Source organism: Paramisgurnus dabryanus, chromosome 3, assembly GCF_030506205.2.
Source record: "Paramisgurnus dabryanus chromosome 3, PD_genome_1.1, whole genome shotgun sequence".
NCBI lineage: Eukaryota > Metazoa > Chordata > Actinopteri > Cypriniformes > Cobitidae > Paramisgurnus > Paramisgurnus dabryanus.
The window spans coordinates 9,490,737-9,634,915 of record NC_133339.1 but is presented as its reverse complement, the minus strand read 5'-3'; the positions used below and the strand labels follow the sequence as shown (position 1 = coordinate 9,634,915).

General features: G+C 38.4%; 2 protein-coding genes and 1 long non-coding RNA gene across 4 annotated transcripts; all 3 read right to left on the bottom strand.

Moving 5' to 3' along the window:
• Nucleotides 1–36,486: 36,486 nt before the first annotated feature.
• Nucleotides 36,487–45,310, bottom strand: LOC135768415 (uncharacterized). The gene is made up of 3 exons (XR_010542166.2): nucleotides 45,266–45,310; nucleotides 41,146–41,305; nucleotides 36,487–36,628 (listed from the first exon to the last, which is right to left on the bottom strand). It is a non-coding gene; the product is annotated as an uncharacterized lncRNA (long non-coding RNA).
• A 12,167-nt stretch (nucleotides 45,311–57,477) lies between these two features.
• Nucleotides 57,478–95,027, bottom strand: LOC135733858 (uncharacterized). Of its 2 annotated transcripts, none has more exons than XM_065252636.2 (17): nucleotides 94,739–95,027; nucleotides 91,335–91,679; nucleotides 90,888–91,244; nucleotides 90,428–90,529; nucleotides 87,289–87,375; nucleotides 79,790–79,882; nucleotides 79,118–79,189; nucleotides 77,747–77,860; nucleotides 77,052–77,186; nucleotides 76,502–76,585; nucleotides 76,072–76,170; nucleotides 75,833–75,916; nucleotides 67,244–67,339; nucleotides 66,813–66,911; nucleotides 66,546–66,574; nucleotides 59,407–59,466; nucleotides 57,478–58,648 (listed from the first exon to the last, which is right to left on the bottom strand). In XM_065252636.2, exons 1-17 carry the CDS (start codon nucleotides 94,794–94,796, stop codon nucleotides 58,523–58,525), a joined length of 2,040 nt encoding a protein of 679 aa, XP_065108708.1. In that variant the 5' UTR covers nucleotides 94,797–95,027; the 3' UTR covers nucleotides 57,478–58,522. The 2 variants fall into 2 exon arrangements, 1 of the variants encoding a protein (XP_065108708.1); XR_012336434.1 differs by having other exon boundaries at nucleotides 58,591–58,648; nucleotides 66,546–66,718.
• Nucleotides 95,028–114,269: 19,242 nt separating this feature from the next.
• On the bottom strand, nucleotides 114,270–116,708 carry LOC135734290 (uncharacterized). The gene is made up of 2 exons (XM_065253221.1): nucleotides 116,613–116,708; nucleotides 114,270–116,307 (listed from the first exon to the last, which is right to left on the bottom strand). Exons 1-2 carry the CDS (start codon nucleotides 116,702–116,704, stop codon nucleotides 115,794–115,796), a joined length of 606 nt encoding a protein of 201 aa, XP_065109293.1. The 5' UTR covers nucleotides 116,705–116,708; the 3' UTR covers nucleotides 114,270–115,793.
• Nucleotides 116,709–144,179: the final 27,471 nt, after the last annotated feature.

The window sequence follows — 144,179 nt, the reverse complement described above, 5'->3', positions numbered from 1 at the left end:
ATTTAAATTCTATTTAAATCCAAATAGTAAGACTGATTAGCCCTAACTAACTACTAATTCTTCAGACTAGTCCTTAAAACACAGTCTTAATTATGTTTTTTATATTATATAGTTTTTTGATTAACATTACTAAAATATTAAATGTATAATTTTTTATAACGAGTTGAATTTGAATCCCGAGCAGTTTTAACCTTACGGACATGTTACTATAACAACAACTCTAGGATGACCTTCGAAGAAACAAATAATTCAACATGAAGCTAAATCGTCACAATGAAATCCAGCTAACTGAGTAATCCACGTATGAACGACAGACCCAGCAGTGAAGCACTACATTAAAAAGTCAATTCTATGCAATCCAGTTGAGAAAGGAGGATACATTTTTTTTTTACTAGATTTTAATACTGCTAACTGTGTTTTTAAAAATAAGTGGATAAAAAGTTACTGAAGTTGCAAAGGTAGTTTATGGAACATCATACCAGAAATGATTTTTAAGAAATTGGGTGGTTTGGAATTTTTTTTGCGATACAATTTTGATATAAACAAGTTTCCCATAAAACTTTCAGGTTTCCATAAACAGGTTTGTTTTTCTTGGATGCTCATATATAAACATAACTTTTCTCCACATAGATCTGTTATTTGGAATAACAAGAATTTTCTATAGAAGAAACAGATCCTTATTTTATAGAAATTGGTATGATAATAATATAATATTAGTGAGGCAGTTATTTAAAGATGATGGTCACCTCTTTAATTATTGTGAATTCCTCAATCACTATAAGATTCCAGTAACTGCTAAGGAATTTGCAGTTGTATTTGATGCCATACCTAGTGGACTTATTCAACTCTTTCAATGTTATACATCTTATGATTGTAACTCCTTACATAATACTCAGTTATGTATTAATAGAGTAAATATTATAGAAAAAAAATTAATAACTTTTTTATAAGAACAGAAATGAATGTAGAAATGAATATTTGCCTAGATGTAAACCATACTAATCTGCAGTTCAACCTTTAAACAAGTTTTAATTTAAACTATTTGATTGTAATATTATAGTAATGAGTTTCTAAAATAATATATATATATATATAAATTGTTCATATTTTAATTTGAAAACAGAAGTGGAGATAATTAGATTTTAATTAGTTTTAATACATTTTGATGATTTGAATATAAAATAAAATAGATATAGTACAGTAAATTCACAAAATAGTTTTTCATATAAACATAAACATCTAGAGAAGTACTTTCAACTCACTGAAACGCAGTGGTTTCTCGAGACCCAATGCTCGGCACATTTTGTATGATTCTCTCATCTGACACAATCAGTTCAGTTCATACAAATCTCTACTGATGATTAAAGTAGATTTGTTTAAAATAGAAGACTTTTGTATATGTGCAGAGCAGTGGGCCTCCAGGAATAATTTTGAGAACCACTGATCTAGGGGACAGTTAACGTAACACCCGTTGTTCTAGATGCAAATATTTCCGGAATGATGAGCCAAAAATCCTCACAGACACTTGAGAACATAAGACAAAAAAGCCCATCAGTTTAGTTGTAATCGCTGGACTCGTACATGGTTAATGCTGGCTGGCTGTTGGTCGGCATGTTTTCTAAGATATGTAATTATCCTAATAGACCCTTATAAGAATCTGAAAGCAGATGTTATGTGCAAAATAGTAGGTGAGACAAATATTTATGTGTCGTATACATATGCTATAGTCATCGTTCTTTGTTTAGGTTATTGCGCCACCTAGTGGACAATCTCTGCTATTTTTTGCATGTGAACTCAGTCTAGGTCTATACATATGTGTACCAAGTTTCGTGTTGATATCTCATTACTATCATAAATGATAGCCATTTAAGTATTTGTGGCACCGCCTCTTCGTACTTTTGACCGTGGTGTTGCGACGACGAGTGCAAAGTTAAACTTTTTTTGATAATTATTGATATTCAATGTCTAAGGAATATTCCAGCACTGGATTGGTTCAGATTGGTAAAAAAACCTAGGACTAGTTCGCAAAAGTAGGTTTAAAAGAAAATGATGAATATCTAACAAACGATTCTACTGAGACAGTTGCTTCTTGAGGGAAAGTTGTTCATTGTAAGTACCTCTATTAAATGATATGAGGATCTTGTGGATATCTAAAACACTACATAATACACAATAATTTAAACACTAAAAAAACGTGATAGCGCCCCCCGGAGGCCGAATTTTTTCTTACTCTGCACAGACCTTCATGGCCAAGAGACAAACAGGCCCACCGCGTTTCGTTTCGATCGGCCTTCGTTAACCCTGTCTAATAGCTGCTTTTTCTTGATTGGCCGATGGCGGCCATGTTTCTTGAGCCATGCAAAATTCCTTTTAGACATTAATAGTACCCTAGACCAAGAGCAACCGTGCCAAATTTCAAGTTGATCGGTCCCACACTTTTGTAGCTACAGCCCTTCAAAGGTTGAGGTGGTGTTATAACGCCAACTAGTGGTCAAGCGGCGCAATTATTTGAACGTGAGCCCAGAATAGTCCCTTGTATATATACACCAAATTTGGTGTCGATACCTCTTTCTAATCCCAAGTTATAGCCATTTAAGACCTAGAGGCTCCGCCCATAGGGGGCGTTTGGGCGTGGCTTTACGACGGTGAGTGGAAAGTTCAACTTTTTTTTGATAACTTTTGATATTTACGCTCCAAGGAATATTACAGCACTGGAATGGTTCCGATCGGTCGAAAAACCTAGGACTAGTTCGTTTTTATTTTTTTCGACAAAATCGAAAATAGCGAAAAAAAATTCTAGGCGCAAATAAAATCGGAGATATACGTTTTGTTCGTCTTGACGCAAGGATTCCAGTGATATAAGACACTTGACATTTGGACAAGATTTCTGGGAGTTATGAGCATAAACGTGATTTCCGTCGTTATAGCGCCACCTATAGGCCAATCGGGTTGATACTCTGTCAACCTCTCCCCAAATTGGGTCCTACCATTTGGCCAAGTTTCAAGTCTCTAGGCCTTACGGTTTGGTCTGCACGTTCTGTTTTACGGCAGAATAATAATAATAAAAATCTTAACAATTACAATAGGGTTTCAGCGCTTCGCGCTTGAACCCCTAATAATAAAACAGACAAATACAATAGGTTTTCAGCACTTCGTGCTCGAAACCCTAATTAAAGCTGCAAGCAGCATTTACCGGGTTTCGAGCATTAAAGCACATCAGAGACGTCAGACGTCGTCGACCAGGCTGATACACCACATCGCATCCAGAAAAACGAAAGAGATGGTCAGAAACGGTTCATACAGACTATGTATGCTTACACACAGGTGCACCTATAAGACAAACATGTAATGTCCTTAATGTTAAGTCATTCCGATAATTTGTTAACGAGAAAAAGTTTTTCAGATTTATACCGTAACATACAATTCAGAAATGGCCGTGTTTAGTTGAACTACAAGGCCATTGAGTCGTGGTATGGTGCAATGGTGTAAACAGACTGCAGACGTGCACATAAGGCACACACACAGCAACGCAACAAACCGCAAGGACCTACAGTGGACAGCAAACACAGCTGGAAAGATAATGCTTGACTTATTTAATGTCCTCCTTGAATGTGTTCTGATAACTCCAGGACTAAGCATAAGGCAAAACCTGGCATGTTTGGTATCGTTGGACTCTGCAACAATTCAGGACTCCTGTGAAAAAAGTCCCATGAAAATACGGTAACTGCAGCCAAAGTTCTAGGCGTGTAAAATATGCGTCCGACCACTAGGTGGCGGTGCAACAAAACTGCAGGCTCCCTCAGGCCCTGACTGCCATCAGAATTACCAAGTACCGTGTCATTACGCATACGTTTGGCGAAGATACAACCTTAAATACATTAGTTATCAGCAAAAAACGGCTCTCATTCAGTGAAATCTCTCCGCTCTCTACTCACTTTTAAGTGAAAATAACAAATAACCACAGGATGGCGCTATGACAAAATTGTGCATGCAACGTCAGGTCATGACTTTGTTACATCTAGCTAGTATCATGGCTGCACACTTTAGTTTAGTAAAAAACAGTTGTAAGACCATTGGGCTCGATCAACGTCAAAGGTTTTGTTCAATTATGAGGCCAACTAGTGGTGCAGGCATACCATTTTTTTTGTATTGCCCCAGACTCTTCTCAAACATCAGCGTATCAAATCTGGTGAAAAAAGTCATTTCGTTGCAGAGGTATAACCATTTATGTGTAAAAAACGACACATTTTGAGGTAATTTTTCGTTTTTTGTAATTTTCGGCCATTTCTGATGGAAATTTTAACATAATGCCAATAGACTTTTTTGTTCAGAAGGTAATGCAATGTTCTTCCTATGGTCGTTTCGAGTCGATCAGAATAACCCTCGCGGAGTTATTCGCGCGTGTTTTTTAAGCGCTATTTTCCTGTGCAGAACTAACTGTAAGGCGAAACCTGGCATGCTTGGTATCGTTGGACTCGGCCACAATTCAAGATGCTAAAAAAACAACTCCCATGAAAATCTCTTGACCACAGATAAAGTTATAGGCGTAAAAGTTGTAACCATTGCATAATCACAGTATTTAGTGCCATTTTCCCCGTTATAGCGCCATCTAGTGTCCGATCGGCGAGCTTTTTATATCACGACCTTAGACCGATGGCCTACACATATTATTCAAGCCCCATGATGATATCTCAAACCCCTCTCAAGTTATGGCCGTTTAAATGTTGTAAGCTCCGCCCAGTTCGGTTTTTGGCCACTCCTTGCGTGTTTGAATACAAATTTCAACTTTTTTTTGATAATTATTCATATTCACACTCCACAGAGTCAATTAGCCTTGGTTAGGTTCAGATCGGACGAAAAACCTAGGACTAGCTCGCAAAAGTAGGTTTGAACGTTATCGCCAATAACTAACGAACCGTTTGATTGACAGCAATGCTTCAAAAGGCAAAGTTTTTCGTCATGAGCCGATCTATCAAATGATGTCATGTTTGTGTGTGTATGTCAAACGTCACGTGATACAGGCACCGAAATACGGTATTACGCCCCCTAGTGGCCAAATGACACTGTAATTCTTACAGGCCTTCAAGAGCAGTACACGAACAAGCACAGTGAGTGTCGTTCCGATCGACCTTCGTTAACCCTGTCAAATCAGCCCTCACACTTCATTGGCCGATGACGGCCATGTTTTTGCAGATACGCCAATGTCCTTCTAGACCCTCATGGTACATTGCACAAAGACACACCATACCAAATATGAAGTGTATCGGGCTTACGGTTGTGTAGTGATAGCCATTTTCGACCTCAAGCTTATTATAGCGCCACCTAGTGGCCAAAATCCGCGTATTTTTTCCTGTGACCCCGGAGTGAGCTGATACACATGTGTACCAAACCGTGTTAAGATATCTCTAACCGTTCACGAGTTATAGCCATTTTCCTGGAGATAGTCTACTTCCGGTATTGAATTTTGGCGCCCCTTAGTGACACTGAAGCGAAATTACACATTCTGTTCGATAATTATTTACCTACTCACTCCACAGATTTCTCCTGCGTTGGAACGATTCCGATCGGGCGAAAAACCTAGGACTAGTTCATTTTGGCTTGAAATGCATATTATGCAAATTAGCGAAAAAATTTGCATACCGGAAATGAAATCGGAGATATACATTTTTTAAGTTTGGAGCCAGGGATTACAATGATACCAAACACTTGAGTGTAGGATGTCCGGTTTAGGAGTTATGAGCCCCAACGCGTCGGGCATTGCTATAGCGCCACCTATGGGCCGATTTGGCTGATTCACTGTATCTGAGTAGCCTGCTAATATACAACCAGTTGACCAAGTGGCAAGTTTCTACGACTTACGGTTTGTGCTGGGCGACGCGTTTTATGGCGGAAAAATAATAATAATAATAATAATAATAATAATAATAAAACAGACAAATACAATAGGTTTTCAGCACTTCGTGCTCGAAACCCTAAATATAGCTGCAAGCAGCAATTGCCCGGTTTCGAGCTTTAAGGCAACGTCAAAAACCTCACACGTCGCTTACCAGGCGGAGCAGTTACACCCGAACACAGCCACAATGAATGATAGACCACCTCGCTCCAGAAAAATGAAAGAGATAGTCAAAAAAAGATCATAAAGACTATGTATGCTTACACACAGGTGCACCTATAAGACAAACATGTGATGTCCTTAATGTGACGTTATGAGGATAATTTGTTAACTAGAATTAGTTGTTCAGATTTATAACGTAACATACAATTCAGAAATGGCCGTGTTTAGTTGAACTACAAGGCCATTGAGTCGCGGTATGGTGCAATGGTGCAAACAGACTGCACACGTGTACATAAGACACAAACACCCAGCGCAGCAGACCGCAAGGACCTACAGTGAACAGCAACCCCAGGACTAAGCATTAGGCAAAACTGGGCATGTTTGGTATCGTTGGACTCTACAACAATTCAGGACTCCTATGAAAAAAGTCCCATGAAAATACGGTGACTGCAGCCAAAGTTGTAGGCGTGTAAAATATGCTTCCGAAATTGCATGCTCCCTCAGGTCCTGACTGCCATCAGAATTACTAAGTACCATGTCATTACGCATACGTTTGGTGAAGATACAACCTTAAATACATTAGTTATCAGCAAAAAACGGCTCTCATTCAGTGAAATCTCTCCATATAACCATTTATGTGTAAAAAACGACAAATTTTGAGGTAATTTTTCGTTTTTTGTAATTTTCGGCCATTTCTGATGGAAATTTTAACATAACGCCAATAGACTTTTTTGTTCAGAAGGTAATGCAATGTTCTTGCTATGGTCGTTTCGAGTCGATCGGAATAACCCTCGCGGAGTTATTCGTGCGTGTTTTTTAAGCGCTATTTTCCTGTGCAGAACTAACTGTAAGGCGAAATCTGGCATGCTTGGTATCGTAGGACTCGGAAACAATTCAAGATGCTAAAAAAGCAACTCCCATGAAAATCTCTTGACCACAGATAAAGTTATAGGCGTGAAAGTTGCAACCATTGCATAATCACAGTATTTAGTGCTATTTTCCCCGTTATAGCGCCATCTAGTGTCCAATCGGCGAGCTTTTTATATCACGACCTTAGACCGATGGCCTACACATATGATTCAAGCCCCATGATGATATCTCAAACGCCTCTCGAGTTATGGCCGTTTAAATGTTTTAAGCTCCGCCCAGTTCGGTTTTTGGCCACTCCTTGCGTGTTTGAATACAAATTTCAACTTTTTTTCGATAATTATTCATATTCCCACTCCACAGAATCAATCAGCTTTCGTTAGGTTCAGATCGGATGAAAAACCTAGGACTAGTTCGCAAAAGTAGGTTTGAACGTTATCGCCAATAACTAACGAACCGTTTGATTGACAGCAACGCTTCAAGAGGCAAAGTTTTTCGTCATGAACCGATCTATCATATGATGTCATGTTTGTGTGTGTATGTCAAACGTCACGTGATACAGGCACCGAAATACGGTATTACGCCCCCTAGTGGCGAAATGACACCATAATTCTTACAGACCTTCTGGAGCAGTACACGAACAACCACAGTGAATGTCGTTCCGATCGACCTTCGTTAACCCTGTCAAATCAGCCCTCACACTTCATTGGCCGATGACGGCCATGTTTTTGCAGATACGCCAATGTCCTTCTAGACCCTCATGGTACATTGCACAAAGACACACCATACCAAATATGAAGTGTATCGGGCTTACGGTTGTGTAGTGATAGTCATTTTCGACCTCAAGCTTATTATAGCGCCACCTAGTGGCCAAAATCCGCGTATTTTTTCCTGTGACCCGGGAGTGAGCTGATACACATGTGTACCAAACCGCGTTAAGATATCTCTAACCGTTCACGAGTTATAGCCATTTCCCTGGAGATAGTCTACTTCCGGTATTGAATTTTGGCGCCCCTTAGTGACACTGAAGCGAAATTACACATTCTGTTCGATAATTATTTACCTACTCACTCCACAGATTTCTCCTGCGTTGGAACGATTCCGATCGGGCGAAAAACCTAGGACTAGTTCATTTTGGCTTGAAATGCATATTATGCAAATTAGAGAAAAAATTTGCATACCGGAAATGAAATCGGAGATATACATTTTTTAAGTTTTGAGCCAGGGATTACAATGATACCAAACACTTGAGTGTAGGATGTCCGGTTTAGGAGATATGAGCCCCAACGCGTCGGGCATTGCTATAGCGCCACCTATGGGCCGATTTGGCTGATTCACTGTATCTGAGTAGCCTGCTAATATACAACCAGTTGACCAAGTGGCAAGTTTCTACGACTTACGGTTTGTGCTGGGCGACGCGTTTTATGGCGGAAAAATAATAATAATAATAATAAATATAGCTGCAAGCAGCGATTAGCGGGGTTCAAGCGATCTGGGACCTTAAAGGGGTCATAGCGTGAAAATCTGACTTTTTCCAAGTGTAAGTGCTATAATTGGGTCCCCAGTGCTTATATCAACCTAGAAAACATGAAAAAGATAAAAAATAAAATAATCGAGAGCACAATTGAATTTCAATTACAACAAACCACCATCATTGTGATCAGTGTTTGCATTTCATCCACTCATTTGCATTTTAAAGGAAACACCCAAAAACTGCACAATTTTGCTCAGGCCTACAAAGTGTCAATTTTAACATGCTATAATAAATGATCTGTGGAGTATTTTGAGATAACACTTCACATACACACTCTGGGTACACAAACAATTTATTTTACATCTTTAAAAAATCTCATTATATGAACCTTTAAGACCTTTAAGGGCATGCCTGTTTAGATTTGCTGCATTGTTATCAAATATACTTAGAATATGAAATACTAACATGTTACCAATTAGGTAAATTTTCTGAAGAGAAAATTATGTGGTGCATGCTGTTGCAAGATTTGTCACACAAAATGTTTCAAAAATTGTTAACATGAGACAAAACAGCCCACCACAATTTCTCTACGATGTTCTGATATAGAGATATAGGTCTCATATGGCTAATCTATAACACAGCAATGATGAAGAATAAGCTAAAACACATACATGCATTTACACACAGAAGCAGAAATGGCAGGGTTAGGAAATAAGACTTTGAAATAAATGACCAATCTCCATATGCTTGGTGTCCTTTAAGAGTTCATCAACCTATTTAAATGTTTATCCTATGTTCGAATGTCACATGACTGTTAAAACGGATACCGTCAGAATGATTGACGAAATGTTATTTTAACATAATAATACTGACTTCATAAAGTTAAATCATGCATCCATTGATGAAACCTGTGAACACAATTTCATTGAGTATACATTTTAAATAATAAATAATAGTTTTAGCCAGCAGATGGCAGAAGATGACCTTCTGCCATCTGTTGGCTAAAATTATTGTTTTCCTTTTACAATTAATTTAACATAAAATTAGTATTGAATATTTAAAAGTAAATAAAGGTAGACACATTTTTAACTCAAATCCTGATAAGCATGCTCTTAAGTATATTAATGAGGGTCTGTGTTTCACACAGAGAGTATATATTTTTCATATAATCCTTTTATTGTGTTATTGTAAGAGAATACTAATTTATGGATTTGGAAACAATAAAGCAAAGTTACATATTTTAATAGAAACATTTTTAGGCTCTGTCATGTTAAATTGTCAAATAGTGGTATAGCTCTGCAATTATTTTCATGTGATTTTAGGCTGGGCCAATAAATAACTGATCCAGATATGTTTTCAATATCAAATTATGTCAATAACAAATGTCATGTTATTTAGTAGATTTGCAGCAGATTTGCTGGTGAGCATTTGTCTGTGTTACTTTCATAAAGTGCTGCTTTTTAGTCGGGTTCTAGCAGGTCATTTATGTGAATAATAACCAATTGCATTATCACATGAAGTTTTTGGTGCAATATTTGAAAAATAACATATAAAAATGTAACAACTTTGTATTATACATCATGTCAGGACACGTTTATGTCATGGAAGGTAGAATAGAATCCTAATGCTACTGATGTAAATAAATGGAGATAATGAAAAACTTTAATCCATATCTTTATGAGTTCCTTTAAACACACATGCTGCAATTCAGTCGTACAAATGGCACCTACACCAATGTGTGACATCACATGAAATCTATGCTTACAAAAGCAGGTATTCAAATTCATTACATTTTGTATTTGATATACCTTTACACACAGAGGACAGAAAAATGTACTGCGCTGATTTTATTGTTGTTGACTGAAAAAATTCTAGTAGTTTTGAAAAGTTGTTTTTGTAATTCAAAGCTAAACAACTAAAGGAATAAGACGTACAATTGGTGATAACAATTTGGCATTCATATTTGCTCACAGACTACAGGAAATTGTATTGCATTGGCTTTAGTGGTGTTGAGTGAAAAACCAAGTATTAGTTCACAAAATAGTTTTTTCATATAAACATAAACATATAGAGCAGTGGTTCTCTACTCCGTTTCTGGAGAACCACTGCTCTGCACATTTTGTATGTTTCTCTCATCTGACACAATCAGTTTAGTTAATAGAGATCTCTACTATTGTGCTGATTATGTGAAGCAGGTGTGTTGAGAACCACTGATCTAGAGAACTGTTTACTTTGCACACATTGTGTTAGATGCAAAGATTTTCAGAAAGATGAACTAAAAATCCTCACAGACACTTGGAAACATAAGACCAACAGTCCCATGAGTTTAGTTGTAATCACACACCATTAGGCTTGACTCGTACATGGTTAATACTGGTTGGCTGTTGAGTGGCATGTTTTCAAAGATAAATAATTATCCTCATAGACCATTATAAGAACCTGAAAGTAGATGTAATGTGCAAAATAACAAGTAGGTCAGACAAATATTTATGTGTCATATACATATGCTATAGTTATGGTTATTTGTTCTTAAGTTATAGCGCCACCTAATGGACAATCTCTGCAATTTTTTGCATGTGACCTCAGCTTGGGTCTATACATATGTGTACCAAGTTTCATGTTGATATCTCATTCCTATCATAAATTATAGCAATTTAAGTATTTGTGGCCCCGCCTCTTCGTACTTTTGACCGTAGTGTTGCGACGACGAGTGCAAAGTTCAACTTTTTTTTGATAATTATTGATATTCAGTGTCTAAGGAATATTCCAGCACTGGATTGGTTCAGATCGGTCAAAAAACCTAGGACTAGTTCGCAAAAGTAGGTTTAAGAGAAAATTATGAATATCTAACAAACGATTCGACTGAGACAAGTGCTTCTTGAGGAAAAGTTGTTCATTAAATGTAGCTCTATTAAATGATATAAAGATCTTGTTGATATCTGAAACACTGCATAATACACAATCACTTAAACATTGAAAAAACGTGATAGCGCCTCCCGGAGGCCGAATTTTTTCTTACTCTGCACAGACCTTCATGGCCAAGAGACAAACAGGTCCACCACGTTTCGTTTCGATCGGCCTCCGTTAACCCTGCCCAATAGCTGCTTTTTCTTGATTGGCCGATGGCGGCCATGTTTTTTGAGCTACGCGAAATTCCTTTCCCACACAGATAGTACCCTAGACCAAGAGCACCCGTGCCAAATCTCAAGTTGATCGGTCCCATATTTCTCTAGTTACAGCTCTTCAAAGTTGAAGTAGTGTTATAGCGCCAACTAGTGGTCAAGCGATGCAATTTTTTGCACGTGACCCCAGAATAGTCCGCTGTATATGTGTACCAAATTTGGTTTCGATACCTCTTTCCAATCCCAAGTTACAGCCATTGAAGTCCAAGAGGCTCCGCCCATTGGGGGCGTTTGGGCGTGGCTTGACGACGACGAGTCTAAAGTTCAACTTTTTTTTGATAACTTTTCATATTCACACTCCAAGGAATATTACAGCACTGGAACGGTTCCGATCGGACAAAAAACCTAGGACTAGTTCGTTTTTATTTTTTTCGACAAAATCGAAAATAGCGAAAAAAAATTCATGACGGAAATGAAATCGGAGATATACGTTTTGTTCGTCTTGACGCAAGGAATCCAGGGATATAAGACACTTGACATTTGGACAAGAATTCTGGGAGTTATGAGCATCAACGCGTTTGTTATCGCTATAGCGCCACCTATAGGCCAATCGGGTTGAAACTCTATCAACCTCTCCCCAAATTGGGTCCTACCATTTGGCCAAGTCTCAAGTCTCTAGGCCTTACGGTTTGGTCTGCACGATCCGTTTTACGGCAGAAGAAAAATAATAAAAAGAATAAAAATCCATACAAATACAATAGGGTTTCAGCCCTTCGGGCTTGAACCCCGAAATATAGCTGCTAGCAGCGATTATCGGGGTTCAAGCCATTTAGATCACAAGACGTTTAAGGACATGGCCATATAGATATTCTGCATTGTATATTGTACACACACACGTTTACCTGAGAAAGGAGAAACAAGACTGTTAAAGAACAAGACTTAATATTGACATGGTTATACACTCATTTGGTATGTAGTTTTTTTTATAAAAAACAAAAAATATATAATTCTTACTGCAAATGTCGTGTAAGTGCCTCCAAAATTATGTTCACGTTTCACAGCTATCATAAAATGACATGAGTGTTAAAACTGATAACTCAGAACAGTTGAAGTGGTAGTCTTTCACTAAATGTGATTTTAATATTATAACAGTAAAATCATGAAGTTAAAGGTGCAGTGTGTACATTTTAGCGGCACCTAGTGGTGAGGTCACGAATTGCAACCAATGGCTTAGTCCACCGCTCACCCCTCGCTTTTGAAACACATAGAGAAGCTACAGTAGCCGCCACCAGACAAACATGTCATCGTCGGAGACAACTTAGTAAAAAAATTTGCCCGTTAAGGGCTTCTGTAGAAAAATGGCGGCACAAAATGGTGACTTCTATGTAAGGGGACCCTCAGTGTATGTAGATAAAAAGGTCTCGTTCTAAGGTAATAAACACATACCGGTTCATTATGAAAGGTCTTTATACACCCCTGATAATATAGTTTTGTATATAATTTTGCATTTTCGTCGAGAGATCCTTCTAAAAATGACACACTGCACCTTTAAATGTGTACAGAGTTCTATTAATAGTAGACTTAGTTAAAGAGTAATCATCTTCTGGGTTTTCTGTGAGTGCAAATGTCAGCCAGTGATTGATCCTCTACAGCCATCTAGTGGACATAACGGAAAATTGCACCTAACAATCACAATAAGGAATTTGAGTATATTGCCAGATCTCAATAATACTTGTATGCTTTGTCATAAGCTTTAGGGGCCGTTCGTCAGGGCCGTTTTCAAAATGACTGTGTGATAGCTATACTTCTGCAAAGTTGTTTTTGTATTTGTATTATACAGTGTAGAGAAAATTGTACTGCACTGGCTTTACTGTTGTTGAGTGTAAGAACTGAAACAATTTATTAAAACAAAACCAGATACGTTATCTGAATGGTGGATGGTGTTATTAAATTGTGTCAATAACAAATATCATTTCATTTAGCAGATTCATGTTCATGTCCTTTAATCGAGTACCATGAAGGCTTTCTGTTTTAGTTACGTAAATAAAGTGAGGTATGCAAGTTATTAAACCGTATATATCTTTATGGACAAAAGGAACATACACAAACATGCTCTGCACATTTTGTATGTTTCTCTCATCTGAAACAGTCATTTTAATTCATAGAGATCTGGGTCTTACTAAATGGTTGCTTGTTTAAATCTTTTAGACTATTTTTTAAACAAAAGTAATTGTTCTTATAGAACATATATATTCTTTGACATAGATATGATGTGCAAACATACAAGTTTTTCAGATGACAGCCTCTGTCATATTATAGTAGGCCTAAAAATAGTACTAAAGCTGTACATTTTTTATATTTAACAACTGGCTATGTCCATACATAACTGATCCAGATGTGTTGTTTATATCAAATGGAGTTAATAACAAATATGATGTCATTAAGCAAATGTCAGTCAGATTTGCTATTAAGCACTTATTTGTAAATAGAAAATAGATTAGAATACTAACTTTAAAATCTAGATTAAAAATACATCTGTTTAACTCTGCATTTACTGAATGAGCACTGTGCTGCTTTACACTGACTGCACCTTTAACTCAAGCCAAACTCCTGTTTTATTCTGTTTAACATTTTAAACTGTTTTTATTAAAATCACATTCATTTTCTTTAATTGTTATTCAAAATTCTCATGTATCTTTTTTATTGTGATTTTATTGTGTATCTATTATTTTTAAATTTTCTTTTTTCTCTTTTATATATTGTTTTCTCATTTCTATGTAAAGCACTTTGAATGACCTCTGTGTATGAAATGTGCTATACAAATAAACTTGCCTTGCCTTGCCTTGCCTTGTGTTCACACACGTGCTGTGCTAGAGTAAGTTTTCAGTAAATATTTATATTTAAAATAACCAAGTGTATCATAACATTACAATTTCATTGCAATAATTCTATAAACAATTATTGAAAACTTTATAAGACACAGCATGACGTGTTTATGTTATGGAAAATAGATTAGAATACTAAAGCTACTGATAACCAAATATTTATTCTCTTTATGTGTGATTATTAGTTATTATTTCTAATGTTGGCCTATTATTGTTCTTTAAGGATCCACATATTTACAGCAATCTTTTTCATACCTTTAAGGCCAGTTCACACTGGTCAGACAACTACCAACTCCAACAGACACCAACAGACACCAACAGACAACCACATTCTAAAGTCTCATTTACTTTGATCCAACAACTTCCAACAGGGGTTTCACACTGGTCAGACAGACTCCAGACTCCAACAGACGCGTCTGTTGGAGTCTGTCTGACCAGTGTGAAGTGGCCTTTAGGATTTGAAGAATTCTAAGACAACATTTGAAGCTTTATAACTTCATAGGGTTGCTTCCCACAGGTTTAAATTGATGCATGACTAGCCATTAGTTATGTAAAAACATTTAGGTACTTTTTACAAACAAACCTTATGAAAAACATTACTGGTGTACATCTTAAGACAAAACTATGGCCCAGATATATTTAAAGGTAGGCCAGTGTAAGCTATTTTCAAGTAAGATAACTAAAACTTAAGCCTTAATTTTAGTCTGTAACTACACTTAAACCAATGGTCAGTAACATGAATCTCTAAGACTAGTATTCAAAGTTAGTCATACATTTTTGTCTTCATGATTGAACATAACTGCTTTAAGTATCATGTGAAAAAATATTTAAATTATTTTAATTATATTTAAATCCAAATAGTAAGACTGATTAGCCCTAACTAACTACTAGTTCTTCAGACTAGTCCTTAAAACACAGTCTTTACTTAATGGCTACTGTATGTTTATTCAACCAGCCCTAGTCTTGGAAAGACATATATTGTCTGATCTTAATAAAACTGTTAATATTTTGTCATAAGCTTCACATTACTAGTTAATTAGTTAGATATACTTAGTCTGGCCCATTTTGAAAATGTCACATTTCAAAATGCTTGAATTGATTACCTCAAGTCTTTTAGTTTTAATGAGGTAAATGACTGCAAATCATTAAATCTTATAATAATTTCCATGCAGATGCAAACCCATGGACAAAAGGAACATAACAGCAGCTACAAATGAAATAAAGAATACAGGTTACAAATGGTGCCCACCTCACTATGTGACATCACATCAAATCCAGTAATACAACGGCAAAAGTTTATTTTATGTTTCATATTGATATTTGCCCAGATAGTACAGCAAATTCATAAAATTGTTTTTCATATAAACATAAACATCTAGAGCAGTACTTTCAACTCAGTGAACCGCAGTGGTTTCTCAAGACCCAATGCTCGGCACATTTTGTATGTTTCTCTCATCTGACACAATCAGTTCAGTTCATACAAATCTCTACTGATGATTAAAGTAGATTTGTTTAAAGGTGACATAGAATGATTGAACGGGGTATTTATCCTTGTTCTGTGATGTGACATGTAGACAAAAAAAGTTTTGTTTGGGTCTGTAATGCCTTAGAAGCTTCCTAAAATCCTCTCTCAGATAGCTCTATTAGGGTGGGGGATTTTAAACAAGTGGTTTTGCACCTATTTGGCTCCCCCTACTGGCTTAACTTGCAATCTCATTACTGATTGGCTGACTTTGCTGCCACTCAAAAAATGTAGCCAATTATTTTAAAGTGGATGGGCAGTGAGATGCCTGTGATGTCATAAGCATCAGTTTTTCAGATTGGGCCGTTTTCTGGCTGACATTTCTAAAAGAGGAATTTCTATGAGACTGAGATGTTTAGCATGTTTAGCACTTTTTGTATGTTTGTGAATGTGGGTAGACTACCATTATTCAACAAAGACAAGGTAAAAATGTTTTTTCATTCTCTGTCCCCTTTAAAATAGAAGACTTTCGTATATGTGCAGAGCAGTGGGCCTCCAGGAATAATTTTGAGAACCATTGATCTAGGGCACAGTTAACGTAACTCCCGTTGTTCTAGATGCAAATATTTCTGGAATGATGAGCCAAAAATCATCAAAGACACTTGAGAACATAAGACAAACAGGCCCATCAGTTTAGTTGTAATGGCACACCATTACGCTGGACTCGTACATGGTTAATGCTGGCTGGCTGTTGGTCGTCATGTTTTCTAAGATATGTAATTATCCTAAAAGACCCTTATAAGAATCTTAAAGCAGATGTTATGTGCAAAATAAAAAGTAGGTCAGACAAATATTTATGTGTTGTATACATATGCTATAGTTATCGTTATTTTTTCTTAGGTTATAGCGCCACCTAGTGGACAATCTCTGCAATTTTTTGCATGTGACCTTGGCCTGGGTCTATACATATGTGTACCAAGTTTCGTGTTGATATCTCATTCCTATCATAAATGATAGCCATTGTAGTATTTGTGGCACCGCCTCTTCGTACTTTTGACCGTGGTGTTGCGACAATGAGTGCAAAGTTCAACTTTTTTTTGATAGTTATTGATAATCAGTGTCTAAGGACTATTCCAGCACTGGATCGGTTCAGATCGGTCAAAAAACCTAGGACTAGTTCGCAAAAGTAGGTTTCAAAGAAAATGATGAATATCTAACAAACGATTCGACTGAGACAAGTGCTGCTTGAGGAAAAGTTGTTCATTTTAAGTACCTCTATTAAATGATATGAGGATCTTGTTGATATCTGAAACACTGCATAATACACAATCACTTAAACACTGAAAAAACGTGATAGCGCCCTCCGGAGTCCGAATTTTTTCTTACTCTGCACAGACCTTCATGGCCAAGAGACAAACAGGCCCACCGCGTTTCATTTCGATCGGCCTCCGTTAACCCTGTCTAATAGCTGCTTTTTATTGATTGGCCGATGGCGGCCATGTTTTTTGAGTTACGCAAAATTCCTTTTAAACATAGATAGTACCCCAGACCAGGAGCACACCTGTCAAATGTCAAGTTGATCGGTCCCATATTTCCGTAGTTACAGCCCTTCAAAGTTGAGGTGGTGTTATAGTGACAACTAGTGGTCAAGCGGCGCAATTTTTTGCACCTGACCTCAGAATAGTCCCCTGTATATGTGTACCAAATTTGGTGTCGATACCTCCTTCCCTTCCTAAGTTATAGCCATTTAAGATCAAGAGGCTCCGCTCATTGGGGGCGTTTGGGCGTGGCTTGACGACGGCGAGTCGAAAGTTAAACTTTTTTTTGATAACTTTTGATATTCACACTCCAAGGAATATTACGGCACTGGAACGGTTCCGATCGGACGAAAAACCTAGGACGAGTTCGTTTTTATTTTTTTTGACAAAATCGAAAATAGCGAAAAAATTTTCATGACGGAAATGAAATCGGAGATATACGTTTTGTTCGCCTTGACGCAAGGAATCCAGGGATATAAGACACTTGACATTTGGATAAGATTTGTGGAAGTTATGACCATCAACGCGTTTGTTATCGCTATAGCGCCACCTATGGGCCAATCGGGTTGATACTCTATCAACCTCTCCCCAAATTGGGTCCTACCATTTGGCCAAGTTTCAAGTCTCTAGGCCTTACGGTTTGGTCTGCACGTTCCGTTTTACGGCAGAATAATAATAACTAATAATAATAATAATAATAAAAACCTTGGCAATTACAATAGGGTTTCAGCACTTCGTGCTTGAACCCCTAAATATAGCTGCAAGCAGCGATTACCGGGGTTCAAGCGATTTGGGACATTAAGACCTTTAAGGGCATGGCTGTGTAGATTTGCTGCATTGTACAAAATAAATGATGAAAAATAAGATACCAGACACACGTGTTCAAAGTTATCAGCAAAAAAGTGCTATCGTTCAGTGAAATGTCTCCCTCTCTTCTCACGGAACATTGACAAATAGAACACTGAAGGAAATGTTTGTGGTGCTTGCATTGGCAAAACTCGGGTCACAAAATGTTAAAATAGTGTTTGTGAGTCAAAAGAGCTGAACCCCATGTCTCTACGATGTTCTGATACAGAGATACAGCTCTTGCTAAATGGTTGCTAGGGTATTCTCATTGGTTGCTAGGGAGTGACTTGCAATCCACCAATGATTATACTCAAAGTCATGAAAGGAATAATCCATGATGACTCATGATTTTAAATGTAAGGTTACGGTATTTTTAAGTGAAAATAACAAATTACCACTAGTTGGCGCTATGAAAAAGTCGTGCATGGAATCTCAGGTCATGACTGTGTTACATCTAGCTAGTATAATGGCTATACACTTTAGTTTAGTGAAAAAACAGTTGTATGACCATTGGGCTTGCTCAATGTCAAAGGTTTTGTTCAATTATGAGGCCAACTAGTGGTGCAGGCATACCATTTTTTTTGTATTGGCTCAGACTGTGCTCAGACATCAGCGTATCAAATCTGGTGAAAAAATATCATTCTGTTGCGGAGTTATAACCATTTATGTGTAAAAAACACAAAATTTTGAGGTAACTTTTCGTTTTTTGCAATTTTCGGCCATTTCTGATGGAAATTTTAACATAACGCCAATAGAACTTTTTGTTCAGAAGGTAATACAATGTTCTTCCTATGGTCGTTTCGAGTCGATCGGAATAACCCTCGCGGAGTTATTCGCACGTGTTTTTTAAGCGCTAATTTCCTGTGCAGAACCAACCGTAAAGCAAAACCTGGCATGCTTGGTATCGTTGGACTCGGCAACAATTCAGGACTCCAAGGAAAAAAGTCGAATGAAAATACGTTAAACTCAGCCTAAGTTATAAGCATTATTTGATTCGTATGACCACTAGGTGGCGCTGTGACGAAACGATGCATGAAACCTCAGGCCTTGACTCTCATCACAAGTACCAAGTGTCGTGTTGATACTTCATTCTCTGTCCCCAGTTATAGCCAATAATGTTCTAGTGCCTGCCCACAATTCAGACGTTTGGGCGTGGCATGTTGACCGTGAGTCGAAAGTTCAACTTTTTTTTAATAATTATTGATATTCAAACTCCAAGGAACATTTTAGCACTGGAATGATTCCGATCGGGCGAAAAACCAAGGACTAGTTCGTTTTTATTTTTTTCAACAAAATCGAAAATAGCGGAAAATTTTTCATGGCGGAAATAAAATCGGAGATATACATTTTGTTCGTCTTGATGCAAGGAATCCAGGGATATGAGACACTTGACATTTGGACAAGAAATGTGGGAGGTATGAGCCTAAACGCGTTTGCCATCGCTGTAGCGCCCCCCATAGGCCGATTGGGTTCATGCTCTGTCAACTTCGCGCACGAATGAGACCTATCATTTGGCCAAGTCTCAAGTCTCTAGGCCTTACGGTTTGGTCTGCACGATCCGTTTCACGGCAGAAGAAAAATAATAAAAAGAATAAAAATCAGTACAAATACAATAGGGTTTCAGCCCTTCGGGCTTGAACCCCTAATTAAAGCTGCAAGCAGCATTTACCGGGTTTCGAGCATTAAAGCACATCAGAGACGTCAGACGTCGTCGACCAGGCTGATACACCACATCGCATCCAGAAAAACGAAAGAGATGGTCAGAAACGGTTCCTAAAGACTATGTATGCTTACACACAGGTGCACCTATAGGACAAATAGGTCACATCCTTAATGTTAAGTCATTCAGATAATTTGTTAACGAGAATAAGTTTTTCAGATTTATACCGTAACACACAATTCAGAAATGGCCGTGTTTAGTTGAACTACAAGGTCATTGAGTCGTGGTATGGTGCAATGGTGTAAACAGACTGCAGACGTGCACATAAGGCACACACACAGCAACGCAACAAACCGCAAGGACCTACAGTGGACAGCAAACACAGCTGGAAAGATAATGCTTGACTTATTTAATGTCCTCCTTGATTGTGTTCTGATAACTCCAGGACTAAGCATAAGGCAAAACCTGGCATGTTTGGTATCGTTGGACTCTGCAACAATTCAGGACTCCTGTGAAAAAGTCCCATGAAAATACGGTAACTGCAGCCAAAGTTCTAGGCGTGTAAAATATGCGTCCGACCACTAGGTGGCGGTGCAACGAAACTGCAGGCTCCCTCAGGCCCTGACTGCCATCAGAATTACCAAGTATCGTGTCATTACGCATACGTTTGGCGAAGATACAACCTTAAATACATTAGTTATCAGCAAAAAACGGCTCTCATTCAGTGAAATCTCTCCGCTCTCTACTCACTTTTAAGTGAAAATAACAAATAACCACAGGATGGCGCTATGACAAAATTGTGCATGCAACGTCAGGTCATGACTTTGTTACATCTAGCTAGTATCATGGCTGCACACTTTAGTTTAGTAAAAAACAGTTGTAAGACCATTGGGCTCGATCAACGTCAAAGGTTTTGTTCAATTATGAGGCCAACTAGTGGTGCAGGCATACCATTTTTTTTGTATTGCCCCAGACTCTTCTCAAACATCAGCGTATCAAATCTGGTGAAAAAAGTCATTTCGTTGCGGAGGTATAACCATTTATGTGTAAAAAACGACAAATTTTGAGGTAATTTTTCGTTTTGTGTAATTTTCGGCCATTTCTGATGGAAATTTTAACATAATGCCAATAGACTTTTTTGTTCAGAAGGTAATGCAATGTTCTTCCTATGGTCGTTTCGAGTCGATCAGAATAACCCTCGCGGAGTTATTCACGCGTGTTTTTTAAGCGCTATTTTGCTGTGCAGAACTAACTGTAAGGCGAAACCTGGCATGCTTGGTATCGTTGGACTCGGCAACAATTCAGGATGCTAAAAAAACAACTCCCATGAAAATCTCTTGACCACAGATAAAGTTATAGGCGTGAAAGTTGCAACCATTGCATAATCACAGTATTTAGTGCTATTTTCCCCGTTATAGCGCCATCTAGTGTCCAATCGGCGAGCTTTTTATATCACGACCTTAGACCGATGGCCTACACATATGATTCAAGCCCCATGATGATATCTCAAACGCCTCTCGAGTTATGGCCGTTTAAATGTTTTAAGCTCCGCCCAGTTCGGTTTTTGGCCACTCCTTGCGTGTTTGAATACAAATTTCAACTTTTTTTCGATAATTATTCATATTCCCACTCCACAGAATCAATCAGCTTTCGTTAGGTTCAGATCGGATGAAAAACCTAGGACTAGTTCGCAAAAGTAGGTTTGAACGTTATCGCCAATAACTAACGAACCGTTTGATTGACAGCAACGCTTCAAGAGGCAAAGTTTTTCGTCATGAACCGATCTATCATATGATGTCATGTTTGTGTATGTATGTCAAACGTCACGTGATACAGGCACCGAAATACGGTATTACGCCCCCTAGTGGCCAAATGACACCATAATTCTTACAGACCTTCTGGAGTAGTACACGAACAAGCACAGTGAGTGTCGTTCCGATCGACCTTCGTTAACCCTGTCAAATCAGCCCTCACACTTCATTGGCCGATGACGGCCATGTTTTTGCAGATACGCCAATGTCCTTCTAGACCCTCATGGTACATTGCACAAAGACACACCATACCAAATATGAAGTGTATCGGGCTTACGGTTGTGTAGTGATAGCCATTTTCGACCTCAAGCTTATTATAGCGCCACCTAGTGGCCAAAATCCGCGTATTTTTTCCTGTGACCCCGGAGTGAGCTGATACACATGTGTACCAAACCGCGTTAAGATATCTCTAACCGTTCACGAGTTATAGCCATTTTCCTGGAGATAGTCTACTTCCGGTATTGAATTTTGGCGCCCCTTAGTGACACTGAAGCGAAATTACACATTCTGTTCGATAATTATTTACCTACTCACTCCACAGATTTCTCCTGCGTTGGAACGATTCCGATCGGGCGAAAAACCTAGGACTAGTTCATTTTGGCTTGAAATGCATATTATGCAAATTAGCGAAAAAATTTGCATACCGGAAATGAAATCGGAGATATACATTTTTTAAGTTTGGAGCCAGGGATTACAATGATACTAAACACTTGAGTGTAGGATGTCCGGTTTAAGAGTTATGAGCCCCAACGCGTCGGGCATTGCTATAGCGCCACCTATGGGCCGATTTGGCTGATTCACTGTATCTGAGTAGCCTGCTAATATACAACCAGTTGACCAAGTGGCAAGTTTCTACGACTTACGGTTTGTGCTGGGCGACGCGTTTTATGGCGGAAAAATAATAATAATAATAAATATAGCTGCAAGCAGCAATTGCCGGGTTTCGAGCATTAAGGCACGTCAAAAACGTCAGACGTCGATTACCAGGCTGAGGAGTTGCACCCGAATACAGACACAATGAATGATAGAAGAGATGGTCAAAAACGGATCATACAGACTATTTATGCTTACACACATGTGCACCTATAAGACAAACATGTAATGTCCTTAATGTGAAGTTATAAGGATAATTTGTTAACGAGAATAAGTTATTCAGATTTATACGGAAACATACAATTCAGAAATGGCTGTGTTTAGTTTAACTAAAAGGCCATTGAGTCGTGGTATGGTCATCAATGGTTCAAACAGACTGCGGACGTGCATATACGACACAAACAGCAGCGCAGCAGACCGCAAAGACTTACAGTGGACAGCACATCAAAGATGTCAGACGTCGTCGACCAGGCTGATCCAGCATCCACAAAAACGAAAGAGATGGTCAGAAACAGTTCATACAGACTATGTATGCTTAAACACACGTGCACCTATAGGACAAACATGTCACGTGCTTAATGTGAAGTCATTCGCTTGGGTTCAAGCGATTTGGGATCTTATGACCTTTAAGGGCATGCCTGAGTAGATTTGCTGCATTGTACAAAATAAATGATGAAAAGTAAGCTACCAGACACACTTGTTCATAGTTGTCGTCATAGCCGAACCCCATGTCTCTAAGATGTTCTGATACTGAGATACAGCTCTTGCTAAATGGTTGCTAGGGTATTCTCATTGGTTGCTAGGGAGTGAACTGCAATCCACCAATGATTATACTCAAAGCCATGAAAGGCACAATCTATGATGACTCATGATTTTAGATGTAAGGTTGCAGTATTTTTAAGTGAAAATAACAAATAACCACTAGGTGGCGCTATGTCAAACTCGTGCATGTAACCTCGGGTCATGACTGTGTTACATGTAGCTAGTATCACGGCTATTCACTTTAGTTTAGTGAAGAAACAATTGTATGACCATTAGGCTTACTCAATGTCAAAGGTTTTGTTCAATTATGAGGCCAACTACTGGTGTAGGCAAACAATTTTCTTTGTATTGCCTCAGACTCTGCTGAGACATCAGCATATCAAATCTGGTAGAAAAATGTCATTTCATAGCGGAGTTATAACCATTTATGTGTAGAAAACACAAAAAATGAATGTAATTTTTCGTTTTTTGCAATTTTCGGCCATTTCTGATGGAAATTTTCACATAACGCCAATAGAGTTTTTTGTTCAGAAGGTAAAGTTAATTTCTTCCTATGGTGTTTTCGAGTCGATCGGAATAACGCTCTCGGAGTTATTTACGCATGTTTTGTAAGCACAGTTTTTGCAGTGCAGAACTAACCGTAAGGCAAAACCTGGTATGTTTGGTATCGTAGGACTTGGAAACAATTCAGGATGATAAAAAAAACAACTCCCATGAAAATCTCTTGACCACAGATAAAATTATAGGCGTGAAAGTTGTAACCATTGCATAATCACAGTATTTAGTGCCATTTTCCCAGTTATAGCGCCATCTAGTGTCCGATCGGCGAGCTTTTTATATCACGGCCTAAGACCGATGACCTACAAATATGATTCAAGCCCCGTGATGATATCTCAAACGACTCTCGAGTTATGGCCGTTTTAATGTTTTAAGCTCCGCCCAGTTTGGTTTTTGGCCACTCCTTGCGTGATTGAATGTAAATTTCAATTTTTTTTTGATAATTATTTATAGTCACACTCCACAGAATCAATCAGCCTTGGTTAGGTTCAGATCGGGCGAAAAACCAAGGACTAGTTCGCAAAAGTAGGTTTGAACGTTATCGCGAATAACTCACAAACCGTTTGATTGACAGCAACGCTTCCAGAGGCAAAGTTTTTTGTCATGAGCCGATCTATCATATGATGTCATGTTTGTTTGTGTACGTCAAACGTCACGTGATACAGGCACCGAAATACGGTATTACGCCCCCTAGTGGCCAAATGACACCAAAATTCTTACAGGCCTTCAGGAGCAGTACACGAAGAAGCACAGTGCGTTTCGTTCCGATCGACCTTTGTTAACCCTGTCAAATCAGTCCTCAACCTTCATTGGCCGACGACGGCCATGTTTTTGAAGATACGCCAATGTCCTTCTAGACCCTTATGGTACATTGCACAAAGACATACAATACAAAATATTAAGTGTATCGGGCTAACGGTTGTGTAGTAATAGCCATTCCCGATCTCAAGCCTGTTACAGCGCCACCTAGTGGCCAAAATCCGCATCTTTTTTACTGTGATCCCGGAGTGAGCTGGTACATATGTGTACCAAACCTCGTTAAGATATCTCAAACCGTTCACGAGTTATAGCCATTTCAGTGACGATAGGCTACTTCCTGTATGGAGTTTTGGTGCCCCCTAGTGACCCTGAAGCGGAATTTCAAATTCTGTTCGATAATTATTTACCTACTCACTCCACAGATTTCTCCTGCATTGGAACGATTCCGATCGGGCGAAAAACCTAGGACTAGTTCATTTTGGCTAGAAATGCATATTATGCAAATTAGCGAAAAAATTTGCATACCGGAAATGAAATCGGAGATATACATTTTTTAAGTTTGGAGCCAGGGATTACAATGATACCAAACACTTGAGTGTATGATGTCCGGTTTAGGAGTTATGAGCCCAAACGCGTCGGGCATTGCTATAGCGCCACCTATGGGCCGATTTGGCTGATTCACTGTATCTGAGTAGCCTGCTAATATACAACCAGATGACCAAGTGGCAAGTTTCTACGACTTACGGTTTGGGCTGGGCAATGCGTTTTAGCGTGGAAAAATAATAAATAATAATAATAATAAAACAGACAAATACAATAGGTTTTCAGCACTTCGTGCTCGAAACCCTAATAAATATAGCTGCAAGCAGCGATCAGCGGGGTTCAAGCGATCTGGGACCTTAAAGGGGTCATAGCGTGAAAATCTGACTTTTTCCAAGTGTAAGTGCTATAATTGGGTCCCCAGTGCTTATATCAACCTAGAAAACATGAAAAAGATAAAAAATAAAATAATCGAGAGCACAATTGAATTTCAATTACAACAAACCACCATCATTGTGATCAGTGTTTGCATTTCATCCACTCATTTGCATTTTAAAGGAAACACCCAAAAACTGCACAATTTTGCTCAGGCCTACAAAGTGTCAATTTTAACATGCTATAATAAATGATCTGTGGAGTATTTTGAGATAACACTTCACATACACACTCTGGGTACACAAACAATTTATTTTACATCTTTAAAAAATCTCATTATATGACCCTTTAAGACCTTTAAGGGCATGCCTGTTTAGATTTGCTGCATTGTTATCAAATATACTTAGAATATGAAATACTAACATGTTACCAATTAGGTAAATTTTCTGAAGAGAAAATTATGTGGTGCATGCTGTTGCAAGATTTGTCACACAAAATGTTTCAAAAATTGTTAACATGAGACAAAACAGCCCACCACAATTTCTCTACGATGTTCTGATATAGAGATATAGGTCTCACATGGCTAATCTATAACACAGCAATGATGAAGAATAAGCTAAAACACATACATGCATTTACACACAGAAGCAGAAATGGCAGGGTTAGGAAATAAGACTTTGAAATAAATGACCAATCTCCATATGCTTGGTGTCCTTTAAGAGTTCATCAACCTATTTAAATGTTTATCCTATGTTCGAATGTCACCTGACTGTTAAAACGGATACCGTCAGAATGATTGACGAAATGTTATTTTAACATAATAATACTGACTTCATAAAGTTAAATCATGCATCCATTGATGAAACCTGTGAACACAATTTCATTGAGTATACATTTTAAATAATAAATAATAATTTTAGCCAGCAGATGGCAGAAGATGACCTTCTGCCATCTGTTGGCTAAAATTATTGTTTTCCTTTTACAATTAATTTAACATAAAATTAGTATTGAATATTTAAAAGTAAATAAAGGTAGACACATTTTTAACTCAAATCCTGATAAGCATGCTCTTAAGTATATTAATGAGGGTCTGTGTTTCACACAGAGAGTATATATTTTTCATATAATCCTTTTATTGTGTTATTGTAAGAGAATACTAATTTATGGATTTGGAAACAATAAAGCAAAGTTACATATTTTAATAGAAACATTTTTAGGCTCTGTCATGTTAAATTGTCAAATAGTGGTATAGCTCTGCAATTATTTTCATGTGATTTTAGGCTGGGCCAATAAATAACTGATCCAGATATGTTTTCAATATCAAATTATGTCAATAACAAATGTCATGTTATTTAGTAGATTTGCAGCAGATTTGCTGGTGAGCATTTGTCTGTGTTACTTTCATAAAGTGCTGCTTTTTAGTTGGGTTCTAGCAGGTCATTTATGTGAATAATAACCAATTGCATTATCACATGAAGTTTTTGGTGCAATATTTGAAAAATAACATATAAAAATGTAACAACTTTGTATTATACATCATGTCAGGACACGTTTATGTCATGGAAGGTAGAATAGAATCCTAATGCTACTGATGTAAATAAATGGAGATAATGAAAAACTTTAATCCATATCTTTATGAGTTCCTTTAAACACACATGCTGCAATTCAGTCGTACAAATGGCACCTACACCAATGTGTGACATCACATGAAATCTATGCTTACAAAAGCAGGTATTCAAATTCATTACATTTTGTATTTGATATACCTTTACACACAGAGGACAGAAAAATGTACTGCGCTGATTTTATTGTTGTTGACTGAAAAAATTCTAGTAGTTTTGAAAAGTTGTTTTTGTAATTCAAAGCTAAACAACTAAAGGAATAAGACGTACAATTGGTGATAACAATTTGGCATTCATATTTGCTCACAGACTACAGGAAATTGTATTGCATTGGCTTTAGTGGTGTTGAGTGAAAAACCAAGTATTAGTTCACAAAATAGTTTTTTCATATAAACATAAACATATAGAGCAGTGGTTCTCTACTCCGTTTCTGGAGAACCACTGCTCTGCACATTTTGTATGTTTCTCTCATCTGACACAATCAGTTTAGTTAATAGAGATCTCTACTATTGTGCTGATTATGTGAAGCAGGTGTGTTGAGAACCACTGATCTAGAGAACTGTTTACTTTGCACACATTGTGTTAGATGCAAAGATTTTCAGAAAGATGAACTAAAAATCCTCACAGACACTTGGAAACATAAGACCAACAGTCCCATGAGTTTAGTTGTAATCACACACCATTAGGCTTGACTCGTACATGGTTAATACTGGTTGGCTGTTGAGTGGCATGTTTTCAAAGATAAATAATTATCCTCATAGACCATTATAAGAACCTGAAAGTAGATGTAATGTGCAAAATAACAAGTAGGTCAGACAAATATTTATGTGTCATATACATATGCTATAGTTATGGTTATTTGTTCTTAAGTTATAGCGCCACCTAATGGACAATCTCTGCAATTTTTTGCATGTGACCTCAGCTTGGGTCTATACATATGTGTACCAAGTTTCATGTTGATATCTCATTCCTATCATAAATGATAGCAATTTAAGTATTTGTGGCCCCGCCTCTTCGTACTTTTGACCGTAGTGTTGCGACGACGAGTGCAAAGTTCAACTTTTTTTTGATAATTATTGATATTCAGTGTCTAAGGAATATTCCAGCACTGGATTGGTTCAGATCGGTCAAAAAACCTAGGACTAGTTCGCAAAAGTAGGTTTAAGAGAAAATTATGAATATCTAACAAACGATTCGACTGAGACAAGTGCTTCTTGAGGAAAAGTTGTTCATTAAATGTAGCTCTATTAAATGATATAAAGATCTTGTTGATATCTGAAACACTGCATAATACACAATCACTTAAACATTGAAAAAACGTGATAGCGCCTCCCGGAGGCCGAATTTTTTCTTACTCTGCACAGACCTTCATGGCCAAGAGACAAACAGGTCCACCACGTTTCGTTTCGATCGGCCTCCGTTAACCCTGCCCAATAGCTGCTTTTTCTTGATTGGCCGATGGCGGCCATGTTTTTTGAGCTACGCGAAATTCCTTTCCCACACAGATAGTACCCTAGACCAAGAGCACCCGTGCCAAATCTCAAGTTGATCGGTCCCATATTTCTCTAGTTACAGCTCTTCAAAGTTGAAGTAGTGTTATAGCGCCAACTAGTGGTCAAGCGATGCAATTTTTTGCACGTGACCCCAGAATAGTCCGCTGTATATGTGTACCAAATTTGGTTTCGATACCTCTTTCCAATCCCAAGTTACAGCCATTGAAGTCCAAGAGGCTCCGCCCATTGGGGGCGTTTGGGCGTGGCTTGACGACGACGAGTATAAAGTTCAACTTTTTTTTGATAACTTTTCATATTCACACTCCAAGGAATATTACAGCACTGGAACGGTTCCGATCGGACAAAAAACCTAGGACTAGTTCGTTTTTATTTTTTTCGACAAAATCGAAAATAGCGAAAAAATTTTCATGACGGAAATGAAATCGGAGATATACGTTTTGTTCGTCTTGACGCAAGGAATCCAGGGATATAAGACACTTGACATTTGGACAAGAATTCTGGGAGTTATGAGCATCAACGCGTTTGTTATCGCTATAGCGCCACCTATAGGCCAATCGGGTTGAAACTCTATCAACCTCTCCCCAAATTGGGTCCTACCATTTGGCCAAGTCTCAAGTCTCTAGGCCTTACGGTTTGGTCTGCACGATCCGTTCTACGGCAGAAGAAAAATAATAAAAAGAATAAAAATCCATACAAATACAATAGGGTTTCAGCCCTTCGGGCTTGAACCCCTAATAATAATAAATATAGCTGCAAGCAGCGATTAGCGGGGTTCAAGCGATCTGGGACCTTAAAGGGGTCATAGCGTGAAAATCTGACTTTTTCCAAGTGTAAGTGCTATAATTGGGTCCCCAGTGCTTATATCAACCTAGAAAACATGAAAAAGATAAAAAATAAAATAATCGAGAGCACAATTGAATTTCAATTACAACAAACCACCATCATTGTGATCAGTGTTTGCATTTCATCCACTCATTTGCATTTTAAAGGAAACACCCAAAAACTGCACAATTTTGCTCAGGCCTACAAAGTGTCAATTTTAACATGCTATAATAAATGATCTGTGGAGTATTTTGAGATAACACTTCACATACACACTCTGGGTACACAAACAATTTATTTAACATCTTTAAAAAATCTCATTATATGAACCTTTAAGCCTGTTTAGATTTGCTGCATTGTTATCAAATATACTTAGAATATGAAATACTAACATGTTACCAATTAGGTAAATTTTCTGAAGAGAAAATTATGTGGTGCATGCTGTTGCAAGATTTGTCACACAAAATGTTTCAAAAATTGTTAACATGAGACAAAACAGCCCACCACAATTTCTCTACGATGTTCTGATATAGAGATATAGGTCTCATATGGCTAATCTATAACACAGCAATGATGAAGAATAAGCTAAAACACATACATGCATTTACACACAGAAGCAGAAATGGCAGGGTTAGGAAATAAGACTTTGAAATAAATGACCAATCTCCATATGCTTGGTGTCCTTTAAGAGTTCATCAACCTATTTAAATGTTTATCCTATGTTCGAATGTCACATGACTGTTAAAACGGATACCGTCAGAATGATTGACGAAATGTTATTTTAACATAATAATACTGACTTCATAAAGTTAAATCATGCATCCATTGATGAAACCTGTGAACACAATTTCATTGAGTATACATTTTAAATACTAAATAATAATTTTAGCCAGCAGATGGCAGAAGATGACCTTCTGCCATCTGTTGGCTAAAATTATTGTTTTCCTTTTACAATTAATTTAACATAAAATTAGTATTGAATATTTAAAAGTAAATAAAGGTAGACACATTTTTAACTCAAATCCTGATAAGCATGCTCTTAAGTATATTAATGAGGGTCTGTGTTTCACACAGAGAGTATATATTTTTCATATAATCCTTTTATTGTGTTATTGTAAGAGAATACTAATTTATGGATTTGGAAACAATAAAGCAAAGTTACATATTTTAATAGAAACATTTTTAGGCTCTGTCATGTTAAATTGTCAAATAGTGGTATAGCTCTGCAATTATTTTCATGTGATTTTAGGCTGGGCCAATAAATAACTGATCCAGATATGTTTTCAATATCAAATTATGTCAATAACAAATGTCATGTTATTTAGTAGATTTGCAGCAGATTTGCTGGTGAGCATTTGTCTGTGTTACTTTCATAAAGTGCTGCTTTTTAGTTGGGTTCTAGCAGGTCATTTATGTGAATAATAACCAATTGCATTATCACATGAAGTTTTTGGTGCAATATTTGAAAAATAACATATAAAAATGTAACAACTTTGTATTATACATCATGTCAGGACACGTTTATGTCATGGAAGGTAGAATAGAATCCTAATGCTACTGATATAAATAAATGGAGATAATGAAAAACTTTAATCCATATCTTTATGAGTTCCTTTAAACACACATGCTGCAATTCAGTCGTACAAATGGCACCTACACCAATGTGTGACATCACATGAAATCTATGCTTACAAAAGCAGGTATTCAAATTCATTACATTTTGTATTTGATATACCTTTACACACAGAGGACAGAAAAATGTACTGCGCTGATTTTATTGTTGTTGACTGAAAAAATTCTAGTAGTTTTGAAAAGTTGTTTTTGTAATTCAAAGCTAAACAACTAAAGGAATAAGACGTACAATTGGTGATAACAATTTGGCATTCATATTTGCTCACAGACTACAGGAAATTGTATTGCATTGGCTTTAGTGGTGTTGAGTGAAAAACCAAGTATTAGTTCACAAAATAGTTTTTTCATATAAACATAAACATATAGAGCAGTGGTTCTCTACTCCGTTTCTGGAGAACCACTGCTCTGCACATTTTGTATGTTTCTCTCATCTGACACAATCAGTTTAGTTAATAGAGATCTCTACTATTGTGCTGATTATGTGAAGCAGGTGTGTTGAGAACCACTGATCTAGAGAACTGTTTACTTTGCACACATTGTGTTAGATGCAAAGATTTTCAGAAAGATGAACTAAAAATCCTCACAGACACTTGGAAACATAAGACCAACAGTCCCATGAGTTTAGTTGTAATCACACACCATTAGGCTTGACTCGTACATGGTTAATACTGGTTGGCTGTTGAGTGGCATGTTTTCAAAGATAAATAATTATCCTCATAGACCATTATAAGAACCTGAAAGTAGATGTAATGTGCAAAATAACAAGTAGGTCAGACAAATATTTATGTGTCATATACATATGCTATAGTTATGGTTATTTGTTCTTAAGTTATAGCGCCACCTAATGGACAATCTCTGCAATTTTTTGCATGTGACCACAGCTTGGGTCTATACATATGTGTACCAAGTTTCATGTTGATATCTCATTCCTATCATAAATGATAGCAATTTAAGTATTTGTGGCCCCGCCTCTTCGTACTTTTGACCGTAGTGTTGCGACGACGAGTGCAAAGTTCAACTTTTTTTTGATAATTATTGATATTCAGTGTCTAAGGAATATTCCAGCACTGGATTGGTTCAGATCGGTCAAAAAACCTAGGACTAGTTCGCAAAAGTAGGTTTAAGAGAAAATTATGAATATCTAACAAACGATTCGACTGAGACAAGTGCTTCTTGAGGAAAAGTTGTTCATTAAATGTAGCTCTATTAAATGATATAAAGATCTTGTTGATATCTGAAACACTGCATAATACACAATCACTTAAACATTGAAAAAACGTGATAGCGCCTCCCGGAGGCCGAATTTTTTCTTACTCTGCACAGACCTTCATGGCCAAGAGACAAACAGGTCCACCACGTTTCGTTTCGATCGGCCTCCGTTAACCCTGCCCAATAGCTGCTTTTTCTTGATTGGCCGATGGCGGCCATGTTTTTTGAGCTACGCGAAATTCCTTTCCCACACAGATAGTACCCTAGACCAAGAGCACCCGTGCCAAATCTCAAGTTGATCGGTCCCATATTTCTCTAGTTACAGCTCTTCAAAGTTGAAGTAGTGTTATAGCGCCAACTAGTGGTCAAGCGATGCAATTTTTTGCACGTGACCCCAGAATAGTCCGCTGTATATGTGTACCAAATTTGGTTTCGATACCTCTTTCCAATCCCAAGTTACAGCCATTGAAGTCCAAGAGGCTCCGCCCATTGGGGGCGTTTGGGCGTGGCTTGACGACGACGAGTATAAAGTTCAACTTTTTTTTGATAACTTTTCATATTCACACTCCAAGGAATATTACAGCACTGGAACGGTTCCGATCGGACAAAAAACCTAGGACTAGTTCGTTTTTATTTTTTTCGACAAAATCGAAAATAGCGAAAAAATTTTCATGACGGAAATGAAATCGGAGATATACGTTTTGTTCGTCTTGACGCAAGGAATCCAGGGATATAAGACACTTGACATTTGGACAAGAATTTTGGGAGTTATGAGCATCAACGCGTTTGTTATCGCTATAGCGCCACCTATAGGCCAATCGGGTTGAAACTCTATCAACCTCTCCCCAAATTGGGTCCTACCATTTGGCCAAGTCTCAAGTCTCTAGGCCTTACGGTTTGGTCTGCACGATCCGTTTTACGGCAGAAGAAAAATAATAAAAAGAATAAAAATCCATACAAATACAATAGGGTTTCAGCCCTTCGGGCTTGAACCCCTAATAATAAAACAGACAAATACAATAGGTTTTCAGCACTTCGTGCTCGAAACCCTAATAATAATAATAATAAAACAGACAAATACAATAGGTTTTCAGCACTTCGTGCTCGAAACCCTAATAATAATAATAATAAAACAGACAAATACAATAGGTTTTCAGCACTTCGTGCTCGAAACCCTAATAATAATAATAATAATAAAACAGACAAATACAATAGGTTTTCAGCACTTCGTGCTCGAAACCCTAATAAAATGATCGAGGATAACGTGACTAGCTTTTAATCACGCGCTAATCAATCACCCACTGCTTGATTATGTGTTGAACTTATTTTGAACAAAAAGAAAGAATGTAATATAGATGACCAATACAATTCAGATAACATTTAGAAGCCGATCTGGATTAATAAAGAACATATAATGAATTTAATATCGAACAAACAGACACTTTTAGTATACTCACCGAGTGGCGACGTTTGTAAACAGATGATACATATCGCGATGATGTGCGAACGAGATTTGGGTCACGGCAGGGGCGTAGCCACGGGTGTGCGGGAGCCACCCACAGTAGCACACCTAAAATTGATGCAGAATATTTATTTATAGTTTCAATATTTTTTTGTACTAAACTTGGGCTGTTGTTGTTTACTTAGAATATATATATATATTTAAAATCAACCCTTTCACGCGTAAGTTAAAAATATTTTATCTGACCCCTTGTGTCCATGGCGACGGGTCATGATTGTCACGTGACACACCGCAACAACAATAATGTATTCTATTCGTTTTATTTCGTTTTTCCTTTTTTAAATTAAAATATTAACTAACTTGCTTACCATGTCAACTATCTGATACTCCAATCCTTCGTTTAAAGATCTTTATAAATTATCTTGATCTATAACGAGATGAGTCCTGTCCACCGGATTTACAGCACCTGAATTCCCCAGCGTTTCTGCTTATCTTGCCTGTGACACACGCAGATTTTCAGATGCACACCCAGAGTTTTTTTCTGGCTACGGGTCACGCTTCTTGAGTGCGATGAACAAAATCATATGGTATAGTACGATTTAATCTATTCGTATTAATTAGCACGAAATCCCTGCAACACAGGGCTGTGTTAAATGCGATGAACTAATCGTACGATTTCGTACGAGCCAGCTCGTATGGTTTCATACGATTTAGCCACTTGGTTAAATCGTTTGAATTATTACGAATTCGCCGTGAGATAGGGTTGAACAATCAGATAAGGACAAATAAACTACAAAGAACTACAAACACGTGTGACAATGCAGAACTTCAAAATAAAAGACTCAGACTGGGGAACACAAAGACAGGATGGTGAAAGTTTCACAACCTGATAATTTGTTTGATTAAAATATGTCTATCATTATATTGTTATCAGTTTAAAAGTGTGCGTGTCTGTTGAGAAAATTTATTTTATCTCACAGCACAATGTCAATGCAAAAAAACTTACAGGATAACGACTTTAATATAGTTTTTGAAAAATTAAAGCATGTAAGCCTCTTGCATATAAAATATATGAAATGAGCAGCATTCTTAGAATTCACAGTCTGAATCAATTTTATTGGTCTAGAATAAATAAGAACCCAACAAGATACCAACTTTTAAACTACTGTTGTCTGTTGCTTGGTTCCTCAGTACACATTCAAGCAGGCACCTACAGTAAAATACACAAGCATATGAACTGGACTCTTAAAAGAACAATTTAACTGAAAAATGAAATGTACTCACAATCATCTACTTACAGTACCTTCATGTCATTATAAATCCATATTACTGCAGTACAGTATGTTTTGTGAATGTATTATCCTTTGTCGTATTATCCTTTTCATTCACGTCTTTGTTCAATGTCTGTGTCTGTTGAAAAACATTTGCATTGTAAATCATCACGGGTTACATCTAATATCACAACAAAAAGACTTAAAGACAAAAATTATAGATATATCGTTGTGATGTACTTGAATGTATACGTCATCCATGATGTCCTACCTAAACACATAATGAAACACGCCTTATTCAAGCATTCTCATTGGTCTAATCTTACGTGATGTGAACCTCTCAGAAAATCCAGGAACACTAGTCTGTGACGGATACTTTATAGATGACAGGACAAGTTTTTGCACTCTGTCCTCCGCGGCCATTTTAGTCTCTATCATAGAAGACTAGAATTCTTCTGCTACCACCTTACAGCTCTCTGAAGATTTATCTGTGTTGGCTGTATAACCAAAGGCCCAGATATGGTAAGTGATTTTTGTCAATTTAGTTTGATTTTGAATTTTTTACTTGAGGTTTTAACTCAGATTAATGATTGGTTCTAAATTTTCTATTTTAGTCTGAAATGGAGAAAGGTCCACCATCTTCAACTCCCAAATATTCAGTACTGTAAGTATATGCTTGATTTACACTGTGGCCACTGTGCTATTTATACATTAGTATAAATTAATACATTTATACTAATGTATTTACACTAATTTATTTAACACATGTTATATCGGGGTCTAATCTGTACACCAGAAGTGACTTTTACTCCACTACATTTATAAAACACTCCCCCCAGTCAGCAAATTTCCTTTGGGAAAGACCTGGCCCACATAAACAGCTGGCCTGTGGCCCACTTAAGAAAGTGTTCCCCGGCCCATATCTGGCCCACTTCTTTTTATTCACATCAGAACCAAATCTCAATCATACTTTTACCAGCAGTGAGCCATATAATAAACAATTATGTGGCCAACATGTGGTCCTTGCATGTAATTATTGTATGGCTGACTTTAGTAAAAAACTGACGGTCTTTATGTGGCCCAAATGTGGCCGACAGACCAAAAGACAGAATTCTGCCAGAATTTAACCATATTTATACCACACCTAATTTATTTCAAATATACTTTTTAAAACAAATCAAATGGTATTACACACAAAATAAATATCATTATTATAATATTATTCTTATGTAAAAGCCATCTGTTTCCCCAAATAAACCAAACAACTACAAATATGTAACAAATATGTTTTTATTATTATCATACAATGAACTTGTATATCATGTTATCTGTAATTTATATTACAGAAACAAATTTATTCTTGTAATTGTACTTGAGTGGCCAAGGGGCGTTTCATTCGCTCCCTCCTCCCACCATCACGGTCTCCAGCCAGATGCAGCCATTTTATAATTGTTAGTTCGATCTCCTTTTGGGTAGACGCCCGTGTTTGTGGATTCTGCCTGACTGCACCTGCAGTGAAGAGGAATTTAGACAATGTTAGCTGCAATATAACCTGGAAACTAAAGCTGCATAACTATGACAGAATCAAACTTGACCTATGGCTAAACCATGCCCCCAAACGCGATGAGCCAATCACAGTGTGCTAGCTAACCCAATACACTCAGACATTCTCTGTTTTCACGTCCATTGAAATGCATTGCAGTTGGTTAGTTTTCATTCATTTTTAAATGTTTTTTCTGCTGGGCGACATTGTGTATTTTTTACCCGTATTATTTACCCTTTCCCAAGCCACATCTCAACCAAAATAAGTGTTTGCTCAGGATTAAATTATGCGGTAAACCACAACATCAACTAAACGTGGATAAATGAAACAAGGATGTTTACATCGGTTACAAGCTAAGTCAACAATGTATTTGAACGTTATCTTTAACCCTTGTGCCTTGTTCCAATTCACTACCCTTTCGTGTTGTTAGCGGCCAAAAATGGCCACTAATTTAAAGTGATGCCACTGATTTGAGCATAAAAAAACACAAAATCACTGATTTTCAATATAAAAAGTGATTGTGAACTGATAAGTGATTGTGGATTTTTTTTACCTTTTTCACATTCTTGGGCATGCCAAAGATTAGTAAAAACATTGATGCTGCACAAAAACTAAAAATGCATCAAAGCCTGATTTTAGTTTTTCTCCCTCATTTATAGTTTGTGCCCACTTTTGCCCCATTGACTTCCATTATAACAATGTTTTTTTGATTGCAGAGTCATGACACCTTATTATCATGCATTCTTTGTGGCCTTTCCTTTTGCTAAGAGGTACAATTTTAAATTTTTTCTGTTGAACACCATGTGCCACCATTAACCTTGTACATTGTACAAGCCAGAATTTAAGCTCTGTTTTTTTTTGCACAGGCCTACTAAAGGGTTTATGGTGCCACATGGTGATCAACAGTACAAATGACAAATATTACCTCTTTGCAAAAGGTAAAACCACAAAGAATCAAAAATGCATGGTAATAAGGGGTCATGGCTCTGCAATCAAAAAATGTTGTTATAATGGAAGTCAATGGGGAAAAAAAATGGCCACAAACAATAAATGAGGGAGAAAAAATCTGATGCTGCACAAAAACTAAAAATGCATTAAAGCCAATGTTTTTACCAATCTTTGACATGCTCAAGACTGTGAAAAAGGTAAATGAAAATCCAGTCCACAATTACTTTTTATATTGAAAATCGGTCATGTTGTGTGTTTTTTTCCCCCAAATCAGCGACACCACTTATAAACTTGGCAATGAAAGAGTTACCGTATTTTCCGGATTATAAGTCGCACTTTTTTCATAGTTTGGTTGGTCCTGCGACTTATTGTCAGGTGCGACTTATATGTCAAAATTAATTCATACTGACTAACGTGAACCAAAGGAAAACATAGAGCTACGAGAGGGCACTATATGTTGCTCCTGTAGCCTACCCCTTAAAAAAAAACTTAACTGAAACATTAACTTAAAGACAATGGAGAAAGACTTAAACAAAATGTCCCCCAAAAGAATAATAATTTTCTAAAAAAATGTGATTTATAGTCCAGTTCGACTTATATGTGTTTTTTTCCTCTTCATGGTGCATTTTTTGACTGATACGACTTATACTCCGGAGCGACTTATAGTCTGGAAAATATGGTAAAATCAAGGAATTTTTGTAAACATTTGGTAGCTTTGATCAGTACTGAGGTTGATTAACAGATTTATACAAAAAATTTGAAAAAAAAATAATCCGATACATTTTTACAGCAGTTTAATTTAGTGACCATTTTTGGCCTTTAACAACACGTAAGGGTAGTAAATTTGCCCACGGTATACAGGGTCGGCGCAAGAGAATACAGAATGAGGGGGCCTCCTGTTTCACTGGGGGGGCACCTCGTTCATCTTATTATTTTATTATTATTATTAGTTTTTTATTATTATTATTATTATTATTATTATTATTACTACATGGCACTGTAAAATGCTTGGTACTGATTGGCTAGTCGCAACATTCAAAGGTATTTTATTCCTTGAACAACCGCCTGAAACACAGCCTCACCCAGGTGCTGCGTGCGAGTCACGTTAACAGGGAGTTTAACACCTTCAAATTATACAGAATAAATATTCATAATTAATAACGTATATGAGATTGTATTTACATTTATTAAGCCGAATGTTCGTCTTTTGACTTTTAACTTGGTTTTAACGCGTCTGGCTTTCACCCATTATGAAACGTACGTTTTCCCAGAAGGTTTGTATTTCTTAAAAATAAGCTAATAAAGGACATAAAATCTAAATGTTATGTCTATATATTTATTCGTATAGCAACTAGCCTTGAAATAAGCGGGATTATTACAGCCGGCCAATTTGCTGTCACAAATAAATCCCTCATTATAGTAAAACCATAACTTATCATGACGCTAAAGTGCAAGACTGAAAAACTCACGCAAATCATAAAGACCAGTACATAACCAAATAACAGCAAAAGAAAACAATGTCACTGACATATCTAACACCAGAACGAACTATGCATTTTACCTTTAGAAGAGTTGCAGGCAACGAGAGGACTTATAAAAACTTTTTAAGAGGGACCTTTTAAAATTTCTTCGTCTTGCTCAAATGCCGAGACTTAGCCTACAAGTGTACATTATTTAGGTAGAGAATGAGTTCTCACGCATGGCGATTGAGACCCCGAACGTGACATTAACTTTCAGTGCAGACAAAACACTGGGAATAGCTTTAAGAATTTGTGTTGTTCAAATGTAGTGGCTGCGTGTATGTAACTGGCTGACTATGTTAGCATTGCATTGTGGGTTAGTATTTTAATAATTTTATTTTATTAATTATACTCCTAATTTTAATCAGTATCCGTTGTGTAACCAAATTTATTTGCAGCACATTTTTAAAATTATTAAGTTCATTATTATTTTGAGAAGTAAGGGGGCACAGTGACTCAAGTGGCCGGGCCATGCCCCCTAGGGCCCGCTCGTGGCGCCGACACTGACGGTATATTTTTACGTTTGTGAAAAATTTCAAAAAATTTCTTAAAATATGTGTTAATATAAGATTTGTCACCAAATATCATTTAATTTGCTGAAACACAGAGAAAGTTGTGGCCAAATTACGACTAAAAAAATTACAAAAAATGGCCCCAACAACACATAAGGGTTAAAGGACAAGTTCGGTATTTTAGACTTAAAGCCCTGTTTTCAGATTGTTTATGGTGAAATTGACTGAAATTTCGACATTTGCGGCTGCCCTGAGAATTTTCGCTTGTTTGTGTTTCATCTCACACCTCTACAATGGGTTTAATGGTGCACTGGAACAATAATTCCTAAAATGCATTAAACTTTCGTTTACAAAGACGTGAAACTCACCGAGTGGTCAGGGGTGTTCACTGATATGCTCACACAAAAATCGCTGCAAAAGATGCTTTCCAACAGCTGTTTTAGCATTCGTTGTTAACTTGTGGACCTATTTTTCCAAACGCCTCACACCCGTACATTCTTCCGCTGAGAGCTTGAATAATAGACACTCCAGCCCAGGTGGTGGCGCTAATCCGCCATTGCCAATTGCAAGAATAGAAACAAAGTTCCCGGCGCGGAGTAATACCGTACCTCACAGGACATCTAATACAAGTCAATGGAGTTGGTAAAAACTACGACAAAACCTGTTGGAATGCGTCTTTTGGAGCGATTTTTGTGTGAGCATACCAGTGAACACCCCTGACCACTCGGTGAGTTTCACGTCTTTGTAAACGAAAGTTTAATGCATTTTAGGAAGGATTGTTCCAGTGCACCATTAAACCCATTGTAGAGGTGTGAGATGAAACACAAACGCGCGAAAATTCTCAGGGCAGCCGCAAATGTCGAAATTTCAGTCAAAACCATTCTATTTCACCATAAACAATCTGAAAACAGGGCTTTAAGTCTAAAATACCGAACTTGTCCTTTAACATCTCTAACGTTACATTAGGCTAACATTAGAAAATGTTAACTTTAGCTTCTAGCTGCGTTGTACATCATGTCACTAAGCTTCATTAACGTATCTGTAAATAACTGAGATAAAAATGTTATTTGTAATAGCATGTTGATAGCATGTTACACTATCACCTGTCAATTTTTGTGTGGAACTGAAGCTTTTCATCGACTTTCTCAACAATAAAATTATTAATATAACCCTCCCATGCATAGTTAATTCCATTTTGGTGATTTTCGAGATGATATATAGTCTTTCTGTCTCCAAAAATCATCAATTGCCTCCTGTGACAGCTGCCATAGCGCCTGTTCACCGAATGTTGAGTGAGTGGATGGGTAAATTATTTCCTTTGATAATTTAAGTGGGATTAATACAATATTAATTAAATTTAACAAACTGAAGGAGATATAATGATATATTGTCACAATCCTCTTTGTTCTATTTTTTTCAGTCAAAAATTATATTGAATTATAAAGGCGAATTATGAAATGGTGCATGAAGTGCTACTGTATACAAATAAAAATTTATTCTCACCAATGACAACTTCTTTCAGGACCAGGCACTGGAAACACACCTTGCCATTTACTCCTCTCCAATTCATGCCACGTGCCACAGTGGTTGAGAAAGTGGCTTTTAACACTCTCCATACGGTGTCTCTTACATCAACACCACCAATCAGACCCAGGTAGTTAATCTAAGAGAGAAAAAAACATTGTGCATTGGTGTATATTATGTATTCCTAAATCAAGTGTATTTTACCTCCCCCCCACACACAAAAATGCTGTTTTTTAACATTTATGAAAAATGGTAAGTCATATAACAATGGCATACACCCAAGTGTTCAGACCAGTCTACATGTGTAATATTGAAATTTAAGTCATAAATTTAGCCCACCCACAATTCAAATCTAGGCCTGGTTGCTCCCAAACCTCAAAAATGGTGAATAACACCAGAGTTAGTACAAATTACAGTAAATGGAAGTCAACCGATCCGCCACTTTGAAAGCGCAAAAAGCAGATAAATCCAATACAAAAGTAATCTCATGTGTCCTGGTGACATATGGACGTCGTGTGAAGCAAAGCAGTCGATTTTTGCTGGATATTGAACGTTATTTACTACATTATTAGTGTTAAAGGGATAGATGGATTTCAGTCACGTGACCTTTTACATCATGCCGCCATCTTTAGGACCTACCGAGTACCAGTAGGTTATTGACAAGCATTGGCTACCTTGCTACGATTTACGGATTTCTTATCTTTTACTGTCTATGATTCTTACGGATACAGTAAAGGGCTACGAAAGACAACATGTCGCATCTCGACTGTCATGAAAATAAACGCTACTTTAAAAAAATATATCTTGGTTAGGGTGTGATGCCTTCTCGATCCCTGATGCGTTCTTCCAGCCGCTGTCCGCTGCTACCGAACTACCACTATTTTACAACATAAGAAGGCGCGACACAACATGAAACTTTGCTCGAAGTATCACCTGGATCTCTACACATGAACGCGAGCATTGAGAACATTGTTTGTGTACATAGAGTTTACTAAAAATAAAGGTTTTGTACAACTGACTTTGGCTGTTATGGTGTCCGCTTGTCATCTCTGCCAGACGTAAATAATCGATTTCCGAAGGGGAATGAATGAATATCATATGAGGCTCCTTTTTCAACCTGAAGGTCAATATTGTTTTTCACTTGCGACAAAACAACGACTTATCCATGCATTTTTATGGAACTATGCTTTAGGAGATATCAATCTTTACAATCCTCCCTCCTTACGTCGCAATTGGAGATCGATACATCTTGACTGGGAAGAAGGCGGCGAGCGGACGCCAAATCATCCAAAGTCAGTTGTTCAAAACCTTCTTTTTAGTTAACTCTCTGTTCACAAACAATGTTCTCAATGCTCGAGTTCACGTGTAGAGACATAGGCGATACTTCGAGCAAAATATCATGTTGTGTTGAGCCTTCTTAGTGTTGTTAAAATAGCGATTTTGATGCTCACAGCATATTGAAGGCATAGCTTCTAGTTCTTTTGCGACCACTTCAAGTCCTTAAAATGGCGGAAGACAAGTGAGTGACGTCAGCTGATATCCATGTATAGTTCGGCCAAAAGGCCTTTGTTCATCATCCTGGAGCCGTTAGGATTTCTATGGGGAAGGATAAAACCACGTTTTTTTGGACTTGAAGGACGTGGACCCCGTAACTTAACATTTGATTAACTGAAACATCTAAGACATTTTCTAAAATAACTGAAAATGTGTTAGTCTTAAAAATGATGGACATATGCATCTCGGACGGCTTGAGGTGAGAAAATCTTGGGTTATAATAATAACTTCTGTATTGCTCTACTACTGAAGAATAATGGTAAGTAAATAAATAGCCAAGTTTTATTTTGGGTAAACTATCCCTTTAATTATTTACTTAACATTATTGGGGAGAGTGGGGCAAAGTGAGCCAGTGGGTAAGTTGACCCACCCCCTGTATCTAGGTTACCATACAGATTTGTAGCCATGTGACCACAAATCCAGGTAGCAACCGTCATTTCTATTTGACTATGGTAAAGAGAAGCACAAGTAAAAGAGATAAGTATGATTTTTTTACAAAAACAGTTTTTATCCCATCAAAGTAAAATTTATACATGTCAGTTATAATGGCTGTTATGTCAAAGCAGATTTATACAGGTCTAAATATTTATACCATACATATTGGTGTTAGGCTAATGTATAAACCATGTCAATGATTTAGCTAAATATTACTAAACTAGGCAGTTTTTCCCAAAATGGTGGCCGTGGGGCAAAGTGAACCAAATGCTGTGGAGTAAACTGAACCAAAGGTTCAATGTACCCCACCATGATGTTTAGGTAATTTTTTTTTAAAAAAGAGCAATTAACATTTTTATTATTATTACCCTTTCAAATAGGGCAAAAATAGACAATTTTATTCAAATGACAAATCCTAGGGTTGTAAATGGACATGTAAAAACGTTTCTGGATAATTTTTGTACTTAATAAAGTTACATACCTTCTATGTAAATATCAAAGAACAATTTAAAGGGATTGTTCGGCCAAAAACGATATTAAACCCATGATTTACTCACCCCCAAGCTGTCCGAGTTGCATATGTCCATCGTTTTTCAGACAAACACATTTTCGGATATTTTAGAAAATATTTTAGATCTTTCAGTTGATTAAATGTAATGTTATGGGGTCCAGCCATAGTCCACGACCTTCAAGTCCAAAAAAAGTGCATCCATCCTTCACAAACCGGAAGGTAGTTAATTACGTTAATAAAATTTTAAATATGGATATTTCTACAACAACACCCCACGGATTACCCTCAGAAGACCTTTGTTTATTATCCTGGACTGGAGCCGTTTGGATTTAATTTGTGAAGGATGGATGCACTTTTTTTGGACTTGAAGGTCGTGGACTATGGCTGGACCCCGTAACATTACATTTAATCAACTGAAAGATCTAAAATATTTTATAAAATATCTGAAAATGTGTTTGTCTGAAAAACGATGGACATATGCAACTTGGACAGCTTGGGGGTGAGTAAATCATGGGTTTAATATCGTTTTTGGCCGAACTATCCCTTTAACACATTATTTCAATGCATTCTTTGGCACCTTTAAAATTAAATTTAAGAAAAGTGTGAATTTTTAAACCATGTTCGGGTTTAAACAAAAAAAAAGTCAGTGGGTCAGTTTACCCCTTCACTTGGATCAACTTACCCCTCAGCTGGGGCAAGTTGAGCCACAAGAGCACTTTTTTTGAGAAGCCACCTTTTCAAAGCCCTTTGTTATAAAGGCATTCTTATAATTTCATTTGACAGGAGACATCCTTAATAAAGGTTGATGGTTTTGTTTGACTTCTGTCTCATTTTTTCATGCCGATAAGGCAACATATGTAAAAAATTGGCTCATCTTACCCCTATTAATCGTCCACTTTAAAGGTTTTATACTTTTGCAGAGCAAACCCCTATATATAACTCACTTACTGGGCTACACGCGGTACACTAGGCGCAATGTAATACGCTCTGTGGCGTCTATGAAGGCAATATCGCATTAACCTTGTGGAGCAATTCTGCCGCGCAGTTTGCAATCATTTTCATGCACTATAACAGAGAGCACCGGATGACGTGACAGACAGCTAGTTGTCCGGTGCGATTCCATTCACACAGTACAGCTTCTCTGTAAATGCGGTCGTGAAATCCGAAAATTTATGGGTGTGAGGTCGGTTATAGAATGCGGTTGTCAAGTTAAATAACCGAACTGCGTGTAAACGCAACCGTCTTAAGGGCTCAAATAAACGCAGCCAAATAAAAGCAGTTAACCAGAAAACTCCGCTCCGTGTGCCTAACAACATGTTTGCTAAATTCACCATAGTGTTTACAGCTTTCTTTCCAGTTGTACAGAGTAAATCTTGGTCAGTTCATTTTCAGATTTGATTCAAATTAAGGCACTGTCGAACACAAACGTTTTCACAGCAGACTAAGAGATTTTGCTCGTACGCTTAAGTAAATTTTTGCGAACACCCTTCTTAATAAAACAAATACGTAAACCCTAACAACTAACATACTGTCACATAACGTTAAATATTTCTGAAAATTTTTATTTCGAAACAATCCGAAAATGTTAAAACCACTTACCTGGAGTACGAGTAGTGTAAAATGGCGCCTTACAGTCAAATGGTCTGCGCTGCCATTGCGTCACTGATCCACCAATAAGAGGACAGATGTGGCCTAGGCGTGGACTGCCAGATACACGCCACACCTGAGTGCCGCAGATTTTTTATTTGAATTATCTAAATTTGTTTTTTACTTTTAATTTCTAGGAATGAATTTAGACTTCAAATATTATACAAATTGTGTTCATCTGTAAGGATAAAACAAACTTTTTGTAAACACATATTATAATGAGCTGGTGAGAACCCGCTAATTTATGGGGTTGGCTTACAAAAATGCCAAGTGCAACCCAAATGTCATCCAGAACCCGTTGTTTTCTACGGTGTGCCATATCTAAAACAGATGTGTTTCTCATGTATTTTTTGTTATGTGGGCCATATACCTCAAAATGACATGTGAACCAAAAGAACATTCCCGCCATTTCTGAAGCTACGGTAAAACAGATATGGTTACAATTTGGCCCATATATGTTCAGCCATGCCATATCTCGACCAAATGTGACAGCTGAAATCCACATGTGGCCCACATATGCTTGCTATCTGGGCCATCTCTGGAATAGCCTGCATCATTTTAATCCCGTCCGAATCGGTACATAAAATCACAGACGTCCTGGGGGACACGTTGAAACTCAAACGTTGTTTGGAAAACTAATCCCGTCCGAATACTGTTATAGCCAGAGTTAAGGAAGTGTAAGAGTATGTGTGTGTGTGTGTGTGTGTGTGTGTGTGTGTGTGTGTGTGTGTGTGTGTGTGTGTGTGTGTGTGTGTGGGTTGGTCTATGTGGTTTACGAGGACATGAATAGTGTATAATGACATGTTTATTATGCTATAAAGGTGGTTTACGGGGACACAGATAGTGTCCCCATAAATGGAAAAGCTAAAAAAAATATACTAAATGATAGTTTTTCATAGATTAAAGACTGGCAACAGTGTGTGTGTGTGTGTGTGTGTGTGTGTGTGTGTGTGTGTGTGTGTGTGTGTGTGTGTGTGTGTGTGTGTGTGTGTGTGTGTGTGTGTGTGCGTGTACCTGTTAATTATCACGTTGTGGGGACCAATTGTCCCCACAAAGATAGGAATACCAGTGTTTTTGTGACCTTGTGGGGACATTTTGATGTCCCCATGAGGAAACAAGCTTATAAATCAAACAGAGTGATGTTTATTGAAAATGTGAAGTAGCTGAATGGTTTCGTGATGGTTGGGGTTAGGGAATGGGGTAGGTAAGGGGAATAGAATATACAGTTTGTACAGAATAAAATGCATTACGTCTATGGAATGTCCCCACAAACCATGGAAACCAGAATGTGTGTGTGTGTGTGTGTGTGTGTGTGTGTGTGTGTGTGTGTGTGTGTGTGTGTGTGTGTGTGTGTGTGTGTGTGTGTGTGTGTGTGTGTGTGTGTGTGTGTGTGTGTGTGTGTGTGTGTGTGTGTGTGTGTGTGTACCTGGTAATCACATTGTGAGGACCAAATGTCCCCACAAAGATAGGAATACAAATATATTTTGAGGTCAGAATTTTAAAAAAGAATGATGTTTATTGAAATCAGTGTTTTTTATATCTGTTAATAATAATTAGGTTAATCCAGGACTAGGCCTAAGATATATTAGGACATTTGTCGTTTTTATAAACCTACCATACAAAAAACATTACTGGTGTGCTTCTTCAGACAAAACAACAATGACATTGTAATATGTTAAGATGTGTCAGTGCAAAATGTTTTTTTTGTTTGTTTAAATGAAAGCAGCTCAAACCTGCATTTTAGTCTGGGACTAGAATAAATCCTGTACAGGTAACTGCCAAATAAACTGCCCAAAAAGTATTAAATAGCATAACACAAAACAATGTGTAAAAAAAACACATCCTTTTTTAAAGTGCATAGTTTACCATGAACATACTTGCGTAGCAGCATTTTAAACCAGCTGAAAGTTTGTTAACCTGACTTGCATGACATCCCCCGAGTAACGAGTAACCATAGATTATTCTTGCATTCATAAAAGTGTGGATAAGATTCTTTGCATCTGATGCAGACAGCAAATGGTGTTTTTTTGAGATATTTCTAAGATAGAAGAATTATGTGTGGCTTTGGAGATATGACTAAACACAGATTTCTGTTGAACATCACAATTAGGATCTTGACTGAGGAAGATGGCAGATGCACCAGTGACAGCTTTTATAACTTTTTCTGAGAGTGTAATAAAAAACTAAAAATAATAATTTATTTTTATTACAGATCTGAACATTTACAACAGAACCAGAATGAGACCAGTTCTTTACAAGAAGTGCACTCTTCAAATAGACCTGATGGTCAGACCTTTGAAGTAGTTCTACGAAATGGGTGAGTTCATGATACACTTTGAAAGTACATGAACATTAAAAAAACAATGCCATATTCTTAATTTTAATTTACAAATGAATATTTTAAAAAACACTCTAAGCAACACACTTTTAACATTATTTGTTTTCATTTTTTATAGCTCTCTTTCAAAACGTCAGTCAGATGTGAAGATAAATGGGGCGTGGATTCATAAACATGAAGAAGGAAAACATTACTACAGAGTCATAAATAATGGAGAACAGGCATTTAATTATGTATTACATAATGTTAAAAATGACAAACTTGATAATGATTATTATCTTCCTTGTGAAGAAAATAGGGTGATTTTAGAACTATTAAAAATCACAGATAAAGAAAAAACTTTTAAGCAACATGGGTACATGTGGTTAAAACGTAAAGATGGGAAATATGAGTCACATGGACCATTTTGGGGGGGAAATAAGAAACACAGCGAAGATTTTATTGTTGAATGCGTGTTAAAAAAATTTAACAACTTTGATGATTCGAGCCCTACATTCCCAAAACATACAGAATATACAGAGCTTTGGATTTATTCTACAAATTCCCCATGCTTAGCTAAAAACAATAAAAAACTGATTGACTATAACCCTTGTATGATAAACTTGTATTATATAAGGAATAAATTGGAGAAGATGTATAATATAAAAACAATAATTGGTTTTTCTAAGTTTTATGGTTTATATGGGTCTTTTGAGAAACATTTACCAGAGTCTCCTTTTGAAAAAAAATTCCCATTACGTCTAAACATACCTGAAATGAAGTTTGCTTATTGTTTACTTGGTTTAAAAAACGTATATAATAAATTCATCCCAAAACTAAAAAAAAATATGAATATAGTCAATCCGATGATTTGTCTAAAACATTTTCAGATCTAATTAAACGTATTAAACTGGGGAAGTACAGACAAAAAGTTTATGAAGAACAAAAAAAATTGTTCAATCATCCAGATTTAATGTATACTTTTCATGACTTTCATTACTATTTTAAGAAAAAGATTACAACTTTTAGAAAAAATCTGAAAACTGTGTTTGGTAATAATTTAAGTTTTCAAGAATGGGAGGATTATTATAAGACTACTAAAAAAGAATTTTTGGATTGGGGGACTAAAGAGGTGATTGAAGCATACGGCATATTTTTGAACAAAAATGTAAATGAATATTTAAAAAAGAATACTTTAGATCTCTTTTTAAATGACATTCCAGACACCGTAGATAAAAACTTTATTGGCCTTTTGGATGACACTATTGAAATTTCTCAACCTATAATTAAACCTGAACATGTTATTTTCGTGGATTTCATGAATGATGACACTTGTCACACCTAACACTTGTTAGGCACTTTAATTAAACTTCATTTTAAAACAAAGCCCTTTTCAATGTGATAGTGTTATGATATCCGTTGTGTCTCCCTCTGTTGTTGTTCAGTGTCTCTGCTGCCTTTGTCCTCAGCACTTCAATTCCCATCATTCACCACTCTTCACAAGTTTTGATCATATCCTGTATCTCCTGTTGCCTCTGTATGACAATGCCTGTCTTTGGATTGATGTTTATGTAAATCTTTTCTAATAAACTGCATTATCCTAACTCTCTCAAACCTCAAAGCAGATCATTACAGAATTACTGACTCTATCATACATGCTGCTGCTGTCATGGTCCTGCCTTCCTGTCATAGTGATTCATAGTTCATGTGGCAGGATCGTGGCAGTACCCATGTTTGGTGTGGTACCTCATGGCCTTTGGTTTAGGTAGTGTGTTCCGCTTATTGTTAATCATTAGTTAATTCTCATCACCTGTTCCCTCCTTGTTATCTTGTTTGGTTTCCTTATTTAATGTCACTGTTTCCTTTGTTCTGTGCAGGATCATTTTGTACCGTGTGTGTTTGTCAGTCGTGTTCATCAAGAAGTCAAGTCTAGTTTATCTGTCTAGTTGTTCGGGAAGTGAAGTGAAAAGTCTCTGTTAAGTGTATATCCCCTGTTGATGGGTTTTGCCCCCACGTGGGCTATTGTTTTGTCTTGTGTTTTCACTATTAAAGTCTTTTGTTAATCCCTCCATCTGCATTTGGGTTCTTCCTGCAATCCTGACAGCTGCAGCAGCAACCATGCTAAAATATCAAAACGAAGTACGACGCTTTAATTAATCTATATTGAAACATCATTAAAAGCAATTGACATCCCTGCAAAAAATGAATGTCTTACCTGGTATTTTTGTGAAAATTCTTACAGTTTTTTACGATTGCTATGACACCTTTTTCAATCCTTTTAACACATTTTCTAAACTCTTAACGCACCAACACACATACAACACACAACTGGGAAAACAGTTAATTTTATTCTCAAAATCACACATTGTAAACTAAACTCTCACATTGTTTACAAAAACACTGTAAACATGTTTCAGGATCAACTAGTTATACCAAATCACCAACACATGTTCCCTTCCAACAGAAACATTTAGTCAATCATAACACAATGTCATGAAAAACACAAACATAGAAAAACAAAAACTGCATAAGTTTATGTGTAAGTCTGTCCTTGGTGTTTAGTAAGTTAATGCATGCATTATGTTTGTTTTGCTGCAGCAATTCAAGACAAAATGAATCATCCATCTTAGAGTATGGTTTATGAAAAAAGTTAAAAAGTAGACAGAATTGCTGCAGTAAAGACTTTACAGTATTTACAACAGGACATTACTGCAAGATAACAAACATATTCAATATTACTTCCATTTACAGTAAAAAAATAAAAATTAAAAATAAAAACAGAAAAAGCCACTGAAAAATAAAGTAAAAAAGAAAATCTCATCATCTAATCTATATTGCGTTTGTATTTGGCCACATGTTCTCATTCACATCACACCTGATATCTTCTCTGGCAAGACATCCTTTGCCATGTCTTACTGTATTCACCTCTAACAGTGTTCAGTTGTGATGTCTGTGAATGCACCATCTACTGCATCCAGGTGGGACTGGAGGAAAACCTCTCCCTTGTCCTGGTGGTCTTGCGTTGACTTGTGCAGACATATAACTTATTTTTTGTGTTGCTCATATTGTTCCTTTTACAAACAAGATCGACCTAAAGAGGCCATCCTTTACTCTATTGTATACCATATAGTCATGCAATTGAAAGAACCTGAGTGTGTTTCCTAGGTGGGAATCAGCTGTGATTTATATATTTGCATTGGTAGAATAAGTTGTTTTTCAATCCCAATGGAATAATATACAGGGAATATATTTATGTTTCAATTCAGCTGTTTACTTTGACTATAAGTCTGGTTTAGCACATGATGTTATCTGTTTTGACATGCTGTGTGAAAGCATTTGTAAATTTGACATTAAAAATCTATTGTTTTGATCTTGTATGTAAAAGAAGTTAAAGCATTTTAAATTTGTGTTAATTATGCATTTTGTGTTAAACCAACAAGAAATGTGTTAATAGTATAGCTTACATAGGTGGATGTAGTGCTAACTGTGTTAAGAGTTTTGAAAACTTGTTAAAACTATTGAAAAATCTGTCATAGCAATCGTAAAAAACTGTAAATGGAGATAAGTTACTTGATAAGCAAAGTGGCTTAAAGGACAAGTTCGGTATTTTAGACTTAAAGCCCTGTTTTCAGATTGTTTATGGTGAAATAGAATGGTTTTGACTGAAATTTCGACATTTGCGGCTGTCCTGAGAATTTTCGCGTGTTTGTGTTTCAGCTCAGACCTCTACAATGGGTTTAATGGTGCACGGGAACAATCCTTCCCAAAATGCATTAAACTTTCGTTTACAAAGATGTGAAACTCACCGAGTGGTCAGGGGTGTTCACTGGTATGCTCACACAAAAATCGCTGCAAAAGATGCTTTCCAACAGCTGTTTTAGCATTCGTTGTTAACTTGTGGACCTATTTTTCCAAACGCCTCACACCCGTACATTCTTCCGCTTAGAGCTTGAATAATAGACACTCCAGCCCAGGTGGTGGCGCTTATCCGCCATTGCCAATTGCAAGAATAGAAACAAAGTTCCCGGCGCGGAGTAATACCGTACCTCACAGCACATCTAATACAAGTCAATGGAGTTGGTAAAAACTACGATAAAACCTGTTGGAATGCGTCTTTTGGAGCGATTTTTGTGTGAGCATACCAGTGAACACCCCTGACCACTCGGTGAGTTTCACGTCTTTGTAAACGAAAGTTTAATGCATTTTAGGAAGGATTGTTCCAGTGCACCATTAAACCCATTGTAGAGGTCTGAGCTGAAACACAAACAAGCGAAAATTCTCAGGACAGCCGCAAATGTCGAAATTTCAGTTATTTAAAGAGCGCATTAGTAATATGTGCCTATAAACGGGACAACAACGCGGGTTTGCTTATTACATACACGAATACCCAGCAGCACAAAAACGATTTTAAATATGAAAGATTAAAGGATGCAAAAGATTATTATTAAGTCTCTTGGACATAAATGAGGACTAATTATGAGACGTTAGAAGGCGCAAAGAGCTGCTTCAGCCTGGTAAGTAAATAAATGCTTTGCTTTTAACAAATGCATCTGATTTTAAAGGTATAGCAGAAGATTTTCGTTTTCCGGGTGGATCACCTCTACTATTGGTCATCCCAGATGTCAATCATTATGATTATATGTTGACGTATAACCGTCGTACGTGCTCGCCTCTAGGTTCGCTTTCTGCACATGCGCACTTTCACGTGTATGTGTGTTGAGCTACGGTTTCAAACATTCATTGAAGCTCGCGTTCTCACTGTTTTTTTTTTTCAAAATGTCTGAGGGTTGCAAGAGAAAAAGTGTCTACGAATTGTATGACAAGAAGAGAAAGGACTATACAGAAAGAAACAAGACCAGAGTGTTTATGGGAGACTATTTCACACGCTGGCGTGAGCTAAAAGGACAGGTTGGGCTTCCCACGCGAAGTTTCTACTGGAAAGGTACATTTTGGCATGCTATTTGGAGAAATCCATTTAAAATCACTGCTAGTAAAAGTTGATGTAAGCTATGATTAGTGATGCTTGCCCTGGCACGTGTCACGAACCGCACAGACACGGTAACAATGCCGACAGCAACTTGTAAACAGAGAGAAGAGAAGAACTGAGCTCCTGCATGCTCTCTCTCTGTCTCGTGCACGCGTTTAACAGGCGTTCCCTCTCGGGAGTGTTGCGTGTGCATTTTTTAAAAAATATGGAGGGGCGGTTCTTTTAAATAATTCGGGAAAATCTTCTGCTATACCTTTAAATGTTTTTTTTAAATGCTACCTCACGGATTTATTGTATATGATGACTCTGTACCTGTGGATATGGTGAGATGAGAAAATTTTTTAAGTAATGCTTAAAAAAACTCGTGATGCTGTCCAAGTGCTGAAATATGCGGAGAGCCGTTTGTAAATTCTTTATCTCCTGTTTGTTACAAATAAAGTATTTTTAGAGTAAAAACCTTTTCTTACATACTTGTAAATTATTTTTTGATGATATTGGATAGCCATACATTTAAAGCAATTAAAAGCCTGCTTTTTTACTTCCGTGACTAAAAGAAAACGGGTTTTAAAAGTTTTAATAAAAAAACAATTTCAGTGAAGTGAAAACAACACAATTATTTAACATTCATCTTAAACTGGGGATCTTCTTCCTCCGCTCAGTTTTTCAGTGTAGAAAGTTTGTCATCTAAATAGGGATTAAACAGCCAGCACAACAGGCTTTTAAAGGGGACGAGAGCTGAGACTCTCATTGGTTTATTGCACGTTATGCCCAAAATACTCCCATTACTCATTAAAAGAATAGGACCAACCCTTTTCGACCATGCACTGGGTGCACAAAACATTTTTCCGTCATTAAATTAGCAAAAGTGGATTCAGACAAGCCCATTTAGACGTTGTGCTGTGCCCTTTAGACAATGCACTTACTGTAGATCGTTAAAATAGGGCCCCAAGTCTTGTTTATTGAAATAAATGATGAAAATCAAGGGGTTTATACTCAACAAGTAAAAATATCTGCCAGTGCAGTAAGAAATATAAACTTAATTCCAGTTTCAATTTAATTCAATAAACTCAATTTAAGTTTATTTAGTTTGTAAAGCTTGTAATCATAGGGGAACCATTTTAGTGCCACCGAGCAACTATAGTATATATAGCATCTCAGTAGAACTATAAGCAGTGCTAAAGCATGATTGTAGCACCACTTGTGGTTTAGCAAGATTTATCAAGTATGCAGGGAAAGCAGATGGAAAAATAAAATCTTTATCTTATTTTTTAGTACTTAGGTCATGTATATGGTCAAATAACGTAAGGTAGGCCTAACTTGTGTCAACAAAAACAAACATTAGATGTAAACTTAGATTACAAAAATATTTTAAATCTAGACGAGCGGCAAGCGCAAGAAAAAACGCGTCTGAAATGAAAATCGTGTTCACAGGCGAGTACTTAGACGTGGCGCGTCCTGCGTTTTCCATGCAGATGTTAATGAATCCTAATGCAAGATATTTCTTCCAATTATTTTTTTCCAATAAGTGGTCATGACTTAGGACACAATCAACTTTGACATAAAGCAGAGGGGACCAGGCCAGCTGACAGTCTTGCCTGGCCTGGGACAAGATAATCTTGGAGGGCACCTCGGCCCCCCTACTTTTTACTGGTAACAAGGTATTTGGAATTATCAGATTCATGACCCACGGATATTGCATTATTATACATTGTATTCAACATTTATATAGTAAATAAATGTAGTACTGACACTATATACTGACACAAAATAACTTTTATTTATTTAACGTCAACCCCCTCTTTTGAAAACCTCTATTTTCTTCTTCTGTTTTCTTCTCTTTTCTTTTCTTTTCTGAGCACCGGACTTGTGCTGAGTCTGACCAGATATTTTGAGCATACTGAACTTCAAATCAAATTACATCATAAAATTTTGATCAGTGGCCAAACCATTTTTGTGTTGGGCGGGGGGTTTCTTGACCACTATTTCAAGTATAGGAAGAAAACAAATAAAACGTTTTTTATGTATCTCAAATACAGTCACCTCCATAAATATTGGAACAGAAGCACATTTTGTGTTATTTTAGCTGTTTACCAAAATGTATTATAGTTACAGTCATATTATGAATATTGGCTTACAGTGCACAACCTCAACTTTATTTTGAGTATTCACACCCATAATGGCTGAAGGATTTAGGAATTACAGCCATTTAATATGCAGTGTTGGGCAAGTTACTTCCGAAGTGTAATACATTATATATTACAAATTATTGTCATTTGAAAGTAATTAGTTACATTACAATATTACTGACTCTGAACTGTAATGAGTTACACTACTTTTGCGTTACTTTTGAGTTACTTTCATCAAAATAACAGAAGTATGACTAGGCATTTTAAAATGTTAAAATGTAGTTTATTGATGCTTATAAAACTAGAAGTTATGTGTTGGCCCTCGAGCTTTGAACAGGCACAGTGAAGACGTATGGCAAAAAAACAGTAACAATGACTGTCAGAGTCATAAGCATGGACAAATGATCTGGTAAAAGTCTGGTAAATGATGGTAGACATACCAAACACAATAAAGCTAGAGCCCACTATAATGCAACCTATAGACTAATAACATGGCAAGACACGCAACCTCTTTTCATTTCTATTCTTTAATTCACTTTTAATTCAGATTCACAGCACAAACCTGGCATGCACTGGGTTGACACAACTTATCAAAAAGTGCTATTGGAGGATCAGGCCTCAAGGAATACAGCTCATTTCAATACAATATAAGGATTACATGTAGGTTAACATATAATTGCTTAATTAAACACATACAAACAGAGGAACACTGCTTTTTGCCAAACAATGAATATAGGCTCCCATACAAAGGCTGGTAAAAACTTTAACCAGTGATGTTTAAATGTACTATTTAAATAACCATGTTTAAGTCTACATTAATGTTATGTTGTAGTTTAGGTTGCTGTTTGTAATAAAACTGTAGATAGCATAGGAATAGCCTATCAATCTATTATGTATATGGACTGTAACCATAGCAACGTTAGCTTACCTTGTCATTGCTGGTGTGGTGAATGGATTTTACTGGCAAGATTTCTAAAAGTCTCTTTACTTCTGAGGTTCAAGCAGCACAGGAGACCAATAGAAACTTTCTGTTGCTTTTACTTAGTGCTCTCATTCGCAGAATGCGACCACTTTAGTCAATGCTTATACAGCCGCGGACTTCCCAGATTCGGCTCTTTAAGAAACGCGTCAAATACAAAATTAAAGTAAAAATGAACATGCTGCATACAGCACCTGGAAACAGACATACGCTGCGTCCCAAACCACCTACTTCTATACTATATAGGGAAAGAGTACGAGAAGTAGTGCTTTTCGCCTACTATATAGTATGGAAGTATGCTGTTTGGGACGCAGCCATTACTATTTTACCCGCAGCTTTTTCCTGTGTGGATGCTGGTCGCGCGCATTGGTCAAAAATGAAAAAATAAAATAACACGTCTATTTTTGAAATGCATTGTTGTAACGCGCTCGTTACTAAGACTGTAACGAGTAAAATATTACCAAAAATTTTATTAGTAATGCGTTATATTACTGCGTTACAGCAAAAACTAATATATTACTGTAATATATTATATTTTGTAATTCGTTACTCCCAACACTGTTAATATGTAGCTCCCCCTTTTTAAAGGGGTCAAAAGTAATGGGACAGTTGACTTAAAAACTGTTTTATGGACAGGTATTGTCTATTTGTTAAATAATTTCCTCATGAATGACAGATGTTAAAGGTCTGGAGTTGATTTTAAGTGTGGTATTTGCATTTGGAAGCTGTGGCTGTGAACCCAAATCATTTGATTCAGGGACATCTCCATGCAAGTGATACAGACCATATTTAGGTTTCAAAAACACAACAAATCCATCAGAGAGATGGCAGGAACAGCAAGAGTGGCCTCATCAACAATGTGGCACATCCAGATAGTGGTAGTTTTATTGTATATCATCGCGTATAGCGCAGACAATTTGTTGCAAATTCAGAATACGAGAGAATACACGGTTTGTGTTACTACAGAACACGTGAACGAGCATACCGCATCATAGGTAGGGAGAGAGCTCGGACACAGACTCACACCAGAACGGGTATGTGTGGTAATGCTGACCTTTTGTTAAGTCACTCATGATGAACTCGATCAGCCATTTTCTTGACATCTCAGTGACATCCGTGACTGTTGACGTTTACGCGAAAAAGAAAGTAAAAGGAACGCGGAGTTAAAATACTTTTGACTGTAGAGAAAGCCGCGCTGCTTGCAACAGGAGAGAGAGGGGAGGGGCGCGCGCTGTTGAGTCGCTGCATGCAATGAGAGAGGGAGGAGGGAGGCGCGCTGAGCGCTCACTACAATGAATATAGTAAAATTAAAATGTAAATGGTAATCATGAAAAGTCTATTTGTGGCGGCCAGTGTTGATTCTATGGCAGATAAATCAATGTATGGAAAACACTGAATTATTCCATAGGTTCCAGTTCTGGGCCCCCCCCCCCCTCATCCTGGGTTTGTCTCCCCCTGTCGGCGGGCATGGAGGGGACATCTTTCACCCGCAAATTATGCGAGTGGGGCTGCTGTGAGTACTGACAGCATAGGAACAGCATTCAACCAGTGGCATGACAACACTGGCCTTTGTGGCCAAAAAACAGACCGGCCCACCGGGAATTCTCCAGGTCCTCCGTATGGCCAATCCGGGCCTGGGCCTAGTCCTAAATTAACCTAAAGCCTGTCCTGGAAACGGCCCATTAAGTATAAATAAAGCACAGAGAACTCTCAGTTCATCATTACGTGAGGTTTAAACGGCCAGAGTGTTTTCGATTAATCTAAAATGATCTTCTCTCATTATTCATCAGGGCTGGCTATAGGCATGAGCAGGGGTGGGCTAAGCCGTCAAAAACGTCTATCAGAATAAAGTCCAAGACATAAAATGTAAACATTAGTTATAAACAACTAAGGTGGGCTACCTTGAGATGTTTCACGAGGGGCTGTAGACTGTACCAACCAATCAAATATAACACCAGAATTTTTTTTATCTTTATTGGCTGAAAGAAATGTCACTCTTCACCCAATAGTCACAACTCACGGTGCAGTTTCTGTCTGAATCGAAGAATCTTACTGACTGAATTTAAATGCAACGTCAATAGGAAATAAGTCACATTTGAGTACATTTTGCAGTCATTTAATGCTGGACAATTGGTTCGCTTTGGCCGAAAAATGCATCCAAGATTTATAAAAATGCTCCCTAAATTCAAGACAAGGGGGCAAACATTACCCTTTACAGGAGTCATTTTTAAATTTGAAAATGAATGAACACAAGTATCCATGACAGCATTAGATTTAGATCTGTTCATGTTACATCAGATTACTTATGCGTTATACAGTACTTGCAGCAGTGAGCATTACAACCAATCAGTTGTCCCTGTTAAGCTGATGAATCTAATGGCAAATCAGTGGCATTCAAATTTGCTTTTCTAATTTAGTGTGCCGTGCCTTCAGTGATTTTATCATAAACAACAGCATGCATATGCAAATAAGAGATTCATTGTACAGTGAAGTCAGACTTATTAGTATAACAAGAGGTTTTGAGAGATTACAGAAGTGAGCAATTGAACATTTAACACTGTTGTTTGGTCGGTTTCTTTATATTATTCCCAGTTTGAATAATCTTTTTTTATTAATGCACGAAGCAGTTATATAATAATTCATAAACTTTTTCAGCTTTTTAATATGCCATGCAAAAACACTGTTTTAAATGTATTTTTGTGCAAATACATGAATCTTATTATATGCATATATAATTGCACACCCAGGAGATCTGCCAGCCCACCCTTCTATAGCGGGGAAGAACCGGCCCTGTTCTTCTTTATGATTGTGATCTCACTGAATCAGATTGATTTTCATCTCTTCCTCTTGTTTTTGTATTCATTGGAAATTCTGCTATGTTCTGGTTTGATCCAGTAGCTGGAGTTTCATCAGACCCCCCTACATTCTGAGATCAGGACAAGACAAGACACACACAGCACTTTAAACAACACATACAACATCATCTCAGTCATGCACCTTTAGTTTCCAGCACTGCAAACAAGCAATTATTTAAAACACTTGATTCACTTAAAGGTTTAATAACAAGAGATCAAAGGGTTGTCTGGTGAGGATGGTTCAGTTTATCAGATCCAGTTACTGCTCTATTATGTGCTTTGTGTTTAGGCACTAATCTCTGATTCTCCTGATGCCATGCAACCCAAGTCTGTAACCCTACTGGGTCATGAATACTGCAGACATCCAACTCATTTACTGACTTATTATTACTGACCAATTTTAAGTAACATGATTGTCAAGTATGGTAACCCTAGCCTATACTGAAAATGTGACCTCTGCATTTAGTACGTCTCATTGAGTAGTGAACACACACGACAACCTGTCGGATGTGAGACTTAAACCAAGCTTATAACCCCGACTTATTAACCACTAGGCTACGACTACCCACGATGTAGGTACTGTAGGCGGTATGCAGAGTGTCCGTGAACCAAAACAAATAAAACAAACAACAAACAAAAAAAATCATGCGGCATAAAACCCCACTGGTTCATGTCCTCAATTGTTTTATTTCAAGTTAAAGAGACATCCAAAGTGTTGTGTGCAGTGTGGGTATTCAGGACAAGGACTGAGATTTATTCTGATTTTGAAGAATTATTGTTCAATTATGAAAATATGTTTTTGATATTGTGTGTTACGTTACATACTAACCTGTGAACACTGATTCTGCACTGATCCAGGAGGTGCAGGTTGTTTAGGCTTTAGTATATTCTGCGTAAATGGCAAAACATGCATATAAAACAATATTGACACATAAGACCTTTTGTAAAGTTCTGTAAAGATGCAGTAAGTAATGTTTTTTCATTTACCTAATAAAATAAACAGGGAGAACTAAATCATGCATGCTGATAAATGATGAATAAGACAAAGCTGTTTAATTTTTCACTTAAGGACAGCCTGCCCTCATTGTGGCCAGCATGATGAGATCAAATTACCAGTGAAATATCACAAAGCACATAAACTCAATTTTAATATTTATTTATTACATATTTTTATGTTAGTTTGACTTCTTTTATGTATTTACATTTTAAACAATGATATATCAGCAAGTAAAACTAAACATTTTGAGTAGACTATAACAAAAAAGTTTATCCATTGTGGAAGCCCTCGCTCACAAAAAGGTTGGAGACCCTGACCTTTTTGCATATATAGTTAAATATACACTCACCTAAAGGATTATTAGGAACACCTGTTAAATTTCTCATTAACGCAATTATCTAATCAACCAATCACATGGCAGTTGCTTCAATGCATTTAGGGGTGTGGTCGTGGTCAAGACAATCGCCTGAACACCAAACTGAATGTCAGAATGGGAAAGAAAGGTGATTTAAGCAATTTTGTGTGTGGCATGGTTGTTGGTGCCAGACGGGTCGGTCTGAATATTTCACAATCTGCTCAGTTACTGGGATTTTTCATTTCTAGGGTTTACGAAGAATGGTGTGAAAAGGAAAAAACATCCAGCATGCGGCAGTCCTGTGGGCGGAAATGTCTTGTTGATGCTAGAGGTCAGAGGAGAATGAGCCGATTGATTCAAGCTGATAGAAGAGCAACTTTGACTGAAATAACCACTCGTTACAACCGAGGTATGCAGCAAAGCATTTGTGAAGCCACAACACGCACAACCTTGAGGCGGATGGGCTACAACAGCAGAAGACCCCACCGGGTACCACTCATCTCCAATAAAATTTGGAAGAGCTCACCAAAATTGGATAGATGAAGACTGTAAAAATGTTGCATGGTCTGATGAGTCTCGATTTCTGTTGAGACATGCAGATGGTAAAGTCAGAATTTGGCATTGTTTCTGACCATGTCCATCCCTTTATGACCACCATGTACCCATCCTCTCATGGCTACTTCCAGCAGGATAATACACCATGTCACAAAGCTCAAACCATTTCAAATTGGTTTCTTGAACATGACAATGAGTTCACTGTACTAAAATGGCCCCCACAGTCAGCAGATCTCAACCCAATGGAGCATCTTTGGGATGTGGTGGAACGGGAGCTTCGTGCCCTGGATGTGCATCCCACAAATCTCCATCAACTGCAAGATGCTATCAATATGGGCCAACATTTCTAAAGAATGCTTTCAGCATCTTGTTGAATCAATGGCACGTATAATTAAGGCAGTTCTGAAGGTGAAAGGGGGTCAAACACAGTTCCTAATAATCCTTTAGGTGAGTGTATACAGAGTGTGGAAAACATTGAAATCGGGGACTGTGAGATCAGTTACTTTCTCCAGATTTTGGTGTTTCCTACTGTAGGTTGGCTCTCATTTGCTGTCCAAAGGCGTTTAATCTACTGTGAAATAAATTTGTAGGCATGGCATTTGGTTTTAAAACACACCACCTTTAAAACTACCAGCACCTATTAGTTATGTAACTTGACTGCATCTGTAGAAAAGTGGCAAGAAAACAGTTGAGGAATTCTTGTTCCCATTCAATTCTCTTCCTCTTATCATTAGGAAATCTGTGAAGAGTAACATCATCTTCGTTTAATGGCATTTAGCACCAACGTTTAAGTGTATTTTGTCCACCTACTGTGTTGGAGTGTGAACCAGAGTTTGTCCCCACACACACACAAAAAAACTAATCACCTCCATTCAGTGGCGGAACTAGAATTTTTTTAATGGGGTGGCCAGGGGGTGGCCAAAGCTACTTTAGGGGGAGCATAGTCCATAAAAGAAAATGACGTGTAACCATGTATCAAGAAAGCATAAATGAATCTTTTGATCGCATTAGTTGTAAACATAATAAGGGTGAATTTTAAATCTTTCTACTGTATTTCTTACATCTGATTTACTGTCTGTTAAAGGGATTCACCCAAAAATGAAAATTCTGTCATCATTTACTCACCCTTATGTGAGTAAATGATGCATACCATCATTTATCAAAATATCTTCTTTTGTGTTCATCAGAAAAAAGAAATTTGTACAGGTTTAGAACAACATAAGGATGTAAAAATGATGACAGAATTTTCATTTTGTGAACTATCCCTTTAATGAAGCAAAAGATCAGGAAATCTAAACTCCATGATAAACCTTAAACTTACTTCAAATAGCAGAGCTCAACACAAAGGATGTTTGGATTAATCTTTATTTACGAAGATACAGAAGATGCAAAAGTTTTCTTTTTTCTTTTGATATTTTATTATTTTTAATTACAAAGAGACTTCAACAGGTTAGGCTAAGACCGGATGCAATAAAATGTTTATTTGTTTAAGACCTACAGTAACCAAATGTTTAGTATGAAAATCACCAAGACTGCTATTTTGACATAGGAGCATTTGTCCGTTTAAGCCAAAAAGACGCAAACATGAAGTCGTTTAAAAGCTGTGCACGCGCACTATCGAATATGCGTGTCGCGCTTTAAGTTCAATGTGGCAATCCAGTCGAATTAACAATCATACAGTAGCCTATAAAGATCACGTCAAGAATGAAAACATGGTGCTGGGTTTTGTTGTAAAAAGAATTGCAATCTTAGACTTTATTCAGTCCATAAGAAATTACCACACTTCCAGCATATACGGTGAAATCATGTAGTATTAGCAATGCACGACTTCACTTACATCATTTTAAAGAGATTCCAAGCATTATGTAGACATTACATTTATCTTCTGATGGTATGAAAAGTATTCGTTAAGTTACAGTAATTTTTCTGACGCGTTTTTAAAAGGAAGTCACTGATGGAGAGATAACAGAACGCGCATTATGTATATTTTCTTAATTTTGTGAAAAGCACAACATTCAGTTTTTATAGACACTTTAGCGTTTTCAATGATGTATAAATCATGTCTGTATGTCCAAAATCAGCAGAGTAATCCAAGTCTCTTTGTGCAGTGATTGAAAATTAAAGAGTTTGCGCCACGAACGCAGGGAGGGTTAATATTCATAATGTTTGTTTTTAACAATGTGCTGCGCTGCCGCACGTCGAAAAATAAACATATATAGCGATTAAGTGAAAGTAGCGCATTAAATTTGGGGTGGCACACGGGGTGGCCAGTGACATGTCAAGTGCCACCCTGGACACCCCTCTGGCTCCGCCACTGCCTCCATTGTTTCCCATGGATTGGAAGCAACCATATCACGTCATCGACCCAGAACAGTAATGGTGGCCTCCATATATTAAAATCGGGATCTTGAGTTTTTTTTTAAATAATGAAAATGTTAAGGGCTCTATCTTACACCCGGCGTAATGCAGCGCAATGCGCGACCCAAGTGTCTTTTGCTAGTTTCCACCCTGCGCAATTATCATTTTCACGTTTAGCGACGCGTTTTTTAAATAGCAAATGCATTTGCGCCCCCTTTTGGGCCCATGGGCGTTCTGGTCTGAAAACGAGGTGTGTTCAGGCGCATTGTTGGCGCGTTGCTATTTTGAGGCAACTAAAATAGACTACGCAATATGTTTTTTGTTATTTAAAGAGTGCATTAGTTATATGTGCCTATAAATGGAACGACAACGCGAGTTTGCTTATCACATACAGGAATGCGCAACAACACAAAAACGTTTTTAAATATGAAAGATTAAAGGATTGAATGTAAAAGATTATTGAGTCTCTTGGACATAAATGAGGACTAATTATGAGACGTTAGAAGGCACAAAGAGCTGCTTCACCTGCAGCCTGGTAAGTAAATAAATGCTTTCCTTTAAACAAATGCATCTGTTTTTAAATGTTTTTTTAATGCTACCTCACAGATTTATTGTATATGATTACTCTGTACCTGTGGATATGGTGAGATGAGAAAGATTTTTAAGTAATGCTTAAAAAAACTGACGCTGTCCAAGTTCTGAAACGTGCGGAGAGCCGTTTGTAAATTCTTTATCTCCTGTTTGTTACAAATAAAGTATTTTTAGAGTATAAACCATTTCTTACACACTTGTATATAACTTTTTTGATGATATTGGATAGCCATACATTTAAAGCAATTAAAAGCCTGCTTTTTTACTTCCATGACTAAAAGAAAACGGGTTTTAAAGGCTTTAATGAAAAAATAACAATTGATTTGAAAAGTGAAAAACTAGGGTGATCAGGACGTGACGTGAGCTGCAGGTGATGTCAGCAGCAACGCCGTAGTCTGGCCTTGAATACACTTTCAACAACTAAGGAGGAGAACAAATTGTTGAAATCGTTCGTTTTATTTTCTTTGTGCACAAAGTGTTCTTGTCACTTCATAATATTATTATTAAACTACTAATGGAACATGGACCTTTTTGGCGATGTCTTTCATTCTTTTCTGGGAGACGGATTGTGAGACTAACTTAAGTCAATGGGACAGACAAAAGCCTCCCGGTTTTCATAAAAAAATTCTAAAAATGTATTCTGAAGACAATCGGAGCACTTGGTTGTTTAGAACGACACAGGGGTAAGTGTTTTATTAGAAAATTATAATTTTAAGGGTGAACTATCCCTTTAAATTGTTTATAAAGTGGGTTATGTGCTTGTAAAATGTGTTGTGTAAGAGATATATGTCTGTTTGTATGTGTTGGGTTTTTGTAAAGTGTACTGAATTTTGTTAAGAATTAATATGTTCAAAATTACAATGTATTTGGTTAATTGTTGGTACATGTTAAAACATGTTCATATTTATGTATTTGTTAACTGTTAATTCACATTAATGTGATGTGTGTATTTTTTTAATAAAAGGCTCTTAATCTTCTTAAATGGGTGTATTTTTCTTGAAAAATAAAAAATATACAATATTTACCAGTTTCTGGGCCACATCTGGCCCAGGGACCATGCAGATGTTGTGGGCCATATAAAACAAAGGGTCTGGGCCAGACCTGGGCCAAATAAGCAATTTAAGTCACTTTACAGTGTGCTAGCCAGACCTGGGCCAAATAAGCAATTTAAGTCACTTTACAGTGTGCTGGCCAGACCTGGGCCAAATAAACAATTTAGGTCACTTTACAGTGTGCTGGCCAAATCTGGGCCAAGTCAGTATGTAAGATCTATTTTACTGGGTGTGGGCCACAACTGGCCCAGATTTAATAGTTTGATCCAATTTTTAGTGTGTGGACCAGTTCTGGGCCGGGGACCCAGCCAGAACTGGGCCAGAACTCAAGCAAATATGTGGCCCAGTGGTGGGCCAGGCAGAATTTGCTATCTGGGTTGGTTTATTGTACGTTACGCCCAAAATACTACCATTACTCATTAAAAAAGAAGGACCAACCCTTTTCGAACATGCGCTCGGCGCACAAACAATTTTTCCAGTCGTAGCAAAAGTGGATTCGGACACGCCTATTAAGACGTTGCACTGTGCGCTTTAGACAATGCGCTTAGATCGTTAAAATAGAGCCCTAAATGTGTTTGTAGCAACAGTTTTTAGTAGTATAAGGCATTTATAGTGTGCTACAGCATACAAGTCCCATTAACAGTTTACAGTTTCAATGCAGTTTAAAATTGCAGTTTCAATGCAGCTTCAAAATGGCTCTAAATGATCCCAAACAAGGCATAAGGGTCATTTTTGGAAAGAAAAAACTAATAAAAACTATGCACTTTTAAACCACAACTTCTTGTCTTGCACTAGCTGTGTGTCGCACCAGCCCGATCTTACATATTGCATAACATCACATGAAAAGGTCACGTGTTACATATGTAAAGCACACATTTGCAGACCGTTTTAAACAATAAACTGACACAAAGATATTAATTAGTATCATTCCTCAGACAACAACATCTGAACGCTCCTCTTTCTCCACACTTGTAAACACTGGGGCCGTAGTTTTGCATACGTCATGCGTGACCTTTCCATGTGATTATGTAAAGTGTAAGGTCATGCTGGTGCATCACATGCCTGGTGCAAGATGAGAAGTTGTGGTTTAAAAGTGCATATTTTTTATATTTCTTGCAGAAAATGACAATTGTTTCACTGCATTTAAACTGTAAACTGTTGATGTCCAATAAAGTCTTTTAAAGGTGCCATGTCACAAGACTTTTTTAAGATGTAAAATAAATCTTTGATGTCCCCAGAGTACATATGTGAAGTTTTAGTTCAAAATACGCCACATATAATTTATTATAGCATGCTTAAATTTCCACTTTGAAGGTTTGAGCAAAAATGTGCCATTTTGGGGTGTGCCCTTTAAAATGCAAATGAGCTGATGAAATGCAAACACTGATCACAATGATGGTGGGCTGTTAAAATTGAAACTCAGTTATGCTGCCAACAATTTTTCTTTCTTTTTCTCTCTGCACTAAATGGCAGTGCTTTGATTGGATAATGCAGATTAAGGGGCGGTATTATTATTATAATCATTATTGACATCATATGACATCATAATGGGGAGCCAAATTTCAATGACTATTTTTTCACATGCTTGCAGAGAATGGTTTACCAAAACTAAGTTACTGGGTTGATCTTTGTCACATTTGTCACTTAAACATGAAAAAGTCAGATTTTTATGATATGGGACCTTTAAATTGAGAAAAAGCCTGGAATGTTTTCCTCAAAAACTTAATTTCTTCTCGACTGAACAAAGAAAGACATAAATATTTTGAGTAATTTATCAGGATTTATCAGGATTTTTTTAAGAACGTAGAATATTTCTTTAATAAGCAAAAAGAGCCCTTATTCAATTCAGTATTTAACTCAAATTTTGAGTAATTAAATACATGATTTGATACTGTATACACCTGGGATAGCAAAAGGCTAAAAAAATATGGTATAGTATTCATTTTCAAACAAACCGTTTCTTTAAACCTAAGAACAATGTTATATCAGCCAATGTAAATAAAAACAATTCAATTATTATTTTAACTGTAAGTCAATGAGATTTATATTATGGCACTGACCTGACAACACTGCAGATTATTTGTGATCCCTGCGTTTAGAGGCGTGAAGGAAAAGATCATCAGGAGATTAACATTGCATATTCACATGCAGACCATTAATGTTAGATCTCTAGAAATCTTGTTCTCTCTGAATAAATGTAATGAAGTGACGTTCATGCGATGTAGAAAACACACTAAGGAGTGGAACCAAAAACAGACATATGAAAAAACAAATAATGTGAAGATCAGAAATTAAGCTGAATGTCTTTAAGTTTGGTTTGTACTTACAGGGTGAAAACAGCGGTAACATCAGCACAGATGCAGCAAAGAGACTTTCAGAGGAAAACGCAACGATTCTCAGATCCCCAAATAAACCTTTGCCATTACCTGAGAATAACAATGAAAATATATTAGTCTAGACCATTCATATTCAATACACAAGAACTTTACCACTGTCTTACACTTGAATTCTAACTGTCCAAAAATTTGATCTAAATAACTTAGTTACAAATAAAGATGAGACTCAATCTTTCAAACGATTTTTAAATCGCTGTATCTTGGTCAAATATTGTCCTATCCTAACAGACCATACATAAATGGAAAGCTTTCAAAATGTACCCTTATGACTGGTTTTGTGATCCAGTGTCAAATATAGTTTTACCATGAACCTCATATTTTATTTCCCACTTTAACTTTATAAATGTGTTGTGATTACTCACCCGTTTTCAGTATCAGTTCAATCATCAGAGAAACAGAGTTGAGTAAAACAACACCAACTGATCCAAATACATATACAGCAGTGACGCGGGGGTAACCTGTAAATTAAAATATTTTAAAATCATCAGTAAAAGGATCAAATCACTTCTAAAAAAACTACAGCGAATGGATGGATTACATACAACTAAAGTCCCGATTTATATTCGTGTGTAAGCTTTATGCCATAGTTACGCCGTAGGTTATTCGTAGCCTGTGCGTAGCTCTGCGTAGCCTGACGTGCACCTAGCAAAGTTTTTAACAGCAGGTCTTCGCGGACCGCAAGCGCTGTGATTGGTCCACCAGAACCCCTCCCATCAGGTAAAAAAAAACTGCGTCATAGGTATTTATGTTTGCGATGGTGAAAACAAAGAATGGCCAAGTTGAGGAGTGATTTAACTCAAACTGCAACAAAAGTCGCTGCTTATTTACTTCCATCATAAAATGGTGACAATATCTCAGATGTAGATAGGTGTGGATGTGGAGGCCTGTGTGGAGGGCTGGGTCTTGAGCAGTTTTATAGGCTAGCAGCAGCTGCAGGGGTGGATGTTGAGAGAGGAGGGGTGCAGCGCAGAATGGACGGGGGGCCCAAGAAGCCTACGGCACACAGGGACAGGTTAGCATTCTGCTGCAGAGGAGAGATGGAGGGCATATTGGTAAGGGATAATCCACGGCTAGCCATGCATTAAAGGGTTTTAATGCACGACGTAGAGGCGAAGAACCACCCGACGCGTAGCGGAGGGTGGTTGCCTCTGCGAAGTGCATTAAAACCCTTTAATGCATGGCTAGCCGTGGATTATCCCGCTTATACCTTGGTTATTTGCCAAGTTAACGCTGCAAATAATGTTTACAGTGTAATTTTTTAACAGACGGGTAAAAATGACGGTCATTTTCTTAAGATAAGGCTCGCACTCCGTCCGCTTTAAATAAAGTAGTGCCATTGTATTGCTTTTATTTAAATGAGTTATCACATTTATTTAAATTCATTAGTAAAAGAGGGAGACAGAGAACTGAAAGAGGACCCGAAAGAGAGAGAGAGAGAGATAGAGAGAGAGAGATGCGTGCGCGAGTTACCTGTGGCTGTGTGCGTCTCTTTTTTAAAGTCTATCCCCTCGTTGCTCCGAATGTATTTTGAAAAGTTGACTAACAAATATGAAACCGGACAAAAGCCTATGTAAACCTTTTAAATTAAGTTGTCTTATTTCATTGTGCTTTGGCTTAACTGCATACAGTCTGTTAGAAATAGGGCTAGGTCTTAAAAAATATCTAGCCTATAGAATACGTTTCTTTTCTTTGCTGGTAGCCTATGGGATACTCCGTTTTTGCCACTCTGTTGAATATGTAATAGGTAGGGGAGGAGCTAACAAGATTTTTTTTTATCTACCGGACAGGAAACACTGATCTCAACAACGGTAACTTGAAAAAGTATCTTTAATATTTAAATCAGATAATTATAATAACGCATTATAACATTAAACGTAATAATATAAAACATAATTCCATGAAACAAAATAATATTTATAAAAACATCCCTAAATAGCTCCTGTAATCTATTCTTACACTGACCTCATTATTTATTCAATTACAACAGCCAATGGCAAGTCTCCAGCAGCAATACGTTTATATTTAGTTTTAGATGTTCTGTTTATATTATGTTTTAGACGTTCTGTATGGTACCTACATAAGATGGTTATACGTAGGTATATAGTATTGTAGGTTTATTTATCACTTGATCGTTATTCCTTCGGCGCAGCAGTTTAATAATCTAATTTTGGCGGTTCTGTGACATCAGCTCATTCAGGAGTAAAACTCACGTGCAAAAATCTACTTGAGATGAAAGATTAAAGTTCTTATGACATTTTACTCCTGCGACCCGCCGCCATTAGGTGAGTACACTTTTATATGCTACAGATCACGTTAATATTCTTATTATACACTTTATACACTCTTTGAGTGATCCCTGTATTTAATATGGTCTGGGCTAAGCCCCGAATGTCCTTCAAAGCTGGAAACGCCTCTGCTTAAGCATATAGCTAACTTAATCATTCTTTAATTGATTTATTAAAATAATTTATGAATGACAGGCAACACTGACAGTGACAAGGCAATCTTTATTTGAACTAATCATGTCATTTATTTATGTAAAGTGTGAAATAAAACCGGCGCACTTTAAAGAGAGACGCACTTACGTCTCTCTCTCTCGCTTTCCTCTCTCTCTCTCTCTCTCTCTCTCTCTCTCTCTCTCTCTCTCTCTCTCGCTCTGCAAGTGTAACTATGGTTACCAATGTTTATAGAAGCGGATTCATTTCTAACTGTAATCAAACTGACTGGAACTACCTGTGGATTAAACGGTTTTAATGCACACCTTCCAGCCAATCAGAATCGAGTATTTAAACAGACCATGGTATAAGCTCAGATAAAGCACATACACACTCAAACTACTGTGACCTCCAAAGACATTCATGATACTGCAAAATATCAAAGCAAGGAGCTTTATTTCAATTCCAAACATTTGCTTAAAGTGTTTGTATTCCTTTATGGGGATCCGGGACCCACATGAGGCCTTATAAGAAGTAAAAATTATACTTACAAAGTTCCCTCAAATAATGTATGTCTTTGTACTGTATTTTATAAACTTAATTGTCATTCCTTACCAACAAAAATTGGAGACATTTAGGTTTAGTTCTTCTTTAACAATTATTGCCAGTGGTGTCACTAAGCCCTTTTTTAATTTTTGCCCATTCCCCCTAAAAACAAGAGTTTATTTTCACAATATGTACACAAATTAGTTAACGCTTTAGTCGGCAGCAGTGTTCGGCTCTGAAACATAATAATATTCAGCGCCTTTTCAAGTTCATTCCGATCCCACGGACGGCACACACAACAAACGGTGCTAATTAGCACTAAAAGTATAGCCATATAGCACTGATGAAGTACCTGTGTAGCACCTGTGTTAAACCATATTGTGCTATGTAGAACCAATGTGGTGCTATATTGGTGCTATATGACCACCATATGGTTCTTCATAGGTGCTTCATAGTGTCAGGGATTTAGCAGGAGATGAACCCAAGTGCAGACACGGATGAACAATGAAGGACTTTTTAAACAAACAGAAATATAAAACCCAAGAGGGGGCAAAACAGAACAGGATATACAGAGGGCTAACAAACACTGAATAAACAAAAGACTAGACTACACATCACGGAAAACCGCTAAACTTGAACTTGACTAAATGAACACACGACCAATAATCACAAGTAACAGAACGAAACAGACCCATACAAGACATCAAACACAAGGACTTTAAATAGGGAAAAATTTATGAGACACCTGAAAAGAATCACGAGTAAGGGATCTGGGAAAAAGTGACGAGACCCGGAAAATGCGGGGTCAGAATAAACCAGTACTAAAACCACCCATCTCCCATATGAAACCTTGTACTGTCAGAACCCTGCCATGCTGAACTAGAACTAAATACAAACAAGGAAATGGAAGGATGCAGAAAAGGGCCACCTGGTGGATAATAGCAGTATTGCGGAAAGCCAGAAATACTCGTCAATGGCGGGGAAAGATTTAACCAATGTCTCATGTTAGGCGTGTGTCATTTTAGGAGCAGGTTCCAAGTAACTTAGGGGGCAGAGCAGGGGCGTTACTAGACATAAAGCTCTACTGGGGCACAGGCCCCCAATTTTTTGCTGACTTTTTTTTGAAAGCCTGCTGTGTGCGAGAAGTGTCATTTGCTTAACCCACTATTCTAGTGCAACAGTTACTGCGAAAGATACATATATACAAGTGTATTCTTCATCATACCTAACATTATTAACATGTTTGGAGGCATAAATGGCATAACATGTTTGAAAATAATGACAGCAGAGAAATATTTTCTACATTATACAATGATAGCAATGATTATTAACATATTTTTATAAGAATATTTTAAGAAACCAGTCATTTATGACTGCTATACTAAATAATCTCAGTCATAGTTACTGCTAACTGTTATGTAAGTTAGTGTCCTAGAGTTAAATATTAGTAAACTAAATATTAATTTCATATCTGAAAATACAGAACAGTATATCACATACATCTGTTGATTTTCTCAGCAACGATGCAATTCTATAGACTTGACAAGAGGTTTTCCTGAGATTTTTCCTCTGTTTGAGACCTGACAGGGTGAGGATGTAGTTTGTCTTACCTCCTTTAAACTCATCTGTCCTTTCTTTTTCCCTTTCCCTGCTTTGCACAAAACATTTCTGATGTACATCTACAGAAGCCAATAATGATCGAGTCAAAATAAGATTAGCATTATTATTTAGAAACTTACTTTAGTTTCGTTATGCTTTCATAAGCACTCGCGTGGCCTCACCTTTTGAATGCGGTTGTGCGCGCGGTGAACGCAAACGCGCGCGGCCATGGATACGTGCGTGCACGCGTCAATGCGACTGCTTCGTCGCTTTTACAAGCCTAAATTGGGTAACTATATAACTATATATACTCATGTGTAAAAAAGATAAAAAACACCTGTGAAAAAATCAGCACAAGGACCAATTAACAAAATAACTACATACAAACATGGTTAACAGAACTTTAAAATAAGAGATATGGACCAGGAAGAGCAGGTCAGAAACATGTTAAGTTTCTTAAATGGTAAATAATGAATAATTGAACAAGAAGTAAAATCCATAAGGTTTAAAGCTCTACTGTGTACTTTACTGAGTTAATTCTTAACAAAAACCCATGTTTTCTTTCAAAAGTATGTGCTCATTCATGTGTAATTACTTCCCACCCACTAATCAAAGTATCCTCGTAAGTGTAGAATCTGCTATTTAAAATGCATACCGTCGAAGCGCTCTCTGGCTGAATCCATGTTGTGCCTCCATCTTTGAAATACATTCGCCGACGAGGGACATTCCTGAAATTCAAGCTCCGCCTTTCGCGCTTTCACTCTACACTCACGCTGCCCGATAGCTGAAGCCTCCAGAGGTTGCTTGTGTAGGCGCTATACGTCATCAAGACAGTCTTATTTCAGAATATTAACAATTATAAAGCTGACAATTATTCTTAGTTAATTGTAAATTGTTGTAATATGCGTATGACTTGCGAATGTAATGCTCAGTTAATTTAAATAAACCAGGCTTGATGACGTATTCAGCTGTGACCTGCGTAGCTGAATCCTTCGGATTTTACAACAACCGCACACCGTGATGAACCTGCGATCTAATGCTTTGATTTGAAAGCCTGTTGAAGACATATTCTCGAGGACATTAAAACAAATCGCCAAGGATGCGAAACGGGGATTTTAAACGACAACGTGACAGGAAAAACATCAAGACCAAAGTCACTATTGGAGTTAGTTTTCCAAGAGGGGGCTCAAGGGACACTGAAGTTGCACTTTCTATATTCTCCACAGGTAATTCAGCATATTCGTTTACATCTATACAGTCCATGTTGTAAACTTGAAGTTTTATAGTTCCTTGGCTAATTTTAGCATGATTGTGCATAACACTTGTTAGTGTAAACATGCATGTGGTTTAATGTGTTCGAACAGACACACGCAGTCTCTCCGCCCATTTATGTAATCTGAGGTACTGAGAAAAATGTTTTCATCTTTTCTGACCTCTAGCACAAACACACGGTGACAGCGCTATTTTTAGCCTTTCATTGATAAAAGCGTCTGATCTGCGCGTCTTTCGTTTCATTTTACAAGCGTGTGAATGTTGCGCGATCTTTTTTCACCAATATGAGAGAAAGCTCTTACATATACACGGACATGTAACATGTTTACTTAAAACATAAGCATTGTACTCTGACATAATGTCTGACATAATACTCTGATAAAGTGAAAGTTGCGCGATCTTTTTTCACCAATATGAGAGAAAGCTCTTACATATACACGGACATGTAACGTTTACTTAAAACAGGGACGTGCACAGGGGGGTTGCTCAGGTTGCCCGGGCAACTGCCCATATGCCCTTCTCGACTCAAGTTGCCCTTCCGAGGTGGAAAAAAATAAATTGTACTTTTACTTCGTTTACACTATGCAGCGTTCCTTCGTTACTGTATTTTAATTAATTACGAAATTTGTATTTTATTTTTAAATTGCTATCTTGTGTTTCTGGCGTATTCGCGAATTAATGACTCGTTTGAGTCGATTCCTTACAAAGTGTTGCAAATAAACGAATCTTTTGAGTCGATTCTTTACAAAGCGAATGGGCCAAACGTTTAAATTGGTTCGCGAATCAGTTTGAATGAATTGTTCAGATCGCTGCAAAAACGGAATCGTTCGAAGCTGTTTTCCTCGTAACCTATGTAGAAACACGCAGAATATAACCAGTGTTGGGTGACGTGGAAATGAATTTACCAATCTTTTAACTAAAAGCAAAACTTCACACATGTACCCGCCATTACATACACGCGACCTGTTCGTTCATCGTCAGACACAGTTAAACGCGTGCAACCAGAAGCATTGTAGCACAGATAGAAGAAAATACATCGATGATTGACGTCTGATGATTGTCTGTACTGTATCATGTAAGTGATTCTCGCAAAACACACGTGACATGACAACGTAAGAAAACATGAGTTTTGTCTCAAATAATTTTTATGTAGGCTAAGTGTAAACTGTCAATGTCCTCAGACCATCTTAGGAGATTCCAACTTTATACATATGCAAAACTGTTGTCAGTTTACTTGTCTGATATTTCAGCTATAAGCTACATCAACATTGAGACTAGAGTTAATTTGTTAATTTGAAATGCTTGTCTATTCTGTGTTTGTATTATTTTTTCTGTACTGTTTGTGTATGTTGCAGTTTTACACATACTGTAGAAGTGCCCTTCATAAGTTTTCTTCTGTTTGTTGTGGAGTCAAGAAATGTTTAAACATTAAAAGATGAACATGAGACAAAAGTACAGAATCTGTCATATTATTTTTTTTTAATGGTCACTGAGCTGTGTCACTGAGCTGTGTCCTGATTTTTTACACATGAAAAGCATAAAATGTGTAGGATCAGTTTGATTCACTTATGTGCATTTGTGTACAACATACATAAGTCAGCATTTAATGCTGTTGTTCTTTGTTGTTAAAGAATGTATGTGTTGAAACATAAACAAAGGTTAATAAAATGTGACATTCTAAACTTCTGACATACTTATATTTATCTTACCAATTTCTGGTCTCCATAGCAAACAGAAAAATCTTGTCTTTACAGTTCTGATACTTATGGAGGGCACTGTATTGTGTGTGTGCGTGTGTGTGTGTGTGTGTGTGTGTGTGTGTGTGTGTGTGTGTGTGTGTGTGTGTGTGTGTGTGTGTGTGTGTGTGTGTGTGTGTGTGTTTGTGTGTTTGCGCGTGTATATCTAGATTTATTTTTTCATGAGTAACTAGTAACTCGCTACTTGAGTATTATTTTCATTGCATACTTTTTACTTCTACTTGAGTAATTATTTATTTAGTTACTTGTATTTTTACTTGAGTAAAGTTTTTGACTACTCTTTCCACCTCTGTTAAAATCTTCATGAATCTAGGCTGAGTTTGCCACAGTTAAGCCTAAATAATCAGACAGATAGCAGCTAGCTACAGCTTGGAGACAAGCAGCCTAGGCTACAATTTTTTTGGTAGGCATTAGGCAAACATGTTTGCTGATTTTAATAAAGACCATGTTATTCTCAGTCCTTCATATAGGCCGTGAGTTTTAAAAAAAATTTTTAGGGGGGGGGGGGGGTGCCCTTTATTTAAGTCAGAGCAACTGCCCCTAAAAATTCCTGTGCACGTCCCTGACTTAAAACATAAGCATTGTACTCTGACATAATGTCTGACATAATACTCTGATAAAAGCGTCTGATCTGCGCGTCTTTCGTTTCATTTTACAAGCTTGTGAAAGTTGCGCGATCTTTTTTCACCAATATGAGAGAAAGCTCTTACATATACACGGACATGTAACGTTTACTTAAAACATAAGCATTGTACTCTGACATAATGTCTGACATAATACTCTGATAAAAGCGTCTGATCTGCGCGTCTTTCGTTTCATTTTACAAGTGTGTGAAAGTTGCGCGATCTTTTTTCACCAATCTGAGAGAAAGCTCTTACATATACACGGACATGTAACGTTTACTTAAAACATAAGCATTGTACTTTGACATAATATTAGTTCGCGTCCATTTAAACCCGTCATGGTTGCTTTTGGTATGTGATTTTAAGCGGACATATCATGACAATCAGACTTTTTTCATGTTAAACATAAATCTGTGTGCTTTGATGGATCACAGGCAAAGGACATTGCAAATTGTTAATTTTTTCTCATTGCTTTTGCTTTGTAGCTACTGGAAGCCATGTTAACCTTGGCATGACACGGCCGGGCCACCGTACGAGTTAAAACGCGTTCCGAATGGGGAGGGCTAGAAAGTAATATTCAGTTGCTTGTCATATAGACTTTCACCGCTAGATGGGAGTAGATCTTACACAGTGGAGCTTTAAAAAAATATATACTGAAGCTGTTAGTGAATCAAACATTATACAGGGATGATGTTCAAAGCAGACGATCAGTACTGTACCCCAATCCTGAAATGATACTATACAAATCCAAATTGTCCATAATACTTGTAGAAATCCGATCACAAAGGCCCATCCATCACGATCTGTACATGAAGAAAGAACAACAACTTCATTATAAAAAATCTGTTACAAAATCTGTGCCCTAAGTTTTTAAAAATCCATATCACAAAACAAGCGTGCATAGTATTTTTTATCTTCACTATACGGTAGAGTTACTTTACTTCTAACATAATCTTACCTTTCTCATTTTCCAGTGCTAAGATATAGAAAGAGATCAGTACTGCATCCGCTAATAACATTGAAATGAACCACACCAATCTCCTTAACAAAGGTGAACCTGAAATAAAAACATTTGGTTTAAAACTAAATACAAAGACTCATTTTAAAGCAGCATCTCAGAAATGTCTACAGCAACTGAACACAGATTATTTAGCTGAAATTACTAAAAAAAATATAAATATTTCTACTCACATTTAACACAACAATTAAAATCATAAAGGATAAGAAACTGATTTCTAATAATGGCAGAGGGATGAAAAATGCGTAAACATCTTAATTTAACTAAGACCTAGTCCTGGCTTTAGCTAAGCCTTGTCTGTGAAACCAGGCCCATATCATGTAATGATTTTTAATGTATTTATAACAGAGATCATAATTCAAACACTTACAGCCAATCTGTTTCCCACATACATCATTCCAATTGTATCTGGTCATTGTTGTAATCAAAGGTAAAACTACAACAATTATGAAACCTAAAAGCAGCAGAGTACATTTATATTAATATAAAAGCCACATAATACAACAACAAATTGACAACATATCACACAAATACTGTAATACAGTGTGACATTATCAAGTCTCACTGCTGTAATTCAGCAATTGGGTTTGTGCATTTCTGAGCATGGGTAACCCAACATTTCATAGAGTGAACCCCATTGACTATTTACAGTACAAATAGATATTTGAGATGGTGAAATAGTAAGTTGGCAGCTTTCATATACTGCAGTCATGTATTGTGATAACTAACAGTATATAAACACATTATAAAGATCTTCCAGAATAAATCAGATACAGTAATAACATCCTAAAAACTGTTGTAATTCACCATCAGTGAATGTCTACAACATCAACTGGGTTGGTTTTCTCAGTTATTTGATTTGAAATATTAATACAGTTTTCTAATGAATAACTAAATGTAGTTTATAAAAATGATCTTACCTCCTCTGACTGATCCAAACGTGTAGAACAGAAGGACGAATTGTATTGAAGGTTGCAGATAAAAGATAACATTAGCCAGAACATACAATACAGCGATTATCGGATCACTTAATTTCCTAATGATTTGAGACAGCACTGTATCAGGAAAAAAAACAACAATTGATTGCCAAAAATGTTTACTTAAAAAACTCAACAGTTGGGTTAGAACAACCCAGCATTGGGTCAATTTTAACCCGGTGGTGTGTTTGTCCAATATTTACCCATTATGGATAAAAAATAATCCAGACATTTTTAGAGTGTGTAAAATTCATGATGATTGTATTCAATCAAATCACAAACCTAAGTCATAAAGATTTCTTTAGAAATTTTATATATTTTTAGCTTCAGTTGATTGCATGTTTTCAGTAGGTAATACAGTAAGATTAAGTCTACAAGTAAAGTAGGATCATTTTTCTTCCAGTAATAAAAGCGAGTTGACTGACAGCATTGACCTTTATGACATTGACGTTTAGGACAAAACCTTGCGGTCAAAACTTAAACTATATTAAAATTAGCAGGATCACTACAGCCAATCATCTAAGGTCAATTTAACATTTCCATGATGTATTTTACTGTCATGCTTATTTAAAACAATGAAAATTGTGTAAAGTTATGTCAGTCTGATAAATAATAAAAAATATCAGTAAAATACTTACCCATAGTGATACAGATAATGCATAACAGAAACACCATTCCAAAGAGGACAAATATCATATGTCTATCAGCAGCACTATAATTCAAACTTTTCTCCCAGGCAGTTTTGAAATAAACTGAAAAGAAAGAGAAAAATCTTCAGCACCATAGATATATATATATAGTACAGATGCCTCATTTGATCACTCCATATATGTAGACATGTGCGCCATTTTGGAAGGGTTGGAATGCAGATGTCACTCAGTTTTACAATGATTCATTGCGCAGCCTCTGGTTCTAAATCCTGCAGAGATTTATTTTCCCAAATAAATGGTACAAATGTGTTGTTTTTACTGGTTTTCAAAATACAGTATTTTAAATAATGTGTTAGCTATCGCTTTCATCTTTGTTTATTCTATAAGCAGTTATAATGTTTGGGTCTACACAACAGCACGAAACATTTTCAGATCATACACAATGTAAAAAATTGCAGCATGGAGTTAAAACAACTTGGTTTTGTAAGTCAATTTAACATGCTATTTAAAGTTTTAGCTTGTAAAAAGTTGACAACTTATAAAATCAAGTTGAAATTGTTTACCTTAATTTTTTAAGTTAAAGTAACATAAATTTGGCCACAAAGTTTTCTTTGCTCTTGAGGGTTCATGCACTGGCTTGCAGGATCACCAGATGAGTGTAACAATCAAATCTTTCCCAGTGACCTTTTCCCAAATATTAGTACTTTATTTTTATAAACAAAATAATATTATCTTTATGTTGACAATGGAAAAATTCTTCCACATTTAACCTGTCAAAAAAATAATTTGTGTCAACAGTTTCAAAGTCATCACATTCCAAGGTAAGACCGCAAACTTGGCAACACTCATTTACTTACTGCCTTGGATCATTCCAATATGGCTGAAGCCCATAGCAACAGCTGCATTCATCCATCCATCCATTCATCATCCATCCGTCTACTCATCCATCCATCTATAATGAAGAGTATGGTTTCAAAACGAGATAACTCCGTTTTTTATCTTGTTTTTCGATCATGCATTCCAATTACCAATAACAAAAACGAGTAACAAAATTGTAAAGGAATTATATTGTGACTTAAAGCATCCAAAACTGTTATATTTTATTATCTGCAGTGTAGTCTGCCTTTGACTAGAATTTGTAAAATTATACTGTCGTAATTTTATCAAGCAGGTGTTACCCTGAGATCCCATTTTCAAGTCAGTAAATTCAGTCGCTACTGGCATAATTGTGACATCAGTAGAAATACATGATATAAGTAAATATATTACAGTAAAGACATGGTTTGTCAGCCATTAAGGAGTTTTTTTGCGTTGGTGAGAAGTTTTAGGTACAGCAAAATTTGCATTTTCTTTGCTTACCTGAATAAACAATAGTGGTGAGAGAAATATAGTCTATTTCAAAACTCCAATTCACAAGTGCTTCAGCTGTTCCTGAAACCAGAAAAGATGACATGATTACACAGAAATATCATGTAGGGGTGAGCGGAGCTCAAACTATTGCAGGGTTAATTGTTACACAGATCTTTTATATAGGTAGACAGTGTCCAGTAATCTTTCACCCCTTTTTCTCTTAATGTCAGAAGATGATCTGCTGTAAATTTGTAAAGAAGTTTTTGAAAAGAGTGTTTTGGAGGCATGCATTAAAATTCTTCATCATGCATTTTATTCAAAATCAAATAAAATGCATGAAGAAGAATTAAAATATATAGACTAGACTAAAAATAAATGTAAGAGCTGTCCAGACTTAAAGCAACTTGCATTGACATATCATATATTAAAATACACCAGTGCTCTTTGTTTGCCTAAAAATGCACACAAGTAATGTTTTTAGTATTGCATGTTTGTTAAAATTGGCTTAAACTAATCCCTGTCTGGGAAACCGACCCTAAATCCTCATTCCTGGGATTTTTCTGTTTTGTTTTTGTTGAGAAAATAACTGACAGAGACGTGAATATCTGACTTTTAAAAACACTGCACATGTATGCCACTATCTTGTCTGATAAAATAACAATAATCAGAAGTGAATCATACCTGTAAACTCATTGAAGTATGGGGCAACAAAAAGTAACATGAGAGGTCTGAGAAAATAAAGAGCACAGCAGCAGATCGTCTCATTCACAGATCCTGAAACACAAACACAATTTAATAATGACAAAACACAATGTATAAGCGGAAGAACGTCTCGGTTATGGATGTAACCCTCGTTCCCTGAAGGAGGGAACGGAGACGTCACGTCGTGATTGACAAATTGGGAACTTGGCATTGAGATATTTGCATAATGCTGGCGCCGCCCCGCCAGGTGCCTTTATAAGCAGCAGGTGCAAATATGGAAATTAGCTTCTTTTCGCTGAGAAAGCCGGGAGAATGAGACCGGCCGATAAACAGCAGGGGGCAGCCCTGTGGCGACGTGACGTGACGTCTCCATTCCCTCCTTCAGGGAACGAGGGTTACATCCGTAACCGAGACGTTCCCTTTCAGTCGGTCACTACGACGTCACGTCGTGACCGACGAACTGGGAATCCCTACCAAAACCCCACTGAGGGCTGACCTCTTCCAGTGTCTGCATAAAGCCCTCCGGTTCCACTTAAGGAGAAGGAGAATTAGGTTTTAAGGCAGAAGGCCGGACACTAGATGTTCCTTAACCCCACCGTGTGCCAGCGACTGGGAAGCGCCCTATCTGAGCGGTATATGAACTAGTGTTAATTTCGTCAGACGAGACGAGACAAAATATGTTCGTCAACGACCTTTTTTTCCATGACTAAGACGAGACGATGACAAGACTGCACCAATGTCCAAAAACGCTGACTAAGACTAAATTAACATGCATTTTTTATTGACGAAAAAAGACGAGACTAAAATGTTTGGCATAAAATAAAAACTAAGATAAAATCTCTCTTCATTTTCGTCTACAATCGTCTCTACTACATTTTATGCAATGAGGTCTATTTAAATGTGAATTCATTCATAAAAAGACTGCATGCTCTTATTATGAAACTGCGCATCTGTCATAACTCCAAACGAGCTCGCGCTGCCGCTGCTGAAGTCTCCATGCTAAGTGTTCACAATATATCATCCGTTTGCAGTTTTAGTCCACAAACGTATTACATATGAGAAATATGGATATTTCTCTGTTGTTTCCATCGGATTTTGTATCAAATAATCTTCATATGGTTTTTCAACAATTGCACACGCAGCGATTCTACTATGGAAAAGGCATACGCGATCAGGTCAGTAAGAGTCTCATGTGTAAAATGAGCCCACACACATTATGATTAATATTTCACAAACAGCTAAAAAGTTTATTGTTATGCAGCATTGTGTAGATGTTTTTGTGCCGTATTCTCATGCACCTCTTGTCTTCAGTAAGACGGCTTGTCTTTCTGATCCACATTCGCTATTTACCAACATTGTTGATGTACTTTATATTATTCAAGTATTCTGAATGTACAGTATATTGTGAGGACAAAAGCTTATTATTAGTAAGTGATCCCTGTCTGGGTGCTTTCCTATCGCCCATCACTGAATGAATGGTGACGCAATTTACACGCGATAGAGATACTCACCGCCATTCACAAAGTTGCATTCAACAAAAATCATTCAAAAAGTGTATTTTGTCAGGTGATTATGACATTTAACCAATATTTGAGATGTGTGTAACACTATTTGACTGAAATGGTTATCAGAAATAATCTCTGAAATAATTTTTTTAAAAAAAAGACAAAAATGTTTTAACTAAAACTTGACTAAGATATATTAAGTCTTCTTTTGACTAAAATTAGACTAAAATGACAAGACGTTTAGTTGACTAAAACTAGACTAAAATGACGGGACTTTTAGTCGACAAAAACTTGACTAAGATACCTTGAGTTGTCTTTTGACTAAAACTAGACTAAAATTATGAGACTTTTAGTCGACTAAAACTTGACTAACAAAAAAAGATATGCACAAGACTAAGACTAAGACTAAATTAAAAATAGTTGACAAAATTAACACTAATATGAACGCTGCAGAAGCCACCACCCCGTTAAGGGCTAATGGTGGGCGAAAGTCAACCGTAGTTGAGGAATAAAGACAGCCGTGGCTGTGTAAGCAAAGCAGTGCTCTGCTGAGGGAAACGTGGGCTAGTAGGATTAACCCCACGGAAAATACTCACAAAGGAACCCGGTGGGACGCAATGTGGAGCCCGAGCCAGACACATAGGTTCGCGAGGATACAGCTAGTGAAAGGCTGACAGCCAATGCTCCGCAACAAAGGCTGCCAAGGCAGCGGAGGAAGAGCAATTCAAACCATTACGCATTTTTGCTCTGATGACCTTCCATACTGAAACTCAATTTGGAGCACCAGTCGGAGGCTGCAAGCCGACTTGCAAGTCTGCTCTCCGTGCTCTCCCTGATGAGGAAAAAACACGAGAGGATACAGGCTCGATACGAACATTGTAAAATCTAATGAACGTATTAGGTGTCGCCCAACCAGCAGCTCTGCAGATGTCTGTTAGCGAGGAACCACGAGCGATAGCCCAAAATGAGGCAACACTCCGTGAGGAGTGCGCTCTCAATTAAAGGGGCAAGAGATACCCTGCCGATTATAAGCCAGGGCGATAGTAACAACTATCCAAAGAGACATCCTCTGCTGATGTCACAAGGTGACGATCTTTTAGGGGCGGAACCAAAGTTGGGGAAGTTTGGTTCCGCCCGGAAGTGTTTCCATTGTTGTGGATTGCTGTGTCTTGCTGTGTGTCTTGTCAGACAAACCCCCGCCTTCACACACTTCGTCGAGGGAGGACGAAGAGGCTGCTGGTCCTAGAATAATCAGTACATCATATGTTGTGAACGTGCTTCAGGTCTAAAGCAACGGTGCGGTGCCCCGGAACGATTTTCCCCCGTCTAGACATTGAGCAGAAGAATTGGCAGATGTGTGAGTACGATCAGGGGCTATCATTGTTGATGCTTTCAACTGTGTAGTAATTGCTGTTGCAGAGAGAGAGGTCTCTACAAAGTGGCGCCCCAGTCCAGTGTTAGATCGCCTAACGGTAGCGAGGAGAGGGCAGCGCTCGGCCCGGTGAGACAGTGTGACGTTTCACCCCTCTGTAACCATCGAGCTAGTCGAGAGGGTTCGCCCCCGACGCCACGTAGGAACTGCTTACCCCATCTGACACATCGCAAAGACAAATTGTCGTAAGTCCGCCACCTTTGTTATATTTAAATACCAACCTCTTTAAGCCCGTTGATTGACAGAGACGGAGAACGCACTGTACCCGATCGGCACGGGAGGAGCACCACGAGAAGGAACTGAGTGAAACCTGTACTTATGGTACGCTGTGTCCAGTAGAGAGGTGAGAGCCATTCAAATTGAATTAACTGCGCCTTTGTGTCCCAGTCACTGCCTGTGGAGAGAGAAAGAGAGAGAGTGAATGACCTAAGAAGGAACTAAGTGAAGCCTGTACTTACCGTGAGCTGTGGTCAGCGAAGAGGTGAGAACGAATCCAGTCCAATTAACTGTGCCTCTGTGTCTCAGCTGCTGCCTGTGGAGAAATAGAGAGAAAGAGTGAGCACCACGAAAACGAGCCGTGTGGATCCTGTAACTTACCGTGAGCTGTAGTCAGCGAAGAGGTGAGAACGAATCCAGTCCAACTAACTGTGCCTCTGTGTCTCAGCTGCTGCCTGTGGAGAAATAGAGAGAAAGGGTGAGCACCACGAAAACGAGCCGTGTGGATCCTGTACTTACCGTGGGCTGTAGTCAGCGAAGAGGTGAGAACGAATCCAGTCCAACTAACTGTGCCTCTGTGTCTCAGCTGCTGCCTGTGGAGAAATAGAGAGAAAGGGTGAGCACCACGAAAACGAGTCGTGTGGATCCTGTACTTACCGTGGGCTGTAGCTGGCGACGAGGTGAGAGTAAACCAGGTCCCATTTAACTGTGCCTCTGTGTCCGAATTGTTGCCTGTGGAGGAAGAGAGAGGAAGAGTGAGTGACACGACAAGGAACTGTGTGAGCACGAGTGGAGAATCATCCATAAGGAGAGCCATAATTAGCTGGACCGTCTGGGGGTGGAGTCGCCATTTGCCGGGGTGCGCAGCTCGGGAAAGCGCGTCTGCCGCTGTATTGAGCGAACCCGGGATGTAAATGGCATGAAGGGACCTCAGATGCTTCTGACTCCAAAGGAGGAGATGACGAGCGAGATGCAACAGGTGACGAGAGCGCAAAACCACCTTAACGGTAAATAACGCAACAGTCGCAATGTTGTCGGTGTCGGCTAATACATCCTTCCCTCGCATCTCCATAGCGGAGCGTACAAGTCCCAGATATACAGCGCACCCCTCGCGGCAGTACGTGTGCATCGGACGCTTTCACTACAGTGAAACGAAAGCCCGAGAATTTTGGGGTGTGCCGGTAATTGTGCGTAAAACCCAACGAAACGGGCTGGGAACTGAAGCCAAGCACCCAGACACCGTACGAGGAGAATTAACGACACTACCGAAGTACCCGTGGTGGGGCAGCGAAGTGAGACAGGTGGGACTGCCGGTGCGTCTGCTATGACAGCATAAACATCTACAGTATGTGTGCGTGACACTGACCTGAGCCCGCTGAGGGTGACGGTCGTCTGGTCTCTTCTGCGGAGAGCGCAGACTCCGATGAGGGTGCTGGTGGTCCGGTCTCCTCAGCGGAGAGCTCGGACTCCTCAGGTCACCCGCTGGCGATAGAGGAGAGGTAGGGGAGCTGGTGTGTGCCCGCTCACGGCTCTCTCGATCCTCCAGAGACCTAGAGAGGGAAGAGGAATGCACTCTTATGTGTGGTTAAGTGGGTACCGGCCAAACAGCCGGTGGAACATATGCAAACCAAGGATTTTCCACCCGACCCTCTACAGGGGGAAGAGCGCCATCTCCTGAAGAGTGATCCTCTGCCAATCCGGGTCGCCCGTCACTGGCCACTTAAACTCCCGAATTTTACGGGAAGCGGCTAAGCGGGCGGGACGAGCTGCTGACGACCGGTTCCCCTGCGCTGCCGAGATGGGGTCCGAGGAGGGGAATGGAGGTGGCTGCCGCAGGACACCGACGGCGAGAGGCAGACTGAGGAGCCGGCGTGGTGGACCAAGGGCAGCTCTCTTTCGCCGGGGCATGACCTAGGAGATCGCCTCAGTCTGCGCAGCGGAGCTGTACAACTCCCCGGGCTCGCCGAAGAGGCCGGTCTGTGAGACAGGAGCATTCAAGAAGTTGTTCTCGTCTGCGTCCGCCCTTAGTGGCTCCGTTGGTGAGGGAGGTGAGGGGTGAAAGCTGAACGTCCGAGACGGCCGCAAATCACGTCAGGTCTTCGTGCCGTCGGGAAAGAAAGGCACAGGAGGAGAGGACCGAGAGGCCCGAGCAGCTCCGAAGTACCAATCATGTGGGCGGGACGGTTCGGACGGAGAGGGGTTAACCTCTCCAACTCTACCGTTTCCGCCGCTCGCGCGGGCACGGCCGCCATCTCCGGGACGACTCCGCCTCGGAGGAAAAAATGGACACCCCTCTGATCCCGCAGAAGTAACGGGACCAGAAGGAGGTCCAATGGATTCGGCAGAAATCGTAGAACATGACTCTGCAGTCTCCACCGGAGCCTCAACCGGCTGAGGATGAGAAGGCCGGTAGGTGGAGGACGCATCCTCCATCCTACTCAGCATAGTGATGCGAAGAGTGTCCTGCGAGCGCTTGACAGCCGCACCATGGCGGCGTCAGCACTGCAAAGGCGCGGACAGCGTTCCCGTAGAAACGACAGTCATCTCCGCAATCCAAGAGGGTTATGCTCCCACAGAGAGAACAAAAACACTCCACGAACGCAGCCTCGGAGTGCTCGATGACTAAGCACGAAGACAGCGCTCGTGACCGTCACTGGAGCCCTTATACTTCTCGCATCCAAGATCGCACGGTCGAAAAGCTATCCTGAAAAGGACGCTGATCTCCGAATATACGAGAGAGTAGCTGTCTTTAAAAAGACACAGAGCTCTCTAGTGTTAATTCTGTCAGACGGAACGAGACGAAATATGTTCGTCAACGACCTTTTTTTCCATGACTAAGACGAAACGATGACGAGACTACACACATATTCAAAAACGCTGACTAAGACTAAATTAACATGCATTTTTGTTGACGAAAAAAGACGAGACTAAAATGTTTTGCATAAAATAAAAACTAAGATAAAATCTCTCTTCATTTTCGTCTTCAATCGTCTCTACTACATTTTATGCAATGAGGTCATATTTAAATGTATATTCATTCATAAAAAGACTGCGTGCTCTTATTATGAATCTGCGTGTCTGTCATAACTCCAGACAAGCTCGTTTTTGTGTCGTATTCTCGTGTACCTGTTGTCTTCAGTAACTTAGACGGCTTGTCTTTCTGATCCACATTCGCTATTTACCAACATTGTTGATGTATCTTATATTATTCAAGTATTCTGAATGTACAGTATATTGTGAGGACAAAAGCTTATTATTAGTAATTGATCGCTGTCTGGGTGCTTTCGCCCATCACTGAATGAATGGTGATGCAATTTACATGCAATAGAGATACGTCACCGCCATTAACAAAGTTGCATTCAACAAAAATCGTTCAACAAGTCTAACTAATATTAGAGATGTGTGTAACCCTATTTGACTAAAATGGTTATCAGAAATAATCTCAGAAATAATTTCTTTTTAAAAAGACAAAAATGTTTTAACTAAAACTTGACTAAGATATATTAAGTCTTCTTTTGACTAAAATTAGACTTAAATAACAAGACTTTTAGTTGACTAAAACTAGACTAAAATGACAAGACTTTTAGTTGACTAAAACTTGACTTAGATACCTCGAGTTGTCTTTTGACTAAAACTAGACTAAAATGATGAGACTTTTAGTCGACTAAAACTTGACTAACAAAAAAAAGATATGCACAAGACTAAGACTAAGACTAAATAAAAAATAGGTGACAAAATTAACACTAGAGCTCTCACGTATCACTCTTTTAGGGAAATCACTCTTTAGGTGCTCAGCTGATGATGCGCACAGGGAGAGGCAACGCACACACTAAACTCAAAACAAAAAAGATGCAGAGCAGTGGAATACTGCGAGCGTCCGCTATGTTAGTACTGCTTGTCAATCAACTTCAGCAACCGTTCCCAGAAGAGCAAGTAGCTTCTCAGTAGCAGATAATGCCGGCTTTCGAAGCGAAAAAGCTAATTTCCATATTTGCACCTGCTGCTTATATAGGCACCTGGCGGGGCGGCGCCAGCATTATGCAAATATCTCAATGCCAAGTTCATTGGCGTTTTAGTAGAATACGAAGCAGATTGGTCTCTCTAAGCGAGTTCCCAATTCGTCGGTCACGACGTGACGTCGTCGTGACCGACTGAAAGGGAACTGATTCATGAAATCAGATCACATGACATTTGACAGTGCTTTGATATAATCACATAATTTAAATTACTGACATGTAAATGATTAAAAAATTTCAGCACAATGTTGCAGCAGGATTTCCCACATGAAATTGACAGATATAGTGAGAATTTTCATAAACACTGACCTTCAGAAAAACCCCAGAAGATAAAAGCAAAGAACATAATGAGATTTGGACAGAAGACCAGAACCATTTGAAGACGATGAATTGTGTCTAAAGAGAAACAAACATATGTTTATGTATTTACGATTTTTTGCATTGTGTAACTCTTGCCAGAAATGCAATATAATATACATGAAGGGAATGAGATGTTGTGTCGATAATGACAGCAGGGGTGTGCTCTTGAGAGCCAATCTGGTCTGACATGAATATGAAACGGCAATGATTTTGCATGCCAGTCTCTGCCCAAACATGCGCGTATAAAAGGAGACAGCATGCCCCATTTATTCGCTTGTGTCTGAGGAGCTCTATATGGCTTGTGTCAGCGGATTGGGGCAGTGTTGTGCCCTGAGGGAACCGTGGTTACAGTCGTAACCAAGACGTTCCCTTTCTGTCATCCACTCGACGTCGTATCGATGAAGACAGTAGGGGTGCCTATATGAAGTGCCAGCGCTGCCCCCCATCTTGGCATCCATAAAGTGGGCACAGGCAGGTCAACACGTGCCAAACTGAACACTAAATGACATCAAAACCTTCCAGTAAAGTGTAAGGGGGTCCTCGCCCAAGAGGAGTTGGAGTAGACCTACCAGACCTACCCCTACCAGTAGCAACAGTGGGGCAGGTTTAGCAGATAATATCAGCTGGGAATACTGGGAAGTGCTAGCTAATCCCAACTAGGAGAGTGGAGTAAAATACTGGACATAAGTCACAGTACTGGCATAGTTCAGATGAGATTACTCAAGGTATGGGCTGATGAAAACTGCTCCGCTCAGTTTCCACCAGAAAAGCCTAATGATGGAAAGTTACCAATCCATTCTTCCAAGAAGGGAATGCTGGTAGCATGGGAAAGGGTATTAAGCCAAGCAGGATGCTCTAAAGTATTAAGTGTTGTCCAACCAGCAGCTCTACAGATGTCTACTAGGGTGGCGTCCTGTGTCAGTACGCAAAAGGAGGCCCGCCTCCTTTGGAATGAGCACTCACTCCAAATGATAAAACAGATTTTGAGACCGGTACGCCAAGGATATGTGATCCAGTGCGCCAACCTCTGTCTGTCTGGAGACAGCTCCCTCTTTGCTGTCCTCCAACACAGACAAAGAACTGGTCGGAAATGTTAATACTTCGAGTGTTTATATTCAGTAGGGTGCAGCACACCAAAAGTTCACCACCTGATCCTTAAGGAAATAGTGGTAACCTTGGGAATGTAGCTGGGTCAAGGTCGACTTAAAAGACACCCTGAACAACTCCAGGCACTGAGAGGGGCTAGAGAGTGGTTGCAGGTCCTCCACGGTCTTAATAGATGCAAGCCCAACCAAGAGAGCATTCTTCATTGTAAGATGAGGAAGATCAGCATTCCCAGGAGCTCAAAAGGGGCCCTCTATTTATTGAGAACGGGTTTGAAGGTTTTATCCAGCAACGAATCGCCCACACTTATCATATTACTTGCACCGTTTGCCAGACTGACAGACTCTGAATTAAAAGATGAATTCGCAGCATAGGAAACAGAAACGTCCATGACTGAAAACAAGCGTGTTGGGGTAAACAGGGTTGAAGGTTTTATCCGGCAATGAATCACTCGCACTAATCATATCACTTGCGCTGTTTGCCAGACTGACAGACGTTGAATTAAAAGATGAATTCCCAGCGTGGGAAATAGACACACCCTCACAATGAGGGCTTATCCTTTCCCCAAATGCAGCCTCATCATACTGGTGTCCCAGACAACCAAGACAGTTATTGTTACCGTCAGCGGGGAGAGAAATCTACCACTACAAGACCACAGAAATAAAGGACTTTGTTCTGTGTGGAAATTGCTGTGCTGAAGTGCCCAGGGGATGTAAAAAAAAAAAACTAATTCACTGCTGGGCCGTCATGCCAACAGTAAACTTATTCGTATTTACTGGAAAGAGAAACCAAACCAGCAAGCTCTGAAGAACAAGAGCGAATGAATGGGGCATGCTGTCTTCTTTTATACATGCAGGCAAGGTGGAAACTAGCATACAAATACAATTTGTGCAATTTCTTTGCCGTTTCATATTCATGTCAAACCAGATTGGCTCTCAAGAACACACCTCTACTGTCGTCATTGACACAATGTCAAGTGGACGACAAAAAGGGAACTATATTATCAGTGGAGTATAAAGACCTTACTAAATGAACTGTATTGTATAAAATACTTTAGAATGAGACAATTTTATCTACAAACATGACTGGTCCACTTACATGGAAGTCGCCTTCATGTTTCCGTAGTAGCCCTAAACGGACAAACTGTTCTACAGAGCACGTTTCTATCGACAGCCATTAGGTTTACAATTCAAGTGCTTTTAATAACTGTATTAACGTTAAGGATGTTTTCATAATGCCGCAGCTGTTAAATAAGTGTCGTCATATGCCAAGGTTAGGGTGCGATGGCCGCGTTTGACACTATACGCAATACAAATGATTTCTTATTCAAATTATTACTCTACCAGGCCGTCAGCACTGATTTGGCGACATTTACAGTACATTAAAACATTAGGATGGGTGACGAAACGTAGCCGATCCACCATTGCAAACACAGTTTAGAACAAACAACAAAACAACAAAGAACAGAAATTAAATATATGGTAACGAACATGCTCCACAACTTTCTGTTCTTGAAAGAAGTAAAAATTAAAGAAGAAAAACGATAGTGTGTGTGTAAATGCTGTCTATTTCCTTTGTATAATTGTTTGTAGTGGAGTGTGCTGTCTAAATATTTTCACGCACATGCCCTGTTGTACGGGGAATGTACGTGCACTGTCCGCACGGTCTCAAATTTTGGGCAGCACGCGGACGGTCCGCGCGGACGGCACGCATACCCGGACGTCCCTAGTATCCCTTCGGCTTAAGCATCTTCAAATTGAGGGGTGAGTTTTTGGTTGCAATTTGCAATCTCTCCACCAGATCCTGCTAAAATGTACACACACCACCTTTAAATTTTCTCACGTTAAGTGGGAAATGTAAGTTTAAAAACGAATTGAAGTAATTTTTTTAACATAGATCCAACTTTTTACATTGTATAAATTAAATAAAATATTTGCAATTCCAAATAAACTTACATGAAGTATATTATACTTGAGTAACATACCTTCTTTGTGTGATCTACAGTAGATAAGAGAGTAGATTATAACTGCAGATCCATATGCAGTAATACAGAGAATCAACACTATTACATGTAAAGTAGAAAAACCTGTAACATATAAAAATGAATTACAAAATTAACTGCACATAACTCTATCAAATAGCACAAATTGTGAGACCTGTTTTAGTGCCATATAATATTTTAGATGCATCATGCAGAAGCCCAGTATCAGGCATTTACATATGTATATGTACATGTATATATATTTGTATATATTTATTTATATATATAGACAACTACAGTGGTGCATAACAATATATGGCAATGATATCAATGACTGAAATGAATAAATCAAATAATTAATCTAAAATCTACTTGTAAATCTGAATGCGACTGAATAACTAAAATAAACATGTATTAGTTTAGGCTGCTGCTTGTGTAGTTTTTCCTTTTTTTATTGACTAACCCAGTATCTCCAGTTTTACAGTTGTGTTGGCTGAAAGTTCTCCAGTAAACACTTGACAGATGTAAACTCCTTTATCTTCAGTTGTGACTCTCTTCAGTCTAAGAGAGAAGTTTCCTCTGTGGATTTCATCAGTGAAGAACTCAACTCTGTCTCTGTATCGCTCATCTGATGCGTCTGGTAAAGTTTCATTGTATTGATAAAGAAGAACTGTGATGGGTTCGCCTTTATTTGTTTTCTTCCAAGAAACCTCTTCAATCTCTTCAGGTTTGATGTGAGAGTCCACAGAGCAGTTCAGAGTGACATCATCACCCACAGATGCAGAAAAGGAGCGACTTGATCCTGACACTATTAAACGCTCTATAAGTTTTAATATCAGAGCAAATAAATTAATATTACATTGTATTTCTAAAATCTATTAAATATGAACCAAAAATGTATCAAACTCACCAACATGTTTAATTTCCACCACAGTTTCTCCAGACTCTTGTCCAGAGTAAACTTTACATGTGTATTGTCCCTCATCTTCAGCTGTCAGATTGTTCAACAGGAGGGAGAAGTTTCCATGTTTAATGTCTTCAGTGAAGAAATGAGCTCTATCATGATAATCCTGATGTTGAGCCTCTGGTCTGATATCTTCATCTTGATACAGATGAATGAGAGTCTGTGTGTCCAGTCTTTTCCAATCCACCTCCAGATCCTCCAGTGGTAAGAGTGAATCAACAGAACAGGGAAGAACCACTGAACCTCCCAGAGGAACAACCAGAGGACTAAAGCAACCTTTTAATGTTAATCCTAAACAAAGAATAAACAAGAATGTATTCATAAAATAAAGTTATTAAACAAATCTTTAGATTATATTAGGTTCTCTGTACATATTCACTTTGTGAACTGGTTGTGTATTTCACTGAGGTCACAGAATGTGTAGGAAGGACGAGGAGGATGACAGGAAACAGTAATTAAATAATTTTATTCCCCAGATTAATGAGTAAATAGTATCAAATACACATAACAAAGATGTTGCAAAGACGAGAAAAGACCATGAATACAGACAATGGTAGGTACATACACTGTCAGAAATAAAGGTACAAAACTGTACCTTTTCTGTCACTGGGGCTGTACCCTAAGTTTCCGTTTGGTATCTTTACAGGAATACAAAACAGAATGCAATTTTGGGTAGATTACCGTACATTAAGGACCCTACATTGTTAGAAAAAAAGTCAAAATATGTACCCTAACTGGGGCAGCACCCTTTAAAAAGGCAATTGTATGGACCATTAGGTACAGATATGTACCGGTAAAAATTTAGTATCAATATGTACTTTTGAGATACTGATATGAATTTTTGAGGTACTAATAAGCTCTCTTTGGTCTCAGAATGTTCTTCTGAGGTAATTAAATGAAATCCTTATGTGCAAAGCTGTACTTTTTGAAAGGGTACAGCCCCAGTGACAGAAAAGGTACAGTTTCGTACCTTTATTTCTGAGAGTGTATAGGCTGTGTCCGAAAGCTCTAAAATGCTGTCTTGGAGGCTAAATTAAATTGTGAATAAATGTATATTTTCACTTTTTATTGCATTTCTAATGATACATTAGTATTGAAGTTTTCAAATGCAGGTATGGGATTAGTTATCACAAAGGCAGAAGAAGGGGCTCGTTTGAGATGAGCAAATTCGGCGCATAATCAATCACCGGTGATCGCTGCAAGATGCATGCAGATAAGAAAACTGTCCAAGTTACTTGTGACTTGCTTTGATGTCGTGCTGACATGAGCCAAAAAACTTGCGATAGAGAGGCGGGCTTGACGGATTCTACAGTCTGCCGCAGTTGCTCTCCACTGACTGTTTTGACAAAAAGACACAGCTTAATGCTCATTGGCCCAGGATGTCAGCTGATGACTTCTTAATTCTGAAAACTTTTATATTTCTTCAACTTGTTACTGACTTATGAGATTTATATTTCAATAACTTTTGTATTGGTGCTAAATTATTTGTACTGTGAGCTGTTTATATTTCACACAACAGAAAAAAAATGTATTACCATAGACTTTGATTTATACAACCCAACATTTACGAAGTAGTCTTTTCCAGTAACGAACAGTTCACCTTCATTGATTCTCCTTATTAGCATCTTCATGTAAATGCATTTATTGGTATTTCAGTTGCATCTAATCTGCGATAAAATAAGGGAATGTGATCTCTGCCTCTGCTGACATTTGTGGTCAGCTGGACTGCGGGATTGGTGAAGTGTCTGACTTAAAAGCGCTTTTTTCACTCCTCCTCCAAATACAAAACCTGTTCTCATCTAAATTTCAGGTGAAGCGAGCCGCATCTCAAACAAGCCTAACCGTAGAGCAGGGGTGTCCAATCCTGCTCCTGGAGGGCCGGTGTCTCTGCAGAGTTTAATTCCAACCCTAATCAAACACACCTAATCCAGCTAATCAAGGTCTTACTAGGCAGACTAGCCCTGAATTCCAGTTCGTTTTTATGACCTTCCCTCACTAACTTCCCTCAGTCTCGTTCACTCAGATGTATGTCATTGCTTACGTTGTACGAGTGCCCACTACTGCTGAAACACTTGAAGTGGGTTCAAATGGATCGCCCTAAGTCCTTGATCACATGGAAAGTGGAGACCGCCCCCTCCATGTGCAAAGCGCAAGTTGCTGAAGTGACGTCACATTCGTGATGCATTGTTGGTTATGGAGCTGCCTTAAGTGTACATATGAAGTAGACTTGCTCCTTCTGTCAAAATCGAGGGAGCGAGGGTCTGTCTATACAAACTTCCCTCGTCCACTTGACGAAGTGGAACGCACTCCAAAATGGCAACAGGGATTCCCCAGAGGGGAAGTGTTTAGGGAAGTTTGCGAGTGCATGTCTAAAACTGGAGTGGAACGCACCCTTAATACTTTGAGTAGGGTGTGTTGAGGGAAGTTTTAGCTAAACTCTGCAGGACTACGGCCCTCCAGGATCAACATCGGTATTTGCTAGTATCTAAAACTGGTATCAAAAGTCACTTCAGAGGTAAAAAGTATTTATTTCATTATAGAAGTAACAAAATAGATAGAAGTAACCAAATATAGAAGATAAAATGGCAAACTTATCAGATATATACAGAAATATGCATCATCCACCATCTTGAATTATTTTCTTCGACTCGAGTCACTGACCTACGTCATGTTGCCCCTTCACTCTGATTGGCAGTCGCTTTGTCACATCGCTCAGCATTTGCCTAAATTAGCCTTCTTGTCTGCCGCGGTGAGCTCGTCGCTGGCAAACAGCCACTTCCATTAAAAATTAATGGTAGCCTGTCACTCTGTCTCTGTCTATTGAAGATAATGTAACTATAGGGTAAGATCCAAGCCCGCCTGCTGTTTTTTGCTCTCACAATACTTTAATGTCATGCATCACAGTCACATGCTGTTGGCGCCAGCTCAAGTTGGACAAAATTTCTAAGCAACATGCACTACTTCAGGTTTGCCACCGATCGGTCTGTGCAGCGCCAAATCATGTTGAACCCATCCACACATAGCCTATAATGTTTTTCTATTTTGCGTTTAACGCAAATTATTGTCTTGTGGAAATTAATTCCCCATTAATCTTGTAATTTTATAAGTAAAAAAATAAAAATAATTGAACCATATATCATGATATTTAAATCAAAATAATACAAAACACTAGCCAGTTTTACAGCACCTAGCATTGGGTAAAGTTAAGTGGCAAGAAGCAAACTATTTTTTTTTTCAGGTGCAATATACTAACAATTCAGATTACAAAAAAATAATAATACACAAATATCTCCAATTTAAGTGACAAGTAATAAATCAAATACATAAAACTCTGATTGTAATATACATACCATTTGAGTTAGCAGTGATCACATGTACTGACATGAAGAAACACAGAAGAATCTTCATCTTATATGATTTTGTGCCCTGTAAGTCTTCTCTGAGGTGATCTTCTGGGATGGGTCAGCTCCAGTGTCTGTTTCTTCTTTATTTTCCTTTTTACAAATGAAAATACAACCCAAAACCTTATGCTATATAACGTGTATAATATTTGTCCAAGTTACGGTGACCATTCTGCTCTAAACGCTTTCATATGTGACTCAGCATCTGAATTGATCAGGATGAAACTGAAAGCAAAACTAGCCTATTGCAGATAAAAACAACCTTGTAATGCAGATTGTCATTATACAACACTGGAAAAATCAGGATTTACAGTATCTGGACAACTATTTTTACAGGCTTTTGTAATTTTTACATAGGACAAATGAGAAATTCAGTCCGGTCCCAGAATGTGCAATAAAACTTTTGGAAATGATACAGAAGGCTTACACTTTATAAAAAATACATTTGGCAGACACTTTAATAAAAAATAAGGTGATTTAAAAGTGCCACAGAAGAACCATTTTGGTTCCTCAAAGAATCACTCAGTCAAAGATTATTTAAGTACCATTTCTTTCTTATCTTTTTAGGGAAGGCAAGTTTTTATTATAGTCAACGTTTGAAGTGGATAAAAACCTTCATCAAAGTTGTTCTAAGACAAGAACGAATAATGTTCCAAAGTTTTTGATCTACTTCAAATGTTGACTAATGTGAAGCACATTTCATAAACAGAGTTAAAGTGCTTTACACAGAAATTAAAAAATTACTAACCAATCCTTGGCTATGTATACTGTGTTGGACTTGATGAGATTATTTCAGTGCACTTATGTATTGCTGTTCTTGTGTTGCTATAATTGCTTCTATTGTTTACAGACAAAAGCGTCTGTTAAAAGACTAAATGTGAATGTAATCTAGATTTAAAATTAAATCACATCTGATCTCTTCTGAAACCTGAATCGAGCTACGGGAGGCATCATAGCTAAATGCTGACTCACCTTGTTATGAGTGAACCCTTGAGTACTGCATACATTCATAAAGGCTACAAAATAGAGAGGTCACATTTACTCAACTCATATTAAAATTGTTCAACATACCTTTAAACACAGATAAGGCCTCATTACTACACGTGTGTCACACAATGAAGTTCAATACATTTCCACCATAATACACATTTTTACATAATAAATGCATTAAGCATGTGTGTGTGTGTGTGTGTGTGTGTGTGTGTGTGTGTGTGTGTGTGTGTGTGTGTGTGTGTGTGTGTGTGTGTGTGTGTGTGTGATCAATCACATTGAGGATGTTCAAATAAACCACACTATTTCCACAATTATTTCATTATGAGTTGAAGCCCTGAAAATCAAACCTAAAGACACTCAAGTATGCAAGCTCTACTGAGAAGAGCAAGTGAGCGGGCGAGAGCAAGTGGAATACATGTGCTGGAAATTTATTATCAAAAAATTCCCGGTGGGCCGCTTCACTTTTGGGCCGGTCGTGGTTTTAGTTTTTTACATTTGCCACATTAGTGAGTCTCTTAAATAACACGCTGGGCCAGCCCTACAGTAACGGTATGCGTTTCAGTGAGGATGGGTGGATGAGGCCAGGAGGGGCTGTAAAATCCAGGTTACAGAAAAGAAAGATATTGGAGGAGGATGCTGCCAAATGTGCCAAGCTTACCGATTTATTTTCAAGAGGACAAACACAAGTGGCGACAGGTAGGGTGACCATATATGCCATTCTTCCTGGACGCATCCTGGCCAGGATTTCGGTGCGTCTTCCGGAAGTTGTTTTTGTTGACCGCATACGGCATTCAGTTAAAAACATAAAACATACAATCATAGTTTAATTCTTACCTTAAAATGTAATGGTTGTAATGTGGACTTAAACATTTTCTCTCAAAAATACAAACATGTACATACTCATATAATATTGTAGCCCAGTTTTTGCTGAACACAGTGTTATGAGACTTTTGCCATTATTATGTTTTAAAGTAACTGAAAAAAGCACAAATATCAGTGCAGGTCAAAACCCTAAAAATGAAAGAAGGTTATGATCTGCATTTTGATGCTTTATTCATTGCAAATTGAACATTTTTTTATGTATACCGTATAATACAGTTTTCGAGTCATGAACAAGTCCTTATACTGTAATGTTATACTTTATGTAATACAGATTAAAGGAAACAATTTTATAACTCTGGCAATCTGGTATTGAATTTTAACCAATGCCAATTATGGCAATAAATAGACTACCCCACCACGGAAATGGGCCTGGGACCCACAGGTACACAAAGTGCCACAAGCACACAGATACGTAGTGGCTGAGATGGATATCAGACTATGGGGAAAAATGTTTCACACATATTTAAAAAAAACACACTGAAAATATGTGAATATAAATCATCCTCATATCCCGCAATGCAAGCCCATTCTCCCATTAGTCTCCCGTTAGTTTTTTTATAGATCACAACCTTTGCGTGGGAACTGGCGTACGCACGTTTCCTGCCCCGTTTTGTGCGTATACGCACGCTTTATAAATAAGATCCCAGATGTTCCCATTTTCAGTGCCATTTTTTGGTGAAAACATTCAAAAAGGTTTGTCCCTGTTTTTTTTTATTCATAGATAATAACAAATTAGATTTCAATGATATTCTTACCATTGAACTAGGAAATGTCTCTGCTTTTAATTTTATGAATCTGGGCCCGGTTCCCCGATAACGTTCACTCTTAGCGTGCTAAGAAGACTCAAAAAGATATATCTTACCAAAGTTGTTGATGTTCCTAAGTGTGTTCCCCGAAGTGTCTCTTAGGAAGCTTCTTAACACGCTGCCTCTAAGTACGACGTACAATGGCGCTGTCCCAAGTGAAGGTGCTGAATTATTTGCGATCGATCACTCAGGGATCGATTTTCCACTTCACGCCAAGGTGCATTACGACGTTAAGAAAGACAATACGTTATATACAAATGGAACATTACTCAAATTATTCCAGTCACATTTATTTTAAGTTATCCGTAAAATATAGACTATTAATTAAATTATCAAATTGTCAGTAAAACGGGTAGACGAACCGGGTATCCCTCGCTATTTATCCACCCTCCTTATCCCGTTGTGCCACTTGTGCCGCTTCTTGACATGGGTTTTGACTTAAAAAAAAAATTGTAATACGCTTTTATACGAATGTTAATGTACTTAACAATCAGAATTGATTGCAGTATTTCTGTTTAATGCGGTAGGCTATTGCTTACCATTAATGTTTTCAATAAAAAGCAAGGTAGATAGAGAATATGGTCTTAGATGATCTAGCAGCTCCATAATGATTAGTCTTGGAAGGCGATTTTTTTATTTAGCCACGTCAGGCAAAATTTCAAAAGGTTTAAGGGTTGACGAATAAAAAAAAGGCATGGACTAAACAGTTACGCGGCCGGTGTTGTGTGGAAGTCTGTTCCCCCTATGTTTCCCTTTAGTGTAGTGTTTTTATAGCATTTTTATCACATTATACATTTATTCTTTATATACATTGAAAGTTTTAATGGCTACTGAGATGTATATGTGTGCATTTATGTAATGTATCTTGACTGTTCTTGATTGTAAGTCATTTATTTTTACAGTATGAATCATATTATATGTATAATATATATTTATTATGTTTGGAAACATAACAGTTTTAAAACAAACAGTAGAGAAAAAAAGAAAAGAAAAGAAAAAGACAGGCTATGTTAAAAGACATAAAACTGTCACATATGAAATATTTAATAAATTGTATAATAGAATACATGATATTATTGCTTTTTAGTATAACCAATAGAAATCTTTAATCTTTCTAAATAAATTATAAATGTAACGTGATGAAAACGCTATAAACATAGAGGGAACAGACTTCAATGAGGAACAAACACCGGCGCCGTCTTTGATTCATTAGTTCTGATACCAAATAAAGTCAACTGCATAAATAGTCCTGTATCCATTGCAAACATATTTTGTTACAAGTCTTAAAAATGTCCATAACATAAAATCATTGTCAGCATACCATAGTTTGACTTGCACTGCGCTGCGCTGATTTCTAAAGACTGCGACGATAGCGTTTTGCGCTCAAACAACGCTAAGAGAGAGCTTACGAATGGTCCAGACCAACCTTACGAAAGTGTGACTTACAGAAGATATACTTAGCGTACGAACGTTTTGGGAATCGTGCCATAGAGTTAAGAGAGAGGTTAAGGAATAGGTTAAGAACTACTTAGCGATAAGAACGTTTTGGGGAACTGGGCCCAGGTCACCTTCAAATAAAATATATCTGATTTTGCAGTGCAAAGTAAACAAACACATATGACTTTAGTTATATTTGTGTGTATATGGATTTATTACATTAAAAAAACAACATAGAAATTCAAACATGAAATGTATTCTGACAAGTGAACATCTTTCACCTATTAACAGCTACTTTAACATGAGTGAAAACAAAAACCTCTTAAACTCTGCAGACCTTGTACCAGGTACAAAATGACTTATGACTTAACATGAAATATTCCATTAAAGGGGACATTCCATGAAAATCAGACTTTTTCCATGTTTAAGTGCTATTATCGGGTCCCCAGTGCTTCTACCAACCCAGAAAACATGAAAAATAGCAACCCTGTAACTTTGTTTTGGTAAGGCTCTCTCTGCAAGCATGTGAATATATAGGTCATTCGAATTTCGCTCCCCCCATGACGTATTAACGGGCTCTTATTATAATGATACCGCCCCTTCATCTGCGGTATCCAACCATGAAGCGAGTGCGAGAGACGGAGAGAAACAATGACTGACAGCACAGCGCGTTTGTATTCCCTCAAACACAAACAGGAGCCTACAATCTTATAACTTGTAGTTTTAAACGGTCTTTCTAAAGGTTGAAGTTGAGGATTAATTACCTTAGTGCAAGAGAGAGAAGTTATGAAGATTTAAATCAAAACAAACCAACTGCAGTTGCATTGAAATTAATTGGAATGCACAACCAAAAAACTAGATTTCTGAACAATTAAAAAAACGGTGGTTATCTCGTTTTGCAACGAAACTCTTCATATGTTTCTCTGAAGTTTATATAAATGAACACAAGGATAAATGCACTGCACGAGACAGAGCGAGAGAACAACGCGTATTCACTATCATACACAATAAACATAAATATGTTGTTAAATGTTTCTCTGAAGTTTCAAATGAATACGAGACAGAAAGTGAGAGACTAACAGAAACGTGAATATGTTCAATATGTGAACACTATAAACTTAAACATGTCATTGGATCTGTTTCTTTAAAGTTTAAGCATTAAATGTGTTGTTTTATTGCAGGTCATTTAAATGTGCTTGTGTGGTTTGGTCAAAAAGTAAACTTCTGAGTGTTTGTGGAAGTGTATTTTATTGTAACATGCTGAAAATCATTGTGTCTGTTTAAAACACTGCAGCATGAGACCTTAAAGTCTTTATTTTTATTCCACTATGTTCCCCATCTGCTGATAAACATGTATTTAGTATGCATAAAACAGATGATTGACTTTTTAAATTTGTTCAAATATATAATGCTTAGCATCGCTTACATAACTTCTTTTGTGAGAAAATCTCCCTGATGCTCTGTCATGTCTACAGCGCGAGCGCTTGAGACTCTGCCCACCTGAGCAGCTCGTTGGATTTAAAGGGATACACACAAAAACGTTGCATTTTTGCTCAGACCCATAAAGTGGCTATTTTAACATGCCACAATAAATTACCTATATGGCATTTAGAGCTAAAACTTCACATATGTACTCTGGGGACATCAAAGATTTATAAAATATATATAAATATTTATTTAACGTATTTTAAAACGTTTTGCATTTGCACTTTAATATCAGTGGAATTATTTGTCTTAAGATGCACACCAGTATTGGTTTTTGGTAAGGTATGTTTATAAAAACTACTTAAAGGTAGGGTAAAACATTTGATCCTGAAACATTTTTAGTTATGCTGGTTAAAAGTCTCCTCACATTCTTATAACAATCACTATGTTAAGTTGTTTAAATTCATTTGTAGAAATGTATGTCATCTCTGAAAGGCGTAGGACCAAAAAATGTTCAACCAATCATAGATCTCGGTTTGCATTTTTTGTCTCTCATCCGTAAGCTTAATTTGAATGCCCACCACGCAGCTAGTCCATGCAGACACCACACGTCATCGGCGTGTTCACGTGCGCTCACCTCCTGTCTGTAAACAGCGAGAATGGCAAACTTTTCTGCTGAATTGACAACCTGCACAGGAGCCACAAAACTAAAGACATATTTTATAACAACAGCAGCAAAAACTGCCTGGATCAGCAAAGAGCAAAAACCCAAATTAAAGGCGGAGTCCACGATGTTTGAAAAACGCGTTGGAAAAGGAGACGGGCCGACTACCAAAACACACTTATAGCCAATCATATCAAATCAAATGCAGGGTTGCGTATGTGTGGGGCGGGTCTATCAACAGAAGGTCCAGATTCTATTGGGGTAGGGGCGTGTTTGTTTGGGTGATTTCAAATATCAACATTGGCTTTCAAACATCGTGGACTCCGCCTTTAACATCGGTAACTTTACTGCTTTACCACGAGATGCAAAAAGCTGCAGAAGGCAAAGGGTCTGAAAGGGTCGTTGCACTGTTTATTTTGGTAAGGTAGGTACGCGATATGTTTGTATTCAGATGGATTCAGATATTCTACTTTGATGAAACATTGTGTTGCTTATGAAATTTGTGTTTGTTTACGAATTTAGCATAACGATATAGTTACTACATCTACAACCGAAAATGTGCTTAAACTAATTCTGGTTGTTCATGTTCAATAAGCAATTAAGCACTTTAATTTATAATAATAATAAAAATAATGGCTTTTATTTATAATGCACTTTACATTTTTAAGAAAATCTCAAAGTGCTACAATAAAATCACAAAGGTGCTACAATTTATTAATATGCACAACAGGTTTCATGCTGTAATCTAGCCCTGACATCAAAGTAAATATCTGGTTTATTCAATTCAATTCAATTCTATTTATATAGCGCTTTTCACAAAAGTCAATTGTTTCAAAGCAGCTTTACATAAATAGAAGCAGTGAAAAGCACAGAAAAACGACAGATAGCACAACAAAATACATGATAGCATGAGCAGTTAAATTTGCTGCGGCTATGACTCAATATTATAATTGCATGTATTACTAAAGCAACGTATAGAAGAGGAAGCTAGGTAAAGCCCAAAAAGGCTGCCTCCCCGGGGTGAAAAACCCCCTAGGAGAAAAAAAAACCCCGGGCTTTTATCCGAGGAAAAATAAGTCCTAGGAGGGAAAAACCCTTGGGAGAACGGATAAGGAGATTTAGCGGAGATTAAGCGGTTCTGCCGGTGATCGTTGGTCAGGCATCAGCTGGGCATAACGTTGAAGGACGGCCAGTAGATCAGAAGTGTGCTGACTTTCACATACCGGGAATGGGTCTGTTTGTCTCGTTGTCGGGTCGAGGACGAGACAGGGACAGAAAAACAAAATCGTATTAGCGTAGCGGCCGTTCATATGTATTGAAGTGTCACACAGTGATGTGGTTTAACTCAGCTTAGTTCCAGACAAGACTAAATATTGCGGCATAATTATATTATCCACAGTTGAGGATTTAGCAAATTGGGGGCCCAATGCGAGGGTATATATGGTAAATAAGGGTCACCTTCCGATCTTTAAGAGAAAATGAAACCTGACGACCCGTTTGACTAAGGCCTAAAGCCCCACTGTCGTCGTTAATGCAGGTTCAGTGGCAAACGGGTCTATATTGTATACCATTTACAGGACCAGGAGAAAACGCCAAAAACATCGCAACCCGACCATACGTGCTAACCCGTTTGACTAAGGCCGGAAGCCCGACTGTCGTCGTTAATGCAGGTTCAGTGGCAAACGGGTCTGTATGGCATACTATTCACAAGACACACGAAAGCACGAAAAACGCAACCCGACCATACATACCAACCCGTTTGACTAAGGCTGGAGGCCCCACTGTCGTCGTTAATGCAGGTTCAGTGGCAAACGGGTCTGTATGGCATACTATTCATAAGACTTACGATAGCGCCAAAATCGCAACCCGACCATACATACCAACCCGTTTGACTAAGGCTGGAGGCCCCACTGTCGTCGTTAATGCAGGTTCAGTGGCAAACGGGTCTGTATGGCATACTATTCATAAGACTTACGATAGCGCCAAAATCGCAATCCGACCATACGTGCCAACCCGTTTGACTAAGGCTGGAGGCCCCACTGTTGCCGTTAATGCAGGTTCAGTGGCAAACGGGTCTATATTGTATACCATTTACAGGACCAGGAGAAAACGCCAAAAACATCGCAACTCGACCATACGTGCTAACCCGTTTGACTAAGGCCGGAAGCCCCACTGTCGTCGTTAATGCAGGTTCAGTGGCAAATGGGTCTGTATGGCATACTATTCACAAGACACACGAAAGCGCGAAAAACGCAACCCGACCATACATACCAACCCGTTTGACTAAGGCTGGAGGCCCCACTGTCGTCGTTAATGCAGGTTCAGTGGCAAACGGGTCTGTATGGCATACTATTCACAAGACACACGAAAGCACCAATATCGCAACCCAACCATACATGCCAAACCGTTTGACTAAGGCCGGAAGCCCCACTGTCGTCGTTAATGCAGGTTCAGTGGCAAACGGTGGCAAACTATTTAATGCAATTCATTTTAAGTGTTCATGCAGAAAAGGTTTTTATTTATTTATTTGGTTGGTCTGTGTTATGACCGTGAGTGCATTGTTCCGTGAAAATAACTATTGCGAGTTAAGAACCTTTACTAGACAAATTATGCGAATGCTTTGTTGAAGAGAAAAGTTTTAAGTCTAGGTTTAAAATGATCGACTGTGTCTGATTCTCGGACATCGGTTGGTAAATCATTCCAGAGCTTAGGGGCTAAGTAGGAAAAGGATCTTCCACTTTTAGACACTTTTGATAGTCTAGGGATAATCAATAGGCCAGAATTTTGCGACCGTAGTGTGCATGATGGATTGTATTCTGATAGTAATTCTCTAAGATATGAGGGTGCTAAGCCATTTAAAGCTTTGTAGGTGATTAGTGATATTTTAAATTGGATGCGATATTTAACTGGTAGCCAGTGTAAAGATGCCAGAATTGGGCTTATGTGGTCATACTTCTTAGATCGAGTAAGTACCCTTGCAGAAGCGTTTTGAACTAGCTGAAGCTTGTTGACCTGATTTGAATGGCATCCCCCAAGTAGCGAGTTACAATAGTCTATTCTAGAGGTCATAAAAGCATGAATAAGCTTCTCTGCGTCAGATGTAGACAGTATGTACATTTCTACACCTGCAGCATTTACCATTAGGCTACTAACAAATAATAAATCATTTCTGGGGTGAGCCTATTTGCTATGGTAACAACCTGTGTGTGTGCGCGCACGTGCACCTGTGTTTGAATGTGTGTGTGCACACGTGCTGTGCATGAGGAAGAGTGACATCCTAGTCAGACGTTCAGTTGCTTCATTGCATTTTGGTACGGCAAATACATACATTCATTTTCAATAGGACGCTGCATTTGGTTTGCATCACTTGCATTGCGGTGCATTTTAGGTTAAGAATCCGTTCGAAAAATCACAACATCCCGTCCCGCTGTATACAGTGAATGCATGCAGTTGAAATTATTGTTGTGTGGCTACATAAAAGTTTAAGCATATGTGATGCATTGCGCGATGGTTCTGACTCGCGTGAGAGACAAGGGTGCATGCGTGTGTGTGTGTGAGAAGGGGTTCTTTTTTTAAGCTATACTCTCCTGCAATTAAACATAAATACGTTTACTACTTAAAAACATCAAAGCTAAACATCATATCTAGTCAAACCGCATAACGACATCGCTACAAATACAGTATGGGATTAAAATCAGCAGAAGCTACGTTACTTTGTTTCATCGACGCTTGGTGAAACAGCAGTGGATTGTTATCGGTTCAGATGCTGAATGTAATGTAATGATAAGAATGTAATGATCCCAAACTTTAGACATTCTCTGCCGTTTATGGACATATTTACTCTCCGCCATCGCGCCAACTAAATTCAAAATGTATCAGGCGCTATGATGTGCTTCCTGAACATTGAACAACGGTCCGTGTGAATCAGATCTCTCACGTCATAGGAATTTAACGAGGCTTCGAGGCAGAATTTTTGCAAATAGCAACAACAAACTTACCACCAAGAATAAGTCTTTCTATGCGCTATATCTTCATTTGTTCCTGTCTACTTGGGATCTGGTTGGTCATATTTATGTCGCTTTGCTAAAAAAAACAAAGGTTTTAATGATTTAATGAGAGAACTGCCTAACGTTAGTCAGAAAATAAAGATGTTTAAATTACCACACGCAACACAGACATAACGTTACATAAAGAAGCTAGGTTAAATGTAATGTAATGTTTTACTTATTTAATAGTTAACTAAATAAAGAAATGCGAAAATCTGTCATCACTTACCCTCGTGTTGTCTCGTTCATCTCCAAGCAAAAAGCGAAATACTTTTTCCCTCGAACGTCAGATCCACTAAAACTGCTCACATTTTAAATAGAGTTGTTTTATCTTAACCCTCTGGTGAAATATGATCGCCGATTAATTAAATAAATACGTTTAATGCAGAGTCGCCATCTAATTTAACAGTTTATACGTTTAATGCAAGCAACCGCATGCACCTCGTGAACTGAACTGAACTGAACAAGTTTCAAATAGCACCGTGACGTGTTACTATGACAACAACCAATCAGGTTTAGTCACGTGTGTCACGTATGTTGTTTTTAGTGATGGGCAGTCCAGCTCTTTCCATTGATTCGGCTCTTTCGGCTCAAGCTCCGGCTCTACATTTTAGTGATGGCAGTCCGGCTCTTTTAATAGATTCGGCTCTTTTGGCTTGGCTTTGTTATTAGAGCCGGGTCTTACGGTCCCACCCCTGCCTGCGTCTGAAGATTTGGCTTTGCTCTTTCGCTACAAAGAATCAGCTCTTAGAGCGGCTCGTTCGCGAACGACCCATCACTAATTGATTGTAAATAAACACTAGCAAATGTAAGATTTTAAGCAAATCTTTGAAAAAATAGTTTATTATGCAATCGGAATGATATAATGTTGAAATGCTTGAGGAAAGTTCAATGTTAGCTTATTACAATTAATGAATCATGTTTTGAAAAAAGTATGTTTTATCCAAATATACTAAAACTTCACTAGAAGTACATTTGTGTTTAGCATATTTCTTAAAAGTGTAATTATGCATATATTTATTACCAGCATACTTTTAGTACACTTAATATAAATACATTAAAAATATTCTTAAGTTTAGCATATTTCTTAAAAATGTAATAAAGCATATATTTATTACCAATGTACTTCTAGTACACTTAATATAAATACATTAAAAATATTTTTAAGTTTAGCATATTTCTTAAAAATGTAATTAAGTATATATTTATTACCAATGTACTTCTAGTACACTTAATATAAATACATTTAAAATATTCTTAAGTTTAGCATATTTCTTAAAAATGTAATTAAGTATATATTTATTACCAATGTATTTCTAGTACACTTAATATAAATACATTAAAAATATTCTTAAGTTTAGCATATTTCTTTAAAATGTAATTAAGTATATATTTATTACCAGCATACTTCTAGTACACTTAATATAAATACATTAAAAATATTCTTAAGTTTAGCATATTTCTTAAAAATGTAATAAAGCATATATTTATTACCAATGTACTTCTAGTACACTTAATATAAATACATTAAAAATATTCTTAAGTTTAGCATATTTCTTTAAAATGTAATTAAGTATATATTTATTACCAATGTACTTCTAGTACACTTAATACAAATACATTAAAAATATTCTTAAGTTTAGCATATTTCTTAAAAATGTAATTAAGTATATATTTATTACCAGTGTACTTCTAGTATACTTTTAAAAAATACGTTTAAATGATATTTAACGTATTTTTAATACACTTCAAATAAGTATGTTGGAAATACAAATGTATTATAAACATACTATTTGTATTTTAAGTATATTTTTAATACATTAAATACTACGTCTTTTTGACCTGGGGTAGTTGTGGTCAAAGACAGATGGATCCTCCCATTGGGTTTCTGCATCACAGTTTAGTAACATGTTGATTTTCTCATCCTCACTGTCCACTTCATCACTGACACGCATCAATGCATCTGTGAAAATAATACAAACATAAACATTTTTATGTTAGCATTTAAAATAAACTTGCATCATGAGAATAATATATAAATGGCACCCATACTTACAGTGTGTAAGAGAGAGATGCATTAAAAAGAGACAGTAACATTATATACACAACCTCTAACTTCAGTGTTAAATAATGTGTCGTTTAACAGGTCATTATCAATATCTGAATGAGAAATGAACTGACCTACTAGCATCCGAAATCTCGGTAACTTGTAGGAATCACGTGGGCTACTGTAAGAATGTATTAAAGCAATAAACCCCAAGAAGCAGTGAGTTACCAGTGCATTTTATAACAGCTAAGGGGCGTTGTTAGGCACGAAGCGAAGCGATTTCATATAAAAATTAAAAATATGATTAAAGAGTGTGGTGTTTATTTTCATAAATCAGTACGCAGCAACAGTGGCGCAGTGATAATTGTGATGCGGTCTGAACTCTGGGTTTACCGGTGTATTTTATCACGGCTTAGAACGCGTTTCAACCAATCAGAATGAAGAACCAGAACGAGCCGTTTTATAATGTACTTTAATATCTTGTTGTACTATTGTAAATATAAAAATATAGGTGGGCAATGAAAATCATTCAAAATAGTTGCATTTTATTAACTAACATTACTGATCTTAAGTGTATTTGAAGAGTTTCGTTGCAAAACGAGATAAATCCATTTTTTTAAATTTTTGTCAAAACATGTTTATTATTATGTTATCATGTTATTATTTTGTTTTATGGTGCTACTTAGTTGTATTTTTTAAGTTGTGAAGGTTTTAAATCAAAACAAACCAACTGCAGTTGCATTGAAATTAATTGGAATGCACAACCAAAAAACGTGATTTCTGAACAATTAAAAAAACTGTGGTTATCTCGTTTTGCAACGAAACTCTTCATTTGTAGAACGGACTTCACAAATCTAACGTAGGTGAACAAGCACATAGTTAGTAGCTTACATGAAACTGACCACCTTTTCAACACCCGGCGTGGTTTACAGTTACCGGAACATCGTAGCTGAACTATCACTTGGGATATGGGTGTTCCTCAGTCGGCTTCCCGTCTGTTAAGATTGGTAAGAAACAAACATAAAGGCGCTTGAGTGAGCTTTTTAAGTTTAACGCGTCACCTACAGCCACTGCCTCAGCTGCACATCATTTATGCGGACGGAAGTACGTTGACAAAATAAGCGCAACGGCGCCCTTGTTGTCGTGAAAAATAATGTGAATACCCTTACATGCCATGATGTAAATGGTCCTCAGATTGTATATTATATTGTATTACCAGACGTTCATGCGAAATCTGATGTAAACAATAGACTATATATCTTTATTTCACGGATTATACGCATTTGTGGACAAGAATGGTCATTGGATGATTCACACATCTGAAACAGACTGGATTCGACTTGTAATCAACACAAGATAAAAAGTCATGTTTATTTTTGCATGTTGTCGTCCGGACTTCTGTCACAAAATACTACATATGATATGACACATCTGTATCTCAAAACGGCTTTACAGGGGGTATGGCTTAGCTAAATGAGATGTAAATGAGCCCTATTGTCTCTCCAGCTGGAAAGAAGGGTACCTTTCCTCTCTTTTTTCTCGATTTGAGTTTTTCTGAGTTCCTAAATTCAAATGGCCACAACTTCTCCAAATCTTATCAGATTTCCATGTGTTACACATCGTTGGAAAGCTTAGAAACGGCACTTTCAGAATCTGTGAATAACTCCAAATGCCCCAGATCCGACTTGTGTCCCTACTTTCCGTAAATGGTCACATATGACGTATGGGGCGAGAAATGTTAGCGAACAAGGTCTACCGGGACAACCTTTTAGAGATTGTGGTGGGTGAGGTCAATCTAATTTACAAATTGTAAAAGTCATTTTGTAAACTTGGTACTGTCCTCCCTCCGGACAGCACGCCAAATACGCATTAAACCTTACCCTCTCAAATTGTGTGTAAGTGTGAACTTGTGAATTACCAATTGTGAAAAGCGCTATTTAAATAAAATTGAATTGGTCGTGGCGCTTTCAATTGAAACTCGGTTCCGCCCCTCAAGTTGGGCATTTCCATTATTCATTGTCAGACCCTTAATCTTCTAGATTATCAGGGTCTGGATTCTCCAGGTTAGCAAACAAAAAACCCGGTCTAAGTATCAAAATAAAAAAAAATTGTCAAATGCCAATTGGTGGCACTGCATTCCATGTGGCTTTGCTTCCAAAAAGCACTACCACTTAAGGGGCGGTGTGAGGCTGAAAATGGTAGTTTGTTGCCTGAGGGCAACGCTATGCTGTAGAGGGTTAAGTGCACGGAAGAAGATTGAATGAAAGAAGGTATCTGAACGTTTACCCACTTAATGGCAGTTTACCGAATATACTGTATTAGGATATTTACTGATTTTTTTATCCTCTTACCTTTATTCAGAAAGGACAGTGAAAAGTGACTGGAGACTTTTATAGAAGTGGAGATTTTTGCATGCACTTAGAGAGTTTTGAAGCAGAAGACTGCAAAGTCAAAAATACCTAAGAAATGCTAAAGTGACAATTGTGAAAATAACACTGTAATAGTTGTTTTTAACTCATGCTGGGTAATTGTTGGACAGAACACATCACTGGGTTTAAAATTGACCCAATGCTGGGCTATTGCTACCCAACCATGGGTTGTAATAACTCAGCAGTGGTTTGAAACAACCCACCATTGGGTCAATTTTAACACAGCAATGTTCTGTCCGATATATCCCAACATGGGTTAAAAATACCCAGCATTTTTTAGAGTGAAGGCATTTCCGTGACTTACAGATAACCTTTTTATTGGCATTAAAGTGAAATTACTGAACCTAAACATAAAAGCTTGATAAAGGATATTTACAAAACATAGCAGACGCACTTAGAGGGTTTTGCATTTGAACTTTTGCATCTAAGTTTTACCGAAATTCATCACAAACTTTCGCTTAAGCTGCAATGTACATTTTTGGAAGTTAAGAGAGACACGTGATTTTATATGACTGTAAACGCAAATCCGACCAGTTATAATAATATAGAAACTTTAAAAAACCTTCCCGTGCAAAACTCGACACAAACTTGTCTGTGAAATCCAGGCTAAAGTCTCAAATCTAAAAATGAGATTAGGACTAAAAAAGTTGGATTTCAATCTTTGACATGATGTTTATTACATTATGCAGGATGATTTTATGTGAAAACAGTAAATAACAAAAATATGACATGAAGATCAGCTCATATAATGTCAACTGATGGTTTCAGTTTGTACTCACTGGAATTAAGTTGTCCTAAAATCATCACAGACAAGATGAAGAAACATTCAGATGGAAAGACAATAAATCTCAGATCCATCAGTGCACGTTCACCATTAACTACAGAGAAACAGAGAAAATACAATTATATTTCAATATTATTTTTACCTCAAACATCAAATTAATTTAATTGTAATAGCATCAGATGAGAGATAATTATTTATATGTTTTAAAGTTGTACAGCTGCCTTAGATAAAGAGAAATTAGCTCAGAATAAATTTGAGTTTATATTTATATTTATATATTCATGACATAATAAATAATTAACTGAATCTTATGAATATGACAAAAAAAGCTGATATTAGTGTTGCTTTCTTACCTGTTTTTAGTGTCAGTTCAGTTATCAGAGCAACAGCGCTGATTAAAACAACACCAACTGATCCAAACACATACACACGGACATTACGAGGAAAATCTGTAATAAAAGTCAAAGTTTAAATGCTGTGAATGAAGCTTAAACAAACTTCAAAATTATGGCACAAATTGACACGGTGGTTTTTCAGCATTATAATTAGAGGTTCAAGCACGACGTGCTGAAACCCTATTGTTTTTGTTAGGATTATTGTTTTTATTCTGCCGTAAAACTAATCGTGCAGACCAAACCGTAAGGCCTAGAAACATGACATTTTGCCAAATGGTAGGTCTCAATCATGCGCAAAATATAATACATTTCATTGAAGTCATTAAAATGTTTTCGCTATTTTCGAACTAGTCCTAGTTTTTTTGCCTGATTGGAACCAATCCAGCGCTGAACTATTTCTTGAAGTTCGAATTTGAAAAGTTATAAAAAAGTTGAACTTTCAACTGACAGTCGACAAGCCATGCCCAAACGCAAGAAGTGCGCTGAGCCGCTTGGAGTTGATTGGCTATGACTGGTGACATGAATGAGGTATTGAAACCAAATTTGCTACATGTATACATGGGCCTATTCACATGCAAAAAATGTGCTGACTGATCACTAGTTGGCGCTAAAACACAACCTTCAATTTGAAGGGCTGTAACTACAGAAATATGGGATAGATCAAATTCAAACTTGGCAGTTGTGCTCTTGGTCTTGGGTACTATTAATGTCTAAAAGGGCGTAATGTCTTTTGCATAGCTCAAAAAAACATATCCGCCATCGGCCAATGAAATTCAAGTAGTTATTTGAAAGGGTTAACAGAGGTCAATCAGAACGAAACATGGTGGGCCTGTTGGACTCTTAGCCTTGAAGGTCTGTGAAGAGATTGAATATTATCGGCCAACGAGGGGCTCTATCAAGATTTTTCACCCTTGAAGTAATTGTGTACAATGTTTCAGAAATAAACAAGATCCTTATATCATTTGATAAACCCTTTAATTCTGAACAACTTTGCCTCAAGTGTGACTGGTCTCAGTCAAATTGTTTGCATTTACATTTAGTCATTTAGCAGACGCTTTTGTCCAAAGCGACTTACAAGTGAGGTAAACAATAGAAGCAATTATAGCAACACAAGAACAGTAATACATAAGTTCATTGAAAATAGTCTCATCAAGTCCAACACAATATACATAGCCAAGGGTTGGTTAGTAGAAAGGTATGTCCTATATTAGGAAGTGAAGTAATAGGAAAGAGATGGGTTTTTAGCCGAATCTTAACCTTTAATTCCTAACCCCCACTTTTAGCTCCAACTATGAAAATGACATGGCCACACTAAAATGTTTGCAGCTCCTAAACTATTTGACCTACAGGCATTGTCATAGATTAACTGTAACCTATGACTTATATTTTAAAAGGACTGCTAAAATGCATGCACTCACATGAACAATTTCCACCATTATACACACACAATCTAGATGCCGGCAAATTAACATCAGATATTATAGATTGTTAAGTGCGTTTACTTTTGTTTATGTAGAGTCATATGCTATTGTAGCCCTTTGCTTTGTTTCAATGTTTTGTTATAGGATGCAAAACACAAAGAAAACTCACCAAACTCTTTTACAAAGAATAGTTTATTTCCCCATTTAACAACTGCGCATATACATTTAGAACGCTGTTGTACTTACATTGTGTGTGACTTCTCAATGGCCAACCCATGTGCAGCTAAAGCCGAAATTTTTAAAAGCTTACATTTGCCCAGTAGGAAGGGCATTACCATTTTTAGTGACATCACGGGGGGGGGGGGGGGTGTTGGTAAACTAGAATTTCCCATGTGTTTTCTGTTTGCAATGTTTGCAATTTACTTTAAGATCAATAGTTTGGTGCATTTGCTACACGTTAATACTGTTTATTTTGTGTATTTGTGTAGTTATATTATGCTTTATAAAATACCACATGGTATGTTCCAAAAGTGGGAGGAGCCTAACTCCCTAAAAGGCATCTGTTAGCCATTTTGAGCAGTTTTTTGTATATATATATATATATATTTATATATATATATATATATATATATATATATATATATAACGCAAAGAACGGACTAGTGTTCTCGTGGAGACTGGTCTTGCCAGGCGACCTCGGAAGAATGAACTCAGAAGGTCGCGAGAACACAGAACGAACCTGTGAGAATTGAGATGTGTGCGATCTTCCTGCTGGTCACGTGACCTCCCCAGATTTCAGCGCGCAAGTCTGCACTCGATGCATCCTCGATATCAAGAACTCATCCAGGTATTTTTATGCGTCCTCTGTACTTGTGTTCTTGAGAATTGGAATTGAACTTCGACTGTTAAAGATGACGTAGAGCGAGGACACAAGGACCAAGATCGCTGAAGAACGCATATTGAGAAACAGCCATTATTTTTCTTTCTTTATTGCTTTGCTTAGTTTTGTCACTTTATGTTTTTCGTATTGCTTGGGAATCATGATTTTTGCATGAAAATAAACACCTGGATTGGATATACTCTTCTATTTTCATAGAACGTTACACCTTCACGGCCGGTACACCCTAACAGGCATCATTGTGATATATTCTGAAAGAAGAAAGTTAAAACTTTCTTTTCAGAATTTAAGATTTCAGATAAATTTAAAAGAAAACAAGTTATAAATGTTTAAGTATATTGGAATTGAAATGTTGTGCACAAAACATTTTTCGATTTCATAAAAATATATAATAGATGTCCCATAGCAGCCTTGAAAATCAATGGTCTTAAAGCCACAATTCTAAAAGTCAAAGTTATTTTTAAGTTTGAGATATATAAATATAAAATGTGGCTTTTGTGAGCTTTTATCTTAATCATGGCCTATTTCCAAAAATGGTCACTGGGCTGCTCCAAATCGTCACCTGCTATAATGATAGAATAAAGTAGAAAAAGCTTTATATATTATTTATTTACATGTGGTTATTACCTAGAGTATGTATCTACCAACCCAGTCTCACCCCATTTCGTCAATATTTGACGACACTTGACCATTCGTCATATGTTGACGTGAAGGGTATACCTTTCGCGTCATTTTTTGACGAACTGGGGACTTCAATACTATTACGTCCGTTGCATTCTCTTTCCTATTTTATTACCATTTGCGCGTCGGTTTAGGGTTAGATTTACATAATGACATCCCTACCCAAACCTAACTCTAACCCCAACGCCAGGTGACAACTGTTTCTAACCCCAACGCCAGGTGACAACTGTTTAATTTCGCGTACACTGTTTAATTTCGCGTACACTGTTTAATTTCGCGTAATCTAACCCTAAACCGACGCGCAAATGGTAATAAAATAGGAAAGAGAATGCAACGGACGTAATAGTATTGAAGTCCCCAGTTCGTCAAAAAATGACGCGAAAGGTATACCCTTCACGTCAACATATGACGAATGGTCAAGTGTCGTCAAATATTGACGAAATGGGGTGAGACTGTGTTACATCTACAAAGCTTTATTTATTCAATTAAAATATTGTTTACACATTTTACTTAAATATCGAAATAAACTAGTAACCGTAAACTACGTAGTCATCATGAAGGCTTTAAAAATAAAAAAACAATGTTAATTTCAAGTGTTTTACAGACTTAAGGTCACGCAATTGTTGTGAAGTGATAAATGAAAACATTCATATTAATGGCGGTGACGTATCTCTATCACAAGTAAATGGCGTCACCATTCATTCATGGATGTCTGTCTATTACTAATAATAAGCTTTTGTCCTCACAATATACATTCAGAATACTTGCATAATGTTAGGTACAACAATGTTTGCAAATTGGATGTGGATCAGAAAGACAAGCAGTCTACGTTACTGCAGACAAAAGGAGCACGAGAATACGACCTAAAAACATCAGTTCAAGGCTGTAAAACACTAAACTTATTAGATGTTTGTGAAATATGTGTAGGCTTATTTTACACATGATACTCTTACTGACCTGATCATGTATGCCTTTTCCATAGTAGAATTGCGCTGCATGCGCAATTTTTGAAAAACAATATGGATTGACGATTATTTCATACATAATCCGATGCAAACAACAGAGAAATATCAATATTTCTCATATGTAATACATTTGTGGACTAAAACGGCAAATGGATGTTATATTGTGAATGCTTGGCATGGAGATTTCAGCAGTGCGGGGTCATCTGGAGTAATGACCGTTTCATAATAAGAGCGCAAAGTCCTTTTATGAATGAACACATTCAGGTATGACCTCATTGCATAGAATGTATTATTAATTTAGCTAGAGCATTTATTTCATGAAACAGCACTTAGAAATGACATAAACCCTTCAACCTTTGTAATGATATATGGCATGACAAGATTAATACCCTTCATCAATATAATACATTGTAAACTTAACAGTTTGTGAACAAAACACGTTGGGACGCTCTTGGGCCTGGTTTGCTTTAACAAGTTGAAGACAGCTACAGCGTCCGCAGATCGTGTCGCGACCGGCAGATCTTTCCACAGTTGTGGAACAGCTCCAGAGAAGGTATGCAATAATGTTTTTTTCCCTTTTAAGATGACACCGCAAGCCGTCGCTTGGTAATAGCCTATAAGCAAGCGAACGTTAGGGGGTGCTGACCCAGTGGTGGTTTTAAAGGCCAGGAGCAGAGCTTTAAATTGATGCGAGCTGCTATAGGAAGCCAGTGTAACCTGAAAAAGAGAGGAGTGACGTGTGCTCTCTTTTGGTCATTTAAGATGACCATCACCATGGCCGAACAAGTTCCCAAGATGGTCGCAGCCATGCCCGAATCAGTTCCCAAGAAGGCCGCCACCATGTCCGATCCAATTCCCAAGATGGCCGCTGCCATGTTCGAACCAGTTTCCAAGATGGCTGTCACATTGGAACCTGTTCCCAAAATGGCTGGCTGGTCTGAATTGGTTCCCAAGATGGCAATGACGTTTGAATCACTTCACAAGATATCTGCCACATTGGAATCGGTTCACAAGATGGCTGCCACGTCTGAATCAGTTCCCAAGTCTCTCTGTCCCGTCCAAATTGGCCGTTCCTGAGCTCTTTGAGGTTTCTGCCCTGCCCAAGATGGCCTATCCCAAGCTCTTTGAACTCTATGTTTGCCCAAGGCGGCCAATCCTAAACTCACTAATCTGTCTCCATCTGCGCCAGTGGGTTTTCCAGTTCCTCTCTGGTTCCTGTATTGGCCGCACCAGCTTGGTCTTCCTCTCAGCCTGGGTTGCTGCCCTGTTTGCAGTCTCGATCTGTGCCATCAAGGTTACAGTTCCACCAGCGTCACCATGGTTTCCAGTTTCTCTCTGGACTCTGGTTCCGCCAGATATGCCCTGGTCTCTTGCTCTGCCAGTTCTGCCCTGTCCTCCAGCCCCACTGATTCCGCCCTGGGTTCCTACTCCGCACTGGCCTCCTGCTTCGCTAGTTCCGCCCTGGGTTCCTACTCCGCCCTGGCGTTCTGCTCCGTCGGTTCTGCCATGGGTTTCTGCTCTACCCTGGCCTACTGCTCCACTGGTGTCTCCCTGGTTTCCTGCTCCACCGGTGCCTCCCTGGCTTCCAGGTCTGATGGTGCCTCTCTGCCTTCCTGTTCTGCCGGTGCCTCCATGGCTTTCTGATCTGATCCACATTTCAATATTTTTGTACAAATTAAACTATTAGAACATTTAGGAATGTAACAACAATCCCCCGCTCTACTCGCCATTGCTACAGACTAGACCGGAAGTTGGTTATTGCTACTATTTTTCATCGGAGGTGAATACACGCACACTGTGATAAAGGCCTATACTAAAACTGCTCTGTATTGATTCATATTATGTTCTTAAGTGTATAACTGCACATGAAGACAAACTGATGAAGATTAAAGTAGAAAAACACAGAATCACACAGAGAATATGTTTAAAGAAGATAAACCAATACTGTACCCAGAGAAATGTTCATACGAGAAAATCCACTCTGATCTAAGAATCTCACAAGTGCCCAGATTACCTGCAGAAACATCAACACACAGGCCCATCCAATAGGATCTGTGAATTAAAAAGAAAAAATATTTCTGCCTTAAAATACAATAACAGTCATACAACAGTCATGAGAGAAGAGAGAGACTAAACAAGATTAATCCTGTCAGGATCCTGCCCGAGTCGTGCTTTGTATTAATATCTAGTTCAGTATGGCAGGGTTCTGACAGTCACACCAGGCGTCTAAAAGAGACAGGCGTCTATAAGAGACATGCTTTTAATTTAAAGGGGAATTCCGCCTTGAAATGATCCTAGGGTTAATAACAAACGTGTACCGAGTTCGACCGTTCACTCGAGTTTGTTTTCATGCTAGTCTAACGTGACCAGTGTTATTGCTAAATGCAAATTAGCATGTTATGGTAGCCTTCGGGGCATCGGTGCATTAAAATCGAAATTGCTATGTCTATACTACTAATAATGCTCAAAATAACACCACACTTACACTGTAGCACAATGAGGGTCTCTATATGTAAACCGAAGCATTGAGAACTTTGCAAGTGTACAGGCAGTTTATTAAAAAGGAACACTTACCGTTCACGTCTGGATCAAATATCCATGCGGGCGCCATCTTGAGAAAACTGAACTCTCGCGTGAAACGTTGTTGCCCGTTGTTGTGGAACAGGTGTTGTGCTTTCACGCGAGAGTTCAGTTTTCCCAAGATGGCGCCCGCATGGATATGTGATCCAGACGTGAACGGTAAGTGTTTGTTTTTAATAAACTGCCTGTACACTTGCAAAGTTCTCAATGCTTCGGTTTACATATAGAGACCCTCATTGTGCTACAGTGTAAGTGTGGGGTTATTTTGAGCATTATTAGTAGTATAGACATAGCGATTTCGTTTTTAATGCACTGATGCCCCGAAGGCTACCATAACATGCTAATTTGCGTTTAGCAATAACACTGGTCACGTTAGACTAACATGAAAACAAACTCCAGTGAACGGTCGAACTCGGTACACGTTTGTTATTAACCCTAGGATCATTTCAAGGCGGAATTTCCCTTTAATTGTTCCAGGATGACCGCAGGAGGTTACCACATATTACGTTTTATTTATAATTTGAATGTGTTTAACAAATTAGTTAGTGTAAGAATAATAGTCTTAAATTATTGGCAGCATAAATAAAGCAAACAAGGATATGCTTTTTTATTGTTTGTTGCGTGAAATCTTACCCAGATACAACAGTGCTATTTTCTGATTGGCTATTGTGTAGCCTCTTTCTTTTTCTTTTTTTTTTTGGATTGGCTCGCTCGACTAGAACTCCAGGGGAGACGGGCTTGATAGAGAGAGCAGTGCGGCCAGATACATTTCGTGTGCTGGAGCATATTAAATATGATAAATAGTGTTTCCGTGTGAGAAATACAATGTGTGGCGGGAGTGCATGCATGACAAAAGACTGAAAGCCTGTGATCATCACTTCAATCCTGACGACGAACCTTGTTGTGTTGTCATAGTGATGAGTAATGGAACGACTGCATCTGTCACGTGACATCTACCGGTAATCAAAACTTTAGCGTGTGCAATCTGCACCATAAAACTGGCTTAAACAGACGATCTGTTAGACTAACCCGGCCTTTATTTGGGACTCGGCTATTATTTGAAGTTTTAAGGTAAATTTTATTATCTTTTTAACCCAACATTGTTTTACAAGTGCCTAAACTTCAGTACAGTCCTGTATAAGTTATAATATTCCTGTAAAAGTTTTGGCACCGCCCAAGTGGCAGCCTGTTACAGCAGCTCTTACTAAGTTTGTACTTTTTTACTTATTTTATAGGGTTAAAGCACTTTGTGTTTTTTCTTTTTTAGTGTATGTGTGTGTAACTGTAAACTGCACAATGGACATTATCAAAGTCACAAAGTTTGCTCTACTTTTCCTGCTTTTTTGGACTTTGTTTGCAGTCGCGTTTGGAAACTCTCTTCACAGCAGCAGTCATATTGTTTACACCAGGGATCAGCTGTTAGCATTCCGTAACACGGCAATGCCACTACAGGAAAAAACGGACATTCCCCACGAGCTAAGGAGGAGACGACGGGGAAATCGTGCTGGAGCTCTGTGTCGACTAAAAGGAGACCAACTCTCCCATCCATCGTTATGGGAAATGTAAGATCTTTACCCAACAAGATGGATGAGCTATCAGATCTTACCTGGCATCAGAGGGAATTCCGGGAGTGTAGCATCATGTTGTTCACAGTCATGGCTAACTTTGCTAACACTGGATATGACCGTGGCTTTAAACAATCTATGCAGATTAGAGTTCTCAACGGGTCGGGCCGGCCCGACAAACCCGACGGGACCCGCGGATTCGGGTCAAAAATATAAGCAAATGAGTCAGGTCGGGTCGGACGTCGTGCTTAATCTTTTACGCTCAGTGAAAAAAATTATTAATCATCACCTCTGTTCACTGTAAAGAAAGTCTAGTCTGGCTGCTACGTGCAACGTGGATCACAGAGAGGGGCGGGGGATAGCAATAAGCTTCGGTGCGGATCAGCAACGGATCCAGACCGGAGCTTATTGCTATAACTGCGTGCACGCCTGTTGCCTGGAGAAGAAGAGTTGGAGAAAAGTAAACTTGCCGCAGGTGAATTCACCATTGCTTGCTACTACAGGAGGAGAATCCGATGGGTATATGTTTGAGTTCTTTTTATTTATTATTGTGTAATTTTTATTTAAAGGTGCAGTGTGTAATTTTTAGAAGGATCTCTTGACAGAAATGCAAAATAATATACAAAACTATATTATCATGGGTGTATAAAGACCTTACATAATGAACTGTATTGTTTTTATTAACTTAGAACAAGATCTTTTTATCTACATACACCGAGGGTCCCCTTACATGGAAGTCGCCATTTTGTGCCACCATTTTTCTACAGAAGCCCTTAACGGACCAATTTTTTTTTACTACGTTGTCTCCGACAATGACATGTTTGTCCAGTGGTGGCTACTGAAGCTTTTCTATGTGTTTAAAAAGCGAGGGGTGAGCAGTGGACTAAGCCGTTGGTTGCAATTTGCAACCTCAACACTAGATGCCGCTTACATTTACACACTGCACCTTTAAGGCATATTTGTATAGCCTATATTTAAAGTTTATTGTTTCAGTTGTTTGTATTGTTAAAAGGCGTGAACATTAAATCAAGGTTGATTTGAATTCCCGTCTGCTGGTCATGATAATAGCCTAAACGTGTATGAGAAAAAAGGGAGGGGGGGTCGGCAGCGTCGGGCCGCGGGTCGGGTTCGGACAGATAATTCACGTTGATGTGGCGGGTTACATCAGGTTCGGGCTTTAAAAGCCACGGGCTGGGTGGGTCGGGTCGTAATTTTCAGGCCTGTTGAGAACTCTAATGCAGATTAAGGCTTGGGTCTCCTGCTCGATAAACAACATTTTGCATTGGCTACTTTAACTTCAGGGGGTTGAACTCCTGAGAGGGGAAAAAAACCATTCCCCCAGCTCACCTTGACCTACAGTTCTCATCGACACTCAGTTCACGGCATGCAGCTGAGCTCACAGCTCATGGTCCAGCTGTGGGACCCCTCTTCCTTTTCCTACCTTGGGCCAGTTTCGGGCACCAGTCACTTTGGCAAACTTCGACTCCTGGACAAATTAATCTCCACAGATTAATCCACGGAATAACGCAAAAAGGAACATCTCCAATGGAACAACCTTAAGGACTCAGTCATGTAACCACAAACTCAGCGGAACTCTCTTCCTCATACTCTTACGTGCACAAGCACCTGGACACGCACAAGCGCAGCACAAAGCTAACGCACATATCACTTATTAATTCGCTGTGCTAAGTTTTTATTATCCCTTTTAATTAAGGCAATTCATAGAGTTTCTGATGGTTTGTGCAGCAGCAAAGCCTAAAATAATATTGCCCTTCTTTTACTCTCTCTTAATCTTCCATGCTTTCTCTTTCTCTCTCTCTCCATGTTTTATGTTTATTGTCTGTTTGTTAGTATGTTAAGTTAGCCTTGTGCGTTTTTCGTAGTGTAATTTAGTTTATTAACCCATTTTGTATTTCACAATTGTTTGTGTTAAGTGCTCATGAATTCAATGTCAATTTATCTGCCTTTCAATCTTGTTCACATAGCTTAGTTTGAGGTAATCTACTGTATAGCCGTAAAAAGTTATTTTCTAAAGGCCATGTAATTAACTTCTTAATGTACAATTATGAGTATATTCGCTGGACGAATGCATTAATTAATTGTTATTATTATTCTGCTAAATCAGTTAAACCCTTATTAATTTGTATAGTTAAGCACAGGATAATTTCCTTTGAGTTAAATCTGGGAATTCCCTTCGGTAGGAGGATCATAGTGTTTTAAATAACGTTATTCCCTTTCTCCCGCTGAATCGCTACATCAATTTCTGTTTGGAAAATACTGTACCTTCCAGCAGTTGAAGGTGTTTTCCCAACAACAAACCATGGATTAACCCTGATATAAAGACTCTTCTTATAGAGAAGAAGAGGATCTTTAAATCGGGAAACAAGGAAGAGCTGATAACTGTCCAGAGAGAGCTGAGAAGGAAGATCAGAGAAGGAAAAGCATGCTATGGAGTATCAGTTGCAGCAGAACAACTTCAGTGGTGTGTGGAAGGGGCTCAAAACCATCACTGGTCATAAGGAATCCAACTCTCAGGCTGAGGGCAACCTCAAGTGGGTAAATGATCTAAATTTATTTTTTTTATAGATTTGATCAGCCACTCTCCCCTACCCCCATCCAGTTCCCTCTGCTGAAACCCCCCTCTCTGCTTCCATAGCAGACTGCTCCAGCCCCATCCCTCTCTGCAATGCTCACAGCCTACACATAACACACCTAACTCTCCCTCCCTGCCAATTCCCTCCAGCCCCCACTCCAACCAATACAAAATGCCCCTTAAGCCCAGAATACACTGCAGGATTTTTGCACCCCTATAAGATCATTACCATATCACACTGTGCGACATGGATCGTCAGAAGCTTTGGCGGCTGCGTCACACGTTAGTGCAACATCACCAGCAAGCGCTCGTGGTGAACAATTACCAATACGCAGGTCGTAGCAGCAAACATGGTGGTCATGCAGAATTTCTGACACTGTCAGAAACTATCGTAGGCTATCTTAGGATCATAGGACCACCGATGAAGAGCCAGTAAAGAATGTGAGGAGGACAAATAAATGTATGCATGTTTGTTTGTGGTTTATTAAGAAGTTAACAATATAATAAAAATAGAAATGAAGGTCAGTAGGACATTTTCAGTTTATTTGGAAACAATCCCTATTAAAAAACTGAACTTGTATAAACTAAGAAACTGATACACAACAAAGCTGTAAACATGTGGCTCATGTTACCATATAACTTTATGTCCAAAAAGTGTGAATATGTTTTTCCACTTCATAGTTTTGTACTGATGAGAGGGATGCAGACCTGTAAGAGAGTTATAAACAGCTGTTAGCATAAATTGTCCACAGAAATACATAACTGATGGGTAAATATCACTGACTACATACAGATAAACTATCATGTACATAAACTAAATTCAGAACATCTATGATAAACATCTGCAGTGATTAGTTTTATAAAAAGCTGTTGTCAGATGGCTTCTGTTTATAACGCATTTCTGTAAGCGCGTATGAACTTTAAAAACACATCACATATGGCGTCCATGTGCGCGAGCTCGCGTCTCCACCTAAACAACGCGGCGCTCATTAAAACGGTGTCGCGTGTAAAGTGCAATGTATGGAATCATATTACAGCACACACGTAAAAGATTCTGCAGTGCAGCCTTACTCAAAGTAGCCATGAAGGATACGAAAGTAAATAACCGTGTTTAACACTGAATTACATAGTTATCCGCCATTACGAGAGGATCATGCGTCCTCGTTTGTAAACAATGCGAAAGTTTTTCAATCCAAAGCGTGCAGTCTGCTGAGGTCGCTTGTGTAGGTTGAATTGCACAAACAAAAGCATATTACATGATAGCAAATATAAATGAGGATAAATGACTTACAGTTTCTTCAGGAATATATCCTCCTCCATTGCGTCTTCCATTGTTCTTCTTCTTAGGTAACGTTAAAGATAAATGCTTCTCTTCCTCAATGTCCAGACATAAATGAAGATCATCCTTGCATGTGTGTGTATAAAGTTTATCATCCAAACATGCGGTAAAGTCTTTAAATCTGATAAAACTTTACGCTTTGCTTGTTATGGTTCGAACTGCTCGTCTGTTCATTTCCATTTCAACATTTTATTAATGATGGAGTATTTTGAGTTGATTCTGCTATGATAAGGAGAAAACACGTCAAAACACGGTGCTGCGTTTTTGGACCCCTGGGGGTTAAGGACTGTCGACCAGTAGCATTGACCTCGCATCTGATGAAGATATTGGAGAGGCTGGTACTAACTCATCTGCGACCTCTAGTAAGCCCATTATTGGATCCACTTCAGTTTGCCTACCAACCTTCCTCCTGAAATGGGCTATTTTGCATGTAGAAAACGCTGGGAGCACTGTGAGAATCATGTTTTTTTTACTTTTCCAGTTCTTTTAACACTATCCAACCTATGCTTTTGAGGGATAAAATGATGCACATTGGGAATGTACCATCATCTGTGTTCTTGTATATTTGACTATCTTACAGACTGACTACAGTATGTGAAGACCTGTAAGTCTGACATGGTTGTCTGCAACACTGGAGTCCCGCAGGGAACGGTTCTGGCTCCGTTCCATTTTACCATCTACACTGCAGACTTCATGTTTAATTCATTAACCTGTCACCTACAGAAATTCTCTGATGACTCTGCCATCATCGGTCTGATCTCAGATGATGATGATAAGGAGTACAGAGGACTGATCCAGGACTTTGTGGACTGGTGCCAACAGAGCTGCCTCCAGTTAAATGCGGGGAAAAGCAAAGAACTGGTGGTGGATTTCCGTAGGTGTAAACAGACTTCTTTACCATCAGTGAACATTCATGGAAAGGACATTGTGAGAGTGGACTCTTACAAATATCTGGGTGTGTATTTAAACAGCAAACTGGACTGGTCAGATAATACTGAGGCAATCTATAAGAAAGGGCAGAGTAGACTCTTTCTGCTGAGGAGACTAAGGTCTTTTGGGGTGCAGAGGGAGCTACTGAAGACCTTTTTTGACTCTGTGATGGCCTCAGCCATATTCTATGGTGTAGTAGCATTTCTACTGCAGAAATAAAGAGATGGGACAAGCTAATCAGAAAGGCCACCTAAGTCCTTGGAATTCCTCTGGACACTGTACGTTTGAGAAAGGAGGATGGTAGTAAAACTATCATCATTAATGGAGAACGACACCCAACCACTGAATGAAATGGTTTCAGCTCTGAGAAGCTCCTTCAGTGACAGACTGTTACATTCTAAGTGTCTGAAGGAGCGATACAGACGTTATTTTCTCCCTGCTGCTATAAGACTTTACAATCAGAGCTGCTCCCAGTGAACCAGTCACCATTATATACATTTTGTTAACAAAGTATTTCTAAACATGGGCAATAATAGAAATGTAATTTAATTAATTTCCTAGGTGCAACATGTCTTTAGTGTAAACACTATATATACTTCTTCTGCATGAAAGTTTTATTATATTATTATGTTTTCTTTTTGTTTTTGCTGCTGTAACACAGAAATTTCCCCACTGTGGGAAGAATAAAGGAATATCTTTTCTTATACTGGATGTGTTGTGTACAAATGAGACGTCTTTGAACTTTTAGCATGAATACACTGTTTATAAAGGTCTGATTATATTCATTAGATCAAAGACACATTTGAACTCTTAATGTTATTTGAATAATTTTCCTACCTGTTTGATATTTCAGTGTAAAGATGTAAAAGCCGATCATGACTGCATTCATCACTAATGTGACAATGACCTGAACTTTTCTTCGGAGATCACCTGACCCTGAAAAAAAGAGAATGTTTTCATAAATAAAACTTTACACATTAACAGAAACAATATCTTAATCTGAGTTTAACATTTAACACAAGAGCACTTCATGTAAGATGAATAGATTAAACATTTGAACACAGATCACATGAAATCACTGAATAATTAAAGATTTAAATATTAAAGTGTTATTATTTATTTCTGTGTTAGGGTGTGGCATTTTCAATCTTGCCTAGGGTACCAAAGGGGCCTGGGACAGCCCTGTTACTAAACGGGGCGTAGGAGCCATTATACGTAAGGGGGACACGTCCCCCCATATTTCAAAATCTAAGTTTTGTCCCCCTCACTATTTCCCAATGTCAGATTTTGGTTCGCATTACCTGGCTATCTCTGCCCATTTTAGAGTCTCCAAATTAATACATTCTGCAACTTTTAAATGCACAATTAAAGTTTTAAAAACGAAATTATAGGCTTAAGCGCAGGTTCCGAAAGTTGGTTGTTTTGTCGATATGGACCTTTTGAAATGCCATTCCGACCCTAATTTTTAACGGGTTGGAAATGTATCACTGATTATTTTTGTACCTACCTTATGTTTTAGGCAAAATGCTATGATTTACTACGAGCATTTATTAAAACAGAAATGTGTATTTTAAGAATACGTTTTTATAACGTACTCTAAGCCTTTAAAACATAAAATTGCGTTCATTATGCGTGCGAGCACGTCGTGTCATATTGATGAGTTCGGTATGCGTTGTGTTCGAGTGCTCTCCAGGCTTGTGCACAATTCAGAATTGAATTGTGAATGACTCCTGAATTCCAATTCAATTCTTGAATTTGAATTGATTTCAAAAACAGGATCTAGAATTACAATTCGGAATTTGAATTAAAGGAAGCAGAATTCAAAGAAATTCATATACATATTATACAGTAAGTGAAGTGTTAAAAATGAAGCTTTCACTTCAGTATATGTCAGATATAATTGCATTACATATTCAATAAATTATATCAGTTTGAACTACTTGTACAGATTACATTAACAGGAAATGTTTTCTCTCAGCTCAGCAATCAATGTTAAAAACTCTAGTCACATAACAAATAATTAAGTTTGATTTTTTTGTAATTGTAATTTTGTGGAACACAATGGAACATGAATTTATTTTCCAGAATGCTTTACTGTAACCAAGTATTTAAAATGGATGCCAAACAATTTTCCAAAGTAACTTTTCTAACACTGAATGTTTGTGAGATTCTTCCTGTTGTGTGACTGTGGAATTTCTTTGAATTGCCATGAAATTAATTCCACTTCCTGTCATTCCAACTCAAATTCAACTTCCTGTAGGGTGGAGTCAATTTAATCCAAAATTCCAATTCATGAATTGAATGAAGGCCAATTCTGAAATTCTGAATTGTGCACAAGCTTGGTGCTCTATGTTTCTCAATGAATTGGGTGTGACGCGAAGCAAGCTGCATTGTCACATTGTATCCTTCCATGTTTCTTATCTGGAGCAAAGTTTTACCATTAGAGGTCTTCACTAAGGATGTGGGACCTGTACGGTTCTTTTTTAAATGGTCATTTCTCCTATTTTTTATAATGTTGTAAACCATATATTTTGTAAAATATAAAACGTTTGCACAGAGATGGTAGCAGAAGCGGAGTGGCTATCGGGAGAGTCGGGACATTTCCCGGTGGGCCGGTAGTGTTTTGAGGCTGCGAGGGCCGGTCTGATAATGGATAATAGTTATACATTGCAAGTTATATAGCAACCCCATCTGGCGGCCTGATGTGCGGCCGCTTCCCGCTGGTCAAACTGTGCAGCCTCTTTGCTCAACACAGTAGGCTATATAAAAGTGCTCAACCTGTTCGGCAGGTCCAACCATGTTTAGGATTTCAAAAAAAATATAGGGGGATTATTGAACGGCCCCTCTCCAAATTGCCATAGCCTGTCGGTGTCAGGACTCTGCCTTGAAGTCTTGTTAAATTTGTATTTTGTCATGGTGGCAGAGTTCTGGCAGTCCCTGGCCTTGTGTGGAGGTTCATGCCTAGTCTTTGTGTTTGGCATGTCCCTCCGGTGTCTTGTCATTTGTCCCCGCTCCCTCGTCCTCCTGCTTAGTGTTAATTTACTTATTCCCATCACCTGTTCCCCGCTCGTTATCTTGTTTGGTTTATTCTATTTTATGTCAGTGTATCTTTAGTTCTGTGCAGGATCATTGTGTTGTGTCGTGTCGTGCCGTGTTCCACGTCATTCAGAGTCTAGTTACCCAGTCTAGTTTAGTGTTATCTGTCAAAGAGTTCATGTTTCATGTTTTGTACCCCCTCGTGGGTTTTTGTTTTGTGTCAAAAATAAAGTGTTTTCTGTTTTTCCCCGACATCGTCTGCTCTTGGGTTCATCTGTCCTGCTAACCCTCACAGAATGATCCTGCCAACACTGAACCCAGCGACGGTGTCGGGGTCCGTCGCAGCGCCTCCAGTCACGGTGCTGCTGCCCATTGCTGTGCGTCCAGCCCCTTGCTGGTTGACAGAGGGGGAACGCACAGCACTCTTCAGTGCGCTCTTGAGAGCCGTCGCCAGGCCGGAGCCCGCGCAGCCAGAGCCGGAGCCCGCGCAGTCCGCGCAGCCAGAGCCGGAGCCCGCGCAGTCCGCGCAGCCAGAGCCGGAGCCCGCGCAGTCCGCGCAGCCAGAGCCGGAGCCCGCGCAGTCCGCGCAGCCAGAGCCGGAGCACGCGCTTTCCGCGCAGCCACTGCCGGAGCCGCCGACAGAGCCCGTGCCGCCGACCCAGCCCGCGCAGTCCCAGCTGCGTCCTCGCCCCAAACCCCCGTGGACTGTCCTGTTTAGTATCTTGTGGACTTATGTGTGTATGATTTAGTTTGGTTTTTATCTTGTTTTTTGGCACCTTTTGTTAAGTTTTAGTCTGTGTTCTAGTCTTGTCATGTTTATTATCTGTCATGTTCTGTTGTCTTGTGTGTTCCCTTTTTGGACGCCAGGTGGCGTCCTTTGAGGGAGGGCTACTGTCAGGACTCTGCCTTGAAGTCTTGTTAAATTTGTATTTTGTCATGGTGGCAGAGTTCTGGCAGTCCCTGGCCTTGTGTGGAGGTTCATGCCTAGTCTTTGTGTTTGGCATGTCCCTCCGGTGTCTTGTCATTTGTCCCCGCTCCCTCGTCCTCCTGCTTAGTGTTAATTTACTTATTCCCATCACCTGTTCCCCGCTCGTTATCTTGTTTGGTTTATTCTATTTTATGTCAGTGTATCTTTAGTTCTGTGCAGGATCATTGTGTTGTGTCGTGTCGTGCCGTGTTCCACGTCATTCAGAGTCTAGTTACCCAGTCTAGTTTAGTGTTATCTGTCAAAGAGTTCATGTTTCATGTTTTGTACCCCCTCGTGGGTTTTTGTTTTGTGTCAAAAATAAAGTGTTTTCTGTTTTTCCCCGACATCGTCTGCTCTTGGGTTCATCTGTCCTGCTAACCCTCACAGTCGGCCTTTGATGTGAAAAGCCGCGCCGCCGAATGCCTGTTTATTTCAGTACATATATGCGGTCGGATTGATCCATCAAGCAGAGACTATTTGATAGAAAGTGTGGATTAAGGATGTTAAAAATCTCTGGTGGTCAGTACTTGAATGGATTAAATCAGCACATTTGCAAAGGTTTATCTCCATATGGCTATATATCATAAATAAAATTTAGAAGGGTAACTTTGCAGTATCACATTTTATATTTCCTACTATTAGATTTCTATTAGTTTCCATATTAATAGACGAGAGTATTCAACTGAAATATATAAATATCCTCACAACATTATTATTTCTCAAAACTTTGACAAAAATTATTTTCAAATGAATCTGTATTCTTATGAACGTCTCATGCCATTAAATATCCACATATAAATTAACATTACAGCATAATGAAATTAATAAAAAGACAAGGAAGCAGTATTGGCATGTAAATTGTATTAATATTTTTCGGAAAAAAAAGCAATATTACTGAACTAGGGCCGTATTCACAAAGAATTTTAAGGCTAAAAGTAGCTCCTAACTGGCGAATTTAAGAGCAACTCCTAAAAATACTGGGCGTGTCACTCCTAAATTTAGGACTCCTAAAATTTTTTCACTAAGAGTAATTCACAAAGCATTTTAGCCCTAAAAGTAGCACCTAAGTCTGGGACAGCTTAAAAGAAGTCGAGAGGACTCCTAACTCACTAAGACCTATTCACAAAGGATCTTAAAATGCCTTAGGTGCTGATCCTCCTTAACATGGACAGTTTCACCAACTCAAAAGCATTGCACATACTTAAAAGCACACTTTAATGTAAGCATATTGTTTATAACATTTGTTTCATAATTCATTACATTCATGACAAGCAGGAAGTTTTTTAGAATTACATGAAACAATAATGAAATTAAATATTTAATATTATAGGCATACCTGTTGCCATGCTAGTCTGTTTAAAGCAGTGGCGAAGCTACGGGTGGGCCTGGCCGGGCCTGGGCCCGCCCACTTTGAGTTGTGGCCCACCCAATCAGAAGGCCATTTTCCAGAGAAATGTGTAAATAATTTAACAAAAATAAATACTAGTACTACGAATATACGTCTTATCACACTATAATTTCATATATGTAATACAATTATAAATATAATTAAAATATAAAATTTAAGTGCAAGTTTGCATGTTCAGTCAGTTTCGCAGTTTTCTTTTACCCTATTGGTGCACACGCTTGTCAACATGAAACGTTGAATATGATTCGTCAGTCATTGTTAGTTCCGCCTACGCGCGATTGAACTGAATTTGAAAACAGCGAGTCGCAAATCATCAAGTTTAACAACCTTTCCACGATGACATCTGCTTATGCCTGTTTACTTTTGGAGACGGAGACTATTACATCACTCATGGAAATGTTGGATTACTGAGGACATCTTTTCAAACGTCAACAAAATGAAACGAGCACGTATTACGTTGATAATGACTTCATGCTGTGTTGAAAGACTGTTCTTCACCACATAACTTATTGTATAAAAAACCTATAACGTTACGCTCATCGATGATAAATGCTCGTCTGAGAAATGTATTTCTGCTTTTCTTTGCGCGAAGGGACATTATGATCATATTGGACTTTGTTATTATGAACCAGAAGCCCCGTCTCAGACTACAGGACATGTAATGGTGAGTTTAGACATTTTCTTAATGTTTATAGTGGTGTCATTATTATTTACAGTTTATAGTCAGGAGTATTACTCCAATCAACTATTTAGGGGGCTGTATGATTTAATGTTGTTGGAATATTTACATTTAAATGACAACACATGCAATTTTGTATTGCGCCATGTTGTTTGATGGCCATTGTCTCATTAAATAACAATCTTTCGAACGAGTTCTGTTCTTTAGTAAAATCACTACCTGTTGAATCTGTCGTAGCCTATGACGCTTTCACGTCATGCATTTTGCTGAGGAGGAATGACATATTGTTCGGATCTACGTTCACGCAACGTAAATAACATAAAAACTAATTCCGTTACTAATTCAGTTTATGTTGAGTTCTGTGTTTTCAAGTGGATTAATAATTTGGTGGGGCACTGCATAGACTGTATAAAACAGGCACAGCCCCACCTGCCCATATACTGTAGACAAGCTGGTTGGTTATTTAAGTTGTTTTATAAATTTCCCCTTGAAACATTGGTCTGCCTGCATGGCATTAAGGTACCTTGGCTTAGGTAGCGTGCACCAAAGCTTTTAAACCCGGCTGAAAACGCCTGGAGGACGCCAAATGCCAGCTGTTTTTTCAGCCAAGCGCTTTGGTTGCTGTGATGCTTGAGCTTTGAGCCGGTTGGTTGTTGTGATATTAGTCCCGCCCTTTCACCCACTGTGATTGAACGGCTGTGTGAGAACTTACATTGACAAGCTAAGCTTTTCATCCAGAGTTGAATATTTTTAGACCACAGCGCGGAAAAAATGGACAGCTGCTGGCTGTTTTGAAAAAAGCCGCACTTACATTGGGGAAAAAAATATACGCCGGCCATGGGCGTAAACACTCCCAATTTATGTACATTCTATGCTTTGCCCACCCTGTTTTATAAAGGCCCACCCACTTGAACATTTCTGGCTTCGCCACTGGTTTAAAGGCTGCAATCTCAACCCTCTACTGCGATTGTAATGCATACCACCGCCTCTCGCAGTCGTCCGGGGTCCGCGACACAAGCGGGAATGCTGCATTGATCTGCAACAAATCCTCTCAGTAATGCGCGGGTTGATCCGAAATGAGCGGATGCCTGAGGTCACCCGCGGATTTTTTGCGGTTCGACTTGCGGGCGGGTTAGTTGAAAACGTTGGTCGGGTGCCGGTTGTTTTGTACATTGACCCGCGCATCATTGTCTCGCATGTCTCCAGGGCCGCATTAATGCATGGGCTTACCTGGGCTTAAGCCCAGTGCCTCGGGCTGGAAAGGGCCCCGAGATCCCGGAAAAAAATAACAACCGCATTTTATAAAAAGTTGATACTCCCTTTAAAATGATGCTAATCGCTTTGCTTTGAATGTCCGTGCGTGAATGCAGTTCCTGCGCAAGAAAATCTCTCACTTACTGTAGGCTACCCTGCAATCATTAGTGAGCTTTTTAAAATTTCTGTCTGAAATATCCATTATTGCATTTCTGATGAACAAAGACGAAACTGAGGACGCGTTTTTATCTTAATATGAAAGACAACGTGTAAACATTCATTAAATGATTCCTCGTAACATTTTAAAGCCAAGATACAGAACAGCACACAAAGATATTACACAAAACATTTTTGATAACTAAATCTAATAAATAACAAATTAGATTCTGCCTCGGAAGCCACGGCTAAGTTCTGCGATCTTATTTCATTTTGAGATTTAGCGTGGCAAGGAAATAAAAGAAGAGAAATTACATATAATTTGTTACTGTAAATTATAAAAAACAAGCTTTATATACAATTCCTTAAACGGTTCATTTATAACAAGAAAACACTGAAATTAATCATTTCATAGACACTATATATGCTTTATTATTTTGCACAGAAATATCTGATTGCTTACTTTCACTTTGATCATCTCTGTATTCACTTGAAACATCTGATGTTTCTTATAACATTTGTTTCAGGAATCTCTTTTCTATCATTTGAAAGTTAACACCGACCATATTATTAAATCACAAGAGAGACAATTGTGTCAGATTCGGTAGATATATTTATATTCGGTGTCATCACCGAAAAAAAAAAAAAACGGCTTACCTGTTTTGTACCTCAACTTTTGACAAGTTAAGCAACCTTTTTAAATACATTTTAAAACTTATACTTGTCGAAAAAATCTGTTTTTTTGATGTTTAGTTTGATGAACGCCTAAATAGGATCACGCAGAACACCTAGCGCGTTCGGCTTAATTTAATGTGACAGCATGCAGCAGCGTAACATCGACACAATGGAAAGCAATCCAAAACTTACACAACTTAAATTAGATCAGAATTTACCTTTATAATTAATAAAAAATAAAAACAAAATGAAGTCAGAATCAATAAGGTGCAGAACATGGGTGCAAAATGCCTAAATGCGCAGGGGAATAAAACACAAGCCACAAATAGTTTAATCAGATAGCACTAAATAATCTATAAATTAAATAAAAACAAAGAAATATTAAAATAAATTTTAAAATAACGAAAGTATAGAATTGCCTGTTTTGTCTTTTAAATTGCAGAAACAAAGAGACTTTGCAATGGTTTCTGGATATGGACGTGTAGCCCTGTCACGGGATTTAGGCAATTAACAGACTTTAAAAATATTTATTGAAAGCTACTTTTTCACATATTATTTACTTAGTATTATCATAATAGGCTGTATATTTTTTATATTGGGAGAAAGCTGTTATATGTGAAATCAGATAATGTGCACTCTTATACAGCCAAAATTAAATGATCCTCATTTTATAACACATCTGCGACGATTCGACTGTGCAGTAGTCGAATCAGACTTCTCCTGTCAAAGCATCGAATCTTAGACTATTCGGGTCACCTCTAGCTAGGACTATGTGCATATGTTATGCAGTGATATTTGTGTATATTGTGAGCATTCCGATATGGTTTTAATATTTTGTTATTGCATTTATTCCAGCAAAATAAAAGCCTGACAACTTGCACGTAGTGCCCTGCTAAAAAAACAGCATACCAGCAAGACCAGCATATGTTGTGTTTTGGTGCTGGTTTGCTAGTGAACACCAGCTAAACCAGCATTAGCACCAGCATTAGCACCAGCTAAACAAGGACCAAACCAGCGTAAGCACCAGCTATACCAGCACCAAACCAGCATTAGCACCAGCATCCCATGCTGGTCATACCAGCAAGACCGGCATATGTTGTGTTTTGGTGCTGGTATGCTGGTGACCACCAGCTAAACCAGCATAGACCAGCATAATTCTCATGCTGGTTTGATGCTGTTTTTTTCAGCAGGGTTATTATAAAGATTGTGTGAATGTAGGCTGTAATTCTGGTGGATGAAGGGCCCCACAAAAGGGTAAAGCCCAGGGGCCCCTTACAGTGTTAATGCGGCCCTGCATGTCTCACGCTTAGTTTTGCTTGATATCTCAGTGCCGAATTTCCCTTTCATTACGTTTCTTTTTTCCAGCACCAACTGGGACAGCAGCAGTAACTGATCCTGCATCCAGTTGGGCTTTCTTTTCCGTTTTGGCAAGTTCATAATCCACCGTCATTTATGTATTACATTAGGATTCTTCAATATGGGCAACATTTCCTTGCTTTAAGTAGTCTATTTAGGCTGATAGGATGTCAATTAATCAAGGAAGTGTTAATGCAATGTCGTTTTTTATTATTAGGCAATTTGCGGTTTTCATTTGGGTATTAGGCTACCTTGAGTTAATTTAATTTCATTCACGATTTTTCTTTAATATATGCATTTCGATGGCATTACTATTATTATTTTGTGTAGGACACAGACATATTTCGATATTGTAATTCCATGATTTGATGCGTCTGGGTAGTTATGTTACGCATGACAGCCCTGTCATCTAACAACCAATCACCGTGGTCATTGCGAGGCAGCTCGTGCATGAGAATTGACGTCATCCGTAGCAACGAATACTCACTCTTAGTTTAGGAGTTATAATTTTTCCTTACTAAAAGTAGGTCTGAAAGGCGTTGTGAATAACTTTTAAAAGAAAACTCCTAGCTAAAATCTTTTAGTGCGATTTAGGAGTACTCTTAGTGGTAAGATAAAATGCTTTGTGAATACGTCCCCTGAACTCTGAGGTCATGCGCCAAACACGTTAAAATAACTGTGGAAAAAACATTATTATCTCTCAAAACTTTATATGACAAAAATTATATTTAAACGAAATATTCTTACAGTTATTCAAAGATGCACAAATTATTCCATATTACTCTGTTTATGAGCACATTCATCTCTGGTCTCGCTCTGTTATTTAATAGCTGATTGAGTTGCGCATCTCCGTCTTTCAACCAGGTATCATTTTGTATAGTTACTCATTCAGGAAAATTAGCCACGATTTAATGATTTTATTAATATTATGAAAATGTTTTTTTTCTGTTGGGCAAATTGATTACGATTTGTATTACCCTAGTTTTACTACAAATAGGCTATTTGCCTATAAGCCCATTGCACTGAACGAGCAAAGCTCAAGTCACTCGTTACCGGGACAGCAAGTAGACTTTTAAATCTGAAATAATGAGTGAATTAAGCTTTTTTTAATCAGAGAGAAATAGAAAGATAGGCACTTTTACTGCTTCTGCACTATCAAATAAAAATTATAACCATTATAACATCAGTCACATTTATAATCTATAGACCTGCACTGTCTATTAATATACTATAAATAGTATTGTATTATATTGAGTTTGGGGTCATCTATTTTCTTAATATATATCAGTGCAAAAACAGTAAGTGTTTTCGTGGTGCTTCGACAAACATTGTCAGCTTTGTTCATGGGAAAGAAAGTTTGGGGTGGTTAGATTAATTAACTATAATGTGAAATTAATATTAACGTTCAATAAATCAAAGTATTGTGTTGTGTCACACATTATTAGTTCTGTGTCACATGTAGCCTAGTAGACCATTTTTTGTCAGTGGGTAATGATTGCCCTTTTCACCAGCTACCACCAGTCCTAAATTTCAGATATGTGCAACACTGCAACAGGCATGCGGTTTAAAAATTGGCTAGTAAAATAAAAAGCACATCTGTATGCAATACAGTTTCATTATTGTTCATTCTTATCCAGAGCGGCTTAATATAACTAATTTGTGCCACCAAATCATGTTTTGCGCCAGTAACTGAAAAAGTTAGTAGCGCAAGTGCCACCAGTGGAAAAGGTTAGTGTAGTTAAATAAAGTATGTTTTTATACAGTTCATAGTATGTAGTTATTTGGATGTAGTTAAATTAGATTGCTTCTCTCTGTTTTTATAATCTACCCAGTCCGTCACTTCATATACCCTCCACAAACAAAATAGTACAATCCGTTCCCAAAAGTCATTAGAAATGAGTACACTAACTGGCCACTTTATCCGGTACACCTGTCCAAATGCGCGTTAATGCAAATTTCTAATCAGCCAATCACATGGCAGCAACTCAATGCATTTAGGCATGTAGACATGGTCAAGACGATCTGCTGCAGTTCAAACTGAGGGCCTTTTTACACCTGGTCACTTCATGTGTTTTCTCTGATCGGATAGCTATCTGATTTGTTAAAACTGTTCCATTTACATTTGGCCACATAAATGCGTCTTGGCAAAACGGATATGAATCCGATCTTTTACCCCCGCCCAAAATGCAAATACACTATTTATTACTCCACCTTAAAAAACTAAAGAAGGCGTTTATGCAACAATATGCAGCACTTACTGTATGTTGAGTACTGTATGTTGGGCAGGGGACGCGTGTCTCCTTGCTCGGCATGAGCTGAAGCTCGCAGTACAGCGCAGCAGGAGAGTGACAGTGTGGTGATTTAATGCAGGTCCATGATGGGAAAAGCATTCACAAAACTCTTATCTTAAAGTTTTATTTCTTTGTTTAATATCATTTGAGTTTGTCATTAGACTCTTTTATTGATTCTAGGAAACTTTCTTACCCGCTGTCATCGCTCCATAAAGCAACAAGCGTGTTGTCTTTGTTTGTTTGCCTCTTTGACGGCTAACTTCTGGGTGACGTGCTTACGTTTGGGAGGAGTTATGGGCTGAAAGATGTGGTTTCATCCACCAGATGTTTTTACACTTGTCCAGCTTCATCTGAAATCCGTCCCAGACCACCTCCTAAAGTGGTTTGAGCGATCGGATTTAAATCCGTCTCGAAAACGTTTCGGAGGGCATTTACACCTGGTCTTTTTACGATCAGATAGTTATCCGATCAGAGAAAACGCATGAAGTGACCAGGTGTTAAAAGCCCCTGAGCGTCAGAATGGGGAAGAAAGGTGTTTTAAGTGACTTTGAAAGTGGCATGGTTGTTGGTGCCAGACGGCTGGTCTGAGTTTTTTCAGAAACTGCTGATCTACTGGGATTGTCACACACAACCATCTCAAGGGTTTACAGAGAATGGTCAGAAAAAGAGAAAATATCCAGTAAGTGGCAGGTCTGTGGGCGCAAATGCCTTGTTGATGCCAGAGAAGAATGGCCAGCCTGTTTCGAGCTGATAGAAAGGCAACAGTAAGTCAAATAACCACTCGTTACAACCGAGATATGCAGAAGAGCATCTCTGAACGGACAACACGTCGAACCTTGAGGCGGATGGGGTACAACAGCAGAAGACCACACCGTGTGCCACTCCTGACAGCTAAGAACAGGAAACTAAGGCTACAATTCACACAGGCTCACCAAAATTGGACAATAGAAGATTGGAAAAACATTGCCTGGTCTGATGAGTCTTGATTTCTGCTGCGACATTCAGATGGTAGAGTCAGAATTTGGCGTCAACAACATGAAAGCATGGATCCATCCTGCCGTGTATCAACTGTTCAATTTGTTTTGTAGATTTACTGGCAGGTAAGTCTCCACCTAAAGGCAAACCCTACTCTCTATCTATTCTGGAGAGTGAGGCCATGGATAAATATATTTCTGATTCTCTAGCAGCGGGGTTCATCCAGCCTTCCTCTTCTCCAGCTGGGTTGAGATTATTTTTTGTGGGGAAAAAGATGGTTCTCTGCGATCTTGTATTGACTACCGTGAAAAATACCAGGGCTCGCAAAATCGCTAACCCGACGTCCCGGGGCTACTGTGAATTCCTGTCGGGCTACCAAAATGTATCTCAGAACCTGCCCGTCGGGCTATCTTGGGGAGAAAAAAATATTTTAATGTTATTGCATTGTCTCAGATTTAGTTAGGTAATTATATTGTATGTAATTCTGCGTCATCTTCACTGCAAAAAATGACTTTCTTACATAGTATTTTTGTTTTGTTTTCAGTAGAAATATGTCACAGGGTGACTTTTATAGGGCGGAACTGAAAGCGGTGAAGATTGGTTCCGCCCGAAGATGGTTTCCGCCCAGGCCGAACATTTCAAACACTAGGGGCACGTTCAATCTCACACCGGGGCGCAACTTTTTGCTACGGTTTCCGGGTTGAACGACATGTTTCCTTGAAACGGTGTGCAACAGAATGCAACAGTTTTTAGAAGCGTTTTCTCTTGTTTGGTGGGTGTGTCAGAAATGCCGGTCCAATCAGCAGCAAGATGTATAAAACCACGCGATATTAAAGAGACGGGTTCAAGTTGGAATGTTGTCTTTCATTCTGGACGGCAAGGTCAGTGAGGGTATTTTACAGTATTAAACACACATTTTTAACGATTTCATCAGGCTTCAGAAACATTTAAAAAAGAACACAAAGAATGGCCTCTCAGCTACCGTAGTTGCAACTCTTGCGTCATCACAACAGGGTGTTCAATGCATCACCGTTTCAGTTTAATAAACGTTGTGCAACGTTTTGTCGGGCTGAACGCAGCCCAGTACTTCCTGGTTTCCAATGGCAACACAATCGGGGCTCTACGAGCCACAGGTGAGAAGAATTGAGGTGGCGATTTGTGATTGGAGGATGTGTGAAGATGGGACAGATAAATAGAGCGGCAGAAACACCAGAGAGAGCAGTTGATTTTTGGGGCGAGCTCCGCTCCACCAAGGGCGGACCAGAACTCACACTTCCTTTGAAGAGTCTAGCGCGCCGTTGATCCGGGGATCGCTTTACAAGCGAGCGGAAAGAGTGCGGGGCCAAGAGAGGCGAAAGGAAGGAGTTGTGGCTGTATATTACAGGAGCACCACGGAAAAAAGTGCTGGTCTCTGCGATTGTGGTGTGGTGCGTGGTCACGGAAACCGATCCGGTGTGGAAAGAGCGGCAGCCTGTGCGAAGTCTTTATAAGAAGAAACAGAGGTTGTATTTACTGGGTGAAGAAAGTATCAAGGATACGAGTCACTGGGCTGAGTATGTGAGGAATGGTTACAGTTATGATGCGGATGTGCTTTCATGTTTTGTCCTTGTTGGAACAGTAACATTGGAGAGTACTCACCGGAGTTGTCGTCGAGGACGATCTACAGTGGCGGACCAGCTGTAAACAGGAACAAGAACAGCAGAGCGTCATCAGAGAGTGTGAGTAACAAGCTACGTTTATCATGAAGTATTAAGAAGAATGCATTACCTGATGTGTGTTGTGAGTTTGAGAATCAGCGTCCGGCCCCAGCGTGGAGAGAAGTGTGGGTGAGCCAGGGAGTAGCACTGGAAGACAACAGTGTCGTGAAGTATTGCCAATTGCACATGAGTAACATCATAGATTGTATTACGTAGTGTGGAATGGAGGGTATATTACCTGACGTGTATTGTGAGTCTAGCACCCAGAGTTGCGGCCCCACTGTGGAGAGAAACGTGGGGGAGCCGGAGAGTAATACTGGAAGACACCGTAGGAAGCCAGCCTTCCGAAGTGTTGGCCTTTCACGTGAGTAATATGATCCACTGTACTATGTGGTATTGAAGAGGGTATATTACCTGACGTGTGTTGTGAGTCTAGCACGCAGATTTGCGGCCCCACTGTGGAGAGAAGCGTGGGTGAGCCGAGAAGTACGATTAGGAGTAAACACAGGAGGTCCGGTGTCCATCCTCTAGGCACTTTCCCCCCTCCACCGAGAACAACGCCCAACCAACCACACGACGAGCCCGGGTCGAGTTTTAGCTCAGTCCTTAGTTCACTTAAAGTGTGTGGAGTGTCGTGGGTGAGTCCTTGTCTTCATTGTGCGTGTTTACACTTAAAGCTTGCAGTGTTGTCCTGTGCTTGTGTTGACAGAAGCCACTTCGAGGTCAGAGGAGTCGTGAGGAGATCACAGCACGTTGAGGCTAGAGGAGCGTGGGTTAAAGCCACGAACCTGAGGAGGAAAAGTTAAAGTCCCAGTCACCTGTGTAATTCTTACCTGTGCTTATGTCACAGGGTGACTTTTATAGGGCGGAACCAAATGCGGTGGAGATTGGTTCCGCCTGAAGATGGTTTCCGCCCGGACCCAATTTTCAAGACATCTCTACTTCCTGGTCTCCCTGACAACACACATTAGGGGTTTACAAGCAACAGGTGCAGCAATTTAACGTGGCAGCTCATGATTGGGAGAGGTGATGAAGATGGGCAAGATAAATAGGTCTGTAGAGACACAAAGAAACAGTTTGATTTGCGGGACAAGTCCCGCTCCGCCAAGGGCGGATTAAATGCCCCCTCCTCTAGAAGGCGCCGTTGATCCGGGGATCGCTGAAGAGAGCGGAAAGAGTCCGGCCGAGTGAGCCTAAAGGAAGGAGTGGAAAGCGTTATATCAAGGAGCTTCAAACACAAGTGGTTGTTCCGTTGACCATTGTTTCGTTGCTGTTGTTGCTCTGTTGTGCAGTCCATTCAGCGCAGGAGTTCGCTGTGTGTTGGTAGCGGATGGGATCTCGTTGTTGGACCACTCTGGTGTCATCGAGTGAAGATTTGGGCTGAGTCATGCTGGTAACGTAAGGATTCTACAGTTTACTGGAACTAAGGACAAGAAGAAGAGAGAGACACAGGCTGAGTATATGATGCATTGAAGGCTCTTTGAGAAACGAGTTGCTTTGTGTACGTCATTGATGTGTGTGTGCTGTTGCTAGGAGCCGACTCACCGTGAGTGTATTGAGGGAAACGGCAGATGTGGATTTACATCAGGGCGAAGAGGAAAGTATTTGACCTACGGAAGTAAACAAAGGAAAGCAATCGTCAACATTGTGAGTACTCAGTATTTGATTCAGTGTGATATTGTGGAATACTTGTTCAACGTGCATTTGTGAGCTTCAGTGTGTGAGACTACGGCCCCACCACGGAGCAAAGCGGTGGACGAACCGGGGCGAAACGATTTCGAGAGGATTAAAGGGCCACAGCAGCGACGTTTATACCGCTAGCCTGCAACATCACTTTCCCATCGGCCCGAAGACAGTTGAATGAAGTTGGGGCTGCGACTCTATTGATTCACGTAGAAGAGTGAAGAGTGCTGTGGGTGAGTCTGAGGCTTTGTTGTGAGAATGCACTTTAAATTATTGCAGTGTGATGCTGTGTGGTGTCGTCAGTAGCCCCCTTTGCTGAACTGGTCGTGAGACAACGAGAGGCCGTTGAGGCTGGCTTTCTACTTACTGAATATGCTGTGTGTGTGACTCTTGTGTTGGAGTTTCAAGCGGAGTGCTGACTCTGTCATCCCTTGGACGTGGCCGATTCGGTGGGACGGTGGTGAAGGATATTGGGAGCCCAGACTACTGTGAGTAAAGTAACCATTTAAGGAGTACGCTGTGTGTATGTTGCACTGCTGTATCTAGGGTGGCATAGATCGATATCACCTGTCACGGAGCCTCTACAAAGGTGCGCCCCTGTCCAGTTCTCGGGAGTCGAAGTGAACGAGAGGAGAGGGCAGCGTTCGGCTCGGCGTGACAGTGTTGGAGTTCCCCCGCTGACAGGATCAGAGGCGTTTTGGAAGGTCATGCCACAACGCTTCGCCATCTTAAAGGTTGGAGAATACCTACCGATTGACTGAAGTACAACCACCGTAAGTCCACCATTCCCGAATCGGGGCCATTATTGCAATTATTCGTTGAATGTCCAGAACGTTACTACTATCTGAGGAAACCAAAGAGATAACGTGACTAAAGTTAACTACCCCTGTTTCAGTGGTAAAGAGTTACCGGCGCTGACCTAGTGAGAGCCCCAGTGTCTGAAATTAACCCCCTGTGTTACAGCTATAAGCCTACAGCAAGAGAGAGAGAACCAGAGCCTGCCACCGTGAGATACTTAATGTGTGTGGTCACCAGTGATTAGTGTGAGCCCCAGTGTCTGAGATTAACCCCCTGTGTTACAGCTACAAGTCTATAGCAGGAGAGAGAGAACCAGAGCCTGTTACCGCGAGATACCTATATGTGTGGTCACCAGAGCCCAGTGTGAGCCCCAGTGTTTAAATGAACCCTTTGTGTTACAGTGGTGGTACACGCCGAGAGAAAGGGAAAACGTATGATACTTACCTGGAGAGAACTACCTGTGTGTGTGGCCCTGGAGTGACGAGAGGACGTCCCAGCGCCTGTGAAGTGAACCTCTGTGCGTCTACGGAAGGATAGAGAGCTCGAGTTACTCACCTCCACCTTATTCGAAGGCGCCAGGTATTTGTGCTCCCCTGGGCGCGAAAACATTGAACTGTTCTGCTTTTCTTTCTGCCTCCAGGAGAAAAGGAGGGCGCCACGGGATCAACAAAACAAGGCGGAGGAGCCTTACCCGCACACCCCCACAGTGTCCTGGACCCCGGACACTTGTCCCCGTTGTCCCTTCCCCTCTCTTTGTGTCACGGCCCACCTGGAGGGCAGAACAGAGGCCTTAGTTTTAATCTTCCCCCTTCCCATCCCCATACCTTACTTTTAAATAACTTAAATAAAATTATATTTTTATACTTACTTGCACCCGCGACAGGGGCGGTCCGCTTCTCCAACCTGTGACAAATATCTAAAAATTCTTAAGTCAAGATGTATTTTCTTGATGAGAAAAATGACCTAAGAAAATAATACTAGTTTTTAGACAAAAAATATACAATTTAAGTGAATTTGTGCTTAAAACAAGCAAAAATTATCTGCCAATGGGGTGAGAAAATTTTACTTGAATTAAGTAAAAAAAGCTTCTTTTTTTAAGAATTTTTAGATATTTCTACTTAAAACAAGACAAAAATACTAAGTAAGAAAGTCATTTTTTGCAGTGTTGTCAGTCATTATCCTCACGTAACAAGTGAAACTGTCAGGAAATGAAAGCATAATTAAACCCATTATTTCTTTATTGTGCACGTCTGATATGCACGGGATCCTCTGCACGCGCTTCTCCCGGCTTCACCCTTCACGAGCACCTGCTTGCTCTTGTGCTCAGCAAAAAAGCTTGAACTCAAGTAATTTAAAAAAAAATTACATTTCGTTTTTACCTTAGAGACTAACATTGTTTTAGCGTTTCTTTTTTTTCAATTAGTAACTTAAATATGTGAGAAGGAAAATATATTTAACCGATTTACGATCAATTTGACACGTCTAGGCTATATGAAGAGAATATGATGTTAGAAGCATAGGTGATTAAACAGCAGTGGTAAGATATGTTTACCTAAAGCGAAAATAAACTGTATAAACTGTATAATCTGTTAACCAAATGGAATTAAATGTTTATTAATCTGTTATAATCTTATATATTGTGTTAAAGTCACTGGTTGTTTATATATTTCATAAAATACCATTTTATCTAAATACAATGTGTGATGTGTTGAGGTATTTTTTTTATTAAAAACAATCTCTGTTATAATACTTTCATATAATATTTCAGGAATAGAACAATTCAATTATTCTAGCGTTAGGGGAAGGTTAAACTAACCTAAAAATAACGTTAGGGGAATGTTTTTTTTTTTAAGAAAACATTCATGGCTAACCAAAAACCTTGGACCTGGCTAACCTTGGTTCTAGAAACCAAAAACTAACGTTAGGGGAACGTTTTGGTAACCAAAGATTGTTAGCTGGGAATGGGCAGGAATAGTTGGCTTACATGGAAATCCAGGATTTATCAATATTCTACATTAAACATTGTATTTTTTTATTCGGGCTACTTAATTAATTTTGGGTTACCAAAAATTAAAGAGTTCCTGCCCGAAGGGCTACCAGAGATTTTGAAATTTTGCGAGCCCTGAATACCTATCCTTTTCCGTTGATGTCTTCAGCTTTCGAGAGGTTTCAGGGACTCTCGATTTTTTACAAAACTTGATTTACGTAACAGCTATCATTTGGTACGCATTCGGCAGGGGGATGAATGGAAAACTGCCTTTAACCTCTTGAAAAGCACCCCCACTCTAGCCCAAACCATGAAAAGACTTACTTTCACTAAAATGGTTATTTTTACTAAATCATTTTTAATATACACATAACTATGGTATCATTCGAAAGAAGACACTTTGAGCTTCATTTTCCAGGTTTTAAAATTATTTTAAGTTAAAAATCAATAATGTTTGAGAGGCTGAAGTACATTGGAATAAAAAAATGTTTGCATAACATCTTTTTTATTATTAAAGTGCCCATCTTATGACTGCTTTTCCACAAGTTATATCGGTGTATGAGTTCCATAAAGCATGTTTCAAAAGTTGTTTGCTCGAAAAAGCTTGTAGGAAAAGATTGTTACCCATCTCTAGTAGCCTCTTTTTCAGGGCAGTTTAGATTGTGCCGTTTTGAGCTAGTCTTACATATTTATGAGCTGCTGCTCCTTTGATCACGCCCCACTACTAACGTCATGTGCCCGTGCGCATGCTCAGTGGTATCGTGAGCAGTACAGACCATACTGTGTTATTATTTTATATATTATTATTATTAACGGTTTATGTTGCCAACAGACAAATCATGCAGAAAAGTATCACTAATAAGTACACTACAGGAGAAGAAACTCATGACACACAATGATTCCAGAGTAAATTGTGATGTTACGTTAGCAGTCACAACAATAAACTCGTTTTCCCTGGACAATGCTAACATATTCCCATTATAAAACATTTTCAAACGCATTATTTTCGCAAATTACAGAAATTAAGACCCGGCGGGGGATGTATACTGCTTGTGGACCGCGTGCTAATTGCTAGAAGCTAGCAGGAGGTCCGGACCGTGTAACTTATATATCTATGCGGACCTTAAAGTTATTAGAGGCTCGCCTCATCAGAAAAGCCGGGGCGTACGGTCTCGGTTAGTTTGGCAAAAAGCTTTTAGCTCTAGCATCATAAATGTAGTATTTTGTGACAGAAGATGACAACATGCAAAATATAACGTGACTTCTTACCGTTTTTTTGTTGATATACAAAGATCGCGAATCGAATCCAGTCTGTTTCAGATGTGTGAATGATCCATGAAAGTCCAATAAAATACATCCAATTACCATTTTTGTCCACAAATGCTTATAATCCGTGAAATATAGATACATAGTCTGTTGTTTACCTCAGATTTCGCATGAAGGTCTTATCGCCTACAATCTGAGGACTGTTTGCGTCGTAACACACTGTATATAAGATTACTCCGGGTTCCAATAATCACGCGTTAAAACGTTGTTTTTAAAAGTAGG

Coding starts and splice junctions, on each gene's coding strand:
- LOC135734290 (XM_065253221.1), bottom strand. CDS start 116,704: ATGGGCCTGTGTGTTGATGTTTCTGCAGGTAATCTGGGCACTTGTGAG. Junction 116,308..116,612: donor TCGTATGAACATTTCTCTGG/GTACAGTATTGG, acceptor AATGTGGATCAG/ATCAGAAAGCCATGGAGGCA.
- LOC135733858 (XM_065252636.2), bottom strand. CDS start 94,796: ATGAAGATTCTTCTGTGTTTCTTCATGTCAGTACATGTGATCACTGCT. Junction 87,376..90,427: donor CTGTAGATCACACAAAGAAG/GTATGTTACTCA, acceptor GTTTCTCTTTAG/ACACAATTCATCGTCTTCAA. Junction 77,187..77,746: donor CATTATCTGTATCACTATGG/GTAAGTATTTTA, acceptor TTCCTGATACAG/TGCTGTCTCAAATCATTAGG.